This window comes from Pristiophorus japonicus, unplaced genomic scaffold (genome assembly GCF_044704955.1).
Source record: "Pristiophorus japonicus isolate sPriJap1 unplaced genomic scaffold, sPriJap1.hap1 HAP1_SCAFFOLD_859, whole genome shotgun sequence".
NCBI lineage: Eukaryota > Metazoa > Chordata > Chondrichthyes > Pristiophoridae > Pristiophorus > Pristiophorus japonicus.
Genome location: NW_027254782.1, coordinates 1 through 131,810, shown reverse-complemented (window position 1 = coordinate 131,810; position 131,810 = coordinate 1). Strand labels below are relative to the sequence as shown.

The window sequence follows — 131,810 nt, the reverse complement described above, 5'->3', positions numbered from 1 at the left end:
GGGAAAATTGGGGAAGAAGCAGGAAAGAGAGGGCAAGGGAAAAGAGAGAGTGGAAGGAGTGAGAGAGAGGGGAAGGAGAGAGAGGCGGGGGAAGGGCGTACAGGGAGGAAGAGAGAGGGTGTTGGGGAGAGAGAGTGGGAGAGGGGACGGGAGAGGGAAAGGGAGAGTGAAAAGGCAGAGGGGGTGAGAGAATGGGTAGCGGAGAGAGGGGATGGGATAGAGAGAGGGATGATAGTGAAGGAAGGAGAGAGAGGGGAAGGAATGGGGAGAGAATGAAAATAGAGAGTGAAGGGGAGAGAGGGGGAAGGAGTGACAGAGAGTGGGAAGGAGTGACAGAGAGTGGGAAGGGGAGAGAGAGACGGGGAGGGGAAAGAGGGGTAAGGGACGGGGAGACAGAGAGTGGAAGGAGAGAGAGAGGGGGAGAGGGAGAGAGGGAGGAAGGGGAGAGAGATAAAGAACGGGAGAGAGGGGGAAGGGGAAAGAGAGAGAGGGGATGGACAGAGAGAAAGCTTGGAAGGGGGGGGAGAGAGAGGGGAAGGTGTGTGAGAGAGGGGAGGGGATAGAGCTTAAGGGGAGAGAAAGGGGAAGGAGTGAGAGAGATGGGGAAGGGGAGACAGGAAGGGAGAGAGAGTGGGGATGGGGAGGGAGGGCAGGAAACAGAGGGGACGGGAGAGAGAAAGAGCAGAGGGGTTGAGAGAGTGGGGGAGTGGATAGAGAGAGGGAAGAGAAGGAAATTAGAGCGGGAAGGGGAGAGAGGGGAAGAGGGAGAGATCGAGAGTGGAAGGGGAGAGAGAAGGGGAAGGGGAGATAGAGAGTGGAAGGGGAGTGAAGGGGGGAAGGAGAGAGAGAGGGGGAAGGGGAGAGAGAGTGAGAGAGGGGAAGGATATACTTGCCATAGAGGGAGTGCAGCGAAGGTTCACCAGACTGATTCCTGGGATGGCAGGACTGTGGTATGAGGAGAGATTGGGTCGACTGGGCCTGTTTTTACTGGAGTTTAGAAGAATGAGTGGAGATCTGATTGAAACGTATAAAATTCTGACGGGGTTGGACAGACTGGATTGAAATACTAAACTAATTTTGAGTAGGCCCCAGTGAGAGGAGGGAGGGGGAAAGAGGGGGAAAGGAAGGGGAGAGAGAGGGGGGAATGGAGGGAGAGAGAGGGGAAGGGGAGAGAGATGGGAAGGCGAGAATCTAAAAAGAAAGGGAAAAGAGAGAGAGAGGAGGAGGAAGAGAGGGGAGGAAAGAGACATGAGGGGAGGGAAGAGGGAGAGTGAAAAGGCAGAGGGGGAAGGGGAGAGATGGGGAACAGAGTGGGTATCAGAGAGAGGGGGAGGGGAGAGAGGGAAGATAGAGGAGTGCGGAGAGAAAGGGGAAGGAGTGCGGAGAGAATGAAAGTAGGGAGTGAAGGGGAGAGAGGCGAAATAGGTGAGAGAGAGAGGGGAAGGGGAAAGCAAGAGAGGGAATGAGTGAGAGAAAGGGGGAAGGGGAGAGAGTGTGTGGAAGGAGAGAGAGGGGGGGAAGGAGTGAGAGAGGGGGGGAAGGGGAGAGTGGGGGGAAGAGAGAGGGTGAGGCGAGGGAGGGGAGAGGGGAATGAGTGAGAGACGGGGAAAGCGAGATAAAGATGTAGAACAGGTCGTGATGGGGAAGGGAGAGAGAGTGCAAGAGAGACAAGAATCTGCTGTTTTACGGTCATTCTCAGAGCTGTTTAATATTTATAATAAAGGCTGTTATTAATTGACAGTAAATTTAAATACTGAACTAATTTTGAGTAAGCCCCAGTGAGATTTGAACTCAAAACCCCTGATTTACTAAACCAGTGCTCTAACCCCTGAGCTATGCAACCACCTGCCCTGGGCTGTGGGTCATTCCCCAGTTAGTGCTGTGTGTTTGAAGAATGAGGAGGGGTCAGTGAAACGCTCAGATTGTGTCTCATCCCCCAGACTCCTGCCTCCGTCTCTTCAATATTCGCCTCTCAACATCGATATATCGGGTCTTTCACGTAGTAAAACATCCCAAGGCAACTCAGTCACACTCTGTCCCAATCTCTCTTTCTCTCTGTCTCTTTCAATCTCACTCTCTTTCTTTCTGTCTCTCACCTTCTCACTCTGTCCCTCGAGGGGGGAAGGTAGAGCGGGGGAAGAAGAGAGAGGGGGGGAATGGGAGAGAGAGGGGGGCAATGGGAGAGGTGGGGAGGGGGAGAGTCTGATGGGAAAGTGGAGAGCGAGAGCGAGGGAAGAAGGGAAAGGGATGAGGGAGGGGAGTGGAGACAGGGGAGGTGAGGGAGAAGGAGAGGGAGGCGAGAGAGAGGAGGGGAGAAAATGAAAAGGAAGAGGGGAAGGAATAAGTGAGAGGGGAAGGGGAGACAGAGGGAGGAAGAAAGAGGGGCAGGGAAGAGAGAGGGTTGGAAAGGGAAAAGAGAGGTTAAGGGGAGAGGGGGAAAGAGTGAGAGAGAGAGGGAAGGGGAGAGAGGGGGAAGGAGAGAGGGTGAGGGGAGAGTCATTGAAAGCAGCCATGCAGGTGCAGCAAGCAGTTAGGAAGATAAATGGTACGTTGGCCTTCATTGCAAGAGGGTTTGAGTACAGGAGCAAGGATGTCTTACTCCAGTTATACAGGGCCTTGGTGTGACCTATTGTGTACAGTTGTGGTCTCTTTACCTAAAAAGATGTGGAACAGGACGTGATAAAAAAGGCGGAAAGACGAGAGCCTTTTGTTTCAGGGTTGGTCTTAGAACTGTTTAATATTATAATACTTATAAAGCACTTGTTAATTGACGGTGAATTTAAATACTGAGTTAATTTTGAGCAGGTCCCCGTCAGATTTGAACCCATGACCCCTGGTTTACAAGACCAATACTCTAACCCCTGAGCTATGGAGCCACCTGATTTGGGAAAGACAGGGGAAGGAGCAGGAAAGAGAGGGGAAGGGAGAAGAGAGAGTGGAAGGGGTGAGAGAGAGGGGGAAAGGGAGAGAATGGGGAAGGAGTGAGAGAGTGGGAGAAAGAGTGTGGAAGGAGCGAGAGAGAATAGGGAAGGGACGAGAGAGGAGGCAGGGGAGAGAGAGGGAGATGGGGAGAATCTGAAAAGAAAGGAGAGAGGGGATAGAGTGATTTGGAAGTGGAGAGAGAGTCAAGTGTGAGGGGACTCTGTTGTTCCAGGGGTGGTCTCAGAGGTGTTTAATATTTACAATTAAAGCTCTTGTCAATTAACGGTGAAATTAAATACGGAGCTAATTTTGAGTAGGCCCCAGTGAGATTTGAACTCACGACACCTGGTTTGCTAGGCCAAAACTCTAACCCTTAAGTTCTGGAGCCACCTGCTCGGGGAAAGACAGGGGAAGGAGCAAGAAAGAGAGGGGAAGGGAAAAGAGAGAGTGGAACGAGTGAGAGAGAGGGGAAGGAGAGGGAGGCGGAGGAAGGGCGTGCAGGGAGGAAGAGAGCGGGAAGGGGAGAGAGAGTGGGGGAGGGGAGGAATAAGAGGGGACGGGAGAGGGAAAGGGAGATTGAAAAGGCAGAGGGTGTGAGAGAGTGGGTAGTGGAGAGAGGGGATGGGATAGAGAGAGGGATGATAGTGAAGGAAGGAGCGAGAGGGGAAGGAATGGGGAGAGAATGAAAATAAAGAGTGAAGGGGAGAGAGGGGGAAGGAGTGACAGAGAGGGGGAAGGGGAGAGAGAGACGGGGAGGGGAAAGAGTGGTAAGGGACGGGGAGACAGAGAGTGGAAGGGGAGAGAGAGGCGGAAAGGGAGAGAGGGAGGAAGGGGAGAGAGATAAAGAACGGGAGAGAGGGGGAAGGGGAAAGAGAGGGAGGGGATGGACAGAGAGAAAGCTTGGAAGGGGGGGAGAGAGAGGGGAAGGTGTGTGAGAGAGGGGAGGGGATCGAGCTTAAGGGGAGAGAAAGGGGAAGGAGTGAGAGAGATGGGGAAGAGGAGACAGTGAGGAAGAGAGAGGGGAAAGGGAGAGAGAGTGCGGGTGGAGATAGAGAGAGAAGGAAAGAGAGGGGACGGGAGAGAGAAAGGGCAGAGGGGTTGAGAGAGTGGGGGAGAGGGTAGAGAGAGGGAAGAGAATGAAATTAGAGTGGTAAGGGAAGAGAGGGGAAGAGGGGGAGATCGAGAGTGGAAGGGGAGAGAGAGGGGGAAGGGGAGATAGAGGGTGGAAGGGGAGAGAGGGGGAAGGGGAGAGAGAGGGGGAAGGGGAGAGAGAGTGAGAGAGGGGAAGGAGTTAGAGAGAGAGGAAGGAGTGAAAGAGAGGGGAGGGAAGTGTAGACAGGGAGGAAGAGAGAGGGGAAAGGAAGAGAGAGAGGGGAAGGGAAAGAGAGGGAGGGGAAGGGGTGAGAGAGTGTGGAAGAGTAGAGAGAGTTTGAAGGAAGAGAGAGGGAGAAGGAATGAGAGCGAGGGGGAGGGGAGAGAGAGGGGAAAGAAACATAGAAATATAGAAAATAGGTGCAGGAGTAGGCCATTCGGCCCTTCGAGCCTGCACCACCATTCAATATGATCATGGCTGATCATTCACCTCAGTACCCCTTTCCTGCTTTCTTTCGATATCCATTGATCCCTTTAGCCGTAAGGGCCATATCTAACTCCCTCTTGAATATATCCAGTGAACTGACCTCAACAACTCTCTGCGGCAGGGAATTCCACAGGTTAACAACTCTCTGAGTGAAGGAGTTTCTCCTCATCTCGGTCATAAATGGCCTACCACTTATCCTAAAACTGTATCCCCTGGTACTGGACTTCCCCAACATCGTGAACAATCTACCCGCATCTAACCTGTGCCGTCCCGTCAGAATCTTGTATGTTTCTATGAGATCCCCTCTCATCCTTCTAAACTCAAATATATAAAGGCCCAGTCGATCCAGTCTCTCCTCATATGTCAGTGCAGTCATCCCGGGAATCAGTCTGGTGAACCTTCGCTGCACTCCCTCAATAGCAAGAATGTCCTTCCTCAGATTAGGAGACCAAAACTGAACACAATATTCCAGGTGTGGCCTCACCAAGGCCCTGTACAACTGCAGTAAGACCTCCCTGCTCCTATACTCAAAGCCCCTCGCTATGAAGGCCAACATACCATTTGCCTTCTTCACCGCCTGCTGTACCTGCATGCCAACTTTCAATGACTGATGAACCATGACACCCAGGTCTCGTTGCACCTCCCCTTTTCCTAATCTGCCGCCATTCAGATAATATTCTGTCTTTGCGTTTTTGCCCCCAGTGTGGATAACCTCACATTTATCCACATTATACTGCATCTGCCATGCATTTGCCCACTCACCTAACCTGTCCAAGTCACCCTGCAGCCTCTTAGCGTTCCCCTCACAGCTCACACCGCCACCCAGTTTAGTGTCATCTGCAAACATGGAGATATTACACTCAATTCCTTCATCGAAATCATTAATGTATATTGTAAATAGCTGGGGTCCCAGCACTGAGCCCTGCGGCACTCCTGCTATTCTGAAAAGGACCCGTTTATTCCCGACTCTGCTTCCTGTCTGCCAACCAGTTCTCTAACCTCGTCAGTGGAAGGAGTGAGAGAGAGGGGGAAGGGAAGACAGGGAGGAAGAGAGAGGGGAAGGGGAGAGAGAGTGGGGGAGGGGAGGAATGAGAGGGGACGGGAGAGGGAAAGGAGAGTGAAAAGACAGAGGGGGTGAGAGAGTGGATAGTGGAGAGGGGAGGAGGGGATAGAGAGAGGGAAGATAGAGGAGGAAGGAGAGAGAGGAGAAGGAATGGGAAGAGAATGAAATTACAGAGGGAAGGGGAGAGAGGGGAAGAGAGAGAGAGTGGAAGGGGAGACAGAGGGGGAAGGGGTGAGAGAGGGGAAGGAGTGAGAGAGGGGAAGGAGTGAGAGAGAGAGAAGGGGAGTATCTGAAAAGAAAATACAGAGAGGGGAAGGGGAAAGAGAGGGAGGGGAAGGAGTGAGAAAGTGAGGAAAGGGGAGAGACGGGAATGGGAGAAAGTTGGGAAAGAGAGAGGGAGGAGAGGAGAGAATCTGAAATGAAAAGGAAAAGTGAGGGGAGTGGAGAGGGTGAGGCGAGGTTGGGGGAAGTGGGGAGAGGGGAATGAGTGAGAGACAGGGAAAAAGATGTGGAACAGGTCGTGATGGGGAAGCTTGTTGTTCCAGAGGGGTTTAATATTTATAACCTTTGTTAACTGACAGTGAATTTAAACACTGAACTAATTTTGAGTAGGCCCCAGTGAGATTTGAACTCACGACCCCTGGTTTACGAGACCAGTGCTCTAACCCCTGAGCTATGGAGCCACCTGCGCTGGAAAAAACAGGGGAAGGAGCAGGAAAGAGAGAGGAAGGGAAAAGAGAGACTGGAAGGAGTGAGAGAGAGTGGGAAGGAGTGTGAGAGAGTGGGGAAGGGGAGAGAAAGTGTGGAACGGAGGGAGAGAGGGAAGGGGAGCGAGAGGGAATGAGTGAGAGAGAGAGAGAGGGGAAGGGGAGAGAGATGTGAAGGCAAAAGTGCGAGGGAGCAGGCAGGGGCGAGAGAAAGGAAGGGGAGAGAGAGGGAGAAGGGAAGAATCTGAAAAGAAAGGGAAAAGAGAGCGAGAGAGGAGGGTGGGGTGGGAGGGGAGGAAAGAGAGAGTGAAAAGGCAGAGAGGGAAGGAGCGAGAGGAGAGAGTAGGTAGTAGAGAGAGGGGGAGGGGAGAGTGAGAGAAGATAGAGGAGGAACGAGAGAGAGGGGAAGGAGAGAGAGAACGAAAGTAGAGAGGGAAGGGGAGAGAGGGGAAGGAGAGAGAGAGGAAGGAGTGAGAGAGAGGGGGGAAGATTGAGGGGGAAGAGGAGAGAGGTGAAGAGAGGGGAATGAGTGAGAGATGGGGAAAGCGAGATTGCAGGAAAGGGAGAGAGTGGTAAAAAGATGTAGAACGGGGAACAGAGAGCCTTTTGTATCACAGTTAGTCTCAGAGGTGTTTAATATTTATAACTAAACCCTTTGTTAACTGATGGTGAATTTAAATACTGAACTAATGTTGAGTAGGCCCCAGTGAGATTTGAACTCACGACCCCTTGTTTACTAGACCAGTGCTCTAACCCCTGAGCTATGGAACCACCTGCTGTGGGCTGTGGGTCATTCCCCAGTTAGTGCTGTGTGTTTGAAGAATGAGGAGAGGTCAGTGAAACGATCATATTGAATGGTGGTGCAGGCTCGAAGGGCCGAATGGCCGACTCCTGCTCCTCGTTTTGATGTTTCTATGAATGAGTGAGAGACGGGTAAAGTGAGATAACTAAAAAGATGTACAACAGGACATGATGGGGAAGCTGGAAAGAAAAGAAGGGAACTTTTTGGTCCAGGGATGGTCTTGGAACTGTTATAATATTCTAACACTTCCACACCCTTGTCAATTGACAGTGAATTTAAATGCTAAGTTAATTTTAATTGGCCCCAGTGAGATTTGAACCCACGACCCCTCGTTTACAAGACCAGTGCTCTAACCCCTGAGCTATGGAGCCACCTGCGCAGCAAAAGACAGTGGAAGGAGCAGGAAAGAGAGGAAAAGGGAAAAGAGAGAGTGCAAGGAGTGAGAGAGAGGGGGAAGGGGAGAGAGAGGGGAAGGGGAGAGAGTGGGGAAGGAGTGAGAGTGGGGGAAAGGGAGAGAGAATGGAAGGAGTGAGAGAGAGGGGAAGGAGTGAGTGAGTGAGAGGGGAGGGGGAGAGTGTGGGAGAGGAAGAGGAGAGATTGGGAGAGGAAGGGGAGAGAGAGAGAGGAGAAGGGGAGAGAGGGGAAGGGGAAAGAGTGGGAGGGGAAGGGGAGAGAGAGTGTGGAAGGGAGGGAGAGAGGCGAAGGAGTGAGGGAGGTGGGGAAGATGATAGAGAGGTTAAGAGGAGTGATGGTGACGGAGTGAGAGAGAGAGGAGAAGGGGAGAGATGGGAAGGGGAGAGAGGCGAAGGAGAGGATCTGAAAGAAAAGGGAAAAGAGAGAGAGAGAGGAGGGAGAGAGGGTGTAGCGAGGGAGGGGGGAATGAGTGAGAGACGGGGAAAGCGAGACAGTGGGAAAGGGAGAGAGGGGTAAAAAAATGTAGAACGCGTCCTGATGGGGAAGGGAGAGAGAGATTTGGAAGGAGAGAGAGCAGCCTGTTGTTCGAGGGTTGATCTCAGAGCTGTTTAATATTTATAATTGAAGCACTTGTTAATTGACAGTAAATTTAAATACTGATCTAATTTTGAGAAGGCCCCAGTGAGATTTAAACCCACGACCCCTGGTTTATTAGACCAGTGCTCTAACCCCTGAGCTATGGAGCTACCTGCTCTGAAAAAGACAGGAGAAGGAGCATGAAAGAGTGGGGAAGGAAAAAGAGAGAGTGGAAGCAGTGAGAGAGGGGGGGAATGGGAGAGAGTGGGGAAGGGGAGAGAGAGAGAAACGGGGAGGGGAAAGAGGGATAAGGAACCGGTAGACAGAGAGTGGATGGGGAGAGAGAGGCGGAAGGGGAGAGAGTGGGGAATGAGCAAAAGAGAGGGGGAAGGGGAGACTGGGATGAAGTAAGTGGGGCAAGGGAGAGAGAGCGGGGGAAAGGGAAAGAGAGCTTAAGGGGAGAGAGAGGGAATGTGAGAAAGGGGAGAGCGCGGAAGGGACTGAGAGAGAGGGGGAAGGGGAGACAGGGAGGGAGAGAGAGGGGAAGGGGAGAGAGAAAGGGGGTGGGGAAAGAGAGGGAGGTGACGGAGAGCAAGTGTGTGGAATGGGGGAGAGAGAGGAAGAGGAGAAATGGGAAGGAGCGAGAGGGAGAAGGGGAAAAGAGAGAGAGAGAGGAGATAAAGTGGGTGAGTGATGCGGCAGAAAGAGGGAAGATAGTGGGTCGGGGAGAGGATAATGAATGAGAGTCAGATATTTAAATATTTAATTTTGAGAAGGCCCCAATGAGATTTGAACCACCTGCTCTGGGAAAGATCGGGGAAGGAGCAGGAAAGAGAGGGGAAGGGAAAAGAGAGAGGGGAAGGAATGGGGAGAGAGTGAAAGTAGAAAGGGAAGGGGAGAGAGGGGAAAGAGGTGAGAGAGAGAGAGGGGAAGGAGTTAGAGAGAGGGGAGGGAAGTGGAGACAGGGAGGAAGAGAGAGGGGAAGGGGAGAGAGGTGGGGGAGAGGGGAAAGAGAGGGAGGGGAAGGGGAGAGAGAGTATGGAAGGGGAGAGAGAGGGTGAGGGGAGAGAGAGGGGGAGGGGAGAGAGAGGGGGAGGGGAGAGAGAGGGAGAAGAAACATAGCAACATAGAAACAAAGACAATAGGTGCAGGAGTAGGCCATTCGGCCCTTCGAGCCTGCACCACCATTCAAAAAGATCATGGCTAATTATTTCCTCAGTATCCCTTTCCTGCTTTCTCTCCATACACCTTCATCCCTTTAGCAGTAAGGGCCATATCTAACTCCCTCTTAAATATATCCAATGAACTGGCCTCAACAACTCTCTGTGGCAGGGAATTCCACAGGTTAACAACTCTCTGAGTGAAGAAGTTTCTCCTCATCTCAGTCCTAAATGGCTTACCCCTTATCCTTAGACTGTGTCCCCTGGTTCTGGACTTCCCCAACATCGGGAACATTCTAATCGCATCTAACCTGTCTCGTCCCGTCAGAATCTCATACGTTTCTATGAGATCCCCTCTCATCCTTCTAAACTCCAGTGAATAAAGGCCCAGTTGCTCCAGTCTCTCCTGATATGTCAGTCCTGCCATCCCGGGAATCAGTCTGGTGAATCTTCGCTGCACTCCCTCAATAGCAAGAATGTCCTTCCTCAGATTAGGAGACCAAAACTGAACACAATATTCCAAGTGTGGCCTCACCAAGGCCCTGTACAACTGCAGTAAGACCTCCCTGCTCCTATACTCAAATCACCGAGCCATGAAGGCCAACATACCATTTGCCTTCTTCACCGCCTGCTGTACCTGCATGCCAACTTTCAATGACTGATGTACCATGACACCCAGGTCTCGTTGCACCTCCCCCTTTTCTTAGCCTGCCGCCATTCAGATAATATTCTGTCTTTGTGTTTTTTCCCCCAAACTGGATAACCTCACATTTATCCACATTATACTGCATCTGCCATGCATTTGCCCACTCACCTAACCTGTCCAAGTCACCCTGCAGCCTCATAGTGTCCTCCTCACAGCTCACACCGCCACCCAGCTTAGTGTCATCTGCAAACTTGGAGATATTACACTCAATTCTTTCATCTCAATCGTTAATGTATATTGTAAATAGCTGGGGTCCCAGCACTGAGCCCTGCGGCACTCCACTAGTCACTGCCTGCCATTATGAAAAGGACCCATTTATCCCGACTCTCTGCTTCCTGTCTGCCAAGCAGTTCTCTATCCACGTCAGTACATTACCCCCAATACCATGTACTTTGGTTTTGCACACCAATCTCTTCTGTGGGACATTGTCAAAAGCCTTTTGAAAGTCCAAATACACCACATGCACTGGTTCTCCCTTGTCCACTCTGCTAGTTACATCCTCAAAAAATTCCAGAAGATTTGTCAAGCATGATTTCCCTTTCATAAATCCATGCTGACTTGGACCGATCCAAATGTGCTGCTATTTCATCTTTAATAATTGATTCCAACATTTTCCCCACTACTGATGAAGGAGTGAGAGAGAGGGGAAGGGGAGAGAGAGGGGGGAGGAGCGAGGCTGTGACAAGGGAAGGGGAAGGAGGGAGAGAGGAATGAGTGAGAGATGGGGAAAGTGAGATAGCAGGAAAGGGAGGGAGGGGTAAAAAGATGTAGAATGGGTTGTGAGGGGGAAGGGTGACAGAGATTTGGAAGGGGAGAGAGTGTGTCAGATAGACAAGAAGAGGAGAGAGGGGAACCAGTTTTTCCAGGGTCAGTCTCGGAGATGATTAATATTTATAATTAAAGCTGCTTTTAATTGACGTTGAATTTAACAACTGAGCTTATTTGCGTAGGCCCCAGTGAGATTTAAACCCACGACTCCAGGTTTACTAGACCAGTACTCTAACCCCTGAGCTATGGAGCAACCTGCTCTGGGAAAGACAGGGGAAGGAGCAGGAAAGAGAGGGGAAGGGAAAAGAGAGAGTGGCAGGAGTGAGAGAGAGGGGGAAGGGGAGAGAGAGAGAGGGGAAGGGGAGAGAGAGTGGAACGAGTGAGAGAGAGGGGAAGGAGAGGGAGGCGGGGGAAGGGCGTGCAGGGAGGAAGAGAGAGGGGAAGGGGAGAGAGAGTGGGGGAGGGGAGGAATGAGAGGGGACGGGAGACGGAAAGGGAGAATGAAAAGGCAGAGGGTGTGAGAGAGTGGGTAGTGGAGAGAGGGGATGGGATAGAGAGAGGGATGATAGTGAAGGAAGGAGCGAGAGGGGAAGGAATGGGGAGAGAATGAAAATAAAGAGTGAAGGGGAGAGATGGGGAAGGAGTGACAGAGAGGGGGAAGGGGAGAGAGAGACGGGGAGGGGAAAGAGTGGTAAGGGACGGGGAGACAGAGAGTGGAAGGGGAGAGAGAGGGGGAGAGGGACAGAGGGAGGAAGGGGAGAGAGATAAATAACGGGAGAGAGGGGGAAGGGGAGAGGGAGGGAGGGGATGGACAGAGAGAAAGCTTGGAAGGGGGGGAGAGAGAGGGGAAGGTGTGTGAGAGAGGGGAGGGGATCGAGCTTAAGGGGAGAGAAAGGGGAAGGAGTGAGAGAGATGGGGAAGGGGAGACAGTGAGGAAGAGAGAGGGGAAAGGGAGAGAGAGTGCGGGTGGAGATAGAGAGAGAAGGAAAGAGAGGGGACGGGAGAGAGAAAGGGCAGAGGGGTTGAGAGAGTGGGGAAGAGGATAGAGAGAGGGAAGAGAATGAAATTAGAGCGGGAAGGGGAGAGAGGGGAAGAGGGGGAGATCGAGAGTGGAAGGGGAGAGAGAGGGGGAAGGGGAGATAGAGAGTGGAAGGGGAGAGAGGGGGAAGGGGAGAGAGAAGGGGAAGGGGAGAGAGAGTGAGAGAGGGGAAGGAGTTAGAGAGAGAGGAAGGAGTGAAAGAGAGGGGAGGGAAGTGTAGACAGGGAGGAAGAGAGAGGGGAAAGGAAGAGAGAGAGGGGAAGGGAAAGAGAGGGAGGGGAAGGGGTGAGAGAGTGTGGAAGAGGAGAGAGAGTTTGAGGGAAGAGAGAGGGAGAAGGAATGAGAGCGAGGGGGAGGGGAGAGAGAGGGGAAAGAAACATAGAAATATAGAAAATAGGTGCAGGAGTAGGCCATTCGGCCCTTTGAGCCTGCACCACCATTCAATATGATCATGGCTGATCATTCACCTCAGTACCCCTTTCCTGCTTTCTTTCGATATCCATTGATCCCTTTAGCCGTAAGGGCCATATCTAACTCCCTCTTGAATATATCCAGTGAACTGACCTCAACAACTCTCTGCGGCAGGGAATTCCACAGGTTAACAACTCTCTGAGTGAAGGAGTTTCTCCTCATCTCGGTCCTAAATGGCCTACCCCTTATCCTAAAACTGTATCCCCTGGTTCTGGACTTCCCCAACATCGTGAACAATCTACCCGCATCTAACCTGTCCCGTCCCGTCAGAATCTTGTATGTTTCTATGAGATCCACTCTCATCCTTCTAAACTCAAATATATAAAGGCCCAGTCGATCCAGTCTCTCCTCATATGTCAGTGCAGTCATCCCGGGAATCAGTCTGGTGAACCTTCGCTGCACTCCCTCAATAGCAAGAATGTCCTTCCTCAGATTAGGAGACCAAAACTGAACACAATATTCCAGGTGAGGCCTCACCAAGACCTTGTACAACTGCAGTAAGACCTCCCTGCTCCTATACACAAATCCCCTCGCTATGAAGGCGAACATACCATTTCCCTTCTTCACCACCTGCTGTACCTGTATGCCAACTTTCAATGACTGATGTACCATGACACCCAGGTCTCGTTGCACCTCCCCTTTTCCTAATCTGCCGCCATTCAGATAATATTCTGTCTTTGCGTTTTTGCCCCCAGTGTGGATAACCTCACATTTATCCACATTATACTGCATCTGCCATGCATTTACCCACTCACCTAACCTGTCCAAGTCACCCTGCAGCCTCTTAGCGTCCCCCTCACAGCTCACACTGCCACCCAGCTTAGTGTCATCTGCAAACGTGGAGATATTACACTCAATTCCTTCATCTAAATCATTAATGTATATTGTAAATAGCTGGGGTCCCAGCACTGAGCCCTGCGGCACTCCTGCCATTCTGAAAAGGACCCGTTTATTCCCGACTCTGCTTCCTGTCTGCCAACCAGTTCTCTATCCACGTCAGTGGAAGGAGTGAGAGAGAGGGGGAAGGGAAGACAGGGAGGAAGGGAGAGGGGAAGGGGAGAGAGAGTGGGGGAAGGGAGGAATGAGAGGGGACGGGAGAGGGAAAGGGAGAGTGAAAAGACAGAGGGGGTGAGAGAGTGGATAGTGGAGAGGGGAGGAGGGGATAGAGAGAGGGAAGATAGAGGAGGAAGGAGAGAGAGGGGAAGGAATGGGGAGAGAATGAAATTACAGAGGGAACGGGAGAGAGGGGAAGAGAGAGAGAGTGGAAGGGGAGACAGAGGGGGAAGGGGTGAGAGAGGGGAAGGAGTGAGAGAGGGGAAGGAGTGAGAGAGAGAGAAGGGGAGTATCTGAAAAGAAAATACAGAGAGGGGAAGGGGAAAGAGAGGGAGGGGAAGGAGTGAGAAAGTGAGGAAAGGGGAGAGACGGGAATGGGAGAAAGTTGGGAAAGAGAGAGGGAGGAGAAGAGAGAATCTGAAATGAAAAGGAAAAGTGAGGGGAGCGGAGAGGGTGAGGCGGGGAGAGGGGAAGTGGGGAGAGGGGAATGAGTGAGAGACAGGGAAAAAGATGTGGAACAGGTCGTGATGGGGAAGCTTGTTGTTCCAGAGGGGTTTAATATTTATAACCTTGGTTAACTGACAGTGAATTTAAACACTGAACTAATTTTGAGTAGGCCCCAGTGAGATTTGAACTCACGACCCCTGGTTTACGAGACCAGTGCTCTAACCTCTGAGCTATGGAGCCACCTGCGCTGGAAAAAACAGGGGAAGGAGCAGGAAAGAGAGAGGAAGGGAAAAGAGAGACTGGAAGGAGTGAGAGAGAGTGGGAAGGAGTGTGAGAGAGTGGGGAAGGGGAGAGAAAGTGTGGAACGGAGGGAGAGAGGGAAGGGGAGCGAGAGGGAATGAGTGAGAGAGAGAGAGGGGAAGGGGAGAGAGATGTGAAGGCAAAAGAGCGAGGGAGGAGGCAGGGGTGAGAGAAAGGAAGGGGAGAGAGAGGGAGAAGGGGAGAATCTGAAAAGAAAGGGAAAAGAGAGCGAGAGAGGAGGGTGGGGTGGGAGGGGAGGAAAGAGAGAGTGAAAAGGCAGAGAGGGAAGGAGCGAGAGGAGAGAGTAGGTAGTAGAGAGAGGGGGAGGGGAGAGAGAGAGAAGATAGAGGAGGAACAAGAGAGAGGGGAAGGAGAGAGAGAACGAAAGTAGAGAGGGAAGGGGAGAGAGGGGAAGGAGAGAGAGAGGAAGGAGTGAGAGAGAGGGGGGAAGATTGAGGGGAAAGAGGAGAGAGGTGAAGAGAGGGGAATGAGTGAGAGATGGGGAAAGCGAGATCGCAGGAAAGGGAGAGAGTGGTAAAAAGATGTATAATGGGGAACAGAGAGCTTTTTGTATCACAGTCAGTCTCAGAGGTGTTTAATATTTATAACTAAACCCTTTGTTAATTGACAGTGAATTTAAATACTGAGCTAATTTTGAGGAGGCCCCCAGTGAGATTTGAACCCACGACCCCTGGTTTACTAGACCAGTGCTCTAACCCCTGAGCTATGGAACCACCTGCCCTGAACTATGGGTCATTCCCCAGTTAGTGCTGTGTGTTTGAAGAATGAGGAGGGGTCAGTGAAACGATCATATTGAATGGTGGTGCAGGCTCGAAGGGCCGAATGGCCGACTCCTGCTCCTCGTTTTGATGTTTCTATGAATGAGTGAGAGACGGGTAAAGCGAGATAACTAAAAAGATGGACAACAGGACATGATGGGGAAGCTGGAAAGAAAAGAAGGGAACTTTTTGTTCCAAGGATGGTCTTGGAACTGTTATAATATTCTAACACTTCCACACCCTTGTCAATTGACAGTGAATTTAAATGCTAAGTTAATTTTGATTGGCCCCAGTGAGATTTGAACTCACGACCCCTGGTTTACAAGACCAGTGCTCTAACCGCTGAGCTATGGAGCCACCTGTGCAGCTAAAGACAGTGGAAGGAGCAGGAAAGAGAGGGGAAGGGAAAAGAGAGAGTGGAAGGAGTGAGAGAGAGGGGAAGGAGTGAGTGAGTCAGAGGGGAGGGGGAGAGTGTGGGAGAGGAAGAGGAGAGATTGGGAGAGGAAGGGGAGAGAGAGAGAGGAGAAGGGGAGAGAGGGGAAGGGGAAAGAGTGGGAGGGGAAGGGGAGAGAGAGTGTGGAAGGGAGGGAGAGAGGCGAAGGAGTGAGGGAGATGGGGAAGATGATAGAGAGGTTAAGAGGAGTGATGGTGAAGGAGTGAGAGAGAGGAGAAGGGGAGAGATGGGAAGGGGAGAGAGGCGAAGGAGAGGATCTGAAAGTAAAGGGAAAAGAGAGAGAGAGAGGAGGGAGAGAGGGTGTAGCGAGGGAGGGGGGAATGAGTGAGAGACGGGGAAAGCGAGATCGTGGGAAAGGGAGAGAGGGGTAAAAAAATGTAGAACGCGTCGTGATGGGGAAGGGAGAGAGAACCTGTTGTTCGAGGGTTGATCTCAGAGCTGTTTAATATTTATAATTAAAGCACTTGTTAATTGACAGTAAATTTAAATATTGATCTAATTTTGAGTAGGCCCCAGTGAGATTTGAACCCACGACCCCTGGTTTATTAGACCAGTGCTCTAACCCCTGAGCTATGGAGCCACCTGCTCTGAAAAAGACAGGGGAAGGAGCAGTAAAGAGTGGGGAAGGGAAAAGAGAGAGTGGAAGCAGTGAGAGAGGGGGGGAATGGGAGAGAGTGGGGAAGGGGAGAGAGAGAGAGACGGGGAGGGGAAAGAGGGATAAGGAACCGGTAGACAGAGAGTGGATGGGGAGAGAGAGGCGGAAGGGGAGAGAGTGGGGAATGAGCAAAAGAGAGGGGGAAGGGGAGACTGGGATGAAGTAAGTGGGGCAAGGGAGAGAGAGCGGAGGAAGGGGAAAGAGAGCTTAAGGGGAGAGAGAGGGAATGTGAGAAAGGTTGGAGCACGGAAGGGACTGAGAGAGAGGGAGAAGGGGAGACAGGGAGGAAGAGAGAGGGGAAGGGGAGAGAGAAAGGGGGTGGGGAAAGAGAGGGAGGTGACGGAGAGCAAGTGTGTGGAATGGGGGAGAGAGAGGAAGAGGAGAAATGGGAAGGAGCGAGAGAGAGAAGGGGAAAAGAGAGAGAGAGAGGAGATAAAGTGGGCGAGTGATGCGGCAGAAAGAGGGAAGATAGTGGGTCGGGGAGAGGATAATGAATGAGAGTCAGATATTTAAATATTTAATTTTGAGAAGGCCCCAATGAGATTTGAACCACCTGCTCTGGGAAAGATCGGGGAAGGAGCAGGAAAGAGAGGGGAAGGGAAAAGAGAGAGGGGAAGGAAAGGGGAGAGAGTGAAAGGAGAAAGGGAAGGGGAGAGAGGGGAAAGAGGTGAGAGAGAGAGAGGGGAAGGAGTTAGAGAGAGGGGAGGGAAGTGGAGACAGGGAGGAAGAGAGAGGGGAAGGGGAGAGAGGTGGGGGGGGAGGGGAAAGAGAGGGAGGGGAAGGGGAGAGAGAGTATGGAAGGGGAGAGAGAGGGTGAGGGGAGAGAGAGGGGGAAGGAGTGAGAGAGAGGGGGAGGGGAGAGAGAGGGAGAAGAAACATAGAAACATAGAAACAAAGACAATAGGTGCAGGAGTAGGCCATTCGGCCCTTCGAGCCTGCACCCTCATTCAATAAGATCATGGCTGATCATTCACCTCAGTACCCCTTTCCTGCTTTCTCTCCATACCCCTTCATCCCTTTAGCCGTAAGGGCCATATCTAACTCCTTCTTAAATATATCCAATGAACTGGCCTCAACAACTCTCTGCGGCAGGGAATTCCACAGGTTAACAATTCTCTGAGTGAAGAAGTTTCTCCTTATCTCAGTCCTAAATGGCTTACCCCTTGTCCTTAGACTGTGACCCCTGGTTCTGGACTTCCCCAACATCGGGAACATTCTAACCGCATCTAACCTGTCTCGTCCCGTCAGAATCACATACGTTTCTATGAGATCCCCTCTCATCCTTCTAAACTCCAGTGAATAAAGGCCCAGTTGCTCCAGTCTCTCCTCATATGTCAGTCCAGCCATCCCGGGAATCAGTCTGGTGAACCTTCGCTGCACTCCCTCAATAGCAAGAACGTCCTTCCTCAGATTAGGAGACCAAAACTGAACACAATATTCCAGGTGTGGCCTCACCAAGGCCCTGTACAACTGCAGTAAGACCTCCCTGCTCCTATACTCAAATCCCCGAGCTATGTCGGCCAACATACCATTTGCCTTCTTCACCGCCTGCTGTACCTGCATGCCAACTTTCAATGACTGATGTACCATGACACCCAGGTCTCGTTGCACCTCCCCTTTTCTTAGCCTGCCGCCAATCAGATAATATTCTGTCTTCGCGTTTTTGCCCCCAAACTGGATAACCTCACATTTATCCACATTATACTGCATCTGCCATGTATTTGCTCACTCACCTAACCTGTCCAAGTCACCCTGCAGCCTCATAGTGTCCTCCTCACAGCTCACACTGCCACCCAGCTTAGTGTCATCTGCAAACTTGGAGACATTACACTCAATTCTTTCATCTCAATCGTTAATGTATATTGTAAATAGCTGGGGTCCCAGCACTGAGCCCTGCGGCACTCCACTAGTCACTGCCTGCCATTCTGAAAAGGACCCATTTATCCCGACTCTCTGCTTCCTGTCTGCCAAGCAGTTCTCTATCCACGTCAGTACATTACTCCCAATACCATGTACTTTAATTTTGCACACCAATCTCTTGTGTGGGACCTTGTCAAAAGCCTTTTGAAAGTCCAAATACACCACATGCACTGATTCTCCCTTGTCCACTCTGCTAGTTACATCCTCAAAAAATTCCAGAAGATTTGTCAAGCATGATTTCCCTTTCATAAATCCATGCTGACTTGGACCGATCCTGTCACTGCTTTCCAAATGTGCTGCTATTTCATCCTTAATAATTGATTCCAACATTTTCCCCACTACTGATGAAGGAGTGAGAGAGAGGGGAAGGGGAGAGAGAGGGGGAAGGAGCGAGGCTGTGACAAGGGAAGGGGAAGGAGGGAGAGTGGAATGAGTGAGAGATGGGGAAAGTGAGATAGCAAGAAAGGGAGGGAGGGGTAAAAAGATGTAGAATGGGTTGTGAGGGGGAAGGGTGACAGAGATTTGGAAGGGGAGAGAGTGTGTCAGAGAGACGAGAAGAGGAGAGAGGGGAACCAGTTTTTCCAGGGTCAGTCTCAGAGATGATTAATATTTATAATTAAAGCTGCTTTTAATTGACGTTGAATTTAACAACTGAGCTTATTTGCGTCGGCCCAGTGAGATTTAAACCCACGACCCCAGGTTTACTAGACCAGTGCTCTAACCCCTGAGCTATGGAGCAACCTGCCCTGGAAAAGACAGGGGAAGGAGCAGGAAAGAGAGGGGAAGGGAAAAGAGAGAGTGGCAGGAGTGAGAGAGAGGTGGAAGGGGAGAGAGAGAGAGGGGAAGGGGAGAGAGAGTGGAAGGAGTGAGAGAGAGAGAGGTGAAAGGGAGAGAAGGAGAGGAAGGGGAGAGAGGGAGGGCAAGGAGTGAGAGAGGGGGGGAAGTTGAAAGAGAGGTTAAGAAGAGGATGGGGAAGGAGCGAGAGAGAGAGGGGAAGGGGAGAAAGTAGGGAAAGAGAGAGAGGGAGGAGGCAGGGGAAGGGAACAGAGAGGAAGAAGGGGAAAATCTGAAAGGAAAGGGAAAAGAGAGAGGAGAAAGGGGAGGGGAATGAGTGAGAGACATGGAAAGGAAAGGGAGAGAGAGATTTGGAAGGGGAGAGAGAGTACAAGAGAGACGAGAACAGGAGAGGGGGTCCTGTTGTTCCAGGGTCAGTCTCGTAGTTGTTTATTATTTATAATTAAAACCCTTGTTATTTAAATACTAAATTAATTATGCAAAGGCCCCACTGAGATTTGAACCCACGACCCCTGGTTTACAAGACCAGTGCTCTAACCCCTGAGCTATGGAGCCACCTATTCAGTGAAAGAAAGGGGATGGAGCAGGAAAGGGAGGGGAAGGGAAAAGAGAGAGTGGAAGGAGTGAGAGAGGGGGAAGGGGAGAGAGGAATGGGAGAGAGAGGGGGGAGGGCAGAGAGAGGGAGGAGAAGGGGAGAGAGAGGTGAAGGAGAGGGGGGGAGAGAGGGGGAATGAGTGAGACAGGGGAGAGAGCGGAAGGGACTGAGAGAGAGGGGGAAGAGGGTGACAGGCAGGAAGAGAGAGTAGAAGGGGAGAGAGAAAGTTGGTGGGGCAATATAGAAACATAGAAACATAGAAAATAGGTGCAGGAGTAGGCCATTCGGCCCTTCGAGCCTGCACCGCCATTCAATGTGATCATGGCTGATCATTCACCTCAGTACCCCTTTCCTGCTTTCTCTCCATACCCCTTGATCCCTTTAGCCGTAAGGGCCATATCTAACTCCCTCTTGAATATATCCAATGAACTGGCATCAACAACTCTCTGTGGTAGAGAATTCCACAGGTTAACAACTCTCTGAGTGAAGAAGTTTCTCCTCATCTCAGTCCTAAATGGCCTACCCCTTATCCTAAGATTGTGTCCCCTGGTTCAGGACTTCCCCAACATCGGGAACATTCTTCCCGCATTGAACTTGTCCAGTCCAGTCAGAAACTTATATGTTTCTCTGAGATCCCCTCTCATCCTTCGAAACTCCAGTGAATAAAGGCCCAGTTGATCCAGTCTCTCCTCATATGACAGTCCAGCCATCCCGGGAATCAGTCTGGTGAACCTTCGCTGCACTCCCTCAATAGCAAGAACGTCCTTCCTCAGATTAGGAGACCAAAACTGTACACAATACTCCAGGTGCGGTCTCACCAGGGCCCTGTATAACTGGAGTAAGACATCCTTGCTCCTGTACTCAGACCCTCTTGCAATGAAGGCCAACGTACCATTTGCATTCCGAACTGCTTGCTGCACCTGCATGTCTGCTTTCAATGACTCTCCCCTCCAACATCTCCCTTTCCCGTTCTCTCCCCTTCCCCTCTCTCCCCTTCCCCTCTCTCTCTCACATCTTTCCCTCTCTCCTTCTCCTTCCCCTCTATTTCAAACTCCTTACCCTCTCTCTCTCCTCTTCCCCCTCTCTCGCTTCCCTTCTCCCTCTCTCTCTCCCCTGCCCCCTCTCTTTCCCCTCTCACTCACTCCTTCCCCTCTCCCTTTTCATTTTATCCCCTCCTCTCTCTCCCCTCCCTCTCCTTCTCCCTCACCTCCCCAGTCTCCACTCCCCTCCCTTTCCCTCCTTCCCTTGCTCTTACTCTCCCCTTTCCCATCAGACTCGCACCTCCCCACATCTCCCATTCCCCCCCCATCTCCCCTTCTCCCTCTCTCCCCTTCCCCCGCTCTATCTTCCCCCCTCGAGAGACAGAGTTAGATGGTGAGAGACAGAAAGAAAGAGAGTGAGATTGAGAGAGAGAGAGAGAGACAGAGAGACTGAGAGATTGGGACAGAGTGTGACTGAGTTGCCTTGGGATGTTTTACCACGTGAAAGACCCGATATATCGATGTTGAGAGGTGAATATTGAAGAGACGGAGGCAGGAGTCTGGGGGATGAGACACAATCTGAGCGTTTCACTGACCCCTCCTCATTCTTCAAACACACAGCACTAACTGGGGAATGACCCACAGCCCAGGGCAGGTGGTTCCATAGCTCAGGGGTTAGAGCACTGGTCTCGTAAATCAGGGGTTGTGGGTTCAAATCTCACTGGGGCCTACTCAAAATTAGTTCAGTATTTAAATTCACCTAAATATTGAACACCTCTGAGACTGACTGTGATACAAAAGGCTTATTTCTCTGTTGCCCATTTTACATCTTTTTACCTCTCTCTCCCCTTCCCATGATCTCGCTTTCCCAGTCTCTCACTCATTCCCCTCTCTTCACCTCTCTCCCCTTCCCCCTCTCTCTCCTCTTCCCCCTCAATCTCCCCTTCCCCAATCTTCCCCCCTCTCTCATTCCTTCCTCTCTCTCTCCTTCCCCTCTCTCCCCTTCCCTCTCGACTTTCACTCTCCCTCTCCTTCCCCTCTCTCTCCTTCCTCCTTTATCTTCTTTCTCTCTCCCCTCCCCCTCTCTCCACTACCTACTCTCTGTCCTCTCGCTCCTTCCCTCTCTGCCTTTTCACTCTCTCTTTCCTCCCCTCCCACCCCTCTCTCCTCTCTCGCTCTGTTTTCCCTTTCTTTTCAGATTTTACCCTTCTCTCTCTCTCTCCCCTTCCTATCTCTCGCCCCTGCCTCCTCCCTCGCTCTTTTGTCTTCACATCTCTCTCCCCTTCCCCTCTCTCTCTCTCACTCATTCCCTCTCTCTCTCACTCATTCACTCTCTCTCCCCTCCCCTCTCTCACTCCTTCCCCCAACTCTCTCTCCCCTTCCACACTCTCTCTCACTCCTTCCCCCTCTCTCTCACTCATTCCAGTCTCTCTTTTCCCTTCCTCTCTCTTTCCTGCTCCTTCCGCTGTCTTGCCCAAAGCAGGTGGCTCCATAGCTCAGGGGTTAGAGCACTGGTCTAGTAAACCAGGGGTCGTGAGTTCAAATCTCACTGGGGCCTATTCAAAATTAGCTCAGTATTTAAATTCACCATCAATTAACAAAGGTTATAAATATTAAACAGCTTTGCAACTGACCCTGGGATAACAAGCTTGTTTCCCCATCACGACATGTTCCACATCTTTTTCCCTATCTCTCACTCATTCCCCTCTCCCCCCTTCCCCCAACCTCGCCTCACCCTCTCTCCCTCCTCCCATTCCGCTCCCCTCACTTTTCCTTTTCATTTCATATTCTCTCCTCTCCTCCCTCTCTCTTTCCCAACTTTCTCCCATTCCCGTCTCTCCCCTTTCCTCACTCTCTCACTCCTTCCCCTCCCTCTCTTTCCCCTTCCCCTCTCTCTGTAAAGTCCTGTCCCCTCAGTACAGATTCACACGAGGCGTGTAGTGAAGTTAAGGTCACTCTGGACCTGCACCTTTCTATCACAGCTCTGGAATGCTGCACTTGCCTGAGACCTGTCCTTGTATACCTGTCCCTTGCAAGTGCACCCCTGGTGGTAAGGTATGCTGGTGGTTACAGGTCATATCTTATTACAGTCGTGTACAGCATGTTGGGATACAGTTATATATAATAATGTAAGATACATGACAATGGGGAAGGGAGTTGAGCAAGGTGAAAGAGAGGTGAAGATGAGTGATGGGGAAGTAGTGAGAGAGAGCGGGGGGGGGTGGGGAAGGGGAGGGATGGGAATGGGAGAAAGTTGGGAAAGAGAGTGAGGGAGTAGGCAGGGGAGAGAGAAAGGGGAAGGGTAGAGAGAGGGAGAAGGGGAGAATCTGAAATGAAAGGGAAAAGAGAGAGGAGGGAGGGGAGCAGAGAGGGAGGAGGGAGGGAGGGTGAGGCGAGGGAGGGGGAAGTGGGGAGAGGGGAATGAGTGAGAGACGTGGAAAGAGAGATCGCGGGAAAGGGAGAGAGGGGTAAAAAGATGCAGAACTGGGGAAGAAAGAGAGAGATTTGGAAATGGAGAGAGAGTGTAGCCTGTTGTTCCAGGGTCAGTCTCGGAGCTGTTTAATACTTATAATTAAATCCCTTGTTAATTGACGGTGAATTTAAATACTGAGCTAATTTTGAGTCATCCTGCAGCCTCATAGCATCCTCCTCACAGCTCACACCGCCAGCCAGTTTAGTGTTATCTGCAAACTTGGAGATATTACACTCAATCCCTTCATCTAAATCGTAATGTATATTGTAAAGAGCTGGGGTCGCAGCACTGAGCCCTGCGGCACTCCACTAGTCACTGCCTGCCATTCTGAAAAGGACCCGTTTATCCCGACTCTCTGCTTCCTGTCTGCCAACCAGTTCTCTATCCACGTCAGTACATTACCCCCAATACCATGCGCTTTAATTTTGCACACCAATCTCTTGTGTGGGACCTTGTGAAAAGCCTTTTGAAAGTCCAAATACACCACATCCACTGGTTCTCCCTTGTCCACTCTACTAGTTACATCCTCAAAAAATTCCAGAAGATTCATCAAGCATGATTTCCCTTTCAAGCATGATTTTCCTTTCATAAATCCATGCTGACTTGGACCGATCCTGTCACTGCTTTCCGAATGCACTGCTATTTCAATCTGAATGGTTCATTCCAACATTTTCCCCACTACTGATGTCAGTCTAACCAGTCAAAGCGAAAGAGAGGGATTGTGGAATGGGCGGAGGAATGAGGGGTGACAGCAAGAGAGTCAGGAAATGGAGCATGAGACTAATTTCGCACAGAGTGGTGTAGTGAGAGGATAGTGAATGAGAGACAGATATTTAACTAATTTTGAGTAGGCCCCAGTGAGATTTGAACCCACGACCCCTGGTTTACTAAACCAGTGCTCCAACCCCTGAGCAATGGAGCGATCTGCTCTAAGAAAGACAGGGGAAGGAGCAGGAAAGAGAGGGGAATGGAAAAGAGAGAGTGGAATGAGTGAGAGTGAGGGGGAAGGGGAGAGAGAGAGATGGGAAGGGGAGAGAGAGAGAGGTGGGAAGGGAAATAGGTGAATGAGTTAGAGAGAAAGGTGATGAGGATAGAGAGGGGAAGGGGAGAGAAAGAGTGGGGAAGGGGAGAGACAGTCAGGAGAGAGAGGGAGGGGCAGGGGAGAGAGAAAGGAAGGGGAGAGAGAGGGAGAAGGGGAGAATGCCAAAAGAAAGGGTAAAGAGAGAGAGAAGGAAGAGGGGGGCGGGGAGGGAAGAGGGAGAGTGAAGGGGAGCGGAAAAGGCAGAGGGGGAAGGGAAAAGAGGGGGTGAGAGTGGGTAGTGGAAAGAGGGGGAGGGGAGACAGAGAGAGGGGGGAGGGGATGGAGTGACAGAGAGGGGAATGAGTGTATTGTGTTCCTAACACAGATGAGACTGCACACAGGGAGGTTACAGTAACAGTGACCTCAGTCTTTAATAAGACTCTCCAGAGTGAGGAACAGGCCTTAGGGGCGACTTATACACAGTGCTCCCAATGGTATCCCTTGGGACTTCAGGGGATGAGCTCCCTGGTGGTGGAACATGGGAGAGCATACTTTACAGATACACAACAGAGTGAGAGATGAGGAAAGTGAGATAGTGGGAAAGGGATAGAGGAGTAAAAAGATGTAGAACGGGTCGTGATGGGGAAAGGATCGAGAGATGAGAAGATGAGAGTGGAGCCTGTTGTTCCAGGGTTGGTCTCGGAGCTGTTTAATATTGTTTAATATTTATAATTAAACCCCTTGTTAATTGACGGTGAATTTAAATACTAAACTAATTTTCAGTAGGCCCCAGTGAGATTTGAACTCACAACCCCAGGTTTACTGGACCAGTGCTCTAACCCCTGAGCTATGGAGCCACCTGCTCAAGGAAACACAGGGGAAGGAGCAGGAAAGAGAGGGGAAGGGAAAAGTGAGAGTGGAAGGAGGGAGAGAGAGGGGAAGGGGAGAGAGAGGGAGGGGAGAGAGAGAAGGGGAGAATGTAAACAGAAAGGGAAAAGGGAGGGGAGGGAAGAGGGAGAGGGAAAGGGAGAGTGAAAAGGCAGAAGGGGAAGGGAAGAGAGGGTGGAGAGAGTGGGGAGTGGACAGTGGGGACAGGAGAGAGAGGGAAGATAGAGGAGGAAGGAGACAGAGGGGAAGGAATGGGGAGAGAGTGAAGGTAGAAAGGGAAGGGGAGCGAGGGGAAAGAGGTGAGAGAGAGAGGGGAAGGAGCTAGAGAGAGAGGAAGGGGAGAGAGGGGCGAGAAGTAGAGACAGGGAGAAAGAGAGAGTGTGAGGGGAGAGAGAGGGTGAGGGGAGAGAGAGGGGGAAGGAGTGAGAGAGAGGGGGAGGGGAGAAAGAGGGGGAAGGAGCGAGAGAGAGGGGGAGGGGAGAGAGAGGGGGAAGAAACATTGAAACATAGAAATATAGAAAACAGGTGCAGGAGTAGGCCATTCGGCCATTCGAGCCTGCACCACCATTCAATAAGATCATGGCTGATCATTCCCTCAGTATCCCTTTCCTGCTTTCTCTCCATACCCCTTGATTCCCTTAGCATATCTAACTCCCTCTTGAATATATCCAATGAACTGGCCTCAACAACTCTCTGCGGCAGTGAATTCCACAGGTTAACAACTCTCTGAGTGAAGAAGTTTCTCCTCATCTCAGTCCTAAATGGTCTACCCCTTATCCTTAGACTGTGTCCCCTGGTTCTGGACTTCCCCAACATCGGGAACATTCTAACCGCATTTAACCTGTCCCGTCCCATCAGAATCTTATACGTTTCTATGAGATCCCCTCTCATCCTTCTAAACTCCCGTGTATAAAGGCCCAGTTGCTCCAGTCTCGCCTCATATGTCAGTCCCGCCATCCCGGGAATCAGTCTGGTTACCTTCGCTGCACTCCCTCAATAGCAAGAATGTCCTTCCTCAGATTAGGAGACCAAAACTGAACACAATATTCCAGGTGAGGCCTCAACAAGGCCCTGTACAACTGCAGTAAGACCTCCCTGCTCCTATACTCAAATCCTCTCGCTATGAAGGCCAACATACCATTTGCCTTCTTCACCGCCTGCTGTACCTGCATGCCAACTTTCAATGACTGATGTACCATGACACCCAGGTCTCGTTGCACCTCCCCTTTTCCTAATCTGTCACCATTCAGATAATATTCTGTCTTCGTGTTTTTGCCCCCAAAGTGGATAACCTCACATTTATCCACATTATACTGCATCTGCCATGCATTTGCCCACTCACCTAACCTGTCCAAGTCACCCTGCAGCCTCTTAGCATCCTCCTCACAGCTCACACTGCCACCCAGCTTAGTGTCATCTGCAAACTTGGAGATATTACACTCAATTCTTTCATCTCAATCGTTTATGTATATTGTAAAGAGCTGGGGTCCCAGCACTGAGCCCTGCGGTACCCCACTAGTCACTGCCTGCCATTCTGAAAAGGACCTGTTTATCTCGACTCTCTACTTCCTGTCTGCCAACCAGTTCTCTATCCACGTCAGTACATTACCCCCAATACCATGCGCTTTAATTTTGCACACCAATCTCTTGTGTGGGACTTATCAAAAGCCTTTTGAAAGTCCAAATACACCACATCCACTGGTTCTCCCTTGTTCACTCTGCTCGTTACATCCTCAAAAAATTCGAAAAGATTTGTCAAGCATGATTTCCCTTTCATAAATCCATGCTGACTTGGACCGATCCTGTCACTGCTTTCCAACTGTGCTGCTATTTCATCCTTAATAATTGATTCCAACATTTTCCCCACTACTGATGAAGGAGTGAGAGAGGGGGGAAGGGGAGAGAGGGGGAAGGAGCGAGGCTGTGACAAGGGAAGTGGAAGGAGGGAGAGGGGAATGAGTGAGAGAAGGGGAAAGTGAGATAGTGGGAAAGGGAGAGAGGGGTAAAAAGATGTCGAATGGGTTGTGAGGGGGAAGGGTGACAGAGATTTGGAAGGGGAGAGAGTGTAAGAGAGACGAGAAGAGGAGAGGGGGAAGGGTGTGAGTGGAGCCAGTTGTTCCAGTGTCGGTCTCGGAGCTGTTTAATATTTATAATTAAAGCTGCTGTTAATTGACGGTGAATTTAAATACTGAGCTAATTTGAGTAGACCCCAAAGAGACTGAAACTCACGACCCCTGGTTTACAAGACCCGTGTTCTAACCCCTGAGCTATGGAGTCACCCGCTCTGGGACAGGTCGGGGAAGGAGCAGGAAAGAGAGGGGAAGGGAAAAGAGAGAGTGGAAGGAGTGAGAGAGAGGGGAGAATGGGAGAGAGAGGAATGGGGAAGGGGAGAGAGAGCGGAGGGGAGAGAGAGAGGAAGAGAGGGAGGTGGGGAAAGAGAGGGAGGGGATGGACAGAGTGAGAGAGTTTGGAAGCGGGGGGGCAGAGAGGGGAAGGATTGGGAGAGAGGGGGAGGGGAGAGAGCAGAAGGGGAGAGAAAGGGGAAGGAGTGGGAGAGAGAGGGAAGGGAAGACAGGGAGGAAGAGAGAGGGGAAGGGGAGAGAGAGTGGGGGTGGGGAGGGAGGGAGGGGAGGAAAGAGAGAGGACGGGAGAGGGAAAAGGCAGAGGGGGTGAGAGAGTGGGTAGCGGAGAGAGGGGGAGGGGATAGAGGGAGGGAAGATAGAGGAGGAAGGAGAGAGGGGGGAAGGAGAGGAGAGAGAATGAAATAAGAGAGGGAAGGGGAGACAGTGAGTGGAAGGGAAGAGAGAGGGGAAGGTGTGAGAGAGTGAGAGAGTGAGAAGGGGAGAATCTGAAAAGGAAGAGGCAGCTGGGAATGGAGAGTCAGAAGCGGAAGAGAGAATAACAAATTAGAGATGGGAATTTAAATACTAAATTAATTATGCAAAGGTCCCAGTGAGATTTGAACCCACGACCCCTGGTTTACTAGACCAGTGCTCTAACCCCTGAGCTATGGAACCACCTGCCCTGGGCTGTGGGTCATTCCCCAGTTAGTGCTGTGTGTTTGAAGAATGAGGAGGGGTCAGTGAAACGCTCAGATTGTGTCTCATCCCCCAGACTCCTGCCTCCGTCTCTTCAATATTCGCCTCTCAACATCGATATATCGGGTCTTTCACGTAGTAAAACATCCCAAGGCAACTCAGTCACACTCTGCCTCAATCTCTCTCTGCCTCTCTGTCTCTCTCAATCTCACTCTCTTTCTTTCTGTCTCTCACCTTTTCACTCTGTCCCTCGAGGGGCGAAGATAGAGCGGGGGAAGGGGAGAGAGGGAGAAGGGGAGAGAGAGGGGGGGAATGGGAGAGAGAGGGGGCAATGGGAGAGGTGGGGAGGGGGAGAGTCTGATGGGACAGGGGAGAGTGAGAGTGAGGGAAGGAGGGAAAGGGATAAGGGAGGGGAGTGGAGACAGGGGAGGCGAGGGAGAAGGAGAGGGAGGGAAGAGAGAGGAGGGGAGAAAATGAAAAGGAAGAGGGAAAGGAGTGAGCGAGAGGCGAAGGGAAGAGAGAGAGAGGAATACGGAGAGAGAGAGGGAGAAGTGGAGCGAGAGAGGGATAAGAGGAGAGAGAGAGGGTAAGGAATTTGAAATAGAGGGGACGGAGAAGGAGAGAGGGGAAGGGGAAAGAGAGAGAGGAAGAAAGAGGGGCAGGGGAGAGAGAAGGGGGAAAGGGGAAAGAGAGGTTATGGGGAGTGGGGTAAGGAGTGAGAGAGAGAGGGGAAGGGGAGAGAGGGGAAGGGGAGAGAACGGGAAAGGGAGAGAGTTGGAGGGGAGAGTCATTGAAAGCAGCCATGCCGGTGCAGCAAGCGGTTCGGAAGGCAAATGGTACGTTGGCCTTCATTGCAAGAGGGTTTGAGTACAGGAGCAAGGATGTCTTACTCCAGTTATACAGGGCTTTGGTGAGACCACACCTGGAGTATTGTGTGCAGTTTTGATCTCCTTACTTCAGGAAGGATACACTTGCCATAGAGGGAGTGCAGCGAAGGTTCACCAGACTGATTCCTGGGATGGCAGGACTGTGGTATGAGGAGAGATTGGGTCGACTGGGCCTGTATTCACTGGAGTTTAGAAGAATGAGAGGGGATCTGATTGAAACGTGTAAAATTCTGACGGGGTTGGACAGACTGGATGTGGGGAGGATGTTTCCCCGGGGGCTGGGAAGTCTAGAACAAGGGGTCACACAGTCTCAGGATACGGGGTAGGAAATTTAGGAGTGAGATGAGGAGAAATGTTTTCCCTCAGAGGGAGGTGACCCTGTGGAATTCTCTACCACAGAAGGCTGTGGAGGACAAGTCACTGAATATATTTAAGAGGGAGACAGATAGATTTCTAGACACAAAAGGTATGGGGAGGTAAGCAGGAATATGGTGTTGGGATAGAGGATCAGCCATGATCATATTGAATGGTGGTGCAGGCTCGAAGGGCCGAATGGCTTCCTCCTGCTCCGATTTCACATGTTTTTGTGTTTCTCTGAATGAGTGAGACACGGGGGAAGTGAGATAGCAGGAAAAGATGTCATGATGGGGAAGGCAGAGTGAAGGAACACTGTTGTTCCAAGGTCAGTCTCAAAGCTGTTTAATATTTATATTTGACACCCTTAATAATTTAAATACGGAGCTAATTTTGTGAAGGATCCAGAAAGATTTGAACTCACGACCCCTGGTTTACTGGAGCAGTGCTCTAACCCCTGAGCTATGGAGCCACCTGCCCTGGGAAAGATGGGAAGGAGCAGGGAAGAGAGGGGTAGGGAAAAGAGAGCGTGGAAGGAGTGAGAGAGAGGGGGAAGTGGAGAGAGAGGGAGGGGAAGGGGAGAGAGAGGGAGGGGAAGAGAGCGAGGGGAAGTGGAGGGAGAGAGGGGTAGGAGTGAGAGAGGGAAGGGGAAATAGAGAGAACGAGTGAGAGAGAGAGAGGGGAAGGGGAGAGAGATGTGAAGGCAAGAGAGGGAGGAGGCAGGGGAGAGAGAAAGGGGAAGAGGAGAGAGAGGGAGAAGGGGAGAATCTGAAATGAAAGGGAAAAGAGAGCGAGAGAGGAGGGAGGGGTGAGAGGGGAGGGGAAGGGGAGAGAGAGTGTGGAAGGGGAGAGAGAGGGTGAGGGGGGAGAGAAGGGGAAGGAGTGAGAGAGAGGGGGAGGGGAGAGAGAGGGGGAAGAAACATAGAAACATAGAAACATAGAAAATAGGTGCAGGAGTAGACCATTCGGCCCTTCGAGCCTGCACCACCATTCAATAAGATCTTGGCTGATCATTCCCTCAGTACCCCTTTCCTGCTTTCTCTCCATACCCCTTCATCCGTTTAGCAGTAAGGGCCATATCTAACTCCTTCTTAAATATATACAATGAACTGGCATCAACAACTCTCTGCGGCAGGGAACTCCACAGGTTAACAACTCTCTGAGTGAAGAAGTTTCTCCTCATCCCTGTCCTAAATGGTCTACCCCTTATCCTTAGACTGTGTCCCTTGGTTCTGGACTTCCCCAACATCGGGAACATTCCAACCGCATCTAACCTGTCCAGTCCCGTCAGAATCTTATACGTTTCTATGAGATCCCCTCTCATCCTTCTAAACTCCCGTGTATAAAAGCCCAGTTGCTCTAGTTTCTCCTCATATGTCAGTCCAGCCATCCCGGGAATCAGTCTGGTGAACCTTCGCTGCACTCCCTCAATAGCAAGAATGTCCTTCCTCAGATTAGGAGACCAAAACTGAACACAATATTCCAGGTGTGGTCTCACCAAGGCCCTGTACAACTGCAGTAAGACCTCCCTGCTCCTATACTCAAATCCCCTCGCTATGAAGGCCAACATACCATTTGCCTTCTTCACCGCCTGCTGTACCTGCATGCCAACCTTCAATGACTGATGTTCCATGACACCCAGGTCTCGTTGCACCTCCCCTTTTCCTAATCTGTCACCATTCAGATAATATTCTGTCTTTGCGTTTTTGCCCCCAAAGTGGATAACCTCACATTTATCCACATTATACTGCATCTGCCATGCATTTGCCCACTCACCTAACCTGTCCAAGTCACCCTGCAGCCTCTTAGCGTCCCCCTTACAGCTCACACTGCCACCCAGCTTAGTGTCATTTGAAAACTTGGAGATATTACACTCAATTCCTTCATCCAAATCATTGATGTATATTGTAAAGAGCTGGGGTCCCAGCACTGAACCCTGCGGCACTCCACTAGGGAGGGGAAAGGGGAGAGAGAAAGGGAGGGGAGAGAGAGGGAGAGGGGGAAAGAGAGGTAGGGGAAGACGAGAGAGTGGGCAAGGGAGGGAGAGAGGGTGGGGAAGGGAGTTGGGGAAGGTGCAAGAGAGGTTAAGAGGAGTGATGTGGAAGGAGTGAGGAAGAGTGGGGGAAGGGGAGAGACGGGAATGGGAGAAAGTTGGGAAAGAGAGTGAGGGAGGAGGCAGGGGAGAGAGAAAGGGGAAGGATAGAGAGGGGGAGAAGGGGAGAATCTGAAATGAAAGGGAAAAGAGAGAGGAGGGAGGGGAGCAGAGAGGGAGGAGGGAGAGAGGGTGAGGCGAGGGAGGAGGATGAATGAGAGACGTGGAAAGAGAGATAGCATGAAAGGGAGAGAGGGATAAAAAGATGTCAAATTGGTCATGATGGGGAAGAAAGTGAAAGAGAGTGTAACCTGTAGTTCCAGGGTTGGTCTCGTTGCTATTTAATATTTATAATTAAAAATCTTGTTAATTGACGGTGAATTTAAATATTGAGCTAATTTTGAGTAGGCCGCAGTGAGATTTGAACCCAAAATTCCTGGTTACTAGACCAGTGCTATGGAGCCACCTGCCCTGGGCTGTGGGTCATTCCCCAGTTAGTGCTGTGTGTTTGAAGAATGAGGAGGGGTCAGTGAAACGCTCAGATTGTGTCTCATCCCCCAGACTCCTGCCTCCCTCTCTTCAATATTCACTTCTCAACATCGATATATCGGGTCTTTCACGTAGTAAAACATCCCAAGGCAACTCAGTCACACTCTGCCTCAATCTCTCTGTCTCTCTGTCTCTCTCAATCTCACTCTCTTTCTTTCTGTCTCTCACCTTCTCACTCTGTCCCTCGAGGGGGGAAGGTAGAGCGGGGGATGGGGAGAGAGCGGGGGAATGGGAGAGAGAGGGGGCAATGGGAGAGGTGGGGAGGGGGAGAGTCTGATGGGAAAGGGGAGAGCGAGAGCGAGGGAAGGAGGGAAAGGGATGAGGGAGGGGAGTGGAGACAGAGGAGGCGAGAGAGAAGGAGAGGCAGGCGAGAGAGAGGAGGGGAGAAAATGAAAAGGAAGAGGGGAAGGAATGAGTGAGAGGGGAAGGGGAGACAGAGGGAGGAAGAAAGAGGGGCAGGGAAGAGAGAGGGGTGGAAAGCTTGGAAGGGGGGGAGAGAGAGGGGAAGGTGTGTGAGAGAGGGAAGGGGATAGAGCTTAAGGGGAGAGAAAGGGGAAGGTGTGTGAGAGAGGGGAGGGGATAGAGCTTAAGGGGAGAGAAAGGAGAAGGAGTGAGAGAGATGGGGAAGGGGAGATAGAGAGGAAGAGAAAGGGGAAATGGAGAGAGAGTGGGAATGGGGAAGGAGGGCAGGAAAGAGAGGGGATGGGAGAGAGAAAGGGCAGAGGGGTTGAGAGAGTGGGGGAGTGGATAGAGAGAGGGAAGAAAATGAAATTAGAGCGGGAAGGGGAGAGAGGGGAAGAGGGGGAGATCGAGAGTGGAAGGGGAGAGAGAGTGTGAGGGAAGAGAGAGGGGGAAGGAGTGAAAGAGAGGGGAGGGAAGTGTAGACAGGGAGGAAGAGAGAGGGGAAAGGAAGAGAGAGAGGGGAAGGGAAAGAGAGGGAGGGGAAGGGGAGAGAGAGTGTGGAAGATGAGAGAGAGTGTGAGGGAAGAGAGAGGGGGAAGGAGTGAGAGAGAGGGGGAGAGGAGAGAGAGGGAGAAGAAACATAGAAATATAGAAAATAGGTGCAGGAGTAGGCCATTCGGCCCTTTGAGCCTGCACCTCCATTCGATAAGATCATGGTTGATCATTCCCTCAGTACCCCTTTCCTGCTTTCTCTCCATATCCTTTGATCCCTTTAGCCGTAAGGGCCATATCTAACTCCCTCTTGAATATATCCAATGAACTGGCCTCAACAACTCTCTGCGGCAGGGAACTCCACAGGTTAACAACTCTCTGAGTGAAGAAGTTTCTCCTCATCTCAGTCCTAAATGGCCTACCCCTTATCCTAAAACTGTATCCCCTGATTCTGGACTTCCCCAACATCGTGATCAATCGACCCGCATCTAACCTGTCCAGTCCCATCAGAATCTTGTATGTTTCTTTGAGATCCACTCTCATCCTTCGAAACTCAAATAAATAAAGGCCCAGTTGATCTAGTCTCTCCTCATATGTCAGTGCAGTCATCCCGGGAATCAGTCTTGGAGCTGTTTAATATTTATAATTAAAACTCCTGTTAATTGACAATGAACTTAAATACTGAGCTAACTTTGAGTAGGCCCAGTGAGATTTGAACCCACGACCCTTCGTTTACTAGACCAGTGCTCTAACCCCTGAGCTATGGAGCCACCTGCCTTGGGCTGTGGGAGAGTGCTCTGTGTTTGAAGAATGAGGAGGGGTCAGTGAATCGCTCAGATTGTGTCTCATCCCCCAGACTCCTGCCTCCGTCTCTTCAATATTCGTCTCTCAACATCGATATATCGGGTCTTTCACGTCGTAAAACATCCCAAGGCAACTCAGTCACACTCTGCCTCAATCTCTCTTTCTCTCTTTCTTTCTGTCTCTCACCTTCACACTCTGTTTCTCAAGGGGGGAAGGTAGAGCGGGGGAAGGGGAGAGAGGAAGAAGGGAGAGAGGGGGGAATGGGAGAGAGAGGGGGGAATGGGAGAGGTGGGGAGGGGGAGAGTCTGATGGGGAAGGGGAGAGCGAGAGCAAGGGAAGGAGGGAAAGGGAGGAGGGAGGGGAGTGGAGACAGGGGAGGGCAGGAAGAAGGGGAGGGAGGCCAGAGAGAGGAGGGGAGAAAATGAAAAGGAAGAGGGGAAGGAATGAGTGAGAGGGGAAGGGGAGAGTTAGGGAAGAAGGGGAGAGAGTGAGGGAGAAGGCGAGTGAGAGACGGGGAAGAGGAGAGAGAGGGAGGGTAAAGAGTTGGAAATAGAGGGGAAGGAGAAGGAGAGAGGGGTCGGTATGAGAGAGAGAGGGGAAGGGGAGAGAGAGGGAGGAAGAAAAAGGGGCAGGGGAGAGAGAGGGGGGAAGGTGAAAGAGAGGTTAAGGGGAGAGAGAGGGAAGGAGAGAGAGAGGGGAAGGGGTGAGAGGGGGAAAGAGAGAGGGTGAGGGGAGAGTGTTGGAAGGGAGAGTCATTGAAAGCAGCTATGCAGGTGCAGCAAACAGTTAGGAAGGCAAATGGTACGTTGGCATTCATTGCAAGAGGGTTTGAGTACAGGAGCAAGGATGTCTTACTCCAGTTATACAGGACCTTGGTGAGACCACACCTGGAGTATTGTGTACAGTTTTGGTCTCCTTACCTAAGGAAGGATATACTTGCCATGGAAGGAGTGCAGCGAAGGTTCACCAGACTGATTCCTGGGATGGCAGGACTGTGGTATGAGGAGAGATTGGGTCGACTGGGCCTGTATTCACTGGAGTTTAGAAGAATGAGAGGGGATCTGATTGAAACGTATAAAATTCTGACGGGGTTGGACAGACTGGATGTGGGGAGGATGTTTCCCCGGGGGCTGGGAAGTCTAGAACAAGGGTCACACAGTCTCAGGATACGGGGTAGGAAATTTAGGAGCGAGATGAGGAGAAATGTTTTCACTCAGAGGGTGGTGAACCTGTGGAATTCTCTACCACAGAAGGCTGTGGAGACCAAGTCACTGAATATATTTAAGAGGGAGACAGATAGATTTCTAGACACAAAAGGCATCAAGGGGTATGGGGAGAAAGCGGGAATATGGTGTTGGGATAGAGGGCCAGCCATGATCATATTGAATGGTGGTGCAGGCTCGAAGGGCCGAATGGCCTGCTCCTGCTCCCATTTTCTATGTTTCTATGTTTCTATGAATGAGTGAGAGATGGGGAAAGCGAGATAGCTAAAAAGATGTCTAACAGGTCACGATGGGTAAGGGGGAAAGACGAGAAGTGAGCCTTTTGTTCCGGGATCAGTCTCAGAACTGTTTAATATTGTAATACTTATAAAACCCTTGTTAATTGACGGCAAATTTAAATACTCAACTAATTTTGAGTGAACCCCAGTGAGATTTGAAATCAGGACCGCTGGTTTACGAGACCAGTGCTATAACCCCTGAGCTATGGAGCCACCTGCTCTGAAAAAGACAGGGGAAGGAGCTGGAAAGAGAGGGGAAGGGAAAAGAGAGAGTGGAAGGAGTGAGAGAGAGGGGGAAGGGGAGAGAGTGGGGAAGGAGTGAGAGAGTGGAGGGAAAAGAGAGGGAAGGGAAGCGGAGAGGGAGTGTGGAAGGAGTGAGAGAATAGGGAAGGGGAGAGAGATGCGTTGGCAAGAGAGGGAGGAGGCAGGGGAGAGAGAAGGGGAGAAGGGGAGAATCTAAAAAGAAAGGAGGGAGGGGAAGGAGACAGAGGCACAAAGACATTTGGAAGGGTGCGAGGGGAGCCTGTTGTTCCAGGTTTGGTCTCAGAGCTGTATAGTATTTATAATTAAAGCCCCAGTTAATTGACAGTGAATTTTGAGTAAGCCCCAGGGAGATTTGAACTCACAACCCCTGGTTTACAAGACCAGTGCTCTAACCCCTGAGCTATGGAGCCACCTGCTTTGGGCAAGACAGTCGAAGGAGCAGGAAAGAGAGGGGAAGGGAAAAGAGATCGCGGAAGGAGTGAGCGAGAGGGGCAGGAGAGCAAGGGAGGGGGCAGGGGAGAGAGAAAGGGAGGGGAGAGAGAGGGAGATCGGGAAAGTGAGGTAGGGGAAGGCGAGAGAGTGGGGAAGGGAGGGAGAGAGGGTGGGGAAGGGAGTTGGGGAAGGTGAAAGAGAGGTTCAGAGGAGTGATGTGGAAGGAGTGAGAGAGAGTGGGGGAAGGGGAGAGACGGGAATGGGAGAAAGTTGGGAAAGAGAGTGAGGGACGAGACAGGGGAGAGAGAAAGGGGAAGGGTAGAGAGAGGGAGAAGGGGAGAATCTGAAATGAAAGGGAAAAGAGAGAGGAGGGAGAGGAGCAGAGAGGGAGGAGGGAGAGAGGGTGAGGCGAGGGAGGGGGATGAATGAGAGACGTGGAAAGAGAAATAGCGGGAAAGGGAGAGAGGGATAAAAAGATGTAGAACTGGTCATGATGGGGAAGAAAGAGAGAGAGAGTGTAGCCTGCAGTTCCAGGGTTGGTCTCGGGGCTATTTAATATTTATAATTAAACATTTGGTTAATTGACAGTGATCCCTGAGCAAAGGAGCTACCTGCTGTGGGAAAGACAGGGTAAGGGATCAGTGGAAGGTGTGAGAGAGAGGGGAGGTTGGGGGTGAGAGAAAGATGACAGGAAATGGAACATGAGACTGACATGGCAACAGAGTTGGGTAGTGAAAGGTGAATGAATGAGAGACAGATATTTAAATACTGAGTTAGTTTTGAGTAGGCCCCAGTGAGATTTGAACCCACAACCTCTGGTTTACTAGACCAGTGCTCTAACCCCTGAGCTATGGAACCACCAGCTCTGGGCTGTGGGTCATTCCCCAATTAGTGCTGTGTGTTTGAAAAATGAGGAGGGGTCAGTGAAACGCTCAGATTGTGTCTCATCCCCCAGACTCCTGCCTCCGTCTCTTCAATATTCGCCTCTCAACATCGATATATCGGGTCTTTCACGTCGTAAAACATCCCAAGGCAACTCAGTCACACTCTGTCCCAATCTCTCTGTCTCTCAATCTCTCTCAATCTCACTCTCTTTCTTTCTGTCTCTCACCTTCTCACTCTGTCTCTCGAGGGGGGAGGGTAGAGCTGGGGAAGGGGAGAGAGGGAGAAGGGGAGAGAGAGGGGGGGAATGGGAGAGAGAGGGGGGCAATGGGAGAGGTGGGGAGGGGGAGAGTCTGATGGGAAAGGGGAGAGCGAGAGTGAGGGAAGGAGGGAAAGGGATGAGGGAGGGGAGTGGAGACAGGGGAGGCGAGGGAGAAGGAGAGGGAGGGAAGAGAGAGAGGAGGGGAGAAAATGAAAAGGAAGAGGGGAAGGAGTGAGTGAGAGGGGAAGGGGAGAGAGGGGTGGAAAGGGAAAAGAGAGGTAAGGAGTGAGAGAGAGAGTCATTGAAAGCAGCCATGCCGGTGCAGCAAGCAGTTCGGAAGGCAAATGGTACGTGGGCCTTCATTGCAAGAGGATCTGAGTTCAGGAGCAAGGATGTCTTACTCCAGTTATACAGGGCCTTGGTGAGACCACACCTGGAGTATTGTGTGCAGTTTTGGTCTCCTGACCGAAAGAGATGTACAACAGGATGTGATGGGGAAGGCGGAAAGATGAGAGGTTTTTTGTTTCAGGGTCGGTCTCAGAACTGTTTAATATTATAATACTTATAAAGCCTTTGTCAATTGACAGCGAAGGTAAATACTGAGCTACTTTTGATTAGGCCTCAGTAAGATTTGATCCCATGACCACTGGTTTTGCAAGACCAGTGCTTTAACCCCTGAGCTATGGAGCCACCAGCTTTGGGAAAGCCAGGGGAAGGAGCAGGAAAGAGAGGGGAAGGGAAAAGAGAGTGTGGAAGGAGTGAGAGAGAAGGGGAAGGGGAGAGAGAGGGGAAGGGGAGAGAGAGTGTGGAAGGAGCAAGAGAGAATAGCGAAGGGGAGAAAATGCGAAGGAAAGAGAGAGAGGAGGCAGGGGAGAGAGAGGGAGATGGGGAGAATCTGAAAAGAAAGGAGGGAGGGGATAGAGGCAGAGAGTGATTTGGAAGGGGAGAGAGAGTCGGGTGTGAGGGGAGCCTGTTGTTCCAGGGTCAGTCTCAGAGCTGTTTAATATTTACAATTAAAGCTCCTGTTAATTGACGGTGAATTTAAATGCTAAACTAATTTTGAGTAGGCCCCACTGAGATTTGAACTCACGACCACTGGTTTAATAGATCAGTGCTCTAACCCCTGAGCTATGGAGTCACCTGCTTTAGAAAAGACAGGGGAAGGAGCAGGAAAGAGAGGAAGGGAAAAGAGAGAGTGGAAGGAATGAGAGAGAGAGGGAAGGGGAAAGAAAGAGAGGAAGGAGTGAGAGAGAGGGGAAGTGGAGAGAGATGGGAAGGCGATAATCTAAAAAGAAAGGGAAAAGAGAGAGAGAGAGGAGGAGGAAGAGAGGGGAGGAAAGAGACAGGAGGGGAGGGAAGAGGGAGAGTGAAAAGGCAGAGGGGGAAGGGGAGAGATGGGGGAGAGAGTGGGTAGCGGAGAGAGGGCCAGGGAGAGAGGGAAGATGGAGGAGTGCGGAGAGAAAGGGGAAGGAGTGCGGAGAGAATGAAAGTAGAGAGGGAAGGGGAGAGAGGGGAAATAGGTGAGAGAGAGAGGGGAAGGGGAAAGCAAGAGAGGGAAGGAGTGAGAGAAAGGGGGGAAGGGAAAGAGAGGAAGGGGAGAGAGTGTGTGGAAGGAGAGAGAGAGGGGGAAGGAGTGAGAGAGAGGGGAAGGGGAGAGTGGGGGAAGGAGAGAAGGTGAGGCGAGGGAGGGAGAAGGGGGGGAAGAGGGGAATGAGTGAGCGACGGGGAAAGCAAGATAGCGGGAAAAAGATGTAGAACAGGTCGTGATGGGGAAGGGAGAGAGAGTGCAAGAGAGACAAGAATCTGCTGTTTTACGGTCAGTCTCGGAGCTGTTTAATATTTATAATAAAGGCTGTTATTAATTGACAGTAAATTTAAATACTGAACTAATTTTGAGTAGGCCCCAGTGAGATTTGAACCCACCATCTCTCTCTTTCCTCCCCTCCCACCCCTCTCTCCTCTCTGTTTTCCCTTTCTTTTCAGATTTTCCCATTCTCTCTCTCTCTCCCCTTCCTTTCTCTCGCCCCTGCCTCCTCCCTCGCTCTTTTGTCTTCACATCTCTCTCCCCTTCCCCTCTCTCTCTCTCTCACTCATTCCCTCTCTCTCCCCTTCCCTCTCTCCCTCCGTTCCACACTCTCTCTCCCCTTCCCCACACTCTCACACTCGTTCCCACTCTCTCTCACTCATTCCCTCTCTCTCCCCTTCCCCTCTCTCTCTCTCTCTCACTCATTCCCTCTCTCTCCCCTTCCCTCTCTCACTCCTTCCCCCACTCTCTCTCCCCTTCCCCACTCTCTCTCACTCCTTCCCCCTATCTCTCACTCATTCCACTCTCTCTTTTCCCTTCCTCTCTCTTTCCTGCTCCTTCCACTGTCTTGCCCAAAGCACGTGGCTCCATAGCTCAGGGGTTAGAGCACTGGTCTAGTAAACCAGGGGTCGTGAGTTCAAATTCAAAATTAGCTCAGTATTTAAATTCACCATCAATTAACAAAGGTTATAAATATTAAACAACTCTGCAACTGACCCTGGAATAACAAGCTTGTTTTCCCATCATGACATGTTCCACATCTTTTACCCTGTCTCTCACTCATTCCCCTCTCCCCCCTTCCCCCAACCTCACCTCACCCTCTCTCTCTCCGCTCCCCTCACTTTTCCTTTTCATTTCAGATTCTCTCCTCTCCTCCCTCTCTCTTTCCCAACTTTCTCCCATTCCCGTCTCTCCCCTTTCCTCACTCTCTCACTCCTTCCCCTCCCTCTCTTTCCCCTTCCCTTCTCTCTGTAAAGTCCTGTCCCCTCAGTACAGATTCACACGAGGCGTGTAGTGAAGTCAAGGTCACTCTGGACCTGCACCTTTCTATCACAGCTCTGGAATGCTGCACTTGCCTGAGACCTGTCCTTATATACCTGTCCCTTGCAAGTGCACCCCTGGTGGTAAGGTATGCTGGTGGTTACAGGTCATATCTTATTACAGTCATGTATAGCATGTTAGGATACAGTTATATATAATAATGTAAGATACATGACATTGGGGAAGGGAGTTGAGCAAGGTGAAAGAGAGGTGAAGATGAGTGATGGGGAAGTAGTGAGAGAGAGGGGTGGGGGGAAGGGGAGGGATGGGAATGGGAGAAAGTTGGGAAAGAGAGTGAGGGAGGAGGCAGGGGAGAGAGAAAGGGGAAGGGTAGAGAGAGGGAGAAGGGGAGAATCTGAAATGAAAGGGAAAAGAGAGAGGAGGGAGGGGAGCAGAGAGGGAGGAGGGAGGGAGGGTGAGGCGAGGGAGGGGGAAGGGGGGAGAGGGGAATGAGTGAGAGACGTGGAAAGAGAGATCGCGGGAAAGGGAGAGAGGGGTAAAAAGATGCAGAACTGGGGAAGAAAGAGAGAGATTTGGAAATGGAGAGAGAGTGTAGCCTGTTGTTCCAGGGTCAGTCTCGGAGCTGTTTAATACTTACAATTAAATCCCTTGTTAATTGACGGTGAATTTAAATACTGAGCTAATTTTGAGTCATCCTGCAGCCTCATAGCATCCTCCTCACAGCTCACACCGCCAGCCAGTTTAGTGTCATCTGCAAACTTGGAGATATTACACTCAATCCCTTCATCTAAATCATTAATGTATATTGTAAATAGCTGGGGTCCCAGCACTGAGCCCTGCGGCACTCCTGCCATTCTGAAAAGGACCCGTTTATTCCCGACTCTAAATCCTGTCTGCCAACCAGTTCTCTATCCACGTCAATGGAAGGAGTGAGGGAGAGGGGGAAGGGAAGACAGGGAGGAAGAGAGAGGGGAAGGGGAGAGAGAGTGGGGGAGGGGAGGAATGAGAGGGGACGGGAGAGGGAAAGGGAGAGTGAAAAGACAGAGGGGGTGAGAGAGTGGATAGTGGAGAGGGGAGGAGGGGATAGAGAGAGGGAAGATAGAGGAGGAAGGAGAGAGAGGAGAAGGAATGGGGAGAGAATCAAATTACAGAGGGAAGGGGAGAGAGGGGAAGACAGAGAGAGTGGAAGGGAAGACAGAGGGGGAAGGGGTGAGAGAGGGGAAGGAGTGAGAGAGGGGAAGGAGTGAGAGAGAGAGAAGGGGAGAATCTGAAAAGAAAAATACAGAGAGGGGAAGGGGAAAGAGAGGGAGGGGAAGGAGTGAGAAAGTGAGGAAAGGGGAGAGACGGGAATGGGAGAAAGTTGGGAAAGAGAGAGGGAGGAGAGGAGAGAATCTGAAATGAAAAGGAAAAGTGAGGGGAGCGGAGAGGGAGGAGGGAGAGGTGAGATTGGGGGAAAGGGGGAGAGCGGAATGAGTGTGAGGCAGGGGGAAAAAATGCAGAACAGGTTGTGATGTGGAAGCAAGCTTGTTATTTCAGGGTTGGTTGCAGAGCTGTTTAATATTTATAACCTTTGTTAACTGACTGTGAATTTAAATACTGAGCTAATTTTGAGTAGGCCCCAGTAAGATTTGAACTCACGACCCCTGGTTTACGAGACCAGTGCTCCAACCCCTGAGCTATGGAGCCACCTGCTCTGGAACTGACAGGGGAAGGAGTAGGAAAGAGAGAGGAAGGGAAAAGAGAGACTGGAATGAGTGAGAGAGAGTGGGAAGGAGTGTGAGAGAGTGGGGAACGGAGGGAGAGAGGGAAGGGGACAGAGAGGGAATGAGTGAGAGAGAGAGAGAGGGGAAGGGGAGATAGAGATGTGAAGGCAAAAGAGCGAGGGAGGAGGCAGGGGTGAGAGAAAGGAAGGGGAGAGAGAGGGAGAAGGGGAGAATCTGAAAAGAAAGGGAAAAGAGAGCGAGAGAGGAGGGTGGGGTGGGAGGGGAGGAAAGAGAGAGTGAAAAGGCAGAGAGGGAAGGAGCGAGAGGAGAGAGTAGGTAGTAGAGAGAGGGGGAGGTGAGAGTGAGAGAAGATAGAGGAGGAACGAGAGAGAGAACGAAAGTAGAGAGGGAAGGGGAGAGAGGGGAAGGAGAGAGAGAGGAATGAGTGAGAGAGAGGGGGAAAGATTGAGGGGGAAGAGGAGAGAGGTGAAGAGAGGGGAATGAGTGAGAGATGGGGAAAGCGAGATCGCAGGAAAGGGAGAGAGTGGTAAAAAGATGTAGAACGGGGAACAAAGAAACTTTTGTATTACAGTCAGTCTCAGAGGTGTTTCATATTTATAACGAAACCCTTTGTTAATTGACAGTGAATTTAAATACTGAACTAATTTTGAGTAGGCCCCAGTGAGATTTGAACCTACGACCCCTGGTTTACTAGACCAGTGCTCTAACCCCTGAGCTATGGAGCCATCTGCCCTGGGTTGTGGGTCATTCCCCAGTTAGTGCTGTGTGTTTGAAGAATGAGGAGGGGTCAGTGAAACGATCATATTGAATGGTGGTGCAGGCTCGAAGGGCCGAATGGCCGACTCCTGCTCCTCGTTTTGATGTTTCTATGAATGAGTGAGAGACGGGTAAAGTGAGATAACTAAAAAGATGTAGAACAGGACATGATGGGGAAGCTGGAAAGAAAAGAAGGGAACTTTTTGTTCCAAGGATGGTCTTGGAACTGTTATAATATTCTAACACTTCCACACCCTTGTCAATTGACAGTGAATTTAAATGCTAAGTTAATTTTGATTGGCCCCAGTGAGATTTGAACTCACGACCCCTGGTTTACAAGACCAGTGCTCTAACCGCTGAGCTATGGAGCCACCTGTGCAGCTAAAGACAGTGGAAGGAGCAGGAAAGAGAGGGGAAGGGAAAAGAGAGAGTGGAAGGAGTGAGAGAGAGGGGAAGGAGTGAGTGAGTGAGAGGGGAGGGGGAGAGTGTGGGAGAGGAAGAGGAGAGATTGGGAGAGGAAGGGGAGAGAGAGAGAGGAGAAGGGGAGAGAGGGGAAGGGGAAAGAGTGGGAGGGGAAGGGGAGAGAGAGTGTGGAAGGGAGGGAGAGAGGCGAAGGAGTGAGGGAGATGGGGAAGATGATAGAGAGGTTAAGAGGAGTGATGGTGAAGGAGTGAGAGAGAGGAGAAGGGGAGAGATGGGAAGGGGAGAGAGGCGAAGGAGAGGATCTGAAAGTAAAGGGAAAAGAGAGAGAGAGAGGAGGGAGAGAGGGTGTAGCGAGGGAGGGGGGAATGAGTGAGAGACGGGGAAAGCGAGATCGTGGGAAAGGGAGAGAGGGGTAAAAAAATGTAGAACGCGTCGTGATGGGGAAGGGAGAGAGAACCTGTTGTTCGAGGGTTGATCTCAGAGCTGTTTAATATTTATAATTAAAGCACTTGTTAATTGACAGTAAATTTAAATATCGATCTAATTTTGAGTAGGCCCCAGTGAGATTTGAACCCACAACCCCTGGTTTACAAGACCAATGCTCTAACCCCTGAGCTATGGAGCCACATGTTTTAAAAAAGACAGGAGAAGGAGCATGAAAGAGTGGGGAAGGAAAAAGAGAGAGTGGAAGCAGTGAGAGAGGGGGGGAATGGGAGAGAGTGGGGAAGGGGAGAGAGAGAGAAACGGGGAGGGGAAAGAGGGATAAGGAACCGGTAGACAGAGAGTGGATGGGGAGAGAGAGGCGGAAGGGGAGAGAGTGGGGAATGAGCAAAAGAGAGGGGGAAGGGGAGACTGGGATGAAGTAAGTGGGGCAAGGGAGAGAGAGCGGAGGAAGGGGAAAGAGAGCTTAAGGGGAGAGAGAGGGAATGTGAGAAAGGTTGGAGCACGGAAGGGACTGAGAGAGAGGGAGAAGGGGAGACAGGGAGGAAGAGAGAGGGGAAGGGGAGAGAGAAAGGGGGTGGGGAAAGAGAGGGAGGTGACGGAGAGCAAGTGTGTGGAATGGGGGAGAGAGAGGAAGAGGAGAAATGGGAAGGAGCGAGAGAGAGAAGGGGAAAAGAGAGAGAGAGAGGAGATAAAGTGGGCGAGTGATGCGGCAGAAAGAGGGAAGATAGTGGGTCGGGGAGAGGATAATGAATGAGAGTCAGATATTTAAATATTTAATTTTGAGAAGGCCCAATGAGATTTGAACCACATGCTCTGGGAAAGATCAGGGAAGGAGCAGGAAAGGGAAAAGAGAGAGGGGAAGGAATGGGGAGAGAGTGAAAGGAGAAAGGGAAGGGGAGAGAGGGGAAAGAGGTGAGAGAGAGAGAGGGGAAGGAGTTAGAGAGAGGGGAGGGAAGTGGAGACTGGGAGGAAGAGAGAGGGGAAGGGGAGAGAGGTGGGAGGGAGGGGAAAGAGAGGGAGGGGAAGGGGAGAGAGAGTATGGAAGGGGAGAGAGAGGGTGAGGGGAGAGAGAGGGGGAGGGGAGAGAGAGGGAGGGGGAGGGGAGAGAGAGGGAGAAGAAACATAGAAACATAGAAACAAAGACAATAGGTGCAGGAGTAGGCCATTCGGCCCTTCGAGCCTGCACCACCATTCAAAAAGATCATGGCTAATTATTCCCTCAGTATCCCTTTCCTGCTTTCTCTCCATACACCTTCATCCCTTTAGCAGTAAGGGCCATATCTAACTCCTTCTTAAATATATCCAATGAACTGGCCTCAACAACTCTCTGTGGCAGGGAATTCCACAGGTTAACAACTCTCTGAGTGAAGAAGTTTCTCCTCATCTCAGTCCTAAATGGCTTACCCCTTATCCTTAGACTGTGTCCCCTGGTTCTGGACTTCCCCAACATCGGGAACGTTCTAATCGCATCTAACCTGTCTCGTCCCGTCAGAATCTCATACGTTTCTATGAGATCCCCTCTCATCCTTCTAAACTCCAGTGAATAAAGGCCCAGTTGCTCCAGTCTCTCCTCATATATCAGTCCAGCCATCCCGGGAATCAGTCTGGTGAACCTTCGCTGCACTCCCTCAATAGCAAGAATGTCCTTCCTCAGATTAGGAGACCAAAACTGAACACAATATTCCAAGTGTGGCCTCACCAAGGCCCTGTACAACTGCAGTAAGACCTCCCTGCTCCTATACTCAAATCACCGAGCCATGAAGGCCAACATACCATTTGCCTTCTTCACCGCCTGCTGTACCTGCATGCCAACTTTCAATGACTGATGTACCATGACACCCAGGTCTCGTTGCACCTCCCCCTTTTCTTAGCCTGCCGCCATTCAGATAATATTCTGTCTTTGTGTTTTTTCCCCCAAACTGGATAACCTCACATTTATCCACATTATACTGCATCTGCCATGCATTTGCCCACTCACCTAACCTGTCCAAGTCACCCTGCAGCCTCATAGTGTCCTCCTCACAGCTCACACATCCACCCAGCTTAGTGTCATCTGCAAACTTGGAGATATTACACTCAATTCTTTCATCTCAATCGTTAATGTATATTGTAAATAGCTGGGGTCCCAGCACTGAGCCCTGCGGCACTCCACTAGTCACTGCCTGCCATTCTGAAAAGGACCTGTTTATCCCGACTCTCTGCTTCCTGTCTGCCAAGCAGTTCTCTATCCACGTCAGTACATTACCCCCAATACCATGTACTTTGATTTTGCACACCAATCTCTTCTGTGGGACATTGTCAAAAGCCTTTTGAAAGTCCAAATACACCACATGCACTGGTTCTCCCTTGTCCACTCTGCTAGTTACATCCTCAAAAAATTCCAGAAGATTTGTCAAGCATGATTTCCCTTTCATAAATCCATGCTGACTTGGACCGATCCTGTCACTGCTTTCCAAATGTGCTGTTATTTCATCCTTAATAATTGATTCCAACATTTTCCCCACTACTGATGAAGGAGTGAGAGAGAGGGGAAGGGGAGAGAGAGGGGGAAGGAGCGAGGCTGTGACAAGGGAAGGGGGAAGGAGGGAGAGTGGAATGAGTGAGAGATGGGGAAAGTGAGATAGCAGGAAAGGGAGGGAGGGGTAAAAAGATGTAGAATGGGTTGTGAGGGGGAAGGGTGACAGAGATTTGGAAGGGGAGAGAGTGTGTGAGATAGACAAGAAGAGGAGAGAGGGGAACCAGTTTTTCCAGGGTCAGTCTCGGAGATGATTAATATTTATAATTAAAGCTGCTTTTAATTGACGGTGAATTTAACAACTGAGCTTATTTGCGTAGGCCCCAGTGAGATTTAAACCCACGACCCCAGGTTTACTAGACCAGTACTCTAACCCCTGAGCTATGGAGCAACCTACCCTGGGAAAGACAGGGGAAGGAGCAGGAAAGAGAGGGGAAGGGAAAAGAGAGAGTGGCAGGAGTGAGAGAGAGGGGGAAGGGAAGAGAGAGAGAGGGGAAGGGGAGAGAGAGTGGAAGGAGTGAGAGAGAGAGAGGTGAAAGGGAGAGAAGGAGAGGAAGGGGAGAGAGGGAGGGCAAGGAGTGAGAGAGGGGGGGAAGTTGAAAGAGAGGTTAAGAGGAGGATGGGGAAGGAGCGAGAGAGAGAGGGGAAGGGGAGAAAGTAGGGAAAGAGAGAGAGGGAGGAGGCAGGGGAAGGGAACAGAGAGGAAGAAGGGGAAAATCTGAAAGGAAAGGGAAAAGAGAGAGGAGAAAGGGGAGGGGAATGAGTGAGAGACATGGAAAGGAAAGGGAGAGAGAGATTTGGAAGGGGAGAGAGAGTGCAAGAGAGACGAGAACAGGAGAGGGGGTCCTGTTGTTCCAGGGTCAGTCTCGTAGTTGTTTATTATTTAGAAATAAAACCCTTGTTATTTAAATACTAAATTAATTATGCAAAGGCCCCATTGAGATTTGAACCCACGACCCCTGATTTACAAAACAAGTACTCTAACCCCTGAGCTATGGAGCCACCTATTCGGTGAAAGAACGGGGAAGGAGCAGGAAAGGGAGGGAAAGGGAAAAGAGAGAGTGGAAGGAGTGAGAGAGGGGGAAGGGGAGAGAGGAATGGGAGAGAGAGGGGGGAGGGCAGAGAGAGGGAGGAGAAGGGGAGAGAGAGGTGAAGGAGAGGGGGGGAGAGAGGGGGAATGAGTGAGACAGGGGAGAGAGCGGAAGGGACTGAGAGAGAGGGGGAAGAGGGTGACAGGCAGGAAGAGAGAGTAGAAGGGGAGAGAGAAAGTTGGTGGGGCAATATAGAAACATAGAAACATAGAAAATAGGTGCAGGAGTAGGCCATTCGGCCCTTCGAGCCTGCACCGCCATTCAATGTGATCATGGCTGATCATTCACCTCAGTACCCCTTTCCTGCTTTCTCTCCATACCCCTTGATCCCTTTAGCCGTAAGGGCCATATCTAACTCCCTCTTGAATATATCCAATGAACTGGCATCAACAACTCTCTGCGGTAGAGAATTCCACAGGTTAACAACTCTCTGAGTGAAGAAGATTCTCCTCATCTCAGTCCTAAATGGCCTACCCCTTATCCTAAGATTGTGTCCCCTGGTTCTGGACTTCCCCAACATCGGGAACATTCTTCCCGCATCTAACCTGTCCAGTCCCGTCAGAAACTTATATGTTTCTCTGAGATCCCCTCTCATCCTTCGAAACTCCAGTGAATAAAGGCCCAGTTGATCCAGTCTGTCCTCATATGACAGTCCAGCCATCCCGGGAATCAGTCTGGTGAACCTTCGCTGCACTCCCTCAATAGCAAGAACGTCCTTCCTCAGATTAGGAGACCAAAACTGTACACAATACTCCAGGTGTGGTCTCACCAGGGCCCTGTATAACTGGAGTAAGACATCCTTGCTCCTGTTCTCAAACCCTCTTGCAATGAAGGCCAACGTACCATTTGCCGTCCGAACTGCTTGCTGCACCTGCATGTCTGCTTTCAATGACTCTCCCCTCCAACTCTCTCCCCTTCCCCCTCTCTCCTTCCCCCTCTCTCCCCTTCCCCCCTCTCTCTCACATCTTCCCCTCTCTCCATCTCCTTCCCCTCTATTTCCAACTCCTTACCCTCTCTCTCTCCTCTTCCCCCTCTCTTGCTTCCCTTCTCCCTCTCTCTCTCCCCTCCCCCCTCTCCTTCCCCTCTCACTCACTCCTTCCCCTCTCCCTTTTCATTTTATCCCCTCCTCTCTCTCTCCTCCCTCTCCTTCTCCCTCACCTCCCCAGTCTTCACTCCCCTCCCTTTCCCTCCTTCCCTCGCTCTCACTCTCCCCTTTCCCATCAGACTCGCACCCTCCCCACATTTCCCATTCCCCTGCCTCTCTCCCCTTCTCCCTCTCTCCCCTTCCCCCGCTCTATCTTCCGCCCTCGAGAGACAGAGTAAGACGGTGAGAGACAGAAAGAAAGAGAGTGAGATTGAGAGAGAGAGAGAGAGACAGAGAGACAGAGAGATTGAGGCAGATTGTGACTGAGTTGCCTTGGGATGTTTTACTACGTGAAAGACCCGATATATCGATGTTGAGAAGCGAATATTGAAGAGACGGAGGCAGGAGTCTGGGGGATGAGACACAATCTGAGTGTTTCACTGACCCCTCCTCATTCTTCAAACACACAGCACTAACTGGGGAATGACCCACAGCCCAGGGCAGGTGGTTCAATAACTCAGGGGTTAGAGCACTGGTCTAGTAAACCATGGATCGTAGGTTCAAATCTTGCTGGGGCATATTCAAAGTTAGCTCAGTATTTAAATTTGCTATCAATTAACAAGGGCTTTAATTCTAAATATTAAACACCTCTGAGACTGACTGTGATACAAAAGGCTTCTTTCTCTGTTCCCCATCATGACCCTTTTTACCTCTCTCTCCCCTTCCTGCGATCTCGCTTTCCCCGTCTCTCACTCATTCCCCTCTCTTCACCTCTCTCCTCTTCCCCCTCAATCTCCCCTTCCCCAATCTCCCCCCCTCTCTCATTCCTTCCTCTCTCTCTCCTTCCCCTCTCTCCCCTTCCCTCTCTACTTTCATTCTCTCTCCCCTTCCCCTCTCTCTCTCTCACTCCTTCCCTCTCTCCCCTTCGCTCTCTCCCTCCGTTCCACACTCTCTCTCCCCTTTCCCACTCTCTCTCACTCATTCCCTCTCTCTCCACTTCCCCTCTCTCTCTCTCTCTCACTCATTCCCTCTCTCTCTCCCCTTCCCTCTCTCACTCCTTCCCCCAACTCTCTCTCCCCTTCCCCACTCTCTCTCCCCTTCCCCCTCTCTCTCACTCATTCCACTCTCTATTTTCCCTTCCTCTCTCTTTCCTGCTCCTTCCGCTGTTTTGTCCACAGCAGATGGCTCCATAGCTCAGGGGTGCGAGCACTGGTCTTGTAAACCAGGGGTCGTGAGTTCAAATCTCACTGGGGCCTATTCAAAATTAACTCAGTCTTTAAATTCACCATCAATTAACAACAGTTATAAATATTAAACAGCTCTGCAACTGACCCTGGAATAACAAGCTTTCTTCCCCATCACAACATGTTCCACATCTTTTTCCCGCTATCTCACTTTCCCTGTCTCTCACTCATTCCCCTCTCCCCCTTTCCCCCAACCTCGCCTCACCCTCTCTCCCTCCTCCCTCTCCGCTCCCCTCACTTTTCCTTTTCATTTTAGATTCTCTCCTCTCCTCCCTCTCTCTTTCCCAACTTTCTCCCATTCCCGTCTCTCCCCTTTCCTCACTCTCTCACTCCTTCCCCTCCCTCTCTTTCCCCTTCCCTTCTCTCTGTAAAGTCCTGTCCCCTCAGTACAGATCCACACGAGGCGTGTAGTGAAGTTAAGATCACTCTGGACCTGCACCTTTCTATCACAGCTCTGGAATGCTGCACTTGCCTGAGACCTGTCCTTGTATACCTGTCCCTTGCAAGTGCACCCCTGGTGGTAAGGTATGCTGGTGGTTACAGGTCATATCTTATTACAGTCATGTATAGCATGTTAGGATACAGTTATATATAATAATGTAAGACACATGACAATGGGGAAGGGAGTTGAGCAAGGTGAAAGAGAGGTGAAGATGAGTGATGGGGAAGTAGTGAGAGAGAGGGGTGGGGGGAAGGGGAGGGATGGGAATGGGAGAAAGTTGGGAAAGAGAGTGAGGGAGGAGGCAGGGGAGAGAGAAAGGGGAAGGGTAGAGAGAGGGAGAAGGGGAGAATCTGAAATGAAAGGGAAAAGAGAGAGGAGGGAGGGGAGCAGAGAGGGAGGAGGGAGGGAGGGTGAGGCGAGGGAGGGGGAAGGGGGGAGAGGGGAATGAGTGAGAGACGTGGAAAGAGAGATCGCGGGAAAGGGAGAGAGGGGTAAAAAGATGCAGAACTGGGGAAGGAAGAGAGAGATTTGGAAATGGAGAGAGAGTGTAGCCTGTTGTTCCAGGGTCAGTCTCGGAGCTGTTTAATACTTATAATTAAATCCCTTGTTAATTGACGGTCAATTTAAATACTGAGCTAATTTTGAGTCATCCTGCAGCCTCATAGCATCCTCCTCACAGCTCACACCGCCAGCCAGTTTAGTGTCATCTGCAAACTTGGAGATATTACACTCAATCCCTTCATCTAAATCGTAATGTATATTGTAAAGAGCTGGGGTCCCAGCACTGAGCCCTGCGGCATTCCACTAGTCACTGCCTGCCATTCTGAAAAGGACCCGTTTATCCCGACTCTCTGCTTCCTGTCTGCCAACCAGTTCTCTATCCACGTCAGTACATTACCCCCAATACCATGCGCTTTAATTTTGCACACCAATCTCTTGTGTGTGACCTTGTCAAAAGCCTTTTGAAAGTCCAAACACACCACATCCACTGGTTCTCCCTTGTCCACTCTGCTAGTTACATCCTCAAAAAATTCCAGAAGATTCATCAAGCATGATTTCCCTTTCAAGCATGATTTTCCTTTCATAAATCCATGCTGACTTGGACCGATCCTGTCACTGCTTTCCGAATGCACTGCTATTTCAATCTTAATGGTTCATTCCAACATTTTCCCCACTACTGATGTCAGTCCAACCAGTCAAAGCGAAAGAGAGGGATTGTGGAATGGGCGGAGGAATGAGGGGTGACAGCAAGAGAGTCAGGAAATGGAGCATGAGACTAATTTCGCACAGAGTGGTGTAGTGAGAGGATAGTGAATGAGAGACAGATATTTAAATAATTTTGAGTAAGCCCCAGTGAGATTTGAACCCACGACCCCTGATTTACTAAACCAGTGCTCTAACCCCTGAGCTATGGAGCCATCTACTCTAAGAAAGACAGGGGAAGGAGCAGGAAAGAGAGGGGAATGGAAAAGAGAGAGTGGAATGAGTGAGAGCGAGGGGGAAGGGGAGAGAGAGAGATGGGAAGGGGAGAGAGAGAGAGGTGGGAAGGGAAATAGGCGAATGAGTGAGAGAGAAAGGTGATGGGGAGAGAGAGGGGAAGGGGAGAGAAAGAGTGAGGAAGGGGAGAGACAGTCAGGAGAGAGAGGGAGGGGCAGGGGAGAGAGAAAGGAAGGGGAGAGAGAGGGAGAAGGGGAGAATCCGAAAAGAAAGGGTAAAGAGAGAGAGAAGGAAGAGGGGGGCGGGGAGGGAAGAGGGAGAGGGAAAGGGAGAGGGAAAAGGCAGAGGGGGAAGGGAAGAGAGGGGGTGAGAGTGGGTAGTGGAAAGAGGGGGAGGGGAGACAGAGAGAGGGGGGGAGGGGATGGAGTGACAGAGAGGGGACTGAGTGTATTGTGTTCCTAACACAGATGAGACTGCACACAGGGAGGTTACAGTAACAGTGACCTCAGTCTTTATTAAGACTCTCCAGAGTGAGGAACAGGCCTTAGGGGCGACTTATACACAGTGCTCCCAATGGAATCCCTTGGGACTTCAGGGGATAAGCTCCCTGGTGGTGGAACATGGGAGTACATGCTTTACAGATACACAACAGAGTGAGAGATGAGGAAAGTGAGATAGTGGGAAAGGGATAGAGGAGTAAAAAGATGTCGAACGGATCGAGAGATGAGAAGATGAGAGTGGAGCCTGTTGTTCCAGGGTTGGTCTCGGAGCTGTTTAATATTTATAATTAAAGCCCTTGTTAATTGACGGTGAATTTAAATACTAAACTAATTTTCAGTAGGCCCCAGTGAGATTTGAACTCACAAACCCTGGTTTACTGGACCAGTGCTCTAACCCCTGAGCTATGAAGCCACCTGTGCTGGGACAAACTGGGGAAGGAGCAGGAAAGAGAGGAGAAGGGAAAAGTGAGAGTGGAAGGAGGGAGAGAGAGGGGAAGGGGAGAGAGAGGGACGGGAGAGAGAGAAGGGGAGAATGTAAACAGAAAGGGAAAAGAGAGCGGGGGAGGGGAGTGGAGGGAAGAGGGAGAGGGAAAGGGAGAGTGAAAAGGCAGAAGGGGAAGGGAAGAGAGGGTGGAGAGAGTGGGGAGTGGAGAGTGGGGACAGGAGAGAGAGGGAAGATAGAGGAGGAAGGAGAGAGAGGGGAAGGAATGGGGAGAGAGTGAAGGTAGAAAGGGAAGTGGAGCGAGGGGAAAGAGGTGAGAGAGAGAGGGGAAGGAGCTAGAGAGAGAGGAAGGGGAGAGAGGGGCGAGAAGTAGAGACAGGGAGAAAGAGAGAATGTGAGGGGAGAGAGAGGGTGAGGGGAGAGAGAGGGGGAAGGAGTGAGAGAGAGGGGGAGGGGAGAGAGAGGGGGAAGAAACATTGAAACATAGAAATATAGAAAATAGGTGCAGGAGTAGGCCATTCGGCCATTCGAGCCTGCACCACCATTCAATAAGATCATGGCTGATCATTCCCTCAGTATCCCTTTCCTGCTTTCTCTCCATACCCCTTGATTCCCTTAGCATATCTAACTCCCTCTTGAATATATCCAATGAACTGGCCTCAACAACTCTCTGCGGCAGTGAATTCCACAGGTTAACAACTCTCTGAGTGAAGAAGTTTCTCCTCATCTCAGTCCTAAATGGCTTACCCCTTATCCTTAGACTGTGTCCCCTGGTTCTGGACTTCCCCAACATCGGGAACATTCTTCCCACATCTACCCTGTCCCGTCCCGTCAGTATTGCAGTGGTGTTACATGGAGGTTACATATATGACAGAGAGACAGGGAAAAAGAGAGAGGGGAACTGGAGAGAGAGAAGGGGGAGGGGAAAGAGATCAAGGATAAGGGGAATGAGATAGTGGAAGTGAGGGAGAGAGAGGGGAAAGAGTCGGAAAGAGAGGGGGAGGGGAGAGAGAGAGGGGAAAGGGGAGACAGGGAGGGAGAAAGACGGGCAGGGGAGAGAGAGAGAGGGAAAGGGGAAAGAGAGGTTAAGGGGAGAGAGAGGGAAGGAGTGAGAGAGCGAGGGGGAGAATGGAAGGGGAGATAGAGAGAGGGGAAGGGGAGAGAGAGGGAGAAGGGGAAAATCTGAAAGGAAAAGGAAAAGAGAGAGATAGAGGAGGGAAGGGAGAGTCGGGAGGAAAGAGAGGGGAGCGGAGAGGGAATGGGAGAGAGAGAGTGGGAAGGGGAGAGAGGGGGAAGGAAGTGGTTAGGGGAGAGATTGAGGGGAGAGGGTGCGAGAGGGGAAGGGGAGAGAGGGTGAAGGAGGTGGTTAGGGGAGAGACTGAGGGGAGAGGGTGAGAGAGAGGAAGGAGAGAGAGGGGGAAGGAGTGAGGGTGAGGCGAGGGAGGGGCAAGGGGGGAGAGGTGAATAACTGAGAGACAGGGATAGCGGGAAAGTGAGAGAGGGCTAAAAAGATGTAGAACGGGTCGTGATGGGGAAGGGAAAGAGAGATTTGGAAGGGGAGAGAGAGTGTAAGAGAGATGAAAAGAGGAGAGGGGTAAGGGTGTGAGGGGAGCCTGTTGTTCCAGGGTCGGTCTCGGAGCTGTTTAATATTTATAATTAAACCCTTGTTAATTAAAAAGGAACCAATATTTGGAATAGACTCTAATGAGATTTGAACTCATGACCCCTGGTTTACTAGACCAATGCTCTAACCCCTGAGCTATGGAGCCACCTGCTCTGGGAAAGACTGGAAAAGGGGCAGGAAAGAGAGGGGAAGGGAAAAGAGCGAGTGTGAGGAGTGAGAGAGAGGGGGAAGGGGAGAGAGAGAAGAAATGTGAGAGAGAGAGGGAAGGGAAGACAGGGAGGAAGAGAGAGGGGAAGAGGAGAGAGAGAGTTGGGAAGAGAAAGAGAGGGAGGGGAAAGGGAGAGAGAGAGAGAGGGGGAAGGGGAGAGAGGGAGAAAGAGAGGGAGGGAAAGGGAGAGAGAGAGAGGGGGTGAAGGGGAGAGAGGGAGAAAGAGAAAGGGGAAGGGGAGAGAGAGGGAGGTGGGAGGGGAAATAGGCGATTGAGTGAGAGAAAGGAGATGGGGCGAGAGAGGAAGGTGAGGGAGAGGGCGAAGGAGTGAGACAGAGAGGAAGGGGAGACAGCGGGAGGGGAGACAAGAGTGGGGAAGGGGAGAGACAGTCAGGAGAGAGAGGGAGGGGCAGGGGAGAGAGAAAGGAAGGGGAGAGTGAGAGAAGAGGGGAGAATCTGAAAAGAAAGGGTAAAGAGAGAGAGGAGGAAGAGAGGGGCGGGGAGGGAAGAGGGAGAGGGAGAGGGAGAGGGAAAACGCAGAGGAGGAAGGGAAGAGAGGGGGGTGAGAGTGGGTAGTGGAAAGAGAGGGAGGGGAGACAGAGAGAGGGGGGAGGGGATGGAGTGACAGAGAGGGGAATGAGTGTATTGTGTTCCGAACACAGATGAGACTGCACACAGGGAGGTTACAGTAACAGTGACCTCAGTCTTTATTAAGACTCTCCAGAGTGAGGAACAGGCCTTAGGGGCGACTTTTCCACAGTGCTCCCAAGGGATGCTGGGATCCCTTGGGACTTCAGGGGATGAGCTCCCTGGTGGCGGAACATGGGAGTGCATGCTTTACAGATACACAACAGAGTGAGAGATGAGGAAAGCGAGATTGTGGGAAAGGGATAGAGGAGTAAAAAGATGTAGAACAGGCCATGATGGGGAAGGGAGAGAGAGATTTCCAAGTGGAGAGAAAGTGCAAGAGAGACAGGGGGGGTGGGGGTGCAGTGTGTGAGAGGAACCTGTTATTCCAGGGTCGGTCTCGGAGCTGTTTAATATTTATAATTAAAGCCCTGGTCAATTTAAATACTGAGCTAATTTTGAGTGGGCCCCAGTGAGATTTGAACCCACAACCCCTGGTTTACTAGACCAGTGCTCCAACCTCTGAGCAATGGAGCCATCTGCTCTAAGAATGACAGGGGAAGGAGCAGGAAAGAGAGGGGAATGGAAAAGAGAGAGTGGAATGAGTGAGAGCGAGGGGGAAGGGGAGAGAGAGAGATGGGAAGGGGAGAGAGAGAGAGGTGGGAAGGGAAATAGGCGAATGAGTTAGAGAGAAAGGTGATGGGGAGAGAGAGGGGAAGGGGAGAGAAAGAGTGGGGAAGGGGAGAGACAGTCAGGAGAGAGAGGGAGGGGCAGGGGAGAGAGAAAGGAAGGGGAGAGAGATGGAGAAGGGGAGAATCCGAAAAGAAAGGGTAAAGAGAGAGAGAAGGAAGAGGGGGGCGGGGAGGGAAGAGGGAGAGTGAAGGGGAGCGGAAAAGGCAGAGGGGGAAGGGAAGAGAGGGGGTGAGAGTGGGTAGTGGAAAGAGGGGGAGGGGAGACAGAGAGAGGGGGGAGGGGATGGAGTGACAGAGAGGGGAATGAGTGTATTGTGTTCCTAACACAGATGAGACTGCACACAGGGAGGTTACAGTAACAGTGACCTCAGTCTTTAATAAGACTCTCCAGAGTGAGGAACAGGCCTTAGGGGCGGCTTATACACAGTGCTCCCAATGGTATCCCTTGGGACTTCAGGGGATGAGCTCCCTGGTGGTGGAACATGGGAGTACATGCTTTACAGATACACAACAGAGTGAGAGATGAGGAAAGTGAGATAGTGGGAAAGGGATAGAGGAGTAAAAAGATGTAGAACGGGTCGCGATGTGGAAAGGATCGAGAGATGAGAAGATGAGAGTGGAGCCTGTTGTTCCAGGGTTGGTCTCGGAGCTGTTTAATATTTAGAATTAAAGCCCTTGTTAATTGACGGTGAATTTAAATACTAAACTAATTTTCAGTAGTGCCCCAGTGAGATTTGAACTCACGACCCGAGGTTTACTGGACCAGTGCTCTAACCCCTGAGCTATGGAGCCACCTGCTCAAGGAAACACAGGGGAAGGAACAGGAAAGAGAGGGGAAGGGAAAAGTGAGAGTGGAAGGAGGGAGAGAGAGGGGAAGGGAAGAGAGAGGGAGGGGAGAGAGAGAAGGGGAGAATGTAAACAGAAAGGGAAAAGAGAGCGGGAGAGGGGAGTGGAGGGAAGAGGGAGAGGGAAAGGGAGAGTGAAAAGGCAGAAGGGGAAGGGAAGAGAGGGTGGAGAGAGTGGGGAGTGGAGAGTGGGGACAGGAGAGAGAGGGAAGATAGAGGAGGAAGGAGAGAGAGGGGAAGGAATGGGGAGAGAGTGAAGGTAGAAAGGGAAGGGGAGCGAGGGGAAAGAAGTGAGAGAGAGAGGGGAAGGAGTTAGAGAGAGAGGAAGGGGAGAGAGGGGAGGGAAGTGGAGACAGGGAGAAAGAGAGAGTGTGAGGGGAGAGAGAGGGTGAGGGGAGAGAGAGGGGGAAGGAGTGAGAGAGAGGGGGAGGGGAGAGAGAGGGGGAAGAAACATTGAAACATAGAAATATAGAAAATAGGTGCAGGAGTAGGCCATTCGGCCATTCGAGCCTGCATCACCATTCAATAAGATCATGGCTGATCATTCCCTCAGTATCCCTTTCCTGCTTTCTCTCCATACCCCTTGATTCCCTTAGCATATCTAACTCCCTCTTGAATATATCCAATGAACTGGCCTCAACAACTCTCTGCGGCAGTGAATTCCACAGGTTAACAACTCTCTGAGTGAAGAAGTTTCTCCTCATCTCAGTCCTAAATGGCCTACCCCTTATCCTTAGACTGTGTCCCCTGGTTCTGGACTTCCCCAACATCGGGAACATTCTTCTCACATCTCCCCTGTCTCGTCCCATCAGTATTGCAGTGGTGTTACATGGAGGTTACATATATGACAGAGAGACAGGGAAAAAGAGAGAGGGGAACTGGAGAGAGAGAAGGGGGAGGGGAAAGAGATCAAGGATAAGGGGAATGAGATAGTGGAAGTGAGGGAGAGAGAGGGGAAAGAGTCGGAAAGAGAGGGGGAGGGGAGAGAGAGAGGGGAAAGGGGAGAAAGGGAGGGAGAAAGACGGGCAGGGGAGAGAGAGAGAGGGAAAGGGGAAAGAGAGGTTAAGGGGAGAGAGAGGGAAGGAGTGAGAGAGCGAGGGGGAGAATGGAAGGGGAGATAGAGATAGGGGAAGGGGAGAGAGAGGGAGAAGGGGAAAATCTGAAAGGAAAAGGAAAAGAGAGAGATAGAGGAGGGAAGGGAGAGTCGGGAGGAAAGAGAGGGGAGCGGAGAGGGAATGGGAGAGAGAGAGTGGGAAGGGGAGAGAGGGGGAAGGAAGTGGTTAGGGGAGAGATTGAGGGGAGAGGGTGCGAGAGGGGAAGGGGAGAGAGGGTGAAGGAGGTGGTTAGGGGAGAGGCTGAGAGGAGAGGGTGAGAGAGAGAGGAAGGAGAGAGAGGGGGAAGGAGTGAGGGTGAGGCGAGGGAGGGGCAAGGGGGGAGAGGTGAATAACTGAGAGACAGGGATAGCGGGAAAGTGAGAGAGGGCTAAAAAGATGTAGAACGGGTCGTGATGGGAAAGGGGAAAGAGAGATTTGGAAGGGGAGAGAGAGTGTAAGAGAGACGAGAAGAGGAGAGGGGTAAGGGTGTGAGGGGAGCCTGTTGTTCCAGGGTCAGTCTCGGAGCTGTTTAATATTTATAATTAAAGCCCTTGTTAATTGACAGTGAATTTAATTTTGAGTGACCCCAGTGAGATTTGAACTCACGACCCCCTAGTTCACTAAACCAGTGCTCTAACCCCTGAGCTACAGATCCATCTGCTCTGGGAAATGCAGGGGAAGGAGCAGGAAAGAGAGGGGAAGGGAAAAGAGAGAGTGGAAGGAGGGAGAGAGAGGGGGAAGGGGAGAGGGAGGGGATGGGGAAGGGGAGAGAGAGAGGGGCGAAAAGAGGGAGTTGGGGAAAGAGAGGGAGGGGATGGACAGAGAGGGAGCGTGGAAGGGGGGGGAGAGAGAGGGGAAGGAGTGGGAGAGAGTGGGAGCGGAGATAGTGTAAGGGGAGAGAAAGGGGAAGGAGTGAGAGAGAGGAGGAAGGGGAGAGGGAGGGGAAGGAGTGAGAGAGAGGGGGAAGGGAAGACAGGGAGGAAGAGAGAGGGGAAGGGGAGAGAGAGTGTGGGTGGGGGTGGGGAGGGAGGGAAGGAAAGAGAGAGGATGGGAGAGGGAAAGGGAGAGGGAAAAGACAGAGTGGGTAGCGGCGAGAGGGGGAGGGGATAGAGAGAGGGAAGACAGAGGAGAAAGGAGAGGGGGGGAAGAACTGGGGAGAGAATGAAATTAGAGAGGGAAGGGGAGAGAGTGGAAGAGTGAGAGAGAGAGGGGGAAGGGGATACAGAGAATGGAAGGAGAGAAAGCGGGGTAAGTGGAGAGAGAGGGGAAGGAGTGAGAGAGTGAGAAGAGGAGAATCTGAAAAGAAAGAAACAGCCGGGAGGGGGTGGGAGAGTGGAGAGGCAGAGGGGGATGAGAGAATAATGAATTAATGATAGGAATTTAAATGCTAAATTAATTATGTAAAGGCCCCTGTGCGATTTGAACCCACAACCCTTGGTTGACTGGACTAGTGCTGCAACCCCTGAGCTATGGAGACACCTGCTCTGGGAAAGACAGGGGAAGGAGCAGGAAAGAGAGGGAGAAGGGAAAAGAGAGAGTGGAAGGAGTGAGAGAGAGGGGGAAGGGGAGAGAGAGAGGGAGGGGTAAGGGAAAAGAGAGCATGGAAGGAGTGAGAGAGGGGGAAGGGGAGAGAGGGAGGGGATGGAGTGAGAGAGAGGGGGAAGGGGAGAGAGGGAGTGGCGGAGTGAGAGAGAGGGGGAAGGGGAGACAGGGAGGAGGAGAGAGGGGAAGGGGAGAGAGAGAAGGGGAAGGGGAAAGTGAGCGAGGAGAAGGGGAATGAGGTAGTGGAAGGGAGGGAGAGGGGACAGAGTCGGAAAAAGAGGGGAAGGGGAGAGAGAGGGGAAGGAGTGAGAGAGAGGGGGCAGGGGAGACAGGGAAGTGGAAAGATGGACAGGGGAGAGAGAGAGAGAGAGGGAAAGGGGAAAGAGAGGTTAAGGGGAGAGAGAGGGAAGGAGTGAGAGAGACATGAGGGAGAGAGGGGAAGGTGGGATCGAGAGAGGGGCAGGGGAGCGAGGGAAGAGAAGAGAGAGGGAGAAGGGGAAAATCTGAAAGGAAAAGGAAAAGAGAGTGATAGAGGAGGGAGGTGAGAGACGGGAGGAAAGAGAGGGTGAGGGGAGAGAGTTGAAGGGGAGAGTCAATGAAAGCAGCCATGCAGGTGCAGCAAGCAGTTAGGAAGGCAAATGGTACATTGGCCTTCATTGCAAGAGGGTTTGAGTACAGGAGCAAGGATGTCTTACTCCAGTTATACAGGGCCTTGCTGAGACCACACCTGGAGTATTGTGTACAGTTTTGGTCTCCTTACCTAAGGAAGGATATACTCGCCATAGAGGGAGTGCAGCGAAGGTTCACCAGACTGATTCCTGGGATGGCAGGACTGTGGTATGAGGAGAGATTGGGTCGACTGGGCCTGTGTTCACTGGAGTTTAGAAGAATGAGAGGGGATCTGATTGAAAGGTATAAAATTCTGACGGGGTTGGACAGACTGGATGTGGGGAGGATGTTTCCCCGGGGGCTGGGAAGTCTAGAACAAGGGGTCACACAGTCTCAGGATACGGGGTAGGAAATTTAGGATCGAGATGAGGAGAAATGTTTTCACTCAGAGGGAGGTGAACCTGTGGAATTCTCTACCACAGAAGGCTGTGGAGACCAAGTCACTGAATATATTTAAGAGGGAGACAGATAGATTTCTAGACACAAAAGGTATCAAGGGGTCTGGGGAGAAAGCGGGAATATGGTGTTGGGATAGAGGATCAGCCATGATCATATTGAATGGTGGTGCAGGCTCGAAGGGCCGAATGGCTTACTCCTGCTCCTATTTCACATGTTTCTGTGTTTCTCTGAATGAGTGAGACACGGGGGAAGTGAGATAGCAGGAAAAGATGTCATGATGGGGAAGGTCGAGAGAAAGAGTCCAAGAGTGAGGGAAGAATGTTGTTCCAAGGTCAGTCTCAAAGCTGTTTAATATTTATATTTGACACCCTTAATAATTTAAATACAGAGTTAATTTTGAGAAGGCTCCAGTGAGATTTGAACTCACGACCCCTGGTTTACTGGAGCAGTACTCTAACCCCTGAGCTATGGAGCCACCTGCCCTGGGAAAGACGGGAAGGAGCAGGGAAGAGAGGGGTAGGGAAAAGAGAGCGTGGAAGGAGTGAGAGAGAGGGGGAAGTGGAGAGAGAGGGAGGGGAAGGGGAGAGAGAGGGAGAGGAAGAGAGGGAGGGGAAGTGGAGGGAGAGAGGGGTAGGAGTGAGAGAGGGAAGGGGAAATAGAGGGAACGAGTGAGAGAGAGAGAGGGGAAGGGGAGAGAGATGTGAAGGCAAGAGAGGGAGGAGGCAGGGGAGAGAGAAAGGGGAAGGGGAGAGAGAGGGAGAAGGGGAGAATCTGAAATGAAAGGGAAAAGAGAGCGAGAGAGGAGGGAGGGGTGAGAGGGGTGGGGAAAGGGAAAGAGCGAGTGAAAAGGCAGAGAGGGAAGGAGCGATCGGAGGGAGAGAGTAGGTAATGGAGAGAGGGGGAGGGGAGAGAGAGAGAAGGAAGAGGACAAAGGAGAGAGAGGAGGACAAGTGAGCGAAAGAAAGTAGAGAGGGAAGGGGAGAAGGGGAAAGGGGGGAGTGAGAGAGGAAGGAATGAGAGAGGCGAGGGGGGCAAAGAGTGGGGAAGGGGAGAGAGAGGGGGAAGGGGAGAGAGAGGGAGAGAGAGGAAGGAGTGGGAAAAAGAGGAGAAGGGAAAAGAGAGACTAGAAGGAGTGAGAGAGAGGGGAAGGGGAAAGCGAGGGAGGGGAAGGGGAGAGCGGGCAGGTAATGAGAGAGAGGGTGAAGGGGAGAGATAGAAGGGAAGGAGTGAGAGAGAGGGGGAAGGGGAAAGAGAGGGGTAGGATTGAGAGAGGAAGGGTAACGAGTGTATAAGAGCGTGAAAGGGAGATAGGGAGAGACGGGGAGGAGAAAGGGAAGGGGAGAGAGAAGGGGAAGGAGGAAGAGTGGGTGAAGGGGAGAGAGAGGGGGAAGGAGAGAGAGTGAGAGGAGAGAGGGGAAGAAAGGGGCATGAGTGAGAAACGGGGAAAGCAAGATAGCGGGAAAGGGAGAGAGAGGAAAAAAAGTTGTAAAACAGGTTGCGATGGGGAAGGGAGAGAGAGAGCCTGTAATTTCAGGTTTGGTCTCAGAGCTGTTTAATATTTATAATTAAAGCCCTTGTTAATTGACAGTGAATTTAAATACTGAACTAATTTTGAGCGACACCAGTGAGATTTGAACATACTACCCCTGGTTTACTAAACCAGTGCACTAACCCCTTAGCTATGGAGCCATCTGTTCTGGGGAACACAGGGGAAGGAGCAGGAAAGAGAGGGGAAGGGAAAAGAGAGAGTGGAAGGAGGGAGAGAGAGGGGGAAGGGGAGAGAGAGAGGGGCGAAAAGAGGGAGTTGGGGAAAGAGAGGGAGGGGATGGACAGAGAGGGAGCGTGGAAGGGTGGGGGGGAGCGAGGGGAAGGAGTGGGAGAGAGTGGGAGCGGAGAGAGCGTAAGGGGAGAGAAAGGGGAAGGAGTGAGAGAGAGGGGGAAGGGGAGAGGGAGGGGAAGGAGTGAGAGAGAGGGGGAAGGGGAGAGACGGTCAGGAGAGAGAGGGAGGGGCAGGGGAGAGAGAAAGGAAGGGGAGAGAGAGGGAGAAGGGGAGAATCCCAAAAAAAAGGGTAAAGAGAGAGAGGAGGAAGAGGGGGGTGGGGAGGTCAGAGGGAGAGGGAAAGGGAGAGGGAAAAGGCAGAGGAGGAAGGGAAGAGAGGGGGGTGAGAGTGGGTAGTGGAAAGAGAGGGAGGGGAGACAGAGAGAGGGGGGAGGGGATGGAGTGACAGAGAGGGGAATGAGTGTATTGTGTTCCTAACACAGATGAGACTGCACACAGGGAGGTTACAGTAACAGTGACCTCAGTCTTTAATAAGACACTCCAGAGTGAGAAACAGGCCTTAGGGGCGGCTTATACACAGTGCTCCCAATGGAATCCCTTGGGACTTCAGGGGATGAGCTCCCTGGTGGCGGAACATGGGAGAGCAAGTTTTACAGATACACAACAGAGTGAGAGATGAGGAAAGTGAGATAGTGGGAAAGGGAGAGAGGGGTAAAAAGATGTAGAACGGGTCGTGATGGGGAAGGGAGAGAGAGATTTGGAAGGGGAGAGAGAGTGTCAGACAGACGAGAACCTGTTGTTGAAGGATTGGTCGCAGAGCTGTTTAATATTTATAATTAAAGCCCTGGTTAATTGACAGCAAATTTAAATATTGAGTAGGCCCCAATGAGATTTGAACTCATGACCCCTGGTTTACTAGACCAGTGCTCTAACCCCTGAGCTATGGAGCCACCTGCTTTGGGAAAGACAGGGGAAGGAGCAGGAAAGAGAGGGGAAGGGAAAAGAGAGAGTGGAAGGAGTGAGAGAGAGGGAAGGGGAGAGAGAGAGGGAGGGGTAAGGGAAAAGCGAGCATGGAAGGAGTGAGAGAGGGAGGGGACGGAGTGAGAGAGAGGGGGAAGGGGAGAGAGGGAAGGGACGGAGTGAGAGAGAGGGGGAAGGGGAGACAGGGAGGAGGAGAGAGGGGAAGGGGAGAGAGAGAAGGGGAAGGGGAAAGAGCAATTGGAAGGATTGAGAGAAAGGGGAAGGGAAGAGAGTGGGGAAGGAGTGAGAGAGAGGGGGAAGGAGTGACAGGGAGGAAAAGAGAGGGGAAGGGGAGAGACGGAGGGGAGTGAGGGAGGGGAGGAAAGAGAGGGGATGGGAGAGGGAAAGGGAGAGTGAAAAGGCAGAGGGGATGTGAAAGTGGGCAGCGGAGAGAGGGGGACAGGAAAGAGAGGGGAAGGAGTGATAGAGACGGGGAACGGGAAAGAGTGGGGAAGGAGTGAGAGAGAGGGGAAGGAGAGCGAGAGTGGAAGGAAAGAGAAGGAGGAGCCGGGGAGAGAGAAAGGAAGGGGAGAGAGAGGGAGAAGGGGAGAATCCGAAAAGAAAGGGTAAAAAGAGAGAGAGAGAGGAGGAAGAGAGGGGAGGGGAGGAGAGAGGGAGAGGGAAAGGGAGAGTGAAAAGGCAGAGGGGGAAAGGGAGAGAGGGGGAGAGAGAGAGAGAGAGGGGGAGGGGAGACAGAGAGGGAGATGTGGAGGGTATGGAGGGCGAGGGGAATGAGTGAGGCACGGGGAAAGTGAGATAGCGGGAAGGGGAGAGAGTGAGGGGAAGGAGTGAGAAAGGGGGGAAGGAGAGAAGGGATTGAGTGAGAAAGGTGGGGAATGAGAGCGTAAAGTTCTTTCTCAATGGCACAAAACCCACACGAGGCAAATTCTGTGGACTAGGTCACTCCATGACCTGTACCTTTATTCACAGGACCAAGAGGTGATGACCCTGCGTGGGACCTCCCTTTATGTACCTGGACGACCAGGTAAGGAGTGTCTCCCACAAGTTCGCCCCCTTGTGGTCAAGATGTGCATTGCTTAAGTCTATTCAGTATTGCAGTGGTGTTACATGGAGGTTTCATATCTGACAGAGAGACAGGGAGGAAGAGAGAGGGGAACTGGAGAGAGAGAAGGGGGAGGGGAAAGAGATCTAGGATACGAGGAATGAGATAGTGGAAGTGAGGGAGAGCGGGAAAAGAGTCGGAAAGAGAGGGGAAGGGGAAAGAGAGAGGGGAAGGAGTGAGGGAGCGAGGGGGAAGGGGAGACAGGGAGGAAGAGAGAGGCGGAAGCGGAGGGGAAGGAGCGAGAGAGAGGGGAAGGCGAGAGAGGGAGGAGGCAGGGGAGAGAGAAAGTAAGGGGAGAGAGAGAGAAGGGGAGAATCGGAAAAGAAAGGGTAAAGAGAGAGAGAGAAAGGAGGAAGAGGGGGAGGGGAGGGAAAGGGAGAGTGAAAAGGCAGAGGGGGAAGTGGAGAGAGGGGGGAGAGAGAGAGAGGGGGAGGGGAGACAGAGAGGGAGTTGTGGAGGGGATGGAGGGCAAGGGGAATGAGTGAGGCACAGAGAAAGTGAGATAGCGGGAAAGGGAGAGAGTGAGGGGAAGGAGTGAGAAAGTGGGGAATGAGAGACATGGAGGAAGAGAGAGGGGAACTGGAGAGAGAGAAGGGGGAGGGGAAAGAGATCTAGGATCAGGAGAATGAGATAGTGGAAGTGAGGGAGAGAGAGGGGAAAAAGGCACAAAGAGAGGGGAAGGGGAGAGAGAGAGAGAGAGAGGGAAAGGGGAATGAGAGGTTAAGGGGAGAGAGAGGGAAGGTTTGAGAGAGCGAGGAAGAGAATGGAAGGGGAGATAGAGTCAGGGGAATGGGAGAGAGAGGGATAAGGGGAAAATCAGAAAGGAAAGGGAAAAGAGAGAGACAGAGGAGGGAGGGGAGAGACGGGAGGAAAGAGAGGGGAGCGGAGAGGGAGAGTGGGAAGGGGAGAGAGGGGGAAAGAAGTGGTTGGGGAGAGATTGAGGGGAGGCGAAAAGGGGGAGAGGGGAATGAGTGAGAGACAGGGAAAGCGGGATAGTGGGAAAAAGATGTAGAATGCATGAGAGAGTCAAGCCTGTTGTTCCAGGGTCGGTCTCAGAGCTGTTTAACATTTATAATTAAAGACCTTGTTAATTTAAATACTGAGCTAAGTGTGAGTAGGCCCCAGCGAGATTTGAACTCACGACCCCTGGTTTACAAGACCAGTGCTCTAACCCCTGAGCTATGGAGCCACCTGCACTAAAAAAGATAGGGGAAGGAGCAGGAAAGAGAGGGGAAGGGAAAAGAGAGAGTGGAAGGAGTGAGAGAGAGGGGCAAGGGGAGACAGGGAGGAAGAGAGAGGGGAAGTGGAGAGATGGAGGGGAGGGAGAGAGGGGAGGATAGAGAGGGTGCGGGAAAGGGAAAGGGAGAGTGAAAAGGCAGAGGGAGTGTGAAAGTGGGCAGCGGAAAGAGGGGGACAGGAAAGAGAGGGGAAGGAGTGATAGAGAGGGAGAAGTGGAAAGAATGGGGAAGGAGTGAGAGAGAGAGGGGAAGGCGAGAGAGGGAGGAGGCAGGGGAGAGAGAGCGAAGGGGAGAATCGGAAAAGAAAGGGTAAAGAGAGAGAGAGAAAGGAGGAAGAGGGGGAGGGGAGGGAAGAGGGAGAGGGAAAGGGAGAGTGAAAAGGCAGAGGGGGAAGGGGAGAGAGTGGGGAGAGAGAGAGGGGGAGGGGGAGGGGAGACAGAGAGGGAGATGTGGAGGGGATGGAGGGCCAGGGGAATGAGTGAAGCACAGAGAAAGTGAGATAGCGGGAAGGGGAGAGAGTGAGGGGAAGGAGTGAGAAAGGGGGGAAGGAGAGACAGGGAGGAAGAGAGAAGGGAAGTGGAGAGAGAGAAGGGGGAGGGGAAAGTGATCCAGGATAAGGGGAATGAGATAGTGGAAGTGAGGGAGAGAGACGGGGAAGGGGAGACAGCGAGGAAGAAAGACGGGCAGGGGAGAGAGAGAGGGAAAGGAGAAAGCGAGATTAAGGAGAGAGAGAGGGAAGGAGTGAGAGAGCGAGGGGGGAGAATGGAAGGGGAGATAGAGAGAGGGGAAGGAGAGAGAGAGAGGGAGAAGCGGAGAATCTGAAAAGAAAGAGATAACCGGGACGGGGTGGAGGAGTGAAGAGGCAGAGGCTGAAGAGAGAATAATGAATTAGAGATGGGAATTTAAATACTAAATTAATTTTGGGTAGGCCCCAATGAGATTTGAACCACCTGCTCTGGGAAAGATAGGGGAAGGAGCAGGAAAGAGAGGGGAAGGGAAAAGAGAGAGTGGAAGGAATGGGGAGAGAGTGAAAGGAGAAAGGGAAGGGGAGAGAGGGGAAAGAGGTGAGAGAGAGGGGAAGGAGTTAGAGAGAGGGGAGGGAAGTGGAGACAGGGAGGAAGAGAGAGGGGAAGGGGAGAGAGGTGGGGGGAGGGGAAAGAGAGGGAGGGGAAGGGGAGAGAGAGTATGGAAGGGGAGAGAGAGGGTGAGGGGAGAGAGAGGGGGAAGGAGTGAGAGAGAAGGGGTGGGGAGATAGAGGGGGAAGGAGTGAGAGAGAGGGGGAGGGGAGATAGAGGGGGAAGGAGTGAGAGAGAAGTGGAGGGGAGATAGAGGGGGAAGAAACATAGAAACATAGAAACATAGAAAATAGGTGCAGGAGTAGGCCATTCGGCCCTTCGAGCCTGCACCTCCATTCAATAAGATCAAGGCTGATCATTCACCTCAGTACCCCTTTCCTGCTTTCTCTCCATCCCCCTTCATCCCTTTAGCAGTAAGGGCCATATCTAACTGCTTCTTAAATATATACAATGAACTGGCCTCAACAACTCCCTGCGGCAGGGAATTCCACAGGTTAACAACTCTCTGAGTGAAGAAGTTTCTCCTCATCTCAGTCCTAAATGGTTTACCCCTTATCCTTAGACTGTGTCCCCTGGTTCTGGACTTCCCCAACATCGGGAACATTCTAACCACATCTAACCTGTCCCGTCCCGTCAGAATCTTATACGTTTCTATGAGATCCCCTCTCATCCTTCTAAACTCCCGTGTATAAAGGCCCAGTTGCTCCAGTCTCTCCTCATATGTCAGTCCAGCCATCCCGGGAATCAGTCTGGTGAACCTTCGCTGCACTCCCTCAATAGTAAGAATGTCCTTCCTCAGATTAGGAGACCAAAACTGAACACAATATTCCCGGTGAGGCCTCACCAAGGCCCTGTACAACTGCAGTAAGACCTCCCTGCTCCTATACTCAAATCCCCTAACTGTGAAGGCCAACATACCATTTGCCTTCTTCACCGCCTGCTGTACCTGCATGCCAACTTTCAATGACTGATGAACCATGACACCCAGGTCTCGTTGCACCTCCCCTTTTCCTAATCTGTCACCATTCAGATAATATTCTGTCTTCGCGTTTTTGCCCCCAAAGTGGATAACCTCACATTTATCCACATTATACTGCATCTGCCATGCATTTGCCCACTCACCTAACCTGTCCAAGTCACCCTACAGCCTCTTAGCATCCCCCTCACAGCTCACACCACCATCCAGTTTAGTGTCATCTGCAAACTTGGAGATATTATATTCAATTCCTTCATCCAAATCATTGATGTATATTGTAAAGAGCTGGGGTCCCAGCACTGAACCCTGCGGCACTCCACTAGGGAGGGGGCAGGGGAGAGAGAAAGGGAGGGGAGAGAGAGGGAGAGGGGGAAAGAGAGGTAGGGGAAGGTGAGAGAGTGGGGAAGGGAGGGAGAGAGGGTGGGGAAGGGAGTTGGGGAAGGTGCAAGAGAGGTTAAGAGGAGTGATGTGGAAGGAGTGAGAAAGAGTGGGGAAAGGGGAGAGACGGGAATGGGAGAAAGTTGGGAAAGAGAGTGAGGGAGGAGGCAGGGGAGAGAGAAAGGGGAAGGATAGAGAGGGGGAAAAGGGGAGAATCTGAAATGAAAGGGAAAAGAGAGAGGAGGGAGGGGAGCAGAGAGGGAGGAGGGAGAGAGGGTGAGGCGAGGGAGGAGGATGAATGAGAGACGTGGAAACAGAGATAGCATGAAAGGGAGGGAGGGATAAAAAGATGTCGAACTGGTCGTGATGGGGAAGAAAGAGAGAGAGAGTGTAGCCTGCAGTTTCAGGGTTGGTTTCGTTGCTATTTAATATTTATAATTAAACATCTTGTTAATTGACAGTGAATTTAAATATTGAGCTAATTTTGAGTCGGCCCCAGTGAAATTTGAACCCACGACCCCTGGTTTACTCGACCAGTGCTCTAACCCCTGAGCTATGGAGCCACCTGCCCTGGGCTGTGTCATTCCCCAGTTAGTGCTGTGTGTTTGAAGAATGAGGAGGGGTCAGTGAAACACTCAGATTGTGTCTCATCCCCCAGACTCCTGCCTCCGTCTCTTCAATATTCGCTTCTCAACATCGATATATCGGGTCTTTCACGTAGTAAAACATCCCAAGGCAACTCAGTCACACTCTGTCCCAATCTCTCTGTCTCTTTGTCTCTCTCAATCTCACTCTCTTTCTTTCTGTCTCTCACCTTCTCACTCTGTCCCTCGAGGGGGGAAGGTAGAGCGGGGGATGGGGAGAGAGGGAGAAGGGGAGAGAGAGGGGGGGAATGGGAGAGAGAGGGGGGCAATGGGAGAGGTGGGGAGGGGGTGAGTCTGATGGGAAAGGGGAGAGCGAGAGCGAGGGAAGGAGAGAAAGGGATGAGGGAGGGGAGTGGAGACAGGGGAGGCGAGGGAGAAGGAGAGGCAGGCGAGAGAGAGGAGGGGAGAAAATGAAAAGGAAGAGGGGAAGGAATGAGTGAGAGGGGAAGGGGAGAGAGAGGGAGGAAGAAAGAGGGGCAGGGGAGAGAGAGGGGTGGAAAGGGAAAATAGAGGTTAAGGGGAGAGGGGCAAGGAGTGAGAGAGAGAGGGGAAGGGGAGAGGGGGAAGGAGAGAGGTTGAGAGGATAGTCATTGAAAGCAGCCATGCAGGTGCAGCAAGCAGTTAGGAAGGCAAATGGTACATTGGCCTTCATTGTAAAAGGGTTTGAGTACAGGAGCAAGGATGTCTTACTCCAGTTATATAGGGCCTTGGTGAGACCACACCTGGAGTATTGTGTACAGTTTTGGTCTCCTTCCCGAAAAAGATGTACAACAGGACGTGATGGGGAAGGCGGAAAGATGAGAGCCTTTTGTTTCAGGGTCGGTCTCAGAATTGTTTAATATCATAATACTTACAAAGCCCTTGTTAATTGACAGTGAATTGAAATACTCAGCTAGTTTTGAATAGGCCCCAGTGAGATTTGAACCCACGACCCTGGGGTTACTAGACAAGTGCTCTAACCCCTGAGCTATGGAGCTACCTGCCCTGGGAAAGACAGGGGAAGGAGCAGGGAAAAGAGAGAGTGGAAGGAGTAAGAAAGAGAGGAAGGAGTGAGAGAGAATAGGGAAGGGGAGAGAGATGCGAAGGCAAGAGAGAGGAGGCAGGGGAGAGAATCTGAAAAGAGGGCAGGTGGGATAGAGGCAGAGAGTGATTTGGAAGGGGAGAGAGAGTCAGGTGTGAGGGGAGCCTGTTGTTCTAGGGTCAGTCTCAGAGCTGTTTAATATTTATAATTAAAGCTCTTGTTAATTGACAGTGAATTTAAATACTGAACTAATTTTGAGTAGGCCCCAGTGAGATTTGAACTCACGACCCCTGGTTTATTAGACCAGTGCTCTAACCCCTGAGCTATGGAGCCACCTGTTCTGGGAAAATTGGGGAAGGAGCAGGAAAGAGAGGGCAAGGGAAAAGAGAGAGTGGAAGGAGTGAGAGAGAGGGGAAGGAGAGAGAGGCGGGGGAAGGGCGTACAGGGAGGAAGAGAGAGGGTGTTGGGGAGAGAGAGTGGGAGAGGGGACGGGAGAGGGAAAGGGAGAGTGAAAAGGCAGAGGGGGTGAGAGAGTGGGTAGCGGAGAGAGGGGATGGGATAGAGAGAGGGATGATAGAGAAGGAAGGAGAGAGAAGGGAAGGAATGGGGAGAGAATTAAAATAGAGAGTGAAGGGGAGAGAGGGGGAAGGAGTGACAGAGAGTGGGAAGGAGTGACAGAGAGTGGGAAGGGGAGAGAGAGACTGGGAGGGGAAAGAGGGGTAAGGGACGGGGAGACAGAGAGTGGAAAGGGAGAGAGAGGGGGAGAGGGAGAGAGGGAGTGAGGGGAGAGAGATAAAGAACGGGAGAGAGGGGAAGGGGAAAGAGAGAGAGGGGATGGACAGAGAGAAAGCTTGGAAGGGGGGAGAGAGAGGGGAAGGTGTGTGAGAGAGGGGAGGGGATAGAGCTTAAGGGAAGAGAAAGGGGAAGGAGTGAGAGAGATGGGGAAGGGGAGACAGGAAGGGAGAGAGAGTGGGGATGGGGAGGGAGGGCAGGAAACAGAGGGGACGGGAGAGAGAAAGAGCAGAGGGGTTGAGAGAGTGGGGGAGTGGATAGAGAGAGGGAAGAGAATGAAATTAGAGCGGGAAGGGGAGAGAGGGGAAGAGGGAGAGATCGAGAGTGGAAGGGGAGAGAGAAGGGGAAGGGGAGATAGAGAGTGGAAGGGGAGAGAAGGGGGGAAGGAGAGAGAGAGGGGGAAGGGGAGAGAGAGTGAGAGAGGGGAAGGATATACTTGCCATAGAGGGAGTGCAGCGAAGGTTCACCAGACTGATTCCTGGGATGGCAGGACTGTGGTATGAGGAGAGATTGGATCGACTGGGCCTGTTTTTACTGGAGTTTAGAAGAATGAGCGGAGATCTGATTGAAACGTATAAAATTCTGACGGGGTTGGACAGACTGGATTGAAATACTAAACTAATTTTGAGTAGGCCCCAGTGAGAGGAGGGAAGGGGAAAGAGGGGGAGAGGAAGGGGAGAGAGAGGGGGGAATGGAGGGAGAGAGAGGGGAAGGGGAGAGAGATGGGAAGGCGAGAATCTAAAAAGAAAGGGAAAAGAGAGAGAGAGAGGAGGAAGAGAGGGGAGGAAAGAGACATAAGGGGAGGGAAGAGGGAGAGTGAAAAGGCAGAGGGGGAAGGGGAGAGAGGGGGAGGGGAGAGAGGGAAGATAGAGGAGTGCGGAGAGAAAGGGGAAGGAGTGCGGAGAGAATGAAAGGAGAGAGTGAAGGGGAGCGAGGCGAAATAGGTGAGAGAGAGAGGGGAAGGGGAAAGCAAGAGAGGAAAGGAGTGAGAGAAAGGGGGGAAGGGGAGAGAGTGTGTGGAAGGAGAGAGAGGGGGGGAAGGTGAGAGTGGGGGGAAGAGAGAGGGTGAGGCGAGGGAGGGGGAAGGTGGGGAGAGACGAATGAGTGAGAGACGGGGAAAGCGAGATAGCGGGAAAAAGATGTAGAACGGGTCGTGATGGAGAAGGGAGAGAGAGTGCAAGTGAGACAAGAATCTGCTGTTTTACGGTCAGTCTCGGAGCTGTTTAATATTTATAATAAAGACTGTTATTAATTGACAGTAAATTTAAATACTGAGCTAATTTTGAGTAGGCCCCAGTGAGATTTGAACCCACGACCCCTGGTTTACTAGACCAGTGCTCTAACCCCTGAGCTATGGAACCACCTGCCCTGGGCTGTTCGTCATTCCCCAGTTAGTGCTGTGTGTTTGAAGAATGAGGAGGGGTCAGTGAAACGCTCAGATTGTGTCTCATCCCCCAGACTCCTGCCTCCGTCTCTTCAATATTCACTTCTCAACATCGATATATCGGGTCTTTCACGTAGTAAAACATCCCAAGGCAACTCAGTCACACTCTGTCCCAATCTCTCTGTCTCTCTGTCTCTCTCAATCTCACTCTCTTTCTTTCTGTCTCTCACCTTCTCACTCTGTCCATCGAGGGGGGAAGGTAGAGTGGGGGATGGGGAGAGAGGGAGAAGGGGAGAGAGAGGGGGGAATGGGAGAGAGAGGGGGGCAATGGGAGAGGTGGGGAGGGGGAGAGTCTGATGGGAAAGGGGAGAGCGAGAGTGAGGGAAGGAGAGAAAGGGATGAGGGAGGGGAGTGGAGACAGGGGAGGCGAGGGAGAAGGAGAGGGAGGCGAGAGAGAGGAGGGGAGAAAATGAAAAGGAAGAGGGGAAGGAATGATTGAGAGGGGAAGGGGAGAGAGAGGGAGGAAGAAAGAGGGGCAGGGGAGAGAGAGGGGTGGAAAGGGAAAATAGAGGTTAAGGGGAGAGGGGCAAGGAGTGAGAGAGAGGGGAAGGGGAGAGGGGGAAGGAGAGAGGGTGAGAGGAGAGTCATTGAAAGCAGCCATGCAGGTGCAGCAAGCAGTTAGGAAGGCAAATGGTCCGTTGGCCTTCATTGCAAGAGGGTTTGAGTCCAGGAGCAAGGATGTCTTACTCCAGTTATATAGGGCCTTGGTGAGACCACACCTGGAGTATTGTGTTCAGTTTTGGTCTCCTTACCGAAAAAGATGTACAACAGGACGTGATGGGGAAGGTGTAAGCCTTTTGTTTCAAGGTCGGTCTCAGAATTGTTTAATATCATAATACTTACAAAGCACTTGTTAATTGACAGTGAATTGAAATACTCAGCTAGTTTTGAATAGGCCCCAGTGAGATTTGAACCCACGACCCTGGGGTTACTAGACAAGTGCTCTAACCCCTGAGCTATGGAGCTACCTGCCCTGGGAAAGACAGGGGAAGGAGCAGGGAAAAGAGAGAGTGGAAGGAGTAAGAAAGAGAGGAAGGAGTGAGAGAGAATAGGGAAGGGGAGAGAGATGCGAAGGCAAGAGAGAGGAGGCAGGGGAGAGAATCTGAAAATAGGGCAGGCGGGATCGAGGCAGAGAGTGATTTGGAAAGGGAGAGAGAGTCGGGTGTGAGGGGAGCCTGTTGTTCCAGGGTCGGTCTCAGAGCTGTTTAATATTTATAATTAAAGCTCTTGTTAATTGACAGTGAATTTAAATACAGAGCTAATTTTGAGTAGGCCCCAGTGAGATTTGAACTCACAACCCCTGGTTTACAAGACCAGTGCTCTAACCCCTGAGCTATGGAGCCACCGATTCTGGGAAAATTGGGGAAGGAGCAGGAAAGAGAGGGCAAGGGAAAAGAGAGAGTGGAAGGAGTGAGAGAGGGGGAAGGGGAGAGAGGAATGGGAGAGAGAGGGGGGAGGGCAGAGAGAGGGAGGAGAAGGGGAGAGAGGTGAAGGAGAGGGGGAGAGAGAGGGGGAATGAGTGAGACAGGGGAGAGAGCAGAAGGGACTGAGAGAGAGGGGGAAGAGGGTGACAGGCAGGAAGAGAGAGTAGAAGGGGAGAGAGAAAGTTTGTGGGGCAATATAGAAACATAGAAACATAGAAAATAGGTGCAGGAGTAGGCCATTCGGCCCTTCGAGCCTGCACCACCATTCAATAAGATCATGGCTGATCATTTCCTCAGTACCCCTTTCCTGCTTTCTCTCCATACCCCTTGATCCCTTTAGCCGTAAGGGCCATATCTAACTCCCTCTTGAATATATCCAATGAACTGGCATCAACAACTCTCTGCGGTGGAGAATTCCACAGGTTAACAACTCTCTGAGTGAAGAAGATTCTCCTCATCTCAGTCCTAAATGGCCTACCCCTTATCCTAAGATTGTGTCCCCTGGTTCAGGACTTCCCCAACATTGGGAACATTCTTCCCGCATCTAACCTGTCCAGTCCCGTCAGAAACTTATATGTTTCTCTGAGATCCCCTCTCATCCTTCTAAACTCCAGTGAATAAAGGCCCAGTTAATCCAGTCAGTCCTCATATGACAGTCCAGCCATCCCGGGAATCAGTCTGGTGAACCTTCGCTGCACTCCCTCAATAGCAAGAACGTCCTTCCTCAGATTAGGAGACCAAAACTGTACACAATACTCCAGGTGTGGTCTCACCAGTGCCCTGAAAAACTGGAGTAAGACATCCTTGCTCCTGTACTCAGACCCTCTTGCAATGAAGGCCAACGTACCATTTGCCGTCCGAACTGCTTGCTGCACCTGCATGTCTGCTTTCAATGACTCTCCCCTCCAACTCTCTCCCCTTCCCCCTCTCTCCTTCCCCCTCTCTCCCCTTCCCCCCTCTCTCTCACATCTTCCCCTCTCTCCTTCTCCTTCCCCTCTATTTCCAACTCCTTACCCTCTCTCTCTCCTCTTCCCCCTCTCTCGCTTCCCTTCTCCCTCTCTCTCCCCTCCCCCCTCTCCTTCCCCTCTCACTCACTCCTTCCCCTCTCCCTTTTCATTTTATCCCCTCCTCTCTCTCCCCTCCCTTTCCTTCTCCCTCACCTCCCCAGTCTCCACTCCCCTCCCTTTCCCTCTTTCCCTCGCTCTCACTCTCCCCTTTCCCATCAGACTCGCACCCTCCCCACATCTCCCATTCCCCCCCCATCTCCCCTTCTCCCTCTCTCCCCTTCCCCCGCTCTATCTTCCCCCCTCGAGAGACAGAGTTAGATGGTGAGAGACAGAAAGAAAGAGAGTGAGATTGAGAGAGAGAGAGAGAGACAGAGAGACAGAGAGATTGAGGCAGATTGTGACTGAGTTGCCTTGGGATGTTTTACCACGTGAAAGACCCGATATATCGATGTTGAGAGGCGAATATTGAAGAGACGGAGGCAGGAGTCTGGGGGATGAGACACAATCTGAGTGTTTCACTGACCCCTCCTCATTCTTCAAACACACAGCACTAACTGGGGAATGACCCACCGCTCAGGGCAGGTGGCTCAATAGCTCAGGGGTTAGAGCACTGGTCTAGTAAAACAGGGGTTGTGGATTCAAATCTCACTGGGCCTACTCAAAATTAGCTCAGTATTTAAATTCACCTAAATATTGAACACCTCTGAGACTGACTGTGATACAAAAGGCTTCTCTCTCTGTTCCCCATTTTACATCTTTTTACCTCTCTCTCCCCTTCCTGTGATCTCGCTTTCCCAGTCTCTCACTCATTCCCCTCTCTTCACCTATCACCCCTTCCCCCTCTCTCTCCTCTTCCCCCTCAATCTCCCCTTCCCCAATCTTCCCCCCTCTCTCATTCCTTCCTCTCTCTCTCCTTCCCCTCTCTCCCCTTCCCTCTCTACTTTCATTCTCCCTCTCCTTCCCCTCTCTCTCCTTCCTCCTTTATCTTCTCTCTCTCTCCCCTCCCCCTCTCTCCACTACCTACTCTCTGTCCTCTCGCTCCTTCCCTCTCTGCCTTTTCACTCTCTCTTTCCTCCCCTCCCACCCCTCTCTCCTCTCTCGCTCTGTTTTCCCTTTCTTTTCAGATTTTCCCCTTCTCTCTCTCTCTCCCCTTCCTTTCTCTCGCCCCTGCCTCCTCCCTCGCTCTTTTGTCTTCACATCTCTCTCCCCTTCCCCTCTCTCTCTCTCTCACTCATTCCCTCTCTCTCCCCTTCCCTCTCTCCCTCCGTTCCACACTCTCTCTCCCCTTCCGCACTCTCTCACACTCCTTCCCACTCTCTCTCACTCATTCCCTCTCTCTCCCCTTCCCCTCTCTCTCTCTCTCTCACTCATTCCCTCTCTCTCCCCTTCCCTCTCTCACTCCTTCCCCCACTCTCTCTCCCCTTCCCCACTCTCTCTCACTCCTTCCCCCTCTCTCTCACTCATTCCACTCTCTCTTTTCCCTTCCTCTCTCTTTCCTGCTCCTTCCACTGTTTTGCCCAAAGCAGGTGGCTCCATAGCTCAGGGGTTAGAGCACTGGTCCAGTAAACCAGGGGTTGTGAGTTCAAATCTCACTGTGGCCTATTTGTAATTAGCTCAGTATTTAAATTCACCATCAATTAACAAAGGTTATAAATATTAAACAACTCTGCAACTGACCCTGGAATAACAAGCTTGTTTTCCCATCACGACATGTTCCACATCTTTTTCCCTGTCTCTCACTCATTCCCCTCTCCCCCCTTCCCCCAACCTCGCCTCACCCTCTCTCTCTCCGCTCTCCTCACTTTTCCTTTTCATTTCAGATTCTCTCCTCTCCTCCCTCTCTCTTTCCCAACTTTCTCCCATTCCCGTCTCTCCCCTTTCCTCACTCTCTTACTCCTTCCCCTTCCCCTCTCTTTCCCCTTCCCTTCTCTCTGTAAAGTCCTGTCCCCTCAGTACAGATTCACACGAGGCGTGTAGTGAAGTCAAGGTCACTCTGGACCTGCACCTTTCTATCACAGCTCTGGAATGCTGCACTTGCCTGAGACCTGTCCTTGTATACCTGTCCCTTGCAAGTGCACCCCTGGTGGTAAGGTATGCTGGTGGTTACAGGTCATGTCTTATTACAGTCATGTATAGCATGTTAGGATACAGTTAGATATAATAATGTAAGATACATGACAATGGGGAAGGGAGTTGAGCAAGGTGAAAGAGAGGTGAAGATGAGTGATGGGGAAGTAGTGAGAGAGAGGGGTTGGGGGAAGGGGAGAGATGGGAATGGGAGAAAGTTGGGAAAGAGAGTGAGGGAGGAGGCAGGGGAGAGAGAAAGGGGAAGGGTAGAGAGAGGGAGAAGGGGAGAATCTGAAATGAAAGGGAAAAGAGAGAGGAGGGAGGGGAGCAGAGAGGGAGGAGGGAGGGAGGGTGAGGCGAGGGAGGGGGAAGGGGGGAGAGGGGAATGAGTGAGAGACGTGGAAAGAGAGATCGCGGGAAAGGGAGAGAGGGGTAAAAAGATGCAGAACTGGTCGTGATGGGGAAGAAAGAGAGAGATTTGGAAATGGAGAGAGAGTGTAGCCTGTTGTTCCAGGGTCAGTCTCGGAGCTGTTTAATACTTATAATTAAATCCCTTGTTAATTGACGGTCAATTTAAATACTGAGCTAATTTTGAGTCATCCTGCATCCTCTTAGCATCCTCCTCACAGCTCACACCGCCAGCCACTTTAGTGTCATCTGCAAACTTGGAGATATTACACTCAATCCCTTCATCTAAATCGTAATGTATATTGTAAAGAGCTGGGGTCCCAGCACTGAACCCTGCGGCACTCCACTAGTCACTGCCTGCCATTCTGAAAAGGACCCGTTTATCCCGACTCTCTGCTTCCTGTCTGCCAACCAGTTCTCTATCCACGTCAGTACATTACCCCCAATACCATGTGCTTTGATTTTGCACACCAATCTCTTGTGTGTGACCTTGTCAAAAGCCTTTTGAAAGTCCAAATACACCACATCCACTGGTTCTCCCTTGTCCACTCTACTAGTTACATCCTCAAAAAATTCCAGAAGATTCATCAAGCATGATTTCCCTTTCAAGCATGATTTTCCTTTCATAAATCCATGCTGACTTGGACCGATCCTGTCACTGCTTTCCGAATGCACTGCTATTTCAATCTTAATGGTTCATTCCAACATTTTCCCCACTACTGATGTCAGTCTAACCAGTCAAAGCGAAAGAGAGGGATTGTGGAATGGGCGGAGGAATGAGGGGTGACAGCAAGAGAGTCAGGAAATGGAGCATGAGACTAATTTCGCACAGAGTGGTGTAGTGAAAGGATAGTGAATGAGAGACAGATATTTAAATAATGAACTAATTTTGAGTAGGCCCCAGTGAGATTTGAACCCACGATCCCTGGTTTACTAGACCAGTGCTCTAACCCCTGAGCAATGGAGCCATCTGCTCTAAGAAAGACAGGGGAAGGAGCAGGAAAGAGAGGGGAATGGAAAAGAGAGAGTGGAATGAGTGAGAGCGAGGGGGAAGGGGAGAGAGAGAGATGGGAAGGGGAGAGAGAGAGAGGTGGGAAGGGAAATAGGCGAATGAGTGAGAGAGAAAGGTGATGGGGAGAGAGAGGGGAAGGGGAGAGAAAGAGTGAGAAAGGGGCGAGACAGTCAGGAGAGAGAGGGAGGGGCAGGGGAGAGAGAAAGGAAGGGGAGAGAGAGGGAGAAGGGGAGAATCCGAAAAGAAAGGGTAAAGAGAGAGAGAAGGAAGAGGGGGGCGGGGAGGGAAGAGGGAGAGTGAAGGGGAGCGGAAAAGGCAGAGGGGGAAGGGAAGAGAGGGGGTGAGAGTGGGTAGTGGAAAGAGGGGGAGGGGAGACAGAGAGAGGGGGGAGGGGATGGAGTGACAGAGAGGGGAATGAGTGTATTGTGTTCGTAACACAGATGAGACTGCACACAGGGAGGTTACAGTAACAGTGACCTCAGTCTTTAATAAGACTCTCCAGAGTGAGGAACAGGCCTTAGGGGCGGCTTATACACAGTGCTCCCAATGGTATCCCTTGGGACTTCAGGGGATGAGCTCCCTGGTGGTGGAACATGGGAGTACATGCTTTACAGATACACAACAGAGTGAGAGATGAGGAAAGTGAGATAGTGGGAAAGGGATAGAGGAGTAAAAAGATGTAGAACGGGTCGCGATGTGGAAAGGATCGAGAGATGAGAAGATGAGAGTGGAGCCTGTTGTTCCAGGGTTGGTCTCGGAGCTGTTTAATATTTATAATTAAACCCCTTGTTAATTGACGGTGAATTTAAATACTAAACCAATTTTCAGTAGGCCCCAGTGAGATTTGAACTCACGACCCCAGGTTTACTGGACCAGTGCTCTAACCCCTGAGCTATGGAGCCACCTGCTCAAGGAAACACAGGGGAAGGAACAGGAAAGAGAGGGGAAGGGAAAAGTGAGAGTGGAAGGAGGGAGAGAGAGGGGAAGGGGAGAGAGAGGGAGGGGAGAGAGAGAAGGGGAGAATGTAAACAGAAAGGGAAAAGAGAGCGGGAGAGAGGAGTGGAGGGAAGAGGGAGAGGGAAAGGGAGAGTGAAAAGGCAGAAGGGGAAGGGAAGAGAGGGTGGAGAGAGTGGGGAGTGGAGAGTGGGGACAGGAGAGAGAGGGAAGATAGAGGAGGAAGGAGAGAGAGGGGAAGGAATGGGGAGAGAGTGAAGGTAGAAAGGGAAGGGGAGCGAGGGGAAAGAAGTGAGAGAGAGAGGGGAAGGAGCTAGAGAGAGAGGAAGGGGAGAGAGGGGCGAGAAGTAGAGACAGGGAGAAAGAGAGAGTGTGAGGGGAGAGAGAGGGTGAGGGGAGAGAGAGGGGGAAGGAGTGAGAGAGAGGGGGAGGGGAGAGAGAGGGGGAAGAAACATTGAAACATAGAAATATAGAAAATAGGTGCAGGAGTAGGCCATTCGGCCATTCGAGCCTGCACCACCATTCAATAAGATCATGGCTGATCATTCCCTCAGTACCCCTTTCCTGCTTTCTCTCCATACCCCTTGATTCCCTTAGCATATCTAACTCCCTCTTGAATATATCCAATGAACTGGCCTCAACAACTCTCTGCGGCAGGGAATTCCACAGGTTAACAACTCTCTGAGTGAAGAAGTTTCTCCTCATCTCGGTCCTAAATGGCCTACCCTTTATCCTAAGACTGTGTCCCCTGGTTCTGGACTTCCCCAACATCGGGAACATTCTTCCCACATCTCCCCTGTCCAGTCCCGTCCCGTCAGTATTGCAGTGGTGTTACATGGAGGTTACATATATGACAGAGAGACAGGGAAAAAGAGAGAGGGGAACTGGAGAGAGAGAAGGGGGAGGGGAAAGAGATCAAGGATAAGGGGAATGAGATAGTGGAAGTGAGGGAGAGAGAGGGGAAAGAGTCGGAAAGAGAGGGGGAGGGGAGAGAGAGAGGGGAAAGGGGAGACAGGGAGGGAGAAAGACGGGCAGGGGAGAGAGAGAGAGGGAAAGGGGAAAGAGAGGTTAATGGGAGAGAGAGGGAAGGAGTGAGAGAGCGAGGGGGAGAATGGAAGGGGAGATAGAGATAGGGGAAGGGGAGAGAGAGGGAGAAGGGGAAAATCTGAAAGGAAAAGGAAAAGAGAGAGATAGAGGAGGGAAGGGAGAGTCGGGAGGAAAGAGAGGGGAGCGGAGAGGGAATGGGAGAGGGAGAGTGGGAAGGGGAGAGAGGGGGAAGGAAGTGGTTCGGGGAGAGATTGAGGGGAGAGGGTGCGAGAGGGGAAGGGGAGAGAGTGTGAAGGAGGTGGTTAGGGGAGAGGCTGAGGGGAGAGGGTGAGAGAGAGAGGAAGGAGAGAGAGAGGGAAGGAGTGAGGGTGAGGCGAGGGAGGGGCAAGGGGGGAGAGGTGAATAACTGAGAGACAGGGATAGCGGGAAAGTGAGAGAGGGCTAAAAAGATGTAGAACGGGTCGTGATGGGGAAGGGGAAAGAGAGATTTGGAAGGGGAGAGAGAGTGCAAGAGAGATGAAAAGAGGAGAGGGGTAAGGGGAGCCTGTTGTTCCAGGGTCGGTCTCGGAGCTGTTTAATATTTATAATTAAAGCCCTTGTTAATTGACGGTGAATTTAAATACTAAACTAATTTTCAGTAGTGCCCCAGTGAGATTTGAACTCACGACCCCAGGTTTACTGTACCAGTGCTCTAACCCCTGAGCTATGGAGCCACCTGCTCAAGGAAACACAGGGGAAGGAACAGGAAAGAGAGGGGAAGGGAAAAGTGAGAGTGGAAGGAGGGAGAGAGAGGGGAAGGGGAGAGAGAGGGAGGGGAGAGAGAGAAGGGGAGAATGTAAACAGAAAGGGAAAAGAGAGCGGGAGAGGGGAGGGGAGGGAAGAGGGAGAGGGAAAGGGAGAGTGAAAAGGCAGAAGGGGAAGGGAAGAGAGGGTGGAGAGAGTGGGGAGTGGAGAGTGGGGACAGGAGAGAGAGGGAAGATAGAGGAGGAAGGAGAGAGAGGGGAAGGAATGGGGAGAGAGTGAAGGTAGAAAGGGAAGGGGAGCGAGGGGAAAGAGGTGAGAGAGAGAGGGGAAGGAGTTAGAGAGAGAGGAAGGGGAGAGAGGGGAGGGAAGTGGAGACAGGGAGAAAGAGAGAGTGTGAGGGGAGAGAGAGGGTGAGGGGAGAGAGAGGGGGAAGGAGTGAGAGAGAGGGGGAGGGGAGAGAGAGGGGGAAGAAACATTGAAACATAGAAATATAGAAAATAGGTGCAGGAGTAGGCCATTCGGCCCTTCGAGCCTGCACCACCATTCAATAAGATCATGGCTGATCATTCCCTCAGTACCCCTTTCCTGCTTTCTCTCCATACCCCTTGATTCCCTTAGCATATCTAACTCCCTCTTGAATATATCCAATGAACTGGCCTCAACAACTCTCTGCGGCAGTGAATTCCACAGGTTAACAACTCTCTGAGTGAAGAAGTTTCTCCTCATCTCAGTCCTAAATGGCCTACCCCTTATCCTTAGACTGTGTCCCCTGGTTCTGGACTTCCCCAACATCGGGAACATTCTTCCCACATCTCCCCTGTCCCGTCCCGTCAGTATTGCAGTGGTGTTACATGGAGGTTACATATATGACAGAGAGACAGGGAAAAAGAGAGAGGGGAACTGGAGAGAGAGAAGGGGGAGGGGAAAGAGATCAAGGATAAGGGGAATGAGATAGTGGAAGTGATGGAGAGAGAGGGGAAAGAGTCGGAAAGAGAGGGGGAGGGGAGAGAGAGAGGGGAAAGGGGAGACAGGGAGGGAGAAAGACGGGCAGGGGAGAGAGAGAGAGGGAAAGGGGAAAGAGAGGTTAAGGGGAGAGAGAGGGAAGGAGTGAGAGAGCGAGGGGGAGAATGGAAGGGGAGATAGAGATAGGGGAAGGGGAGAGAGAGGGAGAAGGGGAAAATCTGAAAGGAAAAGGAAAAGAGAGAGATAGAGGAGGGAAGGGAGAGTCGGGAGGAAATAGAGGGGAGCGGAGAGGGAATGGGAGAGGGAGAGTGGGAAGGGGAGAGAGGGGGAAGGAAGTGGTTAGGGGAGAGATTGAGGGGAGAGGGTGCGAGAGGGGAAGGGGAGAGAGTGTGAAGGAGGTGGTTAGGGGAGAGGCTGAGGGGAGAGGGTGAGAGAGAGAGGAAGGAGAGAGAGGGGGAAGGAGTGAGGGTGAGGCGAGGGAGGGGCAAGGGGGGGAGAGGTGAATAACTGAGAGACAGGGATAGCGGGAAAGTGAGAGAGGGCTGAAAAGATGTAGAACGGGTCGTGATGGGGAAGGGGAAAGAGAGATTTGGAAGGGGAGAGAGAGTGTAAGAGAGATGAAAAGAGGAGAGGGGTAAGGGTGTGAGGGGAGCCTGTTGTTCCAGGGTCGGTCTCGGAGCTGTTTAATATTTATAATTAAAGCCCTTGTTAATTGACAGTGAATTTAATTTTGAGTGACCCCAGTGAGATTTGAACTCACGACCCCCTAGTTCACTAAACCGGTGCTCTAACCCCTGAGCTACAGACCCACCTGTTCTGGGAAATACAGGGGAAGGAGCAGGAAAGAGAGGGGAAGGGAAAAGAGAGAGTGGAAGGAGGGAGAGAGAGGGGGAAGGGGAGAGGGAGGGGATGGGGAAGGGGAGAGAGAGAGGGGCGAAAAGAGGGAGTTGGGGAAAGAGAGGGAGGGGATGGACAGAGAGGGAGCGTGGAAGGGGGGGGGAGAGAGGGGAAGGAGTGGGAGAGAGTGGGAGCGGAGAGAGCGTAAGGGGAGAGAAAGGGGAAGGAGTGAGAGAGAGGAGGAAGGGGAGAGGGAGGGGAAGGAGTGAGAGAGAGGGGGAAGGGAAGACAGGGAGGAAGAGAGAGGGGAAGGGGAGAGAGAGTGGGGGTGGGGGTGGGGAGGGAGGGAAGGAAAGAGAGAGGATGGGAGAGGGAAAGGGAGAGGGAAAAGACAGAGTGGGTAGCGGCGAGAGGGGGAGGGGATAGAGAGAGGGAAGACAGAGGAGAAAGGAGAGGGGGGGAAGGACTGGGGAGAGAATGAAATTAGAGAGGGAAGGGGAGAGAGTGGAAGAGTGAGAGAGAGAGGGGGAAGGGGATACAGAGAATGGAAGGAGAGAAAGCGGGGTAAGTGGAGAGAGAGGGGAAGGAGTGAGAGAGTGAGAAGAGGAGAATCTGAAAAGAAAGAAACAGCCGGGAGGGGGTGGAAGAGTGGAGAGGCAAAGGGGGAAGAGAGAATAATGAATTAGAGATAGGAATTTAAATACTAAATTAATTATGTAAAGGCCCCAGTGCGATTTGAACCCACAACCCCTGGTTGACTGGACTAGTGCTGCAACCCCTGAGCTATGGAGACACCTGCTCTGGGAAAGACAGGGGAAGGAGCAGGAAAGAGAGGGAGAAGGGAAAAGAGAGAGTGGAAGGAGTGAGAGAGAGGGGGAAGGGGAGAGAGAGAGGGAGGGGTAAGGGAAAAGAGAGCGTGGAAGGAGTGAGAGAGGGGGAAGGGGAGAGAGGGAGGGGACGGAGTGAGAGAGACGGGGAAGGGGAGAGAGGGAGGCGACGGAGTGAGAGAGAGGGGGAAGGGGAGACAGGGAGGAGGAGAGAGGGGAAGGGGAGAGAGAGAAGGGGAAGGGGAAAGTGAGCGAGAAGAAAGGGAATGAGATAGTGGAAGGGAGGGAGAGGGGACAGAGTCGGAAAGAGAGGGGAAGGGGAGAGAGAGGGGAAGGAGTGACAGAGAGAGGGAAGGGGAGTCAGGGAAGTGGAAAGATGGACAGGGGAGAGAGAGAGGGAAAGGGGAAAGAGAGGTTAAGGTGAGAGAGAGGGAAGGAGTGAGAGAGACATGAGGGAGAGAGGGGTAGGTTGGATTGAGAGAGGGGCAGGGGAGCGAGGGAAGAGAAGAGAGAGGGAGAAGGGGAAAATCTGAAAGGAAAAGGAAAAGAGAGTGATAGAGGAGGGAGGTGAGAGACGGGCGGAAAGAGAGGGTGAGGGGAGAGAGTTGAAGGGGAGAGTCATTGAAAGCAGCCACGCAGGTGCAGCAAGCAGTTAGGAAGGCAAATGGTACGTTGGCCTTCATTGCAAGAGGGTTTGAGTACAGGAGCAAGGATGTCTTACTCCAGTTATACAGGGCCTTGGTGAGACCACACCTGGAGTATTGTGTACAGTTCTGGTCTCCTTACCGAAGGAAGGATATACTTGCCATAGAGGGAGTGCAGCGAAGGTTCACCAGACTGATTCCTGGGATGGCAGGACTGTGGTATGAGGAGAGATTGGGTCGACTGGGCCTGTATTCACTGGAGTTTAGAAGAATGAGAGGGGATCTGATTGAAAGGTATAAAATTCTGACGGGGTTGGACAGACTGGATGTGGGGAGGATGTTTCCCCGGGGCTGGGAAGTCTAGAACAAGGGGTCACACAGTCTCAGGATACGGGGTAGGAAATTTAGGATCGAGATGAGGAGAAATGTTTTCACTCAGAGGGTGGTGAACCTGTGGAATTCTCTACCACAGGAGGCTGTGGAGGCCAAGTCACTGAATATATTTAAGAGGGAGACAGATAGATTTCTAGACACAAAAGGCATCAAGGGGTCTGGGGAGAAAGCGGGAATATGGTGTTGGGATAGAGGATCAGCCATGATCATATTGAATGGTGGTGCAGGTTCGAAGGGCCGAATGACTTCCTCCTGCTCCTATTTTACATGTTTCTGTGTTTCTCTGAATGAGTGAGACACGGGGGAAGTGAGATCGCAGGAAAAGATGTCATGATGGGGAAGGCAGAGAGAAAGAAGACTGTTGTTCCAAGGTCAGTCTCAAAGCTGTTTAATATTTATATTTGACACCCTTAATAATTTAAATACAGAGTTAATTTTGAGAAGGCTCCAGTGAGATTTGAACTCACGACCCCTGGTTTACTGGAGCAGTGCTCTAACCCCTGAGCTATGGAGCCACCTGCCCTGGGAAAGACAGGAAGGAGCAGGGAAGAGAGGGGTAGGGAAAAGAGAGCGTGGAAGGAGTGAGAGAGAGGGGGAAGTGGAGAGAGAGGGAGGGGAAGGGGAGAGAGAGGGAGAGGAAGAGAGGGAGGGGAAGTGGAGGGAGAGAGGGATAGGAGTGAGAGAGGGAAGGGGAAATAGAGGGAACGAGTGAGAGAGAGAGAGGGGAAGGGGAGAGAGATGTGAAGGCAAGAGAGGGAGGAGGCATGGGAGAGAGAAAGGGGAAGGGGAGAGAGAGGGAGAAGGGGAGAATCTGAAATGAAAGGGAAAAGAGAGCGAGAGGGGTGAGAGGGGAGGGGAAAGGGAAAGGGCGAGTGAAATGGCAGAGAGGGAAGGAGCGATCGGAGGGAGAGAGTAGGTAATGGAGAGAGGGGGAGGGGAGAGAGAGAGAAGGAAGAGGACAAAGGAGAGAGAGGAGGACAAGTGAGCGAAAGAAAGTAGAGAGGGAAGGGGAGAGAGGGGAAAGGGGGGAGTGAGAGAGGAAGGAATGAGAGAGGCGGGGGGGGCAAAGAGTGGGGAAGGGGAGAGAGAGGGGTAAGGGGAGAGAGAGGGAGAGAGAGGAAGGAGTGGGAAAAAGAAGGGAAGGGAAAAGAGAGACTAGAAGGAGTGAGAGAGAGGAGAAGGGGAAAGCGAGGGATGGGAAGGGGAGAGAGGGCAGGTAATGAGAGAGAGGGTGAAGGGGAGAGATAGAAGGGAAGGAGTGAGAGAGGGGGGGAAGGGGAAAGAGAGGGGTAGGATTGAGAGAAGAAGGGTAACGAGTGTGTAAGAGCGTGAAGGGGAGATAGGGAGAGAGGGGGAGGAGAAGAGAGAAGGGGAAGGAGGAAGAGTGGGTGAAGGGGAGAGAGAGGGGGAAGGAGAGAGAGTGAGAGGAGAGAGGGGAAGAGAGGGGCATTCGTGAGAAATGGGGAAAGCAAGATAGCGGGAAAGGGAGAGAGAGGAATAAAAGTTGTAAAACAGGTTGCGATGGGGAAGGGAGAGAGAGCCTGTAATTCCAGGTTTGGTCTCAGAGCTGTTTAATATTTATAATTAAAGCCCTTGTTAATTGACAGTGAATTTCAATGCTGAGTAAATTTTGAGTGAGCCCAATGAGATTTGAACTCACGACCCCCAAATTCACTAAACCAATGCTTTAACCCCTGAGCTATGGAGCCATCTGCCCTGAGAAATACAGGGGAAGGAGCAGGAAAGAGAGGGGAAGGGAAAAGAGAGAGTGGAAGGAGGGAGAGAGAGGGGGAAGGGGAGAGAGAGAGGGGCGAAAAGAGGGAGTTGGGGAAAGAGAGGGAGGGGATGGACAGAGAGGGAGTGTGGAAGTGGGGTGGGGGGAGAGAGGGGAAGGAGTGGGAGAGAGTGGGAGCGGAGAGAGTGTACGGGGAGAGAAAGGGGAAGGAGTGAGAGAGAGGGGGAAGGGGAGAGGGAGGGGAAGGAGTGAGAGAGAGGGGGAAGGGGAGAGGGAGGGGAAGGAGTGAGAGAGAGGGGGAAGGGAAGACAGGGAGGAAGAGAGAGGGAAAGGGGAGAGAGAGTGGGGGTGGGGGTGGGGAGGGAGGGAAGGAAAGAGAGAGGATGGGAGAGGGAAAAGACAGAGTGGGTAGCGGAGAGAGGGGGAGGGGATAGAGAGAGGGAAGACAGAGGAGAAAGGAAAGGGAGGGGAAGGACTGCGGAGAGAATGAAATTAGAGAGGGAAGGGGAGAGAGTGGAAGAGTGAGAGGGAAGGGGATACAGAGAATGGAAGGAGAGAAAGCGGGGTAAGTGGAGAGAGAGGGGAAGGAGTGAGAGTGTGAGAAGGGGAGAATCTGAAAAGAAAGAAACAGCCAGGAGGGGGTGGGAGAGTGGAGAGGCAGAGGGGGAAGAGAGAATAATGAATTAGAGATAGGAATTTAAATACTAAATTAATTATGTAAAGGCCCCAGTGCGATTTGAACCCACAACCCCTGGTTTACAAGACCAGTGCTCTAACCCCTGAGCTATGGAGACACCTGCTCTGAGAAAGACAGGGGAAGGAGCAGGAAAGAGAGGGAGAAGGGAAAAGAGCGAGTGGAAGGAGTGAGAGAGAGCGGGAAGAGGAAAGAGATGGGGAGGGGAGAGAGAGGGGGAAGGTTAGAGAGAGGGTGAAGGTGAGAGAGAGGGGGAAGGAATGAGACAGAGGGGAAGGGGAGACAGCGGGAGGGGAGAGAAAGAGTGGGAAAGGGGAGAGACGGTCAGGAGAGAGAGGGAGGGGCAGGGGAGAGAGAAAGGAAGGGGAGAGAGAGGGAGAAGGGGAGAATCCCAAAAGAAAGGGTAAAGAGAGAGAGGAGGAAGAGGGGGGTGGGGAGGTCAGAGAGAGAGGGAAAGGGAGAGGGAAAAGGCAGAGGGGGAAGGGAAGAGAGGGGGTGAGAGTGGGTAGTGGAAAGAGAGGGAGGGGAGACAGAGAGAGGGGGGAGGGGATGGAGTGACAGAGAGGGGAATGAGTGTATTGTGTTCCTAACACAGATGAGACTGCACACAGGGAGGTTACAGTAACAGTGACCTCAGTCTTTAATAAGACTCTCCAGAGTGAGGAACAGGCCTTAGGGGCGGCTTATACACAGTGCTCCCAATGGAATCCCTTGGGACTTCAGGGGATGAGCTCCCTGGTGGCGGAACATGGGAGAGCAAGTTTTACAGATACACAACAGAGTGAGAGATGAGGAAAGTGAGATAGTGGGAAAGGGAGAGAGGGGTAAAAAGATGTAGCACGGGTCGTGATGGGGAAGGGAGAGAGAGATTTGGAAGGGGAGAGAGAGTGCAAGAGAGACGAGAACCTGTTGTTGAAGGATTGGTCTCAGAGCTGATTAATATTTATAATTAAAGCCCTGGTTAATTGACAGTAAATTTAAATATTGAGTAGGCCCCAATGAGATTTGAACTCATGACCCCTGGTTTACTAGATCAGTGCTCTAACCACTGTGCTATGGAGCCACCTGTTTTGGAAAAAACAGGGGAAGGAGCAGGAAAGAGAAGGGAAGGGAAAAGAGAGAGTGGAAGGAGTGAGAGAGAGGGAAGGGGAGAGAGAGAGGGAGGGGTAAGGGAAAAGCGAGCGTGGAAGGAGTGAGAGAGGGGGAAGGGGAGAGAGGGAGGGGACGGAGTGAGAGAGCGGGGGAAGGGGAGAGAGGGAAGGGACGGAGTGAGAGAGAGGGGGAAGGGGAGACAGGGAGGAGGAGAGAGGGGAAGGGGAGAGAGAGAAGGGGAAGGGGAAAGAGCAATTGGAAGGATTGAGAGAAAGGGGAAGGGGAGAGAGTGGGGAAGGAGTGAGAGAGAGGGGGAAGGGGTGACAGGGAGGAAAAGAGAGGGGAAGGGGAGAGACGGAGGGGAGTGAGGGAGGGGAGGAAAGAGAGGGGACGGGAGAGGGAAAGGGAGAGTGAAAAGGCAGAGGGGATGTGAAAGTGGGCAGCGGAGAGAGGGGGACAGGAAAGAGAGGGGAAGGTGTGATAGAGACGGGGAACGGGAAAGAGTGGGGAAGGAGTGAGAGAGAGGGGAAGGAGAGCGAGAGGGGAAGGAAAGAGAAGGAGGAGGCGGGGAGAGAGAAAGGAAGGGGAGAGAGAGGGAGAAGGGGAGAATCCGAAAAGAAAGGGTAAAAAGAGAGAGAGAGAGGAGGAAGAGAGGGGAGGGGAGGAGAGAGGGAGGGGGAAAGGGAGAGTGAAAAGGCAGAGGGGGAAAGGGAGAGAGGGGGAGAGAGAGAGAGGGGGAGGGGAGACAGAGAGGGAGATGTGGAGGGTATGGAGGGCGAGGGGAATGAGTGAGGCACGGGGAAAGTGAGATAGCGGGAAGGGGAGAGAGTGAGGGGAAGGAGTGAGAAAGGGGGGAAGGAGAGAAGGGATTGAGTGAGAAAGGTGGGGAATGAGAGCGTAAAGTTCTTTCTCAATGGCACAAAACCCACACGAGGCAAATTCTGTGGACTAGGTCACTCCATGACCTATACCTTTATTCACAGGACCAAGAGGTGATGACCCTGCGTGGAACCTCCCTTTATGTACCTGGACGACCAGGTAAGGAGTGTCTCCCACAAGTTCGCCCCTTGTGGTCAAGATGTGCATTGCTTAAGTCTATTCAGTATTGCAGTGGTGTTCCATGGTGGTTACATATATGACAGAGAGACAGGGAGGAAGAGAGAGGGGAACTGGAGAGAGAGAAGGGGGAAGGGAAAGAGATCTAGGATACGAGGAATGAGAAAGTGGAAGTGAGGGAGAGAGCGGGAAAAGAGTCGGAAAGAGAGGGGAAGGGGAAAGAGAGAGGGGAAGGAGTGAGGGAGCGAGGGGGAAGGGGAGACAGGGAGGAAGAGAGAGGCGGAAGCGGAGGGGAAGGAGCGAGAGAGAGGGGAAGGCGAGAGAGGGAGGAGGCAGGGGAGAGAGAAAGTAAGGGGAGAGAGAGAGAAGGGGAGAATTGGAAAAGAAAGGGTAAAGAGAGAGAGAGAAAGGAGGAAGAGGGGGAGGGGAGGGAAGAGGGAGAGGGAAAGGGAGAGTGAAAAGGCAGAGGGGGAAGTGGAGAGAGGGGAGAGAGAGAGAGAGGGGGAGGGGAGACAGAGAGGGAGATGTGGATGGGATGGAGGGCAAGGGGAATGAGTGAGGCACAGAGAAAGTGAGATAGCGGGAAAGGGAGAGAGTGAGGGGAAGGAGTGAGAAATTGGGGAATGAGAGACATGGAGGAAGAGAGAGGGGAACTGGAGAGAGAGAAGGGGGAGGGGAAAGAGATCTAGGATAAGGAGAATGAGATAGTGGAAGTGAGGGAGAGAGAGGGGAAAAAGGCACAAAGAGAGGGGAAGGGGAGAGAGAGAGAGGGAAAGGGGAATGAGAGGTTAAGGGGAGAGAGAGGGAAGGTTTGAGAGAGCGAGGAAGAGAATGGAGGGGAGATAGAGAGAGGGGAATGGGAGAGAGAGGGAGAAGGGGAAAATCTGAAAGGAAAGGGAAAAGAGAGAGATAGAGGAGGGAGGGGAGAGACGGGAGGAAAGAGAGGGGAGCGGAGAGGGAGAGTGGGAAGGGGAGAGAGGGGGAAGGAAGTGGTTGGGGAGAGATTGAGGCGTTGGGAGGGGAAAAGGGGGAGAGGGGAATGAGTGAGAGACAGGGAAAGCGGGATAGTGGGAAAAAGATGTAGAATGGGTCGTGATGGGCGAGACTGTTGTTCCAGGGTCGGTCTCGGAGCTGTTCAATATTTATAATTAAAGCCCTTGTTAATTAACAGCGAATTTGAATACTGAACTAATTTTGAGTAGGCCCCAGTGAGATTTGAAATCACAACCCCTGGTTTACAAGACCAGTGCTCTAACCCCTGAGCTATGGAGCCACCTGCGCTAAGAGCGATAGGGGAAGGAGCAGGAAAGAGAGGGGAAGGGAAAAGAGAGAGTGGAAGGAGTGAGAGAGAGGGGCAAGGGGAGACAGGGAGGAAGAGAGAGGGGAAGTGGAGAGATGGAGGGGAGGGAGGGAGGGAGGGGAGGATAGAGAGGGGGCGGGAAAGGGAAAGGGAGAGTGAAAAGGCAGAGGGAGTGTGAAAGTGGGCAGCGGAAAGAGGGGCACAGGAAAGAGAGGGGAAGGCGTGATAGAGAGGGGGAAGTGGAAAGAATGGGGAAGGAGTGAGAGAGAGAGGGGAAGGAGCGAGAGAGAGGGGAAGGCGAGAGAGGGAGGAGGCAGGGGAGAGAGAAAGTAAGGGGAGAGAGAGAGAAGGGGAGAATTGGAAAAGAAAGGGTAAAGAGAGAGAGAAAAAGGAGGAAGAGGGGGAGGGGAGGGAAGAGGGAGAGGGAAAGGGAGTGTGAAAAGGGAGAGGGGGAAGGGGAGAGAGTGGGGAGAGAGAGAGGGAGAGGGGGAGTGGAGACAGAGAGAGAGATGTGGAGGGGATGGAGGGCCAGGGGAATGAGTGAGGCACAGAGAAAGTGAGATAGCGGGAAGGGGAGAGAGTGAGGGGAAGGAGTGAGAAAGGGGGGAAGGAGAGACAGGAAGGAAGAGAGAAGGGAAGTGGAGAGAGAGAAGGGGGAGGGGAAAGTGATCTAGGATAGGGGAATGAGATAGTGGAAGTGATGGAGAGAGACGGGGAAGGGGAGACAGGGAGGAAGAAAGACGGGCAGGGGAGAGAGAGAGGGAAAGGAGAAAGCGAGATTAAGGAGAGAGAGAGGGATGGAGTGAGAGAGCGAGGGGGGAGAATGGAAGGGGAGATAGAGAGAGGGGAAGGAGAGAGAGAGAGGGAGAAGCGGAGAATCTGAAAAGAAAGAGATAACCGGGACGGGGTGGAGGAGTGAAGATGCAGAAGCTGAAGAGAGAATAATGAATTCGAGATGGGAATTTAAATACTAAATTAATTTTGAGTAGGCCCCAATGAGATTTGAATCACCTGCTCTGGGAAAGATAGGGGAAGGAGCAGGAAAGGGAGCGGAAGGGAAAAGAGAGAGGGGAAGGAATGGGGAGAGAGTGAAAGGAGAAAGGGAAGTTGAGAGAGGGGAAAGAGGTGAGAGAGAGAGAGAGGGGAAGGAGTTAGAGAGAGGGGAGGGAAGTGGAGACAGGGAGGAAGAGAGAGGGGAAGGGGAGAGAGGTGTGCGGGAGGGGAAAGAGAGGGAGGGGAAGGGGAGAGAGAGTGTGGAAGGGGAGAGAGAGGGTGAGGGGAGAGAGAGGGGGAAGGAGTGAGAGAGAGGGGGAGGGGAGATAGAGGGGGAAGGAGTGAGAGAGAGGGGGAGGCGAGATAGAGGGGGAAGAAACATAGAAACATAGAAACATAGAAAATAGGTGCAGGAGTAGGCCATTCAGCCCTTCGAGCCTGCACCACCATTCAATAAGATCATGGCTGATCATTCCCTCTGTAGCCCTTTCCTGCTTTCTCTCCATACCCCTTCATCCCTTTAGCAGTAAAGGCCATATCTAACTCCTTCTTAAATATATCCAATGAACTGACCTCAACAACTCTCTGCGGCAGGGAATTCCACAGGTTAACAACTCTCTGAGTGAAGAAGTTTCTCCTCATCTCAGTCCTAAATGGTCTACCCCTTATCCTCAGACTGTGACCCCTGGTTCTGGACTTCCCCAACATCAGGAACATTCTAACCGCATCTAACCTGTCCCGTCCCATCAGAATCTTATACGTTTCTATGAGATCCCCTCTCATCCTTCGAAACTCCCGTGTATAAAAGCCCAGTTGCTCCAGTCTCGCCTCATATGTCAGTCCCGCCATCCCGGGAATCAGTCTGGTTACCTTCGCTGCACTCCCTCAACAGCAAGATCGTCCTTCCTCAGATTAGGAGACCAAAACTGAACACAATATTCTAGGTGTGGTCTCACCAAGGCCCTGTACAACTGTAGCAACACCTCCCTGTTCCTATACTCAAATCCCCGAGCTCTGAAGGTCAACATACCATTTGCCTTCTTCACCACCTGCTGTAGCTGTATGCCAACTTTCAATGACTGATGAACCATGACACCCAGGTCTCGTTGCACCTCCCCTTTTCCTAATCTGTCACCATTCAGATAATATTCTGTCTTCGCGTTTTTGCCCCCAAAGTGGATAACCTCACATTTATCCACATTATACTGCATCTGCCATGCATTTGCCCACTCACCTAACCTGTCCAAGTCACCCTGCAGCCTCTTAGCGTCCCCCTCACAGCTCACACCACCATCCAGTTTAGTGTCATCTGCAAACTTGGAGATATTACACTCAATTCCTTCATCCAAATCATTGATGTATATTGTAAAGAGCTGGGGTCCCAGCACTGAACCCTGCGGCACTCCACTAGGGAGGGGGCAGGGGAGAGAGAAAGGGAGGGGAGAGAGAGGGAGAGGGGGAAAGAGAGGTAGGGGAAGGCGAGAGAGTGGGGAAGGGAGGGAGAGAGGGTGGGGAAGGGAGTTGGGGAAGGTGCAAGAGAGGTTAAGAGGAGTGATGTGGACGGAGTGAGAAAGAGTGGGGGAAGGGGAGAGATGGGAATGGGAGAAAGTTGGGAAAGAGAGTGAGGGAGGAGGCAGGGGAGAGAAAAAGGGGAAGGATAGAGAGGGGGAGAAGGGGAGAATCTGAAATGAAAGGGAAAAGAGAGAGGAGGGAGGGGAGCAGAGAGGGAGGAGGGAGAGAGTGTGAGGCGAGGGAGTGGGATGAATGAGAGACGTGGAAAGAGAGATAGCATGAAAGGGAGAGAGGGATAAAAAGATGTCGAATTGGTCATGATGGGGAAGAAAGAGAGAGAGAGTGTAGCCTGTAGTTTCAGGGTTGGTCTTGGGGTTATTAAACATTTTGTTAATTGACGGTGAATTTAAATATTGAGCTAATTTTGAGTAGGCCCCAGTGAGATTTGAACCCATGACCCCTGGTTATTAGACCAGTGCTCGCACCTCTGAGGTATGGAGCCACCTGCCCTGGGCTGTGGATCATTCCCCAGTTAGTGCTGTGTGTTTGAAGAATGAGGAGGGGTCAGTGAAACGCTCAGATTGTGTCTCATCCCCCAGACTCCTGCCTCCGTCTCTTCAATATTCACCTCTCAACATCGATATATCGGGTCTTTCACGTAGTAAAACATCCCAAGGCAACTCAGTCACACTCTGTCCCAATCTCTCTGTCTCTCTGTCACTCTCAATCTCACTCTCTTTCTTTCTGTCTCTCACCTTCTCACTGTCCCTCGAGGGGGGAAGGTAGAGCGGGGGATGGGGAGAGAGGGAGAAGGGGAGAGAGAGGGGGGAATGGGAGAGAGAGGGGGGCAATGGGAGAGGTGGGGAGGGGGAGAGTCTGATGGGAAAGGGGAGAGCGAGAGTGAGGGAAGGAGAGAAAGGGATGAGGGAGGGGAGTGGAGACAGGGGAGGCGAGGGAGAAGGAGAGGGAGGCGAGAGAGAGGAGGGGAGAAAATGAAAAGGAAGAGGGGAAGGAATGATTGAGAGGGGAAGGGGAGAGAGAGGGAGGAAGAAAGAGGGGCAGGGAAGAGAGAGGGGTGGAAAGGGAAAAGAGAGGTTAAGGTGAGAGGGGCAAGGAGTGAGAGAGAGAGGGGAAGGGGAGAGGGGGAAGGAGAGAGGGTGAGGGGAGAGTCATTGAGAGCAGCCGTGCAGGTGCAGCAAGCAGTTAGGAAGGCAAATGGTACGTTGGCCTTCATTGAGTACAGGAGCAAGGATGTCTTACTCCAGTTATACAGGGCCCTGGTGAGACCACACCTGGAGTATTGTGTACAGTTTTGGTCTCCTTACCGAAAAAGATGTACAACAGGACATGATGGGGAAGGCGGAAAGATGAGAGCCTTTTGTTTCAGGGTCGGTCTCAGAATTGTTTAATATCATAATACTTACAAAGCACTCGTTAATTGACAGTGAATTGAAATACTGAGCTAATTTTGAATAGGCCCCAGTGAGATTTGAACCCACAACCCTGGGGTTACTAGACAAGTGCTCTAACCCCTGAGCTATGGAGCCACCTGCCCTGGGGAAGTGGAAGGAGTAAGAAAGAGAGGAAGGAGTGAGAGAGAATAGGGAAGGGGAGAGAGATGCGAAGGCAAGAGAGAGGAGGCAGGGGAGAGAATCTGAAAAGAGGGCAGGTGGGATAGAGGCAGAGAGTGATTTGGAAGGGGAGAGAGAGTCAGGTGTGAGGGGAGCCTGTTGTTCCAGGGTCAGTCTCAGAGCTGTTTAATATTTATAATTAAAGCTCTTGTTAATTGACAGTGAATTTAAATACGGAGCTAATTTTGAGTAGGCCCCAGTGAGATTTGAACTCACGACCCCTGGTTTATTAGACCAGTGCTCTAACCCCTGAACTATGGAGCCACCTATTCTGGGAAAATTGGGGAAGGAGCAGGAAAGAGAGGGCAAGGGAAAAGAGAGAGTGGAAGGAGTGAGAGAGACGGGAAGGAGAGAGAGGCGGGGGAAGGGCGTACAGGGAGGAAGAGAGAGGGTGTTGGGGAGAGAGAGTGGGAGAGGGGACGGGAGAGGGAAAGGGAGAGTGAAAAGGCAGAGGGGGTGAGAGAGTGGGTAGCGGAGAGAGGGGATGGGATAGAGAGAGGGATGATAGAGAAGGAAGGAGAGAGAGGGGAAGGAATGGGGAGAGAATGAAAATAGAGAGTGAAGGGGAGAGAGGGGGAAGGAGTGACAGAGAGTGGGAAGGAGTGACAGAGAGTGGGAAGGGGAGAGAGAGACTGGGAGGGGAAAGAGGGGTAAGGGACGGGGAGACAGAGAGTGGAAGGGGAGAGAGAGGGGGAGAGGGACAGAGGGAGGAAGGGGAGAGAGATAAAGAACGGGAGAGAGGAGGAAGGGGGAAGAGAGAGAGGGGATGGTCAGAGAGAAAGCTTGGAAGGGGGGGAGAGAGAGGGGAAGGTGTGTGAGAGAGGGGAGGGGATAGAGCTTAAGGGGAGAGAAAGGGGAAGGAGTGAGAGAGATGGGGAAGGGGAGACAGGAAGGGAGCGAGAGTGGGGATGGTGAGGGAGGGCAGGAAACAGAGGGGATGGGAGAGAGAAAGAGCAGAGGGGTTGAGAGAGTGGGGGAGTGGATAGAGAGAGGGAAGAGAAGGAAATTAGAGCGGGAAGGGGAGAGAGGGGAAGAGGGAGAGATCGAGAGTGGAAGGGGAGAGAGAGGGGGAAGGGGAGATAGAGAGTGGAAGGGGAGAGAAGGGGGGAAGGAGAGAGAGAGGGGGAAGGGGAGAGAGAGTGAGAGAGGGGAAGGATATACTTGCCATAGAGGAATGCAGGGAAGGTTCACCAGACTGATTCCTGGGATGGCAGGACTGTGGTATGAGGAGAGATTGGGTCGACTGGGCCTGTATTCACTGGAGTTTAGAAGAATGAGAGGGGATCTGATTGAAACGTATAAAATTCTGACGGGGTTGGACAGACTGGATTTAAATACTAAACTAATTTTGAGTAGGCCCCAGTGAGAGGAGGGAAGGGGAAAGAGGGGGAGAGTCAGGGGTGAGAGAGGGTGGAATGGAGGGAGAGAGGGGGGAAGGGAAAAGAGATCACGGAAGGAGTTAGCGAGAGGGGCAGGAGAGCAAGGGAGGGGGCAGGGGAGAGAGAAAGGGAGGGGAGAGAGAGGGAGATCGGGAAAGAGAGGTAGGGGAAGGTGAGAGAGTGGGGAAGGGAGGGAGAGAGGGTGGGGAAGGGAGTTGGGGAAGGTGAAAGAGAGTTAAGAGGAGTGATGCAGAAGGAGTGAGAGAGAGTGGGGGAAGGGGAGAGACGGGAATGGGAGAAAGTTGGGAAAGAGAGTGAGGGATGAGGCAGGGGAGAGAGAAAGGGGAAGGTTAGAGAGAGGGAGAAGGGGAGAATCTGAAATGAAAGGGAAAAGTGAGAGAAGGGAGGGGAGCAGAGATGGAGGAGGGAGAGAGTGTGAGGGATGAATGAGGGACTTGGAAAGAGAGATTGCGGGAAAGGGAGAGAGGGATAAAAAGTTGTAGAACTGGTCGTGATGGGAAAGAAAGAGAGAGAGAAGCCTGTCGTTCCAGGGTTGGTCTCAGAGCGATTTAATATTTATAATTAAACACCTTGTTAATTGACAGTGAATTTAAATATTAAGCTGATTTTGAGCAAGCCCCAGTTAGATTTGAACCCACGACCCCTGGTTTACTAGACCAGTGCTCTAACCCCTGAGCTATGGAACCACCTGCCTTGGGCTGTGGGTCATTCCCCAGTTAGTGCTGTGTGTTTGAAGAATGAGGAGGGGTCAGTGAAACGCTCAGATTGTGTCTCATCCCCCAGACTCCTGCCTCCTTCTCTTCAATATTCACCTCTCAACATCGATATATCGGGTCTTTCACGTCGTAAAACATCCCAAGGCAACTCAGTCACACTCTGTCCCAATCTCTCAGTCTCTCTGTCTCTCTCAATCTCACTCTCTTTCTTTCTGTCTCTCACCTTCTCACTCTGTCCCTCGAGGGGGGAAGGTAGAGCGGGGGAAGGGGAGAGAGCGGGGGAATGGGAGAGAGAGGGGGCAATGGGAGAGGTGGGGAGGGGGAGAGTCTGATGGGAAAGGGGAGAGCGAGGGAAGGAGGGAAAGGGATGAGGGAGGGGAGTGGAGACAGGGGAGGCGAGGGAGAAGGAGAGGCAGGCGAGAGAGAGGAGGGGAGAAAATGAAAAGGAAGAGGGGAAGGAATGAGTGAGAGGGGAAGGGGAGACAGAGGGAGGAAGAAAGAGGGGCAGGGAAGAGAGAGGGGTGGAAAGCTTGGAACGGGGGGAGAGAGAGGGGAAGGTGTGTGAGAGAGGGAAGGGGATAGAGCTTAAGGGGAGAGAAAGGGGAAGGTGTGTGAGAGAGGGGAGGGGATAGAGCTTAAGGGGAGAGAAAGGAGAAGGAGTGAGAGAGATGGGGAAGGGGAGATAAAGAGGAAGAGAGAGGGGAAATGGAGAGAGAGTGGGAATGGGGAAGGAGGGCAGGAAAGAGAGGGGATGGGAGAGAGAAAGGGCAGAGGGGTTGAGAGAGTGGGGGAGTGGATAGAGAGAGGGAAGAAAATGAAATTAGAGCGGGAAGGGGAGAGAGGGGAAGAGGGGGAGATCGAGAGTGGAAGGGGAGAGAGAGTGTGAGGGAAGAGAGAGGGGGAAGGAGTGAAAGAGAGGGGAGGGAAGTGTAGACAGGGAGGAAGAGAGAGGGGAAAGGAAGAGAGAGAGGGGAAGGGAAAGAGAGGGAGGGGAAGGGGAGAGAGACTGTGGAAGATGAGAGAGAGTGTGAGGGAAGAGAGAGGGGGAAGGAGTGAGAGAGAGGGGGAGAGGAGAGAGAGGGAGAAGAAACATAGAAATATAGAAAATAGGTGCAGGAGTAGGCCATTCGGCCCTTTGAGCCTGCACCTCCATTCGATAAGATCATGGTTGATCATTCCCTCAGTACCCCTTTCCTGCTTTCTCTCCATATCCTTTGATCCCTTTAGCCGTAAGGGCCATATCTAACTCCCTCTTGAATATATCCAATGAACTGGCCTCAACAACTCTCTGCGGCAGGGAACTCCACAGGTTAACAACTCTCTGAGTGAAGAAGTTTCTCCTTATCTCAGTCCTAAATGGCCGACCCCTTATCCTAAAACTGTGTCCCCTAATTCTGGTCTTCCCCAACATCGTGAACCATCTACCCGCATCGAACCTGTCCCGTCCCATCAGAATCTTGTATGTTTCTTTGAGATCCACTCTCATCCTTCTAAACTCAAATAAATAAAGGCCCAGTTTCTCCTCATATGTCAGTGCAGTCATCCCGGGAATCAGTCTTGGAGCTGTTTAATATTTATAATTAAAGCTCCTGTTAATTGATAATGAACTTAAATACTGAGCTAATTTTGATTGGCCCCAGTGAGATTTGAACCCACGACCCTCTGGTTTACTAGACCAGTGCTCTAACCCCTGAGCTATGGAACCACCTGCCCTGGGCTGTGGGTCATTCCCCAGTTAGTGCTGTGTGTTTGAAGAATGAGGAGGGGTCAGTGAAACGCTCAGATTGTGTCTCATCCCCCAGACTCCTGCCTCCGTCTCTTCAATATTCACCTCTCAACATCGATATATCGGGTCTTTCACGTCGTAAAACATCCCAAGGCAACTCAGTCACACTCTGTCCCAATCTCTCTGTCTCTCTTTCTTTCTGTCTCTCACCTTCACACTCTGTCTCTCAAGGGGGGAAGGTAGAGCGGGGGAAGGGGAGAGAGGGAGAAGGGAGAGAGGGGGGGAATGGGAGAGAGAGGGGGGAATGGGAGAGGTGGGGAGGGGGAGAGTCTGATGGGGAAGGGGAGAGCGAGAGCGAGGGAAGGAGGGAAAGGGAGGAGGGAGGGGAGTGGAGACAGGGGAGGGCAGGAAGAAGGGGAGGGAGGCCAGAGAGAGGAGGGGAGAAAATGAAAAGGAAGAGGGGAAGGAATGAGTGAGAGGGGAAGGGGAGAGTTAGGGAAGAAGGGGAGAGAGTGAGGGAGAAGGCGAGTGAGAGACGGGGAAGAGGAGAGAGAGGGAGGGTAAAGAGTTGGAAATAGAGGGGAAAGAGAAGGAGAGAGGGGTCGGTATGAGAGAGAGAGGGGAAGGGGAGAGAGAGGGAGGAAGAAAAAGGGGCAGGGGAGAGAGAGGGGGGAAGGTGAAAGAGAGGTTAAGGGGAGAGAGGGGGAAGGAGAGAGAGAGGGGAAGGGGTGAGAGGGGGAAAGAGAGAGGGTGAGGGGAGAGAGTTCGAAGGGAGAGTCATTGAAAGCAGCTATGCAGGTGTAGCAAACAGTTAGGAAGGCAAATGGTACGTTGGCATTCATTGCAAGAGGGTTTGAGTACAGGAGCAAGGATGTCTTACTCCAGTAATACAGGGCCTTGGTGAGACCACACCTGGAGTATTGTGTGCAGTTCTGGTCTCCTTACCTAAGGAAGGATACACTTGCCATAGAGGGAGTGCAGCGAAGGTTCACTAGACTGATTCCTGGGATGGCAGGACTGTGGTATGAGGAGAGATTGGGTCGACTGGGCCTGTATTCACTGGAGTTTAGAAGAATGAGAGGGGATCTGATTGAAAGGTATAAAATTCTGACGGGGTTGGACAGACTGGATGTGGGGAGGATGTTTCCCCGGGGGCTGGGAAGTCTAGAACAAGGGGTCACACAGTCTCAGGATACGGGGTAGGAAATTTAGGAGCGAGATGAGGAGAAATGTTTTCACTCAGAGGGTGGTGAACCTGTGGAATTCTCTACCACAGGAGGCTGTGGAGACCAAGTCACTGAATATATTTAAGAGGGAGACAGATAGATTTCTAGACACAAAAGGCATCAAGGGGTATGGGAAGAAAGCGGGAATATGGTGTTGGGATAGAGGGCCAGCCATGATCATATTGAATGGTGGTGCAGGCTCGAAGGGCCGAATGGCCTGCTCCTGCTCCCATTTTCTATGTTTCTATGTTTCTGTGAATGAGTGAGAGATGGGGAAAGCGAGATAGCTAAAAAGATGTCTAACAGGTCACGATGGGTAAGGAAGAAAGACGAGAAGTGAGCCTTTTGTTCCGGGATCAGTCTCAGAACTGTTTAATATTGTAATACTTATAAAACCCTTGTTAATTGACGGCAAATTTAAATACTCAACTAATTTTGAGTGAACCCCAGTGAGATTTGAAGTCAGGACGGCTGGTTTACTAGACCAGTGCTATAACCCCTGAGCTATGGAGCCACCTGCTCTAAAAAAAGACAGGGGAAGGAGCTGGAAAGAGAGGGGAAGGGAAAAGAGAGAGTGGAAGGAGTGAGAGAGAGGGGGAAGGGGAGAGAGTGGGGAAGGAGTGAGAGAGTGGAGGGAAAAGAGAGGGAAGGGAAGCGGAGAGGGAGTGTGGAAGGAGTGAGAGAATAGGGAAGGGGAGAGAGATGCGTCGGCAAGAGAAGGAGAAGGCAGGGGAGAGAGAAAGGGAGAAGGGGAGAATCTAAAAAGAAAGGAGGGAGGGGAAGGAGACAGAGGCACAAAGACATTTGGAAGGGTGTGAGGGGAGCCTGTTGTTCCAGGTTTGGTCTCAGAGCTGTTTAATATTTATAATTAAAGCCCTTGTTAATTGACGGTGAATTTAAATACTGAGCTAATTTGAGTAGACCCCAAAGAGACTTAAACTCACTACCCCTGGTTTACCATGCCAGTGCTCTAACCCCTGAGCTATGGAGTCAGCTGCTCTGGGACAGGTAGGGGAAGGAGCAGGAAAGAGAGGGGAAGGGAAAAGAGAAAGTGGAAGGAGTGAGAGAGAGGGGAGAATGGGAGAGAGAGGAATGGGGAAGGGGAGAGAAAGCCGGAGCGGAGAGAGAGAGAGAGAGAGGGAAAGGGGAATGAGAGGTTAAGGGGAGAGAGAGGGAAGGTTTGAGAGAGCGAGGAAGAGAATGGAAGGGGAGATAGAGTCAGGGGAATGGGAGAGAGAGGGATAAGGGGAAAATCAGAAAGGAAAGGGAAAAGAGAGAGATAGAGGAGGGAGGGGAGAGACGGGAGGAAAGAGAGGGGAGCGGAGAGGGAGAGTGGGAAGGGGAGAGAGGGGGAAGGAAGTGGTTGGGGAGAGATTGAGGGGAGGCGTTGGGAGGGGAAAAGGGGGAGAGGGGAATGAGTGAGAGACAGGGAAAGCGGGATAGTGGGAAAAAGATGTAGAATGGGTCGTGATGGGCGAGAGAGTCAAGCCTGTTGTTCCAGGGTCGGTCTCAGAGCTGTTTAACATTTATAATTAAAGCCCTTGTTAATTTAAATACTGAGCTAAGTTTGAGTCGGCCCCAGTGAGATTTGAACTCACGACCCGTGGTTTACAAGACCAGTGCTCTAACCCCTGAGCGATGGAGCCACCTGCACTAAAAAAGATAGGGGAAGGAGCAGGAAAGAGAGGGGAAGGGAAAAGAGAGAGTGGAAGGAGTGAGAGAGAGGGGCAAGGGGAGACAGGGAGGAAGAGAGAGGGGAAGTGGAGAGATGGAGGGGAGGGAGGGAGGGGAGGATAGAGAGGGGGCGGGAAAGGGAAAGGGAGAGTGAAAAGGCAGAGGGAGTGTGAAAGTGGGCAGCGGAAAGAGGGGGACAGGAAAGAGAGGGGAAGGAGTGATAGAGAGGGGGAAGTGGAAAGAATGGGGAAGGAGTGAGAGAGAGAGGGGAAGGAGCGAGAGAGAGGGGAAGGCGAGAGAGGGAGGAGGCAGGGGAGAGAGAAAGTAAGGGGAGAGAGGAGAGAAGGGGAGAATCGGAAAAGAAAGGGTAAAGAGAGAGAGAGAGAGAAAGGAGGAAGAGGGGGAGGGGAGGGAAGAGGGAGAGGGAAAGGGAGAGTGAAAAGGCAGAGGGGGAAGGGGAGAGAGTGGGGAGAGAGAGAGGGAGAGGGAGAGGGGGAGGGGAGACAGAGAGGGAGATGTGGAGGGGATGGAGGGCCAGGGGAATGAGTGAGGCACAGAGAAAGTGAGATAGCGGGAAGGGGAGAGAGTGAGGGGAAGGAGTGAGAAAGGGGGGAAGGAGAGACAGGGAGGAAGAGAGAAGGGAAGTGGAGAGAGAGAAGGGGGAGGGGAAAGTGATCTAGGATAAGGGGAATGAGATAGTGGAAGTGAGGGAGAGAGACGGGGAAGGGGAGACAGCGAGGAAGAAAGACGGGCAGGGGAGAGAGAGAGGGAAAGGAAAAAAGGGATTTAGGAGAGAGAGAGGGAAGGAGTGAGAGAGCGAGGGGGGAGAATGGAAGGGGAGATAGAGAGAGGGGAAGGAGAGAGAGAGAGGGAGAAGCGGAGAATCTGAAAAGAAAGAGATAACCGGGACGGGGTGGAGGAGTGAAGAGGCAGAGGCTGAAGAGAGAATAATGAATTCGAGATGGGAATTTAAACACTAAATTAATTTTGAGTAGGCCCCAATGAGATTTGAACCACCTGCTCTGGGAAAGATAGGGGAAGGAGCAGGAAAGAGAGGGGAAGGGAAAAGAGAGAGGGGAAGGAATGGGGAGAGAGTGAAAGGAGAAAGGGAAGGGGAGAGAGGGGAAAGAGGTGAGAGAGAGAGAGGGGAAGGAGTTAGAGAGAGGGGAGGGAAGTGGAGACAGGGAGGAAGAGAGCGGGGAAGGGGAGAGAGGTGGCGGGGAGGGGAAAGAGAGGGAGGGGAAGGGGAGAGAGAGTGTGGAAGGGGGAGAGAGAGGGTGAGGGGAGAGAGAGGGGGAAGGAGTGAGAGAGAAGAGGGGGAAGGAGTGAGAGAGAAGTGGACGGGAGATAGAGGGGGAAGGAGTGAGAGAGAGGGGGAGGGGAGATAGAGGGGGAAGGAGTGAGAGAGAAGGGGAGGGGAGAGAGAGGGGGAAGAAACATTGAAACATAGAAATATAGAAAATAGGTGCAGGAGTGGGCCATTCGGCCCTTCGAGCCTGCACCACCATTCAATAAGATCATGGCTGAACATTCCCTCAGTACCCCTTTCCTGCTTTCTCTCCATACCCCTTGATCCCTTTAGCCGTAAGGGCCACATCTAACTCCTTCTTAAATATATACAATGAACTGGCATCAACAACTCTCTGCGGTAGAGAATTCCACATTTTAACAACTCTCTGAGTGAAGAAGTTTCTCCTCATCTCAGTCCTAAATGGTTTACCCCTTATCCTTAGACTGTGACCCCTGGTTCTGGACTTCCCCAACATCGGGAACATTCTACCGCATCTAACCTGTCCCGTCGCATCAGAATCTTATACGTTTCTATGAGATCTCCTCTCATCCTTCTAAACTCCCGTGTATAAAGACCCAGTTGCTCCAGTCTCGCCTCATATGTCAGTCCCGCCATCCCGGGAATCAGTCTGGTGAACCTTCGCTGCACTCCCTCAATAGCAAGAATGTCCTTCCTCAGATTAGGAGACCAAAACTGAACACAATATTCCAGGTGGGACCTCACCAAGGCCCTGTACAACTGCAGTAAGACCTCCCTGCTCCTATACTCAAATCCCCTCGCTATGAAGGCCAACATACCATTTGCCTTCTTCACTGCCTGCTGTACCTGCATGACAACTTTCAATGACTGATGTACCATGACACCCAGGTCTCGTTGCACCTCCCCTTTTCCTAATCTGTCACCATTCAGATAATATTCTGTCTTCATGTTTTTGCCCCCAAAGTGGATAACCTCACATTTATCCACATTATACTGCATCTGCCATGCATTTGCCCACTCACCTAACCTGTCCAAGTCACCCTGCAGCCTCTTAGCATCCTCCTCACAGCTCATACTGCCACCCAGTTTCGTGTCATCTGCAAACTTGGAGATATTACACTCAATTCTTTCATCTCAATCGTTAATGTATATTGTAAATAGCTGGGGTCCCAGCACTGAGCCCTGCGGCACTCCACTAGTCACTGCCTGCCATTCTGAAAAGGACCTGTTTATCTCGACTCTCTGCTTCCTGTCTGCCAACCAGTTCTCTATCCACGTCAGTACATTACCCCCAATACCATGTGCTTTAATTTTGCACACCAATCTCTTGTGTGGGACCTTATCAAAAGCCTTTTGAAAGTCCAAATACACCACATCCACTGGTTCTCCCTTGTTCACTCTGCTCGTTACATCCTCAAAAAATTCGAAAAGATTTGTCAAGCATGATTTCCCTTTCATAAATCCATGCTGACTTGGACCGATCCTGTCACTGCTTTCCAAATGTGCTGCTATTTCATCCTTAATAATTGATTCCAACATTTTCCCCACTACTGATGAAGGAGTGAGAGAGAGGGGAAGGGAAGAGAGGGGGAAGGAGCGAGGCTGTGACAAGGGAAGGGGAAGGAGGGAGAGGGGAATGAGTGAGAGAAGGGGAAAGTGAGATAGTGGGAAAGGGAGAGAGGGGTAAAAAGATGTCGAATGGGTTGTGAGGGGGAAGGGTGGCAGAGATTTGGAAGGGGAGAGAGTGTAAGAGAGACGAGAAGAGGAGAGGGGGAAGGGTGTGAGTGGAGCCTGTTGTTCCAGTGTCGGTCTCGGAGCTGTTTAATATTTATAATTAAAGCCCTTGTTAATTGACAGTGAATTTAAATACTGAGCTAATTTGAGTAGACCCCAAAGAGACTTAAACTCACGACCCCTGGTTTACCATGCCAGTGCTCTAACCCCTGAGCTATGGAGTCACCCGCTCTGGGACAGGTCGGGGAAGGAGCAGGAAAGAGAGGGGAAGGGAAAAGAGAGAGTGGAAGGAGTGAGAGAGAGGGGAGAATGGGAGAGAGAGGAATGGGGAAGGGGAGAGAGAGCGGAGGGGAGAGAGAGAGGAAGAGAGGGAGGTGGGGAAAGAGAGGGAGGGGATGGACAGAGTGAGAGAGTGTGGAAGCGGGGGGGAGAGAGGGGAAGGATTGGGAGAGAGGGGGAGGGGAGAGAGCAGAAGGGGAGAGAAAGGGGAAGGAGTGGGAGAGAGAGGGAAGGGAAGACAGGGAGGAAGAGAGAGGGGAAGGGGAGAGAGAGTGGGGGTGGGGAGGGAGGGAGGGGAGGAAAGAGAGAGGACGGGAGAGGGAAAAGGCAGAGGGGGTGAGAGAGTGGGTAGCGGAGAGAGGGGGAGGGGATAGAGGGAGGGAAGATAGAGGAGGAAGGAGAGAGGGGGGAAGGAGAGGAGAGAGAATGAAATAAGAGAGGGAAGGGGAGACAGTGAGTGGAAGGGAAGAGAGAGGGGAAGGTGTGAGAGAGTGAGAGAGTGAGAAGGGGAGAATCTGAAAAGGAAGAGGCAGCTGGGAATGGAGAGTCAGAGGCGGAAGAGAGAATAACAAATTAGAGATGGGAATTTAAATACTAAATTAATTATGCAAAGGTCCCAGCAAGATTTGAACCCACGACCCCTGGTTTACTAGACCAGTGCTCTAACCCCTGAGCTATTGAGCCACCTGCCCTGGGTTGTGGATCATTCCCCAGTTAGTGCTGTGTGTTTGAAGAATGAGGAGGGGTCAGTGAAACGCTCAGATTGTGTCTCATCCCCCAGACTCCTGCCTCCGTCTCTTCAATATTCGCCTCTCAACATCGATATATCGGGTCTTTCACGTAGTAAAACATCCCAAGGCAACTCAGTCACACTCTGCCTCAATCTCTCTCTGCCTCTCTGTCTCTCTCAATCTCACTCTCTTTCTTTCTGTCTCTCACCTTTTCACTCTGTCCCTCGAGGGGCGAAGATAGAGCGGGGGAAGGGGAGAGAGGGAGAAGGGGAGAGAGAGGGGGGGAATGGGAGAGAGAGGGGGCAATGGGAGAGGTGGGGAGGGGGAGAGTCTGATGGGACAGGGAAGAGTGAGAGTGAGGGAAGGAGGGAAAGGGATGAGGGAGGGGAGTGGAGACAGGGGAGGCGAGGGAGAAGGAGAGGGAGGCGAGAGAGAGGAGGGGAGAAAATGAAAAGGAAGAGGGAAAGGAGTGAGCGAGAGGGGAAGGGAAGAGAGAGAGAGGAATACGGAGAGAGAGAGGGAGAAGGGGAGCGAGAGAGGGGGAAGAGGAGAGAGAGAGGGTAAGCAATTTGAAATCGAGGGGACGGAGAAGGAGAGAGGGGAAGGGGAAAGAGAGAGAGGAAGAAAGAGGGGCAGGGGAGAGAGAAGGGGGAAAGGGGAAAGAGAGGTTATGGGGAGAGGGGTAAGGAGTGAGAGAGAGAGGGGAAGGGGAGAGAAGGGAAGGGGAGAGAACGGGAAAGGGAGAGAGTTGGAGGGGAGAGTCATTGAAAGCAGCCATGCCGGTGCAGCAAGCGGTTAGGAAGGCAAATGGTACGTTGGCCTTCATTGCAAGAGGGTTTGAGTACAGGAGCAAGGATGTCTTACTCCAGTTATACAGGGCCCTGGTGAGACCACACCTGGAGTATTGTGTACAGTTCTGGTCTCCTTACCTAAGGAAGGATATACTTGCCATAGAGAGAGTGCAGCGAAGGTTCACCAGACTGATTCCTGGGATGGCAGGACTGTGGTATGAGGAGAGATTGGGTCGACTGGGCCTGTATTCACTGGAGTTTCGAAGAATGAGAGGGGATCTGATTGAAAGGTATAAAATTCTGACGGGGTTGGACAGACTGGATGTGGGGAGGATGTTTCCCCGGGGGCTGGGAAGTCTAGAACAAGGGATCACACAGTCTCAGGATACGGGGTAGGAAATTTAGGAGCGAGATGAGGAGAAATGTTTTCACTCAGAGGGAGGTGAACCTGTGGAATTCTCTACCACAGAAGGCTGTGGAGGCCAAGTCACTGAATATATTTAAGAGGGAGACAGATAGATTTCTAGACACAAAAGGCATCAAGGGGTATGGGGAGGTAAGCAGGAATATGGTGTTGGGATAGAGGATCAGCCATGATCATATTGAATGGTGGTGCAGGCTCGAAGGGCCGAATGGCCTGCTTCTGCTCCTATTTTACATGTTTCTGTGTTTCTCTGAATGAGTGAGACACAGGGGAAGTGAGATAGCAGGAAAAGATGTCATGATGGGGAAGGCAGAGTGAAAGAATCGAAGAGTGAGGGAACACTGTTGTTCCAAGGTCAGTCTCAAAGCTGTTTAATATTTATATTTGACACCCTTAATAATTTAAATACGGAGCTAATTTTGTGAAGGATCCAGGAAGATTTGAACTCACGACTCCTGATTTACTGGAGCAGTGCTCTAACCCCTGAGCTATGGAGCCACCTGCACTGGGAAAGATGGGAAGGAGCAGGGAAGAGAGGGGTAGGGAAAAGAGAGCGTGGAAGGAGTGAGAGAGAGGGGGAAGTGGAGAGAGAGGGAGGGGAAGGGGAGAGAGAGGGAGGGGAAGGGGAGAGAGAGGGGGAAGGAATGAGACAGAGGGGAAGGGGAGACAGCAGGAGGGGAGAGAAAGAGTGGGGAAGGGGAGAGACGGTCAGGAGAGAGAGGGAGGGGCAGGCAGGGGAGAGAGAAAGGAAGGGGAGAGATGGAGGGGAGGGAGGGAGGGAGGGAGGGGAGGATAGAGAGGGGGCGGGAAAGGGAAAGGGAGAGTGAAAAGGCAGAGGGAGTGTGAAAGTGGGCAGCGGAAAGAGGGGGACAGGAAAGAGAGGGGAAGGAGTGATAGAGAGGGGGAAGTGGAAAGAATGGGGAAGGAGTGAGAGAGAGAGGAGAAGGAGCGAGAGAGAGGGGAAGGCGAGAGAGGGAGGAGGCAGGGGAGAGAGAAAGTAAGGGGAGAGAGAGAGAAGGGGAGAATCGGAAAAGAAAGGGTAAAGAGAGAGAGAGAAAGGAGGAAGAGGGGGAGGGGACGGAAGAGGGAGAGGGAAAGGGAGAGTGACAAGGCAGAGGGGGAAGGGGAGAGAGTGGGGAGAGAGAGAGGGGGAGGGGGAGGGGAGACAGAGAGGGAGATGTGGAGGGGATGGAGGGCCAGGGGAATGAGTGAGGCACAGAGAAAGTGAGATAGCGGGAAGGGGAGAGAGTGAGGGGAAGGAGTGAGAAAGGGGGGAAGGAGAGACAGGGAGGAAGAGAGAAGGGAAGTGGAGAGAGAGAAGGGGGAGGGGAAAGTGATCTAGGATAAGGGGAATGAGATAGTGGAAGTGAGGGAGAGAGACGGGGAAGGGGAGACAGGGAGGGGACGGAGTGAGAGAGAGGGGGAAGGGGAGAGAGGGAAGGGACGGAGTGAGAGAGAGGGGGAAGGGGAGACAGGGAGGAGGAGAGAGGGGAAGGGGAGAGAGAGAAGGGGAAGGGGAAAGAGCAATTGGAAGGATTGAGAGAAAGGGGAAGGGGAGAGTGTGGGGAAGGAGTGAGAGAGAGGGGGAAGGAGTGACAGGGAGGAAAAGAGAGGGGAAGGGGAGAGACGGAGGGGAGTGAGGGAGGGGAGGAAAGAGAGGGGACAGGAGAGGGAAAGGGAGAGTGAAAAGGCAGAGGGGATGTGAAAGTGGGCAGCGGAGAGAGGGGGACAGGAAAGAGAGGGGAAGGAGTGATAGAGAGGGGGAACGGGAAAGAGTGGGGAAGGAGTGAGAGAGAGGGGAAGGAGAGCGAGAGGGGAAGGAAAGAGAAGGAGGAGGCGGGGAGAGAGAAAGGAAGGGGAGAGAGAGGGAGAAGGGGAGAATCCGAAAAGAAAGGGTAAAAAGAGAGAGAGAGAGGAGGAAGAGAGGGGAGGGAGGAGAGAGGGAGAGGGAAAGGGAGAGTGAAAAGGCAGAGGGGGAAAGGGAGAGAGGGGGAGAGAGAGAGAGGGGGAGGGGAGACAGAGAGGGGGATGTGGAGGGTATGGAGGGCGAGGGGAATAAGTGAGGCACGGGGAAAGTGAGATAGCGGGAAGGGGAGAGAGTGAGGGGAAGGAGTGAGAAAGGGGGGAAGGAGAGAAGGGATTGAGTGAGAAAGGTGGGGAATGAGAGCGTAAAGTTCTTTCCCAATGGCACAAAACCCACACGAGGCAAATTCTGTGGACTAGGTCACTCCATGACCTGTACCTTTATTCACAGGACCAAGAGGTGATGACCCTGCGTGGGACCTCCCTTTATGTACCTGGACGACCAGGTAAGGAGTGTCTCCCACAAGTTCGCCCCCTGTGGTCAAGATGTGCATTGCTTAAGTCTATTCAGTATTGCAGTGGTGTTACATGGAGGTTACACATATGACAGAGAGACAGGGAGGAAGAGAGAGGGGAACTGGAGAGAGAGAAGGGGGAGGGGAAAGAGATCTAGGATACGAGGAATGAGAAAGTGGAAGTGAGGGAGAGAGCGGGAAAAGAGTCAGAAAGAGAGGGGAAGGGGAAAGAGAGAGGGGAAGGAGTGAGGGAGCGAGGGGGAAAGGGAGACAGGGAGGAAGAGAGAGGCGGAAGCTTGGGGAAGGAGCGAGAGAGAGGGGAAGGCGAGAGAGGGAGGAGGCAGGGGAGAGAGAAAGTAAGGGGAGAGAGAGAGAAGGGGAGAATCGGAAAAGAAAGGGTAAAGAGAGAGAGAGAAAGGAGGAAGAGGGGGAGGGAAGGGAAGAGGGACAGTGAAAAGGCAGAGGGGGAAGGGGAGAGAGTGGGGAGAGAGAGAGGGGGAGGGGGAGGGGAGACAGAGAGGGAGATGTGGAGGGGATGGAGGGCCAGGGGAATGAGTGAGGCACAGAGAAAGTGAGATAGCGGGAAGGGGAGAGAGTGAGGGGAAGGAGTGAGAAAGTGGGGAAGGAGAGACATGGAGGAAGAGAGAGGGGAACTGGAGAGAGAGAAGGGGGAGGGGAAAGAGATCGAGGATAAGGAGAATGAGATAGTGGAAGTGAGGGAGAGAGAGGGGAAAAAGGCACAAAGAGAGGGGAAGGGGAGAGAGAGAAAGGGAAAGGGGAATGAGAGGTTAAGGGGAGAGAGAGGGAAGGTTTGAGAGAGCGAGGAAGAGAATGGAAGGGGAGATAGAGAGAGGGGAATGGGAGAGAGAGGGAGAAGGGGAAAATCTGAAAGGAAAGGGAAAAGAGAGAGATAGAGGAGGGAGGGGAGAGACGGGAGGAAAGAGAGGGGAGCGGAGAGGGAGAGTGGGAAGGGGAGAGAGGGGGAAGGAAGTGATTGGGGAGAGATTGAGGCGTTGGGAGGGGAAAAGGTGGAGAGGGGAATGAGTGAGAGACAGGGAAAGCGGGATAGTGGGAAAAAGATGTAGAATGGTTCTTAATAGGCGAGAGAGTCGAGCCTGTTGTTCCAGGGTCGGTCTCGGAGCTGTTTAACATTTATAATTAAAGCCCTTGTTAATTGACAGTGAATTTAAATACTGAATTAATTTTGAGTAGGCCCCAGTGAGATTTGAACTCACGACCCCTGGTTTACAAGACCAGTGCTCTAACCCCTGAGCTATGGAGCCACCTGCGCTAAGAAAAACAGGGGAAGGAGCAGGAAAGAGAGGGGAAGGGAAAAGAGAGAGTGGAAGGAGTGAGAGAGAGGGGCAAGGGGAGACAGGGAGGAAGAGAGAGGGGAAGTGGAGAGATGGAGGGGAGGGAGGGAGGGAGGGAGGGGAGGATAGAGAGGGGGCGGGAAAGGGAAAGGGAGAGTGAAAAGGCAGAGCGAGTGTGAAAGTGGGCAGCGGAAAGAGGGGGACAGGAAAGAGAGGGGAAGGAGTGATAGAGAGGGGGAAGTGGAAAGAATGGGGAAGGAGTGAGAGAGAGAGGGGAAGGAGCGAGAGAGAGGGGAAGGCGAGAGAGGGAGGAGGCAGGGGAGAGAGTAAGTAAGGGGAGAGAGAGAGAAGGGGAGAATCGGAAAAGAAAGGGTAAAGAGAGAGAGAGAAAGGAGGAAGAGGGGGAGGGGAGGGAAGAGGGAGAGGGAAAGGGAGAGTGAAAAGGCAGAGGGGGAAGGGGAGAGAGTGGGGAGAGAGAGAGGGGGAGGGGGAGGGGAGAGAGAGAGGGGGAGGGGGAGGGGAGACAGAGAGGGAGATGTGGAGGGGATGGAGGGCCAGGGGAATGAGTGAGGCACAGAGAAAGTGAGATAGCGGGAAGGGGAGAGAGTGAGGGGAAGGAGTGAGAAAGGGGGGAAGGAGAGACAGGGAGGAAGAGAGAAGGGAAGTGGAGAGAGAGAAGGGGAGAGGAAGTGATCTAGGATAAGGGGAATGAGATAGAGGAAGTGAGGGAGAGAGACGGGGAAGGGGAGACAGGGAGGAAGAAAGACGGGCAGGGGAGAGAGAGAGGGAAAGGAGAAAGCGAGATTAAGGAGAGAGAGAGGGAAGGAGTGAGAGAGCGAGGGGGGAGAATGGAAGGGGAGATAGAGAGAGGAGAAGGAGAGAGAGAGAGGGAGAAGCGGAGAATCTGAAAAGAAAGAGATAACCGGGACGGGGTGGAGGAGTGAAGAGGCAGAGGCTGAAGAGAGAATAATGAATTAGAGATGGGAATTTAAATACTAAATTAATTTTGGGTAGGCCCCAATGAGATTTGAACCACCTGCTCTGGGAAAGATAGGGGAAGGAGCAGGAAAGAGAGGGGAAGGGAAAAGAGAGAGGGGAAGGAATGGGGAGAGAGTGAAAGGAGAAAGGGAAGGGGAGAGAGGGGAAAGAGGTGAGAGAGAGGGGAAGGAGTTAGAGAGAGGGGAGGGAAGTGGAGACAGGGAGGAAGAGAGAGGGGAAGGGGAGAGAGGTGGGGGGAGGGGAAAGAGAGGGAGGGGAAGGGGAGAGAGAGTATGGAAGGGGAGAGAGAGGGTGAGGGGAGAGAGAGGGGGAAGGAGTGAGAGAGAAGTGGAGGGGAGATAGAGGTGGAAGGAGTGAGAGAGAGGGGGAGGGGAGATAGAGGGGGAAGGAGTGAGAGAGAAGTGGAGGGGAGATAGAGGGGGAAGGAGTGAGAGAGAGGGGGAGGGGAGATAGAGGGGGAAGGAGTGAGAGAGAGGGGGAAGAAACATAGAAACATAGAAATATAGAAATATGTGCAGGAGTAGGCCATTCGGCCCTTCGAGCCTGCACCACCATTCAATAAGATCTTGGCTGATCATTCCCTCAGTTCCCCTTTCCTGCTTTCTCTCCATACCCCTTGATCGCTTTAGCAGTAAGGGCCACATCTAACTCCTTCTTAAATATATCCAATGAACTGGAATCAACAACTCTCTGCTGTAGAGAATTCCACAGGTTAACAACTCTCTGAGTGAAGAAGTTTCTCCTCATCTCAGTCCTAAATGGTTTACCCCTTATCCTTCAACTGTGACACCTGGTTCTGGACTTCCCCAACATCGGGAACATTCTAACCGCATCTAACCTGTCCCGTCCCGTCAGAATCTTATACGTTTCTATGAGATCCCCTCTCATCCTTCTAAACTCCCGTGAATACAGGCCCAGTTGATCCAGTCTCTCCTCATATGTCAGTCCAGCCATCCCGGGAATCAGTCTGGTGAACCTTCGCTGCACTCCCTCAATAGCAAGAATGTCCTTCCTCAGATTAGGAGACCAAAACTGAACACAATATTCCAGGTGTGACCTCACCAAGGCCCTGTGCAACTGCAGTAAGACCTCCCTGCTCCTATACTCAAATCCCCTCGCGATGAAGGCCAACATATCATTTGCCTTCTTCACCGCCTGCTGTACCTGCATGCCAACTTTCAATGACTGATGTACCATGACACCCAGGTCTCGTTGCACCTCCCCTTTTCCTAATCTGTCACCATTCAGATAATATTCTGTCTTCGTGTTTTTGCCCCCAAAGTGGATAACCTCACATTTATCCACATTATACTGCATCTGCCATGCATTTGCCCACTCACCTAACCTGTCCAAGTCACCCTGCAGCCTCTTAGCGTCCCCCTCACAGCTCACACCACCATCCAGTTTAGTGTCATCTGCAAACGTGGAGATATTACACTCAATTCCTTCATCCAAATCATTGATGTATATTGTAAAGAGCTGGGGTCCCAGCACTGAACCCTGCGGCACTCCACTAGGGAGGGGGCAGGGGAGAGAGAAAGGGAGTGGAGAGAGAGGGAGAACGGGAAAGAGAGGTAGGGGAAGGCTAGAGAGTGGGGAAGGGAGGGAGAGAGGGTGGGGAAGGGAGTTGGGGAAGGTGCAAGAGAGGTTAAGAGGAGTGATGTGGAAGGAGTGAGGAAGAGTGGGGGAAGGGGAGAGACGGGAATGGGAGAAAGTTGGGAAAGAGAGTGAGGGAGGAGGCAGGGGAGAGAGAAAGGGGAAGGATAGAGAGGGGGAGAAGGGGAGAATCTGAAATGAAAGGGAAAAGAGAGAGGAGGGAGGGGAGCAGAGAGGTAGGAGGGAGAGAGGGTGAGGCGAGGGAGGAGGATGAATGAGAGACGTGGAAAGAGAGATAGCATGAAAGGGAGAGAGGGACAAAAAGATGTCGAATTGGTCATGATGGGGAAGAAAGAGAGAGAGAGTGCAGCCTGTAGTTTCAGGGTTGGTCTTGGGGTTATTAACATTTAGTTAATTGACAGTGAATTTAAATATTGAGCTAATTTTGAGTAGGCCCCAGTGAGATTTGAACCCACGACCCCTGGTTACTAGACCAGTGCTATGGAACCACCTGCCCTGGGCTGTGGGTCATTCCCCAGTTAGTGCTGTGTGTTTGAAGAATGAGGAGGGGTCAGTGAAACGCTCAGATTGTGTCTCATCCCCCAGACTCCTGCCTCCGTCTCTTCAATATTCGCCTCTCAACATCGATATATCGGGTCTTTCACGTAGTAAAACATCCCAAGGCAACTCAGTCACACTCTGCCTCAATCTCTCTGGATCTCTGTCTCTCTCAATCTCACTCTCTTTCTTTCTGTCTCTCACCTTCTCACTCTGTCCCTCGAGGGGGGAAGGTATAGCGGGGGATGGGGAGAGAGGGAGAAGGGGAGAGAGAGTGGGGGAATGGGAGAGAGAGGGGGGCAATGGGAGAGGTGGGGAGGGGGAGAGTCTGATGGGAAAGGGGAGAGCGAGAGCGATGGAAGGAGAGAAAGGGATGAGGGAGGGGAGTGGAGACAGGGGAGGCGAGGGAGAAGGAGAGGGAGGCGAGAGAGAGGAGGGGAGAAAATGAAAAGGAAGAGGGGAAGGAATGAGTGAGAGGGGAAGGGGAGAGAGAGGGAGGAAGAAAGAGGGTCAGGGGAGAGAGAGGGGTGGAAAGGGAAAATAGAGGTTCAGGGGAGAGGGGCAAGGAGTGAGAGAGAGAAGGGAAGGGGAGAGGGGGAAGGAGAGAGGGTGAGGGGAGAGTCATTGAAAGCAGCCATGCAGGTGCAGCAAGCAGTTAGGAAGGCAAATGGTACGTTGGCCTTCATTGCAAGAGGGTTTGAGTGCAGGAGCAAGGATGTCTTACTCCAGTTATACAGGGCCTTGGTGAGACCACACCTGGAGTATTGTGCACAATTTTGGTCTCCTTACCGAAAGAGATGTACAACAGGACGTGATGGGGAAGGCGGAATGATGAGAGCCTTTTGTTTCAGGGTCGGTCTCAGAATTGTTTAATATTATAATACTTATAAAGCACTTGTTAATTGACAGTGAATTTAAATACTGAGCTAATTTTGAGTAGGCCTCAGTGAGATTTGAACGAGACCAGTGCTTTAACCCCTGAGCTATGGAGCCACCTGCTCTGGGAAAGACAGGGAAGGAGCAGGAAAGAGAGGGGAAGGGAAAAGAGAGAGTGGAAGGAGTGAGAGAGAATAGGGAAGGGGAGTGAGATGCGAAGGCAAGAGAGAGAGGATGCAGGGGAGAGAGAGGGAGATGGGGAGAATCTGAAAAGAAAGGAGGGTGGGGATAGAGGCAGAGAGTGATTTGGAAGGGGAAAGAGAGTCAGGTGTGAGGGGAGCCTGTTGTTCCAGGGTCGGTCTCAGAGCTATTTAATATTTATAATTAAAGCTTCTGTTAATTGACGGTGAATTTAAATGCAGAGCTAATTTTGAGTAAGCCCCAGTGAGATTTGAACTCACGACCCCTGGTTTACTAGACCAGTGCTCTAACCCCTGAGCTATGGAGCCACCGATTCTGGGAAAATTGGGGAAGGAGCAGGAAAGAGAGGGCAAGGGAAAAGAGAGAGTGGAAGGAGTGAGAGAGCCGGGAAGGAGAGAGAGGCGGGGGAAGGGCGTACAGGGAGGAAGAGAGAGGGTGTTGGGGAGAGAGAGTGGGAGAGGGGACGGGAGAGGGAAAGGGAGAGTGAAAAGGCAGAGGGGGTGAGAGAGTGGGTAGCGGAGAGAGGGGATGGGGTAGAGAGAGGGATGATAGAGAAGGAAGGAGAGAGAGGGGAAGGAATGGGGAGAGAATGAAAATAGAGAGTGAAGGGGAGAGAGGGGGAAGGAGTGACAGAGAGTGGGAAGGAGTGACAGAGAGGGGAATGGGAGAGAGAGACGGGGAGGGGAAAGAGGGGTAAGGAGAGACAGAGAGTGGAAGGAGAGAGAGAGGGGGAGAGGGAGAGAGGGATGAAGGGGTGAGAGATAAAGAACGGGAAAGAGGGGGAAGGGGAAAGAGAGAGAGGGGATGGACAGAGAGAAAGCTTGGAAGGGGGGGAGAGAGAGGGGAAGGTGTGTGAGAGAGGGGAGGGGATAGAGCTTAAGGGGAGAGAAAGGGGAAGGAGTGAGAGAGATGGGGAAGGGGAGACAGGAAGGGAGAGAGAGTGGGGATGGGGAGGGAGGGCAGGAAACAGAGGGGACGGGAGAGAGAAAGAGCAGAGGGGTTGAGAGAGTGGGGGAGTGGATAGAGAGGGGGAAGAGAATGAAATTAGAGCGGGAAGGGGAGAGAGGGGAAGAGGGAGAGATCGAGAGTGGAAGGGGAGAGAGAGGGGGAAGGGGAGATAGAGAGTGGAAGGGGAGAGAAGGGGGGAAGGAGAGAGAGAGGGGGAAGGGGAGAGAGAGTGAGAGAGGGGAAGGATATACTTGCCATAGAGGGAGTGCAGCGAAGGTTCACCAGACTGATTCCTGGGATGGCAGGACTGTGGTATGAGGAGAGATTGGGTCGACTGGGCCTGTTTTTACTGGAGTTTAGAAGAATGAGAGGGGATCTGATTGAAACGTATAAAATTCTGACGGGGTTGGACAGACTGGATTGAAATACTAAACTAATTTTGAGTAGGCCCCAGTGAGAGGAGGGAGGGGGAAAGAGGGGGAGAGGAAGGGGAGAGAGAGGGGGGAATGGAGGGAGAGAGAGAGGAGGAAGAGAGGGGAGGAAAGAGACATGAGGGGAGGGAAGAGGGAGAGTGAAAAGGCAGAGGGGGAAGGGGAGAGAGGAGAGAGGGAAGATAGAGGAGTGCGGAGAGAAAGGGGAAGGAGTGCGGAGAGAATGAAAGTAGAGAGTGAAGGGGAGAGAGGCGAAATAGGTGAGAGAGAGAGGGGAAGGGGAAAGCAAGAGAGGGAAGGAGTGAGAGAAAGGGGGGAAGGGGAGAGAGTGTGTGGAAGGAGAGAGAGGGGGGGAAGGTGAGAGTGGGGGGAAGAGAGAGGGTGAGGCGAGGGAGGGGGAAGGTGGGGAGAGACGAATGAGTGAGAGACGGGGAAAGCGAGATAGCGGGAAAAAGATGCAGAACAGGTCGTGATGGGGAAGGGAGGGAAAGTGCAAGAGAGACAAGAATCTGCTGTTTTACGGTCATTCTCGGAGCTGTTGAATATTTATAATAAAGGCTGTTATTAATTGACAGTAAATTTAAATACTGAGCTAATTTTGAGTCGGCCCCAGTGAGATTTGAACCCACGACCCCTGGTTTATTAGACCAGTGCTCTAACCCCTGAGCTATGGAACCACCTGCTCTGGGCTGTGGGTCATTCCCCAGTTAGTACTGTGTGTTTGAAGAATGAGGAGGGGTCAGTGAAACGCTCAGATTGTGTCTCATCCCCCAGACTCCTGCCTCCGTCTCTTCAATATTCGCCTCTCAACATCGATATATCGGGTCTTTCACGTAGTAAAACATCCCAAGGCAACTCAGTCACACTCTGTCCCAATCTCTCAGTCTCTTTGTTTCTCTCAATCTCACTCTCTTTCTTTCTGTCTCTCCCCTTCTCACTCTGTCCCTCAAGGGGGGAAGGCAGAGCGGGGGAAGGGAATAGAAGGGGGGAATGGGAGAGAGAGGGGGCAATGGGAGAGGTGGGGAGGGGGAGAGTCTGATGGGAAAGGGGAGAGCGAGAGTGAGGGAAGGAGGGAAAGGGATGAGGGAGGCGAGTGGAGACAGGGGAAGCGAGGGAGAAGGAGAGGGAGGCGAGAGAGAGGAGGGGAGAAAATGAAAAGGAAGAGGGGAAGGAATGAGTGAGAGGGGAAGGGGAGACAGAGGGAGGAAGAAAGAGGGGCAGGGAAGAGAGAGGGGTGGAAAGGGAAAAGGGAGGTTAAGGGGAGAGGGGGAAGGAGTGAGAGAGAGAGGGGAAGGGGAGAGGGGGAAGGGGAGAGTCATTGAAAGCAGCCATGCCGGTGCAGCAAGCAGTTAGGAAGATAAATGGTACGTTGGTCTTCATTGCAAGAGGGTTTGAGTCCAGGAGCAAGGATGTGTTACTCCAGTTATACAGGGCCTTGGTGAGACCACACCTGGAGTATTGTGCACAGTTTTGGTCTCCTTACCTAAAAAGATGTACAACAGGACGTGATGGGGAAGGCGGAAGCCCTTTGTTTCAGGGTCGGTCTCAGAACTGTTTAATATCATAATACTTACAAAGCACTTGTTAATTGACAGTGAATTGAAATACTCAGCTCGTTTTGAGTCAGCCCCAGTGAGATTTGAACCCACGACCCTGGGTTTACCAGACAAGTGCTCTAACACCTGAGCTATGGAGCTACCTGCCCTGGGAAAGACAGGGGAAGGAGCAGGGAAAAGAGAGAGTGGAATGAGTGAGAGAGAATAGGGAAGGGGAGAGAGATGCGAAGGCAAGAGAGAGGAGGCAGGGGAGAGAATCTGAAAAGAGGGCAGGTGGGATAGAGGCAGAGAGTGATTTGGAAGGGGAGAGAGAGTCGGGTGTGAGGGGAGCCTGTTGTTCCTGGGGTCAGTCTCAGAGCTGTTTAATATTTATAATTAAAGCCTTGTTAATTGACAGTGAATTGAAATACGGAACTAATTTTGAGTAGGCCCCAGTGAGATTTGAACTCACGACCCCTGGTTTACAAGACCAGTGCTCTAACCCCTGAGCTATGGAGCCGCCTGCTCTGAGCAAATTGGGGAAGGAGCAGGAAAGAGAGGGCAAGGGAAAAGAGAGAGTGGAAGGAGTGAGAGAGAGGGGAAGGAGAGGGAGGCGGGGGAAGGGCGTACAGGGAGGAAGAGAGAGGGTGTTGGGGAGAGAGAGTGGGAGAGGGGAGGAATGAGAGGGGACGGGAGAGGGAAAGGGAGAGTGAAAAGGCAGAGGGGGTGAGAGAGTGGGTAGCGGAGAGAGGGGATGGGATAGAGAGAGGGATGATAGAGAAGGAAGGAGAGAGAGGGGAAGGAATGGGGAGAGAATTAAAATAGAGAGTGAAGGGGAGAGAGGGGGAAGGAGTGACAGAGAGTGGGAAGGAGTGACAGAGAGTGGGAAGGGGAGAGAGAGACGGGGAGGGGAAAGAGGGGTAAGGGACGGGAAGACAGAGAGTGGAAGGGGAGAGAGAGGGGGAGAGGGAGAGAGGGAGGAAGGGGAGAGAGATAAAGAACGGGAGAGAGGGGGAAGGGGAAAGAGAGAGAGGGGATGGACAGAGAGAAAGCTTGGAAGGGGGTGAGAGAGAGGGGAAGGTGTGTGAGAGAGGGGAGGGGATAGAGCTTAAGGGGAGAGAAAGGGGAAGGAGTGAGAGAGATGGGGAAGGGGAGACAGGAAGGGAGAGAGAGTGGGGATGGGGAGGGAGGGCAGGAAACAGAGGGGACGGGAGAGAGAAAGAGCAGAGGGGTTGAGAGAGTGGGGGAGTGGATAGAGAGAGGGAAGAGAATGAAATTAGAGCGGGAAGGGGAGAGAGGGGAAGAGGGAGAGATCGAGAGTGGAAGGGGAGAGAGAGGGGGAAGGGGAGATAGAGAGTGGAAGGGGAGAGAAGGGGGGAAGGAGAGAGAGAGGGGGAAGGGGAGAGAGAGTGAGAGAGGGGAAGGATATACTTGCCATAGAGGGAGTGCAGCGAAGGTTCACCAGACTGATTCCTGGGATGGCAGGACTGTGGTATGAGGAGAGATTGGGTCGACTGGGCCTGTTTTTACTGGAGTTTAGAAGAATGAGAGGAGATCTGATTGAAACGTATAAAATTCTGACGGGGTTGGACAGACTGGATTGAAATACTAAACTAATTTTGAGTAGGCCCCAGTGAGAGGAGGGAGGGGGAAAGAGGGGCAGAGGAAGGGGAGAGAGAGGGGGGAATGGAGGGAGAGAGAGGGGAAGGGGAGAGAGATGGGAAGGCGAGAATCTAAAAAGAAAGGGAAAAGAGAGAGAGGAGGAAGAGAGGGGAGGAAAGAGACATGAGGGGAGGGAAGAGGGAGAGTGAAAAGGCAGAGGGGGAAGGGGAGAGAGGGGGAGGGGAGAGAGGGAAGATAGAGGAGTGCGGAGAGAAAGGGGAAGGAGTGCGGAGAGAATGAAAGTAGAGAGTGAAGGGGAGAGAGGCGAAATAGGTGAGAGAGAGAGGGGAAGGGGAAAGCAAGAGAGGGAATGAGAGAGAGAAAGGGGGGAAGGGGAGAGAGTGTGTGGAAGGAGAGAGAGGGGGGGAAGGAGTGAGAGAGAGGGGAAGGGGAGAGTGGGGGGAAGAGAGAGGGTGAGGCGAGGGAGGGGGAAGGGAGGTAGAGGGGAATGAGTGAGAGACGGGGAAAGCGAGATAGCGGGAAAAAGATGCAGAACAGGTCGTGATGGGGAAGGGAGAGAGAGTGCAAGAGAGAAAAGAATCTGCTGTTTTACGGTCATTCTCGGAGCTGTTTAATATTTATAAAAAAGGCTGTTATTAATTGACAGTAAATTTAAATACTGAGCTAATTTTGAGTAGGCCCCAGTGAGATTTGAACCCACGACCCCTGGTTTACTAGACCAGTGCTCTAACCCCTGAGCTATGGAACCACCTGCCTTGGGCTGTGGATCATTCCCCAGTTAGTGCTGTGTGTTTGAAGAATGAGGAGGGGTCAGTGAAACGCTCAGATTGTGTCTCATCCCCCAGACTCCTGCCTCCGTCTCTTCAATATTCGCCTCTCAACATCGATATATCGGGTCTTTCACGTAGTAAAACATCCCAAGGCAACTCAGTCACACTCTGTCCCAATCTCTCTGTCTCTCTGTCTCTCTCAATCTCACTCTCTTTCTTTCTGTCTCTCACCTTCTCACTCTGTCCCTCGAGGGGGGAAGGTAGAGCGGGGGAAGGGGATAGAGGGGGGGAATGGGAGAGAGAGGGGGCAATGGGAGAGGTGGGGAGGGGGAGAGTCTGATGGGAAAGGGGAGAGCGAGAGTGAGGGAAGGAGGGAAAGGGATGAGGGAGGGGAGTAGAGACAGGGGAAGCGAGGGAGAAGGAGAGGGAGGCGAGAGAGAGGAGGGGAGAAAATGAAAAGGAAGAGGGGAAGGAATGAGTGAGAGGGGAAGGGGAGACAGAGGGAGGAAGAAAGAGGGGCAGGGAAGAGAGAGGGGTGGAAAGGGAAAAGAGAGGTTAAGGGGAGAGGGGGAAGGAGTGAGAGAGAGAGGGGAAGGGGAGAGGGGGAAGGGGAGAGTCATTGAAAGCAGCCATGCAGGTGCAGCAAGCAGTTAGGAAGATAAATGGTACGTTGGCCTTCATTGCAAGAGGGTTTGAGTCCAGGAGCAAGGATGTCTTACTCCAGTTAGACAGGGCCTTGGTGAGACCACACTTGGAATATTGTTTTGGTCTCCTTACCTAAAAAGATGTACAACAGGACGTGATGGGGAAGGCGGAAGCCCTTTGTTTCAGGGTCGGTCTCAGAACTGTTTAATATCATAATACTTACAAAGCACTTGTTAATTGACAGTGAATTGAAATACTCAGCTCGTTTTGAGTAAGCCCCAGTGAGATTTGAACCCACGATCCTGGGTTTACTTGACAAGTGCTCTAACCTCTGAGCTATGGAGCCACCTGCCCTGGGAAAGACAGGGGAAGGAGCAGGGAAAAGAGAGAGTGGAATGAGTGAGAGAGAATAGGGAAGGGGAGAGAGATGCGAAGGCAAGAGAGAGGAGGCAGGGGAGAGAATCTGAAAAGAGGGCAGGAGGGATAGAGGCAGAGAGTGATTTGGAAGTGGAGAGAGAGTCAGGTGTGAGGGGAGCCTGTTGTTCCAGGGTCGGTCTCAGAGCTGTTTAATATTTATAATTAAAGCTCTTGTTAATTGACAGTGAATTTAAATACAGAGCTAATTTTGAGTAGGCCCCAGTGAGATTTGAACTCACGACCCCTGGTTTACGAGACCAGTGCTCCAACCCCTGAACTATGGAGACACCTATTCTGGGAAAATTGGGGAAGGAGCAGGAAAGAGAGGGCAAGGGAAAAGAGAGAGTGGAAGGAGTGAGAGAGACGGGAAGTAGAGAGAGGCGGGGGAAGGGCGTACAGGGAGGAAGAGAGAGGGTGTTGGGGAGAGAGAGTGGGAGAGGGGACGGGAGAGGGAAAGGGAGAGTGAAAAGGCAGAGGGGGTGAGAGAGTGGGTAGCGGAGAGAGGGGATGGGGTAGAGAGAGGGATGATAGAGAAGGAAGGAGAGAGAGGGGAAGGAATGGGGAGAGAATGAAAATAGAGAGTGAAGGGGAGAGAGGGGGAAGGAGTGACAGAGAGTGGGAAGGAGTGACAGAGAGTGGGAAGGGGAGAGAGAGACTGGCAGGGGAAAGAGGGGTAAGGGACGGGGAGACAGAGAGTGGAAGGGGAGAGAGAGGGGGAGAGGGACAGAGGGAGGAAGGGGAGAGAGATAAAGAACGGGAGAGAGGAGGAAGGGGAAAGAGAGAGAGGGGATGGTCAGAGAGATGGGGAAGGGGAGACAGGAAGGGAGCGAGAGTGGGGATGGTGAGGGAGGGCAGGAAACAGAGGGGACGGGAGAGAGAAAGAGCAGAGGGGTTGAGAGAGTGGGGGAGTGGATAGAGAGAGGGAAGAGAAGGAAATTAGAGCGGGAAGGGGAGAGAGGGGAAGAGGGAGAGATCGAGAGTGGAAGGGGAGAGAGAGTGGGAAGGGGAGATAGAGAGTGGAAGGGGAGAGAAGGGGGGAAGGAGAGAGAGAGGGGGAAGGGGAGAGAGAGTGAGAGAGGGGAAGGATATACTTGCCATAGAGGAATGCAGGGAAGGTTCACCAGACTGATTCCTGGGATGGCAGGACTGTGGTATGAGGAGAGATTGGGTCGACTGGGCCTGTATTCACTGGAGTTTAGAAGAATGAGAGGGGATCTGATTGAAACGTATAAAATTCTGACGGGGTTGGACAGACTGGATTTAAATACTAAACTAATTTTGAGTAGGCCCCAGTGAGAGGAGGGAAGGGGAAAGAGGGGGAGAGGAAGGGGTGAGAGAGGGTGGAATGGAGGGAGAGAGAGGGAAAGGGAAAAGAGATCGCGGAAGGAGTGAGCGAGAGGGGCAGGAGAGCAAGGGAGGGGGCAGGGGAGAGAGAAAGGGAGGGGAGAGAGAGGGAGATCGGGAAAGAGAGGTAGGGGAAGGTGAGAGAGTGGGGAAGGGAGGGAGAGAGGGTGGGGAAGGGAGTTGGGGAAGGTGAAAGAGAGGTTAAGAGGAGTGATGCAGAAGGAGTGAGAGAGAGTGGGGGAAGGGGAGAGACGGGAATGGGAGAAAGTTGGGAAAGAGAGTGAGGGACGAGGCAGGGGAGAGAGAAAGGGGAAGGTTAGAGAGAGGGAGAAGGGGAGAATCTGAAATGAAAGGGAAAAGTGAGAGAAGGGAGGGGAGCAGAGAGGGAGGAGGGAGAGAGTGTGAGGGATGAATGAGGGACGTGGAAAGAGAGATAGCGGGAAAGGGAGAGAGGGATAAAAAGATGTAGAACTGGTTGTGATGGGGAAAAAAGAGAGAGAGAAGCCTGTCGTTCCAGGGTTGGTCTCAGAGCGATTTAATATTTATAATTAAACACCTTGTTAATTGACAGTGAATTTAAATATTAAGCTAATTTTGAGTAGGCCCCAGTGAGATTTGAACCCACGACCCCTGGTTTATTAGACCAATGCTCTAACCCCTGAGCTATGGAACCACCTGCCCTGGGTTGTGGGTCATTCCCCAGTTAGTGCTGTGTGTTTGAAGAATGAGGAGGGGTCAGTGAAACGCTCAGATTGTGTCTCATCCCCCAGACTCCTGCCTCCGTCTCTTCAATATTCACCTCTCAACATCGATATATCGGGTCTTTCACGTAGTAAAACATCCCAAGGCAACTCAGTCACACTCTGCCTCAATCTCTCAGTCTCTCTGTCTCTCTCAATCTCACTCTCTTTCTTTCTGTCTCTCACCTTCTCACTCTGTCCCTCGAGGGGGGAAGGTAGAGCGGGGGAAGGGGAGAGAGCGGGGGAATGGGAGAGAGAGGGGGGCAATGGGAGAGGTGGGGAGGGGGAGAGTCTGATGGGAAAGGGGAGAGCGAGAGCGAGGGAAGGGGGGAAAGGGATGAGGGAGGGGAGTGGAGACAGGGGAGGCGAGGGAGAAGGAGAGGCAGGCGAGAGAGAGGAGGGGAGAAAATGAAAAGGAAGAGGGGAAGGAATGAGTGAGAGGGGAAGGGGAGACAGATGCAGGAAGAAAGAGGGGCAGGGAAGAGAGTGGTGGAAAACTTGGAAGGGGGGGAGAGAGAGGGGGGAAGGTGTGTGAGAGAGGGGAGGGGATAGAGCTTAAGGGGAGAGAAAGGGGAAGGAGGGTGAGAGAGGGGAGGGGATAGAGCTTAAGGGGAGAGAAAGGGGAAGGAGTGAGAGAGATGGGGAGGGGATAGAGCTTAAGGGGAGAGAAAGGGGAAGGAGGGTGAGAGAGGGGAGGGGATAGAGCTTAAGGGGAGAGAAAGGGGAAGGAGTGTGAGAGAGGGGAGGGGATAGAGCTTAAGGGGAGAGAAAGGGGAAGGAGTGTAAGAGAGGGGAGGGGATAGAGCTTAAGGGGAGAGAAAGGGGAAGGAGTGAGAGAGATGGGGAAGGGGAGATAGGGAGGAAGAGAGAGGGGAAAGGGAGAGAGAGTGGGGATGGGGAAGGAGGGCAGGAAAGAGAGGGGATGGGAGAGAGAAAGGGCAGAGGGGTTGAGAGAGTGGGGGAGTGGGTAGAGAGAGGGAAGAGAATGAAATTAGAGCGGGAAGGGGAGAGAGGGGAAGAGGGGGAGATTGAGAGTGGAAGGGGAGAGAGAGGGGGAAGGGGAGAGAGAGGGGGAATGGGAGAGAGAGTGAGAGAGGGGAAGGAGTTAGAGAGAGTGAGAGAGGGGAAGGAGTTAGAGAGAGAGGAAGGAGTGAAAGAGAGGGGAGGGAAGTGTAGACAGGGAGGAAGAGAGAGGGGAAAGGAAGAGAGAGAGGGGAAGGGAAAGAGAGGGAGGGGAAGGGGAGAGAGAGTGTGGAAGAGGAGAGAGAGTGTGAGGGAAGAGAGAGGGGGAAGGAGTGAGAGAGAGGGGGAGAGGAGAGATGGGGGAAGAAACATAGAAATATAGAAAATAGGTGCAGGAGTAGGCCATTCGGCCCTTTGAGCCTGCACCACCATTCAATAAGATCATGGTTGTTCATTCAATCAGTACCCCTTTCCTGCTTTCTCTCCATATCCTTTGATCCCTTTAGCTGTCAGGGCCATATCTAACTCCCTCTAGAATATATCAAATGAACTGGCCTCAACAACTCTCTGCGGCAGGGAATTCCACAGGTTAACAACTCTCTGAGTGAAGAAGTTTCTCCTCATCTCAGTCCTAAATGGCTTACCCCTTATCCTTCGATTGTGACCCCTGGTTCTGGACTTCCCCAACATCGGGAACATTCTACCCGCATCTAACCTGTCCAGTCCAGTCAGAATCTTGTGTGTTTCTTTGAGATCCACTCTCATCCTTCTAAACTCAAATAAATAAAGGCCCAGTTGATCCAGTCTCTTCTCATATGTCAGTGCAGTCATCCCGGGAATCAGTCTGGTGAACCTTCGCTGCACTCCCTCAATAGCAAGAATGTCCTTCCTCAGATTACGAGACCAAAACTGAACACAATATTCCAGATGAGGCCTCACCAAGGCCCTGTACAACTGCAGTAACACCTCCCTGCTCCTATACCCAAATCTTCTCGCTATGAAGGCCAACATACCATTTGCCTTCTTCACCGCCTGCTATACCTGCATGCCCACTTTCAATGACTGATGTACCATGACACCCAGGTCTCGTTGCACCTCCCCTTTTCCTAAAGTGTCACCATTCAGATAATATTCTGTCTTTGCGTTTTTGCCCCCAGTGTGGATAACCTCACATTTATCCACATTATACTGCATCTGCCATGCATTTGCCCACTCACCTAACCTGTCCAAGTCACCCTGCAGCCTCTTAGTGTCCTCCTCACAGCTCACACCACCACCCAGTTTAGTGTCATCTGCAAACGTGCAGATATTACACTCAATTCCTTCATCGAAATCATTGATGTATATTGTAAATAGCTGGGGTCCCAGCACTGAGCCCTGCGGCACTCCTGCCATTCTGAAGAGGACCCGTTTATTCCCGACTCTGCTTCCTGTCTGCCAACCAGTTCTCTATCCACGTCAGTACATTACCCCCTCCAATACCATGTGCTTTAATTTTGCACACCAATCTCCTCTGTGGGACCTTGTCAAAAGCCTTTTGAAAGTCCAAATACACCACATCCACTGGTTCTCCCTTGTCCACTCTGCTAGTTACATCCTCAAAAAACTCCAGAAGATTCATCAAGCACGATTTCCCTTTCATAAATCCATGCTGACTTGGACCGATCCTGTCACTGCTTTCCGAATGTGCTGCTATTTCATCCTTCATGGTTGATTGCAACATTTTCCCCACTGCTGATGTCAGGCTAAACAGTCAAAGCGAAAGAGAGGGATTGTGGAATGGGGGGAGAGAGGACAAGAGAGATGGGGGGGCGACAGCAAATGAAGTATGAGACTGACTTAGCAACAGAGTGGTGTAGTGAGAGGATAATGAATGAGAAAGAGATATTTAAATCGTGAACTAACTTTGAGTAGGCCGCAGTGAGATTTAAACCCACGACCGCTGGTTTACTAGACCAGTGCTCCAACCCCTGAGCTATGGAGCCACCTGCCTTGGGCTGTGGGTCATTCCCCAGTTAGTGCTGTGTGTTTGAAGAATGAGGAGGGGTCAGTGAAACGCTCAGATTGTGTCTCATCCCCCAGACTCCTGCCTCCGTCTCTTCAATATTCGCCTCTCAACATCGATATATCGGGTCTTTCACGAAGTAAAACATCCCAAGGCAACTCAGTCACACTCTGCCTCAATCTCTCTTTCTCTCTGTCTCTCTCAATCTCACTCTCTTTCTTTCTGTCTCTCACCTTCTCACTCTGTCCCTCGAGGGGGGAAGGTAGAGCGGGGGAAGGGGAGAGAGGGAGAAGGGGAGAGAGAGGGGGGGAATGGGAGAGAGAGGGAGAATGGGAGAGGTGGGGAGGGTGTGAATCTGATGGGAAAGGGGAGAGCGAGAGCGAGGGAAGGAGGGAAAGGGATCAGGGAGGGGAGTGGATACAAGGGAGGCGAGGGAGAAGGAGAGGGAGGCGAGAGAGAGGAGGGGAAAAAATGAAAAGGAAGAGGGGAAGGAATGAGTGAGAGGGGAAGGGGAGAGAGAGGGGTGGAAAGGGAAAAGAGAGGTTAAGGGGAGAGGGGTAAGGAGTGAGAGAGAGAGGGAAGGGGAGAGAGGGTGAAGAGAGAGGGTGAGGGGAGAGTCAGTGAAAGCAGCCATGCAGGTGCAGCAAGCAGTTCGGAAGGCAAATGGTACGTTGGCCTTCATTGCAAGAGTGTTTGAGTACAGGAGCAAGGATGTGTTACTCCAGTTATACAGGGCCTTGGTGAGACCACACCTGGAGTATTGTGTACAGTTTTGGTCTCCTTACCTAAGGAAGGATACACTTGTCATAGAGGGAGTGCAGTGAAGGTTCACCAGACTGATTCCTGGGATGGCAGGACTGTGGTATGAGGAGAGATTGGGTCGACTGGGCCTGTATTCACTGGAGTTTAGAAGAATGAGAGGGGATCTGATTGAAAGGTATAAAATTCTGACGGGGTTGGACAGACTGGATGTGGGGAGGATGTTTCCCCGGGGGCTGGGAAGTCTAGAACAAGGGGTCACACAGTCTCAGGATACGGGGTAGGAAATTTAGGAGCGAGATGAGGAGAAATGTTTTCACTCAGAGGGAGGTGAACCTGTGGAATTCTCTACCACAGAAGGCTGTGGAGGACAAGTCACTGAATATATTTAAGAGGGAGACAGATAGATTTCTAGACACAAAAGGCATCAAGGGGCATGGGGAGAAAGCGGGAATATGGTGTTGAGATAGAGGGCCAGCCATGAAGAAGGCTAACTTTGAAGGTATGAGGCGTGAATTGGCTCAGATGGATTGGCGAATGATACTTAAGGGGTTGACTGTGGATGGGCAATGGCAGACATTTAGAGACCGCATGGATGAACTACAACAATTGTACATTCCTGTCTGGCATAGAAATAAAAAAGTGAAGGTGGCTCAACCGTGGCTATCAAGGGAAATCAGGGATAGTTTTAAAGCCAAGGAAGTGGCATACAAATTGGCCAGAAATAGCAGCGAACCTGGGGACTGGGAGAAATTTAGAACTCAGCAGAGGAGGACAAAGGGTTTGATTAGGGCAGGGAAAATGGAGTATGAGAAGAAGCTTGCAGGGAACATTAAGACGGATTGCAAAAGTTTCTATAGATATGTAAAGAGAAAAAGGTTAGTAAAGACAAACGTAGGTCCCCTGCAGTCAGAATCAGGGGAAGTCATAACGGGGAACAAAGAAATGGCGGACCAATTGAACAAGTACTTTGGTTCGGTATTCACGAAGGAGGACACGAACAACCTTCCGGTTATAAAAGGGGTCGGGGGGTCTAGTAAGGAGGAGGAACTGAGGGAAATCCTTATTAGCCGGGAAATTGTGTTGGGGAAATTGATGGGATTGAAGGCCGATAAATCCCCAGGGCCTGATGGACTGCATCCCAGAGTACTTAAGGAGGTGGCCTTGGAAATAGTGGATGCGTTGACAGTCATTTTCCAACATTCCATTGACTCTGGATCAGTTCCTATGGAGTGGAGGGTAGCCAATGTAACCCCACTTTTTAAAAAAGGAGGGAGAGAGAAAACAGGGAATTATAGACCGGTCAGCCTGACATCGGTAGTGGGTAAAATGATGGAATCAATTATTAAGGATGTCATAGCAGTGCATTTGGAAAGAGGTGACATGATAGGTCCAAGTCAGCATGGATTTGTGAAAGGGAAATCATGCTTGACAAATCTTCTGGAATTTTTTGAGGATGTTTCCAGTAGAGTGGATAAGGGAGAACCAGTTGATGTGGTATATTTGGACTTTCAGAAGGCGTTCGACAAGATCCCACACAAGAGATTGATGTGCAAAGTTAGAGCACATGGGATTGGGGGTAGTGTACTGACATGGATTGAGAACTGGTTGTCAGACAGGAAGCAAAGAGTAGGAGTAAATGGGTACTTTTCAGAATGGCAGGCAGTGACTAGTGGGGTACCGCAAGGTTCTGTGCTGGGGCCCCAGCTGTTTACACTGTACATTAATGATTTAGATGAGGGGATTAAATGTAGTATCTCCAAATTTGCGGATGACACTAAGTTGGGTGGCAGTGTGAGCTGCGAGGAGGATGCTGTGAGGCTGCAGAGCGACTTGGATAGGTGAGGTGAGTGGGCAAATGCATGGCAGATGAAGTATAATGTGGATAAATGTGAGGTTATCCACTTTGGTGGTAAAAACAGAGAGACAGACTATTATCTGAATGGTGACAGATTAGGAAAAGGGGAGGTGCAAAGAGACCTGGGTGTCATGGTACATCAGTCATTGAAGGTTGGCATGCAGGTGCAGCAGGCGGTTAAGAAAGCAAATGGCATGTTGGCCTTCATAGCAAGGGGATTTGAGTACAGGGGCAGGGAGGTGTTGCTACAGTTGTACAGGGCATTGGTGAGGCCACACCTGGAGTATTGTGTACAGTTTTGGTCTCCTAACCTGAGGAAGGACATTCTTGCTATTGAGGGAGTGCAGCGAAGGTTCACCAGACTGATTCCCGGGATGGCGGGACTGACCTATCAAGAAAGACTGGATCAACTGGGCTTGTATTCACTGGAGTTCAGAAGAATGAGAGGGGACCTCATAGAAACGTTTAAAATTCTGACGGGGTTAGACAGGTTAGATGCAGGAAGAATGTTCCCAATGTTGGGGAAGTCCAGAACTAGGGGTCACAGTCTAAGGATAAGGGGTAAGCCATTTAGGACCGAGATGCGGAGGAACTTCTTCACCCAGAGAGTGGTGAACCTGTGGAATTCTCTACCACAGAAAGTTGTTGAGGCCAATTCACTAAATATATTCAAAAAGGAGTTAGATGAGGTCCTTACTGCTAGGGAGATCAAGGGGTATGGCGAGAAAGCAGGAATGGGGTACTGAAGTTGAATGTTCAGCCATGAACTCATTGAATGGCGGTGCAGGCTAGAAGGGCCGAATGGCCTACTCCTGCACCTATTTTCTATGTTTCTATGTTTCTATGATCATATTGAATGGTGGTGCAGGCTCGAAGGGCCGAATGGACAACTCCTGTTCCTATTTTCGATGTTTCGATCCATGAGGGAGAGACGGGTAAAGCGAGATAACTAAAAAGAAGTACAACAGGTCATGATGGGGAAGCTGGAATGACGAGCTTTTGGTCCAGGAACTGTTTAATATTACAATACTTCCAAGCACTTGTCAATGGACAGTGAATTTAAATACTGAGTTAATTTTGAGTCGGCCCCAGTGAGATTTGAACTCACAACCGCTGGTTTACAAGACCAGTGCTCGAACCCCTGAGCTATCAGCTACCTGCGTTGAGAAAGACAGGGGAAGGAGCAGGAAAGAGAGGAGAAGGGAAAAGAGGGAGTGGAAGGAGTGAGAGGGGGGGAAGGGGGAGAGAGCGAGAGGGGAAGGGGAGAGAGTGGGGAAAGAGTGAGAGTGGGGGAAGGGGAGAGAGAGTGGAAGGGGTGCGTGAGAGGGGAGGGGGAGAGTGTGGGAGGGGAAGGGGATTGGGAGAGGAAGGAGAGAGAGAGGAGAAGGGGAGGAAGGGGATGGGGAGACATTGGGAGGGGAAGGGGAGAGAGAGTGTGGAAGGGAGGGAGAGAGGCGAAGGAGTGAGGGAGGTGGGGAAGATGAAAGAGAGATTAAGAGGAGTGGTGAGGAAAGAGTGAGAGAGAGAGGGGAAGAGGAGAGAAGGAGGAGTCAGAGAGAGAGATGGGAAGGGGAGAGAAGTAGGAGTCAGGGAGAGAGATGGGAAGGGGAGAGAAGGAGGAGTCAGGGAGAGAGATGGGAAGGTGAGAGAAGGAGGAGTCAGGGAGAGAGATGGGAAGGGGAGAGAGGCGAAGGAGAGGATCTGACAGAAAAGGGAAAAGAGAGAGAGAAATGGGATTGAGTGAGAGACGGGGGAAGCGAGTCGCGATGGGGAAGGGAGAGAGAGAGTGCAAGAGAGAAGGGGAGCCTGTTGTTCCAGGATCAGTCTTGGAGCTGTTTAATATTTATAATTAAAGCCCTTGTTAATTAAAAGAGAATTGAAACACTCAGCTAATTCTGAGTAGTCCCCAGAGAGATTTAAACTCACAACCCTTGGTTGTCAAGACCAGTGTTCTAACCCCTGAGCTATGGAGTCATCTGTTGTGTGAAAAATCGGGGAAGGAGCAGGAAAGAGAGGGGAAGGGAAAAGAGAGAGTGGAAGGAGTGAGAGAGAGTGGAAAGGGAGACAGAGAGGGAAGGGGTGAGAGAGGGGAAGGAGTGAGAGAGGGGAAGGAGTGAGAGAGAGAGAAGGGGAGAATCTGAAAAGAAAATACAGAGAGGGGAAGGGGAAAGAGAGGGAGGGGAAGGAGTGAGAGAGTGAGGAAAGGGGAGAGACGGGAATGGGAGAAAGTTGGGAAAGAGAGAGGGAGGAGAGGAGAGAATCTGAAATGAAAAGGAAAAGTGAGGGGTGCGGAGAGGGAGGAGGGAGAAAGGGTGAGGCGAGGTTGAGGGAAGGGGGGAGAGGGGAATGAGTGAGAGACAGGGAAAAAGATGTGGAACATGGAAGTTTATTATTCCAGGGTTGGTTGCAGAGCTGTTTAATATTTATAATCTTTGTTAATTAACAGTGAATTTAAATACTGAGCTAATTTTGATTAAGCTCCAGTGAGATTTGAACTCACGACCCCTGGTTTACTAGACCAGTGCTCTAACTCCTGAGCTATGGAGCCACCTGCTGTGGGAAAGACAGGAGAAAGAGCAGGAAAGAGAGGGGAAGGGAAAAGAGAGAGTGGAAGGAGTGAGAGAGAGTGGGGAAGGGGAGAGAGAGTGTGGAACGGAGGGAGAGAGGGAAGGGGAGAGAGAGGGAATGAGTGAGAGAGAGAGAGAGGGGAAGGGAAGAGAGATGTGAAGGCAAAAGAGCGAGGGAGGAGGCAGGGGCGAGAGAAAGGAAGGGGAGAGAGAGGGAGAAGGGGAGAATCTGAAAAGAAAGGGAAAAGAGAGCGAGAGAGGAGGGAGGGGTGGGAGGGGAGGAAAGAGAGAGTGAAAAGGCAGAGAGGGAAGGAGCGAGAGGAGAGAGAGTAGGTAGTGGAGAGAGGGGGAGGGGAGAGAGGGAGAAGATAGAGGAGGAAGGAGAGAGAGGGGAAGTCGAGAGAGAATGAAAGTAGAGAGAGAAGGGGAGAGAGAGGAAGGAGAGAGAGAGGAAGGAGTGAGAGAGAGGGGGGATGATTGGGGAAGGGGAGATTGAGGGGGAAGAGGAGAGAGCGGGGGAAGGGGAGGGAGTTGAAGAGAGGGGAATGAGTGAGAGATGGGGAAAGCGAGATCGCAGGAAAGGGAGAGAGAGGTAAAAAGATGTAGAACGGGTTGTGATGGGGAACAGAGAGCCTTTTGTATCACAGTCAGTTTCAGAGGTGTTCAATAATTATAATTAAAGCCCTTGTTAATTGACAGTGAACTTAAATACTGAGCTAACTTTGAGAAGGCCCCAGTGAGAGGCCAAGTCAATATATTTAAGAGGGAGACAGATAGATTTCTAGACACAAAAGGTATCAAGGGGTATGGGGAGAAAGTGGGAATATAGTGTTGAGATAGAGGATCAGCCATGATCATATTGAATGGTGGTGCAGGCTCGAAGGGCCAAATGGCCTACTCATGCTCCGATTTTCAATGTTTCGATGAATGAGGGAGAGACGGGTAAAGCAAGATAGCTAAAAAGATGTTCAACAGGTCGTGATGGGGAAGCTGGAATGATGTGCTCTTTGGTCCAGGAACTGTTTAATATTATAATACTTCCAAGCCCTTGTCAATGGACAATGAACTTAAATACTGAGTTAATTTTGAGAAACAGGAGGGAGTGAGTGAGTGAGTGAAGAGGCAGAGGGACAAGAGAGTGAGTGAGGGAGAGGATAATGAATGAGAGACGGGTGCTCTAACACCTGAGCTAGGGAGCCACCTGCTCTGGGAAAAACAGGGGAAGCAGCAGGAAAGAGAGGGGGAGGGAAACGAGAGAGTGGAAGGAGTGAGAGAGGGAGGGAAGGGGAGAGAGCGAGAGGGGAAGGGGAGAGAGTGGGGAAAGAGTGAGAGAAGGGGAGAGAGAGTGGAAGGAGTGAGAGAGAGGGGAAGGAGTGAGTGAGAGGGGAGGGGGAGAATGTGCGAGGGGAAGGGGAGAGATTGGGAGAGGAAGAGGAAAGAGAGAGAGGAGAAGGGGAGAGAGTGGAAGGGGAAAGAGTGGGAGGGGAAGGGAGAGAGAGTGTGGAAGGGAGGGAGAGAGGCAAAGGAGTGAGAGAGAGAGGGGAAGGGGAGAGAGGCGAAGGAGAGGATCTGAAAGAAAAGGGAAAAGAGAGAGAGAGAGAAAGGGGAATGAGTGAAGTGAGATTGTGGGAAAGGGAGAGAGGGGTAGAAAGATGAGGAAGGGGAAAGAGAGTGCAATACAGACAAGAAGAGGAGAGGGGAGCCTGTTGTTCCAGCGTCAGTTTCAGAGCTGTTTAATATTTATAATTAAAGCCCTTGTTAATTGATGGCAAATTTAAATACTGAGCTAATTTTGAGCAAATCCCAGTGAGATTTGAACTCACAACCACTGCTTTACTAAACCAGCGCTCTAACCCCTGAGCTATGGAGCCACCTGCTCTAAGAAATACAGGGGAAGGAGCAGGAAAGAGAGGGGAAGGGAAAAGAGAGAGTGGAAGGAGTGAGAGAGAGGGGAAGGGGAGAGAGAGAGAGAGGGGAAGGGGAGAGAGAGAGAGGGGGAAGGGGAGAGTGAGAGGGGAAGGGAAGAGAGAGAGAGAGGGGGGAAGAGTAGCGTGAGAGGGGAAGGGGAGAGAGAGAGAGGGGAAGGGGAGAGAGAGAGAGGGGGAAGGGGAGAGTGAGAGGGGAAGGGAAGAGAGAGAGAGGGGAAGGGGAGAGAGAGAGAGGGGGAAGGGGAGAGTGAGAGGGGAAGGGGAGAGAGGGAGAGGGGAAGGGGAGAGAGAGAGAGAGGGGGGAAGGGAAGAGTGAGAGGGGAAGGGGAGAGTGAGAGGGGAAGGGGAGAGAGAGAGAGGGGGAAGGGGAGAGTGAGAGGGGGGGAAGGGGAGAGTGAGAGGGGAAGGGGAGAGAGAGAGAGGGGGAAGGGGAGCAAGAGAGGGAAAGGGGAGAGAGGGAGGAGGCAGGGGCGAGAGAAAGGAAGGGGAGAGGGAGAAGGGGAGAATGTAAACAGAAAGGGAAAAGAGAGAGGGAGAGG

General features: G+C 51.8%; 50 non-coding genes across 50 annotated transcripts; 4 read left to right on the top strand and 46 right to left on the bottom strand.

The window, feature by feature from the left end:
* Positions 1–6,174: 6,174 nt before the first annotated feature.
* trnat-cgu (transfer RNA threonine (anticodon CGU)) lies at positions 6,175–6,247 on the bottom strand. Its single transcript has one exon. It is a non-coding gene; the product is annotated as a tRNA-Thr (tRNA).
* A 722-nt stretch (positions 6,248–6,969) lies between these two features.
* Positions 6,970–7,042, bottom strand: trnat-agu (transfer RNA threonine (anticodon AGU)). The gene has a single exon. It is a non-coding gene; the product is annotated as a tRNA-Thr (tRNA).
* Positions 7,043–7,371: 329 nt separating this feature from the next.
* Positions 7,372–7,444, bottom strand: trnat-ugu (transfer RNA threonine (anticodon UGU)). Its single transcript has one exon. It is a non-coding gene; the product is annotated as a tRNA-Thr (tRNA).
* Positions 7,445–8,160: 716 nt separating this feature from the next.
* trnai-aau (transfer RNA isoleucine (anticodon AAU)) lies at positions 8,161–8,233 on the bottom strand. Its single transcript has one exon. It is a non-coding gene; the product is annotated as a tRNA-Ile (tRNA).
* Positions 8,234–13,874: 5,641 nt separating this feature from the next.
* Positions 13,875–13,947, bottom strand: trnat-cgu (transfer RNA threonine (anticodon CGU)). The gene has a single exon. It is a non-coding gene; the product is annotated as a tRNA-Thr (tRNA).
* Positions 13,948–14,667: 720 nt separating this feature from the next.
* trnat-agu (transfer RNA threonine (anticodon AGU)) lies at positions 14,668–14,741 on the bottom strand. The gene has a single exon. It is a non-coding gene; the product is annotated as a tRNA-Thr (tRNA).
* A 329-nt stretch (positions 14,742–15,070) lies between these two features.
* Positions 15,071–15,143, bottom strand: trnat-ugu (transfer RNA threonine (anticodon UGU)). The gene has a single exon. It is a non-coding gene; the product is annotated as a tRNA-Thr (tRNA).
* A 604-nt stretch (positions 15,144–15,747) lies between these two features.
* trnai-aau (transfer RNA isoleucine (anticodon AAU)) lies at positions 15,748–15,820 on the bottom strand. The gene has a single exon. It is a non-coding gene; the product is annotated as a tRNA-Ile (tRNA).
* Positions 15,821–19,092: 3,272 nt separating this feature from the next.
* trnat-ugu (transfer RNA threonine (anticodon UGU)) lies at positions 19,093–19,165 on the bottom strand. The gene has a single exon. It is a non-coding gene; the product is annotated as a tRNA-Thr (tRNA).
* Positions 19,166–20,842: 1,677 nt separating this feature from the next.
* Positions 20,843–20,915, top strand: trnat-cgu (transfer RNA threonine (anticodon CGU)). Its single transcript has one exon. It is a non-coding gene; the product is annotated as a tRNA-Thr (tRNA).
* A 755-nt stretch (positions 20,916–21,670) lies between these two features.
* trnat-agu (transfer RNA threonine (anticodon AGU)) lies at positions 21,671–21,743 on the top strand. The gene has a single exon. It is a non-coding gene; the product is annotated as a tRNA-Thr (tRNA).
* Positions 21,744–24,463: 2,720 nt separating this feature from the next.
* Positions 24,464–24,536, bottom strand: trnat-agu (transfer RNA threonine (anticodon AGU)). The gene has a single exon. It is a non-coding gene; the product is annotated as a tRNA-Thr (tRNA).
* Positions 24,537–27,511: 2,975 nt separating this feature from the next.
* trnat-agu (transfer RNA threonine (anticodon AGU)) lies at positions 27,512–27,584 on the bottom strand. The gene has a single exon. It is a non-coding gene; the product is annotated as a tRNA-Thr (tRNA).
* A 7,703-nt stretch (positions 27,585–35,287) lies between these two features.
* Positions 35,288–35,360, bottom strand: trnat-ugu (transfer RNA threonine (anticodon UGU)). The gene has a single exon. It is a non-coding gene; the product is annotated as a tRNA-Thr (tRNA).
* An 807-nt stretch (positions 35,361–36,167) lies between these two features.
* trnat-agu (transfer RNA threonine (anticodon AGU)) lies at positions 36,168–36,240 on the bottom strand. The gene has a single exon. It is a non-coding gene; the product is annotated as a tRNA-Thr (tRNA).
* Positions 36,241–37,591: 1,351 nt separating this feature from the next.
* trnan-auu (transfer RNA asparagine (anticodon AUU)) lies at positions 37,592–37,664 on the bottom strand. Its single transcript has one exon. It is a non-coding gene; the product is annotated as a tRNA-Asn (tRNA).
* A 3,281-nt stretch (positions 37,665–40,945) lies between these two features.
* trnat-cgu (transfer RNA threonine (anticodon CGU)) lies at positions 40,946–41,018 on the bottom strand. The gene has a single exon. It is a non-coding gene; the product is annotated as a tRNA-Thr (tRNA).
* Positions 41,019–41,708: 690 nt separating this feature from the next.
* trnat-agu (transfer RNA threonine (anticodon AGU)) lies at positions 41,709–41,781 on the bottom strand. Its single transcript has one exon. It is a non-coding gene; the product is annotated as a tRNA-Thr (tRNA).
* A 329-nt stretch (positions 41,782–42,110) lies between these two features.
* Positions 42,111–42,183, bottom strand: trnat-ugu (transfer RNA threonine (anticodon UGU)). The gene has a single exon. It is a non-coding gene; the product is annotated as a tRNA-Thr (tRNA).
* Positions 42,184–42,787: 604 nt separating this feature from the next.
* trnat-ugu (transfer RNA threonine (anticodon UGU)) lies at positions 42,788–42,860 on the bottom strand. Its single transcript has one exon. It is a non-coding gene; the product is annotated as a tRNA-Thr (tRNA).
* A 5,692-nt stretch (positions 42,861–48,552) lies between these two features.
* On the top strand, positions 48,553–48,625 carry trnat-ugu (transfer RNA threonine (anticodon UGU)). The gene has a single exon. It is a non-coding gene; the product is annotated as a tRNA-Thr (tRNA).
* Positions 48,626–50,400: 1,775 nt separating this feature from the next.
* trnat-agu (transfer RNA threonine (anticodon AGU)) lies at positions 50,401–50,473 on the bottom strand. The gene has a single exon. It is a non-coding gene; the product is annotated as a tRNA-Thr (tRNA).
* An 858-nt stretch (positions 50,474–51,331) lies between these two features.
* On the bottom strand, positions 51,332–51,404 carry trnat-agu (transfer RNA threonine (anticodon AGU)). The gene has a single exon. It is a non-coding gene; the product is annotated as a tRNA-Thr (tRNA).
* A 1,726-nt stretch (positions 51,405–53,130) lies between these two features.
* Positions 53,131–53,203, bottom strand: trnat-agu (transfer RNA threonine (anticodon AGU)). Its single transcript has one exon. It is a non-coding gene; the product is annotated as a tRNA-Thr (tRNA).
* Positions 53,204–59,536: 6,333 nt separating this feature from the next.
* trnat-agu (transfer RNA threonine (anticodon AGU)) lies at positions 59,537–59,609 on the bottom strand. Its single transcript has one exon. It is a non-coding gene; the product is annotated as a tRNA-Thr (tRNA).
* Positions 59,610–61,791: 2,182 nt separating this feature from the next.
* Positions 61,792–61,864, bottom strand: trnat-agu (transfer RNA threonine (anticodon AGU)). Its single transcript has one exon. It is a non-coding gene; the product is annotated as a tRNA-Thr (tRNA).
* Positions 61,865–64,113: 2,249 nt separating this feature from the next.
* trnat-ugu (transfer RNA threonine (anticodon UGU)) lies at positions 64,114–64,186 on the bottom strand. Its single transcript has one exon. It is a non-coding gene; the product is annotated as a tRNA-Thr (tRNA).
* Positions 64,187–67,155: 2,969 nt separating this feature from the next.
* Positions 67,156–67,228, bottom strand: trnat-agu (transfer RNA threonine (anticodon AGU)). Its single transcript has one exon. It is a non-coding gene; the product is annotated as a tRNA-Thr (tRNA).
* A 1,362-nt stretch (positions 67,229–68,590) lies between these two features.
* Positions 68,591–68,663, bottom strand: trnai-aau (transfer RNA isoleucine (anticodon AAU)). The gene has a single exon. It is a non-coding gene; the product is annotated as a tRNA-Ile (tRNA).
* Positions 68,664–70,410: 1,747 nt separating this feature from the next.
* Positions 70,411–70,483, bottom strand: trnat-agu (transfer RNA threonine (anticodon AGU)). Its single transcript has one exon. It is a non-coding gene; the product is annotated as a tRNA-Thr (tRNA).
* Positions 70,484–71,836: 1,353 nt separating this feature from the next.
* Positions 71,837–71,909, bottom strand: trnat-ugu (transfer RNA threonine (anticodon UGU)). Its single transcript has one exon. It is a non-coding gene; the product is annotated as a tRNA-Thr (tRNA).
* Positions 71,910–74,525: 2,616 nt separating this feature from the next.
* Positions 74,526–74,598, top strand: trnat-agu (transfer RNA threonine (anticodon AGU)). The gene has a single exon. It is a non-coding gene; the product is annotated as a tRNA-Thr (tRNA).
* A 1,769-nt stretch (positions 74,599–76,367) lies between these two features.
* On the bottom strand, positions 76,368–76,440 carry trnat-agu (transfer RNA threonine (anticodon AGU)). The gene has a single exon. It is a non-coding gene; the product is annotated as a tRNA-Thr (tRNA).
* Positions 76,441–77,313: 873 nt separating this feature from the next.
* Positions 77,314–77,386, bottom strand: trnat-agu (transfer RNA threonine (anticodon AGU)). Its single transcript has one exon. It is a non-coding gene; the product is annotated as a tRNA-Thr (tRNA).
* Positions 77,387–83,335: 5,949 nt separating this feature from the next.
* On the bottom strand, positions 83,336–83,408 carry trnat-agu (transfer RNA threonine (anticodon AGU)). The gene has a single exon. It is a non-coding gene; the product is annotated as a tRNA-Thr (tRNA).
* Positions 83,409–85,349: 1,941 nt separating this feature from the next.
* Positions 85,350–85,422, bottom strand: trnat-ugu (transfer RNA threonine (anticodon UGU)). The gene has a single exon. It is a non-coding gene; the product is annotated as a tRNA-Thr (tRNA).
* Positions 85,423–86,312: 890 nt separating this feature from the next.
* trnat-agu (transfer RNA threonine (anticodon AGU)) lies at positions 86,313–86,385 on the bottom strand. Its single transcript has one exon. It is a non-coding gene; the product is annotated as a tRNA-Thr (tRNA).
* Positions 86,386–88,670: 2,285 nt separating this feature from the next.
* On the bottom strand, positions 88,671–88,743 carry trnat-ugu (transfer RNA threonine (anticodon UGU)). The gene has a single exon. It is a non-coding gene; the product is annotated as a tRNA-Thr (tRNA).
* Positions 88,744–93,097: 4,354 nt separating this feature from the next.
* trnai-aau (transfer RNA isoleucine (anticodon AAU)) lies at positions 93,098–93,170 on the bottom strand. Its single transcript has one exon. It is a non-coding gene; the product is annotated as a tRNA-Ile (tRNA).
* Positions 93,171–94,919: 1,749 nt separating this feature from the next.
* trnat-agu (transfer RNA threonine (anticodon AGU)) lies at positions 94,920–94,992 on the bottom strand. Its single transcript has one exon. It is a non-coding gene; the product is annotated as a tRNA-Thr (tRNA).
* Positions 94,993–96,653: 1,661 nt separating this feature from the next.
* trnat-agu (transfer RNA threonine (anticodon AGU)) lies at positions 96,654–96,727 on the bottom strand. Its single transcript has one exon. It is a non-coding gene; the product is annotated as a tRNA-Thr (tRNA).
* A 2,820-nt stretch (positions 96,728–99,547) lies between these two features.
* On the bottom strand, positions 99,548–99,620 carry trnat-ugu (transfer RNA threonine (anticodon UGU)). Its single transcript has one exon. It is a non-coding gene; the product is annotated as a tRNA-Thr (tRNA).
* Positions 99,621–108,405: 8,785 nt separating this feature from the next.
* On the bottom strand, positions 108,406–108,478 carry trnat-ugu (transfer RNA threonine (anticodon UGU)). The gene has a single exon. It is a non-coding gene; the product is annotated as a tRNA-Thr (tRNA).
* Positions 108,479–112,973: 4,495 nt separating this feature from the next.
* Positions 112,974–113,046, bottom strand: trnat-agu (transfer RNA threonine (anticodon AGU)). The gene has a single exon. It is a non-coding gene; the product is annotated as a tRNA-Thr (tRNA).
* Positions 113,047–114,721: 1,675 nt separating this feature from the next.
* On the bottom strand, positions 114,722–114,794 carry trnai-aau (transfer RNA isoleucine (anticodon AAU)). Its single transcript has one exon. It is a non-coding gene; the product is annotated as a tRNA-Ile (tRNA).
* Positions 114,795–116,099: 1,305 nt separating this feature from the next.
* On the bottom strand, positions 116,100–116,172 carry trnat-ugu (transfer RNA threonine (anticodon UGU)). Its single transcript has one exon. It is a non-coding gene; the product is annotated as a tRNA-Thr (tRNA).
* A 1,778-nt stretch (positions 116,173–117,950) lies between these two features.
* Positions 117,951–118,023, bottom strand: trnat-agu (transfer RNA threonine (anticodon AGU)). Its single transcript has one exon. It is a non-coding gene; the product is annotated as a tRNA-Thr (tRNA).
* Positions 118,024–119,321: 1,298 nt separating this feature from the next.
* On the bottom strand, positions 119,322–119,394 carry trnat-cgu (transfer RNA threonine (anticodon CGU)). The gene has a single exon. It is a non-coding gene; the product is annotated as a tRNA-Thr (tRNA).
* A 1,657-nt stretch (positions 119,395–121,051) lies between these two features.
* On the bottom strand, positions 121,052–121,124 carry trnai-aau (transfer RNA isoleucine (anticodon AAU)). Its single transcript has one exon. It is a non-coding gene; the product is annotated as a tRNA-Ile (tRNA).
* Positions 121,125–129,251: 8,127 nt separating this feature from the next.
* On the bottom strand, positions 129,252–129,324 carry trnat-agu (transfer RNA threonine (anticodon AGU)). Its single transcript has one exon. It is a non-coding gene; the product is annotated as a tRNA-Thr (tRNA).
* Between the last annotated feature and the right edge of the window lie 2,486 nt (positions 129,325–131,810).